Below are 144,179 nucleotides of genomic sequence, written 5' to 3'. Positions count from 1 at the left end.
GTTACAAATTCATAGTTGTAAATTCATGTTTTGTCACCTATGACGATATTATAAGCGTCTTTACTTTGCCAAAACGAAAATTTGTTAAGTGTATTGCGCCGTAACTTCACTTCGTCATTCAAGTTGATGAAATTTTTAAAGTAGATTTAATTTATTCGTATGTGTTATAATGATCCTCTTTCACAAGTTTTGTATTACTGTGACATCTTTATTTGTATCTGCGGTGCTAGTACACCAAAAGCAAGTTTCATCCGTCAGACGTCAGTCGTGTTAAGCTTGGTAAAATCAATTTTAAAAGGTTGCGGCTGAAGAGGCAGAGTCCCTGAAACACTTCTAAATGATAATGGCACGGCTTTACGTTAAATCGTACTTAAAATCGTAAACGTTCATTTTACACAAATCATATCATTTTGTTCGAGTTCCATTGTTGCAGACTGACAGATTGAAACTAAGAGATCGCCATATATTACGTAACGCGACAAAGAGCGGAGGGGGTTCGGCCTTGCGTTACAAAGTGTAACAAGGGGAGGAGGGGTGTTTAAATTTTCGTTACCTTACACATTTTCTTGCTGTAATGTTTATTTTTATTCTCAGGTTTATATGCTATCTTTCAAACAAAGAATTTTATTCAGTTCTTTTCTTTCTTATCAATAAATAAGTGAATGTTTCTATTGTTTTGGGATATTGCAAACTAGAGCCTATATAAAATGAACCATGCAGAAAGGATTCGAAGATGCTACTAACAACCAGTATGACTGGCGACAAACCTTGCAGATATCACAATACAATAAAATTTCTTTTTATGCTATCCCAGCATTGCATTTATGACATGCGCTTTTCTGGAGTTAGTTGTTAGTGATCGTAAACAGAGCTTGAAAATGCCCTCGCGTTCCCACTTGTGAGAATAATATTTAAATCTTTTGATTTGAATCATTATCCACTCTATTCTTCTAAGCAAGGGGCCTCGCATATCAAACAAGCAAAACTCTTTCTCGTGAAATAATATTTGCCGCGACGGAACGATCAACCATTTGCAGAGCAAAGTAAGATATTAGAAGCCTAATTGGTCTGATATTTATTTCGTACTGATTTTTGTTTTATTCTTGGATTTGAATATTTCTAAAGAAATCAATTTTATTTGCATTCTGGCACTGATTTAGGGCAAGACATATTTGGAAAGTGATAAATTGAAGTCCAAAGTTCAAAGAAGATGCTCGAAAGCTTCTTCAAAAACGAGATGTCCCTGCTTCTTAGCGTATGCAGCCACATGTAATCTGTGATGGACAAGGAAGAGAACTTCTTTGCATCGTCGACACTGGCAAACTTCAAATGCACAAAGCATCCTGATTCCCGGTAAAAGAGGTCAATATCATTTCTTTAGATCTTATTTCACCTGCAGCTTCCGGCAGTATTTCCTTCTTGCCAATCATCGGTAATCTAAACGGATGGGTGCGATCTTGTTGGGAAAACGATAATATGCAATTCTGCAGAATTAAGACTGGTTACTTAAACAATTTTATAGGGTTAAAATATTATTACCTTAATATCAGTTTCTAATACTTTCATTTGTGTGCGAGAAAACACTAAAAATATATTCATAATACAAGCGTTTTGTAATTATAAGTTCTAGCATTAAAAATAGTACTTGCATTGTAATAACCCCCAAAATAAGCAAAATTGCTAAAAAACAGAAATCAAAAAGTGATACAGGGGACAGGGGTAAAGCCTTACGTTACAAAGTGTGACAAGGGGGAAGAAGGAGATAAAAATTGGTCAAAATAGCGTTACTTAATATACAGACAGCCCGTAAGCTACACTTTCAGATTTCTAATTTTCAGATAAAAAAAAAAATTCTGCAGCTTTGCAGTTCCCTCTCAATGCTAAAAGATATACGGTTTAAAACGTGATGCATTTCAGTATGGGAATGCTATTTGAATTTTATTATCTAAAAACTTTGGTATGCTCCTCGTACAATTCGAAAAAAGAACACTACTAGTGTCAAATGAAGTTAACATTGTCCTCACCAATAAACTTCAATTTGAAACGCAGCAGAACTCGCACGTATTCAGAGAAATGTATCACCTGAACAGATTGAGAATGTCCTTTTTAATAAAAGTATTGGCAATTCAACTTTGAAGTGCTTTTATATCACCAATAATTATTTTTCGATTGGAAAGTTTTATTTTATGCAGGTCGGTTTTCTGATTTCTATTTCAATTGCTCACATAATTTCATTTAATGTTCACTGAGAAAAACGGATATATATATATATATATATATATATATATATATATATATATATATATATATATATATATATAAAATATATTATCTGAAATGCCTGTTCTTCTCACGGGGAGAATAGGTTTATGGGAAATACTTGAATCCCCCTTCACTAGAATATTTATTTCAATGAAACATTCATGAAAAATACAAAAAAAGTTATACTTTTGATATAAATGTTGAAACACACGACCCACACAAAATATGCCTTTAATCAAATTGATATGATAAAAGAGCCCAGCTGGAAGTAGATACTATCTTCCAAATGTTTTTGGAATTGGCCAGACGTTTTTCTGACCCCGAAAGCTGTGAATCCGACCCGAATTTCAGTCATTTTTAACATATTAGTTTTCAGCTCTCCCATACTCTCATCCTCTGTCAATGGAGATGTACGAGGACTTAAACGTCATTGGGGGGGGGTGGTCACTATTCATTTCAGCGGCCCAGAAAACTATGGATTGCACATTAATATCAGCCATTTTCCATTATTTTGCATGTCACTCTTACAACTTCCCATCCTTTCGGGTGTCTTACTACTACAGTATTTCTCTTGAGATTGAGTCAAACGTCTACAAAATTCGGTTCATGTTCCTCGAGACGTTTCGGAGTTACGCTGGAATGTATAATCATGTACATATATTAAAATAATTATAGACGTACGAGTAACGTCTTCGGCGACCCCTATCCACCAAAAACAATATATTTCTTTTTAATATCACTAATTTTTATTTTTTTATGTTACCATTCCCGTACCAGGCGTACCATTGCAGCTGCACTTGGACTTGAACGGCATCAGAAGTGTTGCTATTTATCTCAGAGACCCCAAAACTGTGGAATCTACATTGACATCAGTCCTTTTCGATCGTTTTATACGTTACTCCTTCCTTCCTCACTATTCTAAACAAAAAGTGGAAGAAATTTACTCCAATTTTCAGTGTTAACATTAACCGAGAAAATGTCACCTCATAAAACACAATGTTACCTGTTGTACACGTGACACTATCGCAAGTTTTAATGCTGAAAAACTGTATATCATTCAGATATAATCTCTACTATTATATGGGAAGTTGAAATTATTTTAAAATTTCATGCAGAAAATGAAACATACAAGCATATCGTTCCGCATAAATTTGAGCATAACTTTACATAACTATGTAACGTAGCGCAACGAAATAGAAATTCGAACATTTGCGATCATATGACCAACATCTCATCAAATGATACTATACCGCAGAAAAAAAAAGTTCTTTCTGATATGTTCTACTCAACTCCCTTCCTCAAACAGTTACTTTCTACAGGGTACTAGCAACTGAAAAAACCGTCGTTGTCCCGGTTAAATTTTTAAATACCCTATGGTCTTTCTCAAATTGCCAAGAAAGCGCTATATTTCAAGACATAATCGCCATGCCCTCATAAATAAACATGGATTGAGGACTGTAACGTCACCTTTGGATCCTAAAAATCGATTTTATCCCAGGGTAGGATGTATGTAATGATTTGTATTGGTAAACTTATTCTCAATTTGCGACAAATGCACGGCATTGTCCACAAAAAAATCCAAATAGCCAGCCCTCCTACAGAAAACCTGCATCGAGATGTACCATGTTACTTACGAAATACTGTTTTTGAAGATACCAAGAGTCGGTTTGATCGGAAAAGGCAGATTGCCTCTCATGTTTTTGTATAGGTACAACTACATATCTGCATTTGCACCAATAACCAGAGAAACTTCTAGATAGGCTAGAGTCACTTCTCGAACTCGAACCTAGAGCCTAGAGTCACCTAGAAGTGTTTGAAGCCGATGCTGTGGATTTGTATAAAGAACACAAGCAAACACCTTCAACTTTCTATATATAGGATTTATAGTCCCTTATTGGTGTATCAAAATGCTCTTTTTCGTAGATTTCGCAATACTGTTTATAAGTATTTAAAAATACAGTATTTACCATTCAGGTAATGTATTTTGAAAATATTTTGATATACTGATACGAAATGTAATTAGTAATTCTTTTGTGCTTATCAATTTTGCATTTCTTTTTACGCATTATTTTTTTTTTCAAATGGAGTTAGACTAGAAACCTCTTAAGCTGTGCTCTACCCTACGATTTAGAGGCACATATCGCATGCATCTAGTACCATTAATATTTTATTCGTTATATCTAATTTAATACAATTTATATTCAGATACATGTGCAGAATATTTAACATAATATCGATTAAAATAATGACTTTACTTGACTACGTATATAGAAAAACACAGACTTGTACTGCAAAATAAGTTTATTTCTTTCAATGATAATGTTATACAATCAGTATAATGTATGTACATGTTTTTGTAAAGACACATTCATCATAATTGAAAGTATTAATTGAAAAATGTCACAAAACTCTGAGATTCTTATTGATATATTGATTTATGTCTTCTTAAATGTCAGGTGTATATCTTGGTTCTATGCTGACAGACAATTGAATGAAGAAGATATATGATGTCGAAACTCAACTATATTCACATTAACGAGCAGTTTGACGTTTATTTGTGATACATAATATATGTTACTCTATAAGAAAGAGTAATTTGTAGTGTTGTGACCAATGTAGATCATGATCAAAGCATTGCAACTGTTCCTCAAAATGTGCGAAGACAAGAGAAAGAAAACATTATATTTTTAATATTATCAAAATTATTTTGTTAATCCTTAAGTTCTTTTTCCAACAAAATAACTTATCATAATATAATTAATTTACTTTCCCGTCAAATATAAATGGGACTTTAATGTGTCCATTCTTCATTTGAAAGAAGGGAGTGTTAATATCAGGATGATTGCTACCTCCACTACCACTACCACTTTGTGATCCATTTTGACCTCCTTGTCCATTCTGTGAACCACTTTGACTGCCTTGTCCACTACCACTTTTTCCTTTATATCCACTTCTCCCACTGTATCCTTCACTACCACCATAACTGGTTTTGCACCCACTACTTCCATAAGATTCGCCGCACTCTTTATCATCATCAGATTTATATCCGCTGGGGTATGCGGTGATATTACTCTAAATAATACATAAGAAAAGACTCATAAAGTATGATATTAATCAGAGAATTAGTACCTAACATACCAAGCACAGATGTGTGGTGTGATATTATATTTGAAAATATAAAACAATATTCAGAACATAATGAAGCAGCTAAGCAACTTTAAAGTTTCAAGAAGTTTAAAATTTAATTATTTATTTTACTGATCCATACTTCCCTACACTATTAAGATCTTAACGAAAGTAGAAAACTGCACAATAAAAATGATTACACTTAATCCCAACTATATAATGTATCATATTATTTCTGTTACATTATTTTTGTTATTACAAGCTACGTGTAAATGGCTAGTTTCAGTGTACGAATATTAAATTCAGATTACTATGATTACTATCTCCAATTACTACGACTCATCTATTATTATACCTAACCATGTTCATTATTCCTATGATCCTTACGTATGTTAGATAGCCATAAAGTCACCATAAAATCACCTTCAGTACTCTCTTGCAAAAATCGTATGTACTACAATTATATAAATTAAAGTTCTCTATCTTAATATCGTATGTCATTATTAACCTTAATTATTTCTTCGTTAAATTAGATCCACCGTATTAAATCACAACTCACTAATTGCCCATCATAGTAACCCTACAGATTAAATATTCCAACCATTACAAGTTGGGAAACTCTGTTAAAGAACTGGCGTTTTGACATTATGAATGGACCAAAAATTCTTATATCGAAGAATTATCAATTGAAGCATTTAGTAGAAAATAGTTTCAATCAAAGTCTAATTACTCTATTTTTCCATATAAGGTATTTACAAACTTAATCACTAAGGAATCCATTCACTTTAGTTCAGTTTAAAATGTTTAACATAATGCTTGCAGTCACAAGAGAAAACCTGACAACACAATATGCGGTTTTATGATTTTTTGTCCGTACTGGCTCCATGACGTGAGTTAAAAGTTACCTTTGCGTAGAACCTAAGACAAGAAAAATACAGTATTCTAAAAAAATTTAAGAAACATGGTCTTCCGTGGAGTTGCTGTGTACGAATGATAGCACCTGTGTGTGGTTGAATGATACATCATTTTGGCCAAAACAAATAGAAAACTTATTAAGGGTAAACACAGATGCAGGGCTTCCTCAACTTACTATACTGACAAGAAAAGGACAAGAACATGTCATCCGGACATCCGAATCAAACCTAGTCCATTCGATAAACAGATATGTTCATGCACAAATCTGTAGGTGCCAAAGGCGAGGGAGTAAGTCCCTGCACAAATCTATAGATGCCAAAGGCGAGGGAGTAAGTCCCTGTGGCCCATTAAACCTGTTAGTATAAAGAAAATCGTAGACTCGCAGTAAAATAACTATTGCATCAACACTGTTCATTGGAAAGTCACTTTTATTTCATTCTCTTCAGCATGAAACAAGCTTTCCAGTGGTGGTATGTATGGACCCATAATGTACTTGAACAGGTAAAATTGGAAGAATGTCTGGAAAATCCCCTCCAGCATTCCTTACCATCAACTATGGACCCCTCTGGAGTGGCCCAAAGTAAAATCACACGATCCAAATGTATCTCTAAAAATACTATAGGGGTTAAGAAATGAGTTACCAAGTTTCGAATTGATAGACGGAATAGATAAGAGGGAAAAGCTTGTATAACAATACAATTTTTCCTTCATAGCTATTTAGTCTATCACTACTAAACTTGATACACTCATTTCCTAACCCCCTGTAGTATTTTTAAAGATATATTTGGATTGTGTGCTTTTACCCGGGGCCACTCTAGACTTACTCCGTTGTCCATGGCACTTAACTTTTTTGCATGAACATATGTTTGTTATGTTTATCGAATGGACTAGGTTTGATTCGGATGTTCGAATGACATATTCATGTCCTCTCCTTGCGAGATAAAACACGTCAAAGTGCGTTTGCATGTCAGTATGTTTCTATATTATGTAGAATTCATGGCACGGCAAATGTCGAGGCGTAATTAATTCAACACTATAAACTATCAGGCATGACTGGCGTAAGAGTGCCAATTCCCTTATTGATTTTCATGGTTCAGTTATAGATATCAGTAGGATTCACAATGTCTTTCATAAAATTTTGAAACAGAAAACCCAATAGTGTGAAGTGTGGACTTTTTAGGGATCAAAGGAGGAGTTATTTTCGTCCGATTCATTAATCAACGAAACGGACCTCCAAATCACCTGAAAGAATAGCAGCAAAGTGAGAGGGTACCTCATCGTGCTGTAAAAAGGAGAATGTGCATATTGGTAAAGCATAGTACAAAACAATTTCGGTAGTGTGTGTGTTTATGAAAAAGAAATATTAATAGAAATAATTATAATAATAATTTAATAAGTTCCAATTATTCATTTTTATACCCTCTTTCGACAATTTTAGTCTGTAGAACGTATTTGATATGTTTTTATATAAAAAGGTTTGGTGCCCGTCACTATGGCTTCATTTAGCAACTGAAGAAAACAGAACCCTTTCTACAGGGAGAGCAAAATTATCCCGCCGTCATTAATTATAAACTAATTTTGTAGTCAATTTTTACATTAAAAACTAACTAATCTGTTGGAATTGTCATATTGTCATATTACCTTAAAGTCTTCGATTCATTGTCTTAAAATATGATCAGTAATTACACAGTGTAAGACAGTTTTTCAGAAGACAGCCTTGTATAGATCTTAGAAAACATTGGAAGTGGGGAATCAATTCAGAATTTTTAAGAAGGACTAATATACCTCTGACATTCTACGGAAAAGCTAAAGATTTAAGAGAAAAGTTGCTAAATCCCTTAAGCTTTGAAGGTACCTAGTATTCATTCCAGAAGAAAGTATCTCAAGGAATAAATGAAATCATAAATAAATTCAACTACCTAGGGATGTTGCAGACAATTTCAGAGAAAGAGTTCAAGACACAAGAATACACATTTCTTAACGTAAATAGTTTTAACAGAAAACGGCAATGGCCGGAGGGAATCATCTGAAAAGATTTCACCCTCCTAATGAATATTAATTGTGCGTGTTATTTATAGTGAATACATTTGTAAGGAATCAAAATCAGATAAGTCGCTTTCTTCGTTGCAATAACATTAACATTGTTTAATACATTACAGTGGGTCTTGTCTCTACAGTTATAACAAAGCTTAATATTTGTTTTCGTCTTATTCGCTTTAAGAGATTTCCAAACTATGCTGTCTATATGTGACGGAAGTCTAATAGAAACAGTTGTCCACCCATTTGTAGGGAAGTATCAGAGCAAAATCGGTAAGATATATCGAATTTATTTTGTAATCGATTAAGCGTCCGAAGAATAGATTCTATTCTTAGTGTTTTACAAACGATTTAGAGTCTCTATAATAAGTATCATGACTATTCTGAATACTGTACCAAAACCGAAAGCGGTTCAAGTTTAATATTACTCCAGGTTTCAATACCGATTTCAGCAGAGCAAACAAGATAAGAGATATTGAAATGCCTCTTTCCGCAATCGATTCATGGTCCGAAGAGGATTCTCTTCATTAACTATGTAATTAAAGTGAAAGAAATTTTAATTAACCATTATCAGTTCCAAAACTTATCGCAATGGAACAAAAATAACAATAGATAGCGGTTAAGTGGGTTTCTGCAATCGAGACAGTGTCTTACGAGAGCACACCAACCCAACCAGTAACACTCTACCAGAAACGGAAGTGGTTGAAGTATACTACTACTTCCGGTTTCAATGCAAAATTTGAAACTGTAAGAGATATTCTGATACTTTTTTGCAATTGGTTCAGCTTCCTAAGAACAGGTTCTGTCTCCCACTTTACCATCAATTCAATCTGGAAGTGGTTCAAATTAAGGATTTTGGTTTCAGCCTTTATCGAAATAGAACCAAGATAGTAAGGCATAGCAAGTAAAGGGTTTTTGATATGAATTCAGCCTTCGAGAAAAGGTTCTATCTTTGATCTTATCGATATAATACAATCAGTAATTATACATATACGCTCATGTCCAAAATTATTGTCGCATGTCTATAAATATGTTGTTCTAGAAATATAATTTGACAACGAATTCGCCAGGTATTTCATTTAATGTTACTATGTGTATAATCGACAAAGACATGTGTGTGCCAAATTTCATGTCAAAAGAGCAGTTTACGTGAACAATATAAGAAAATAAAACTTCTTGTCCATTTAGCAACATTTTGTTTTACTGGTTCTAATTTTCGTATTTATAATTCTTTTCCTATAAAATTTACTACAATTATCCATTTCCGATTATACACATAGTATCAGTATTAAAATTACCCTACAAAATCATTATCAAATTATAATCTTAAAGAAGACAGTAATAGATATGCGACAATCATTTTGGACATGACTCGACGTACTATTTCAAATTTGAGTATTGAATTCCCACACTTTGGAAGTCACAGTGTGGTAGTTTCACACTGTGAAACGGAACTCACTTGTTATAATGTTAGATACAAATTAATGATCCCAATTATCTCGAGGTGTGGGAAGTACAGACCAATGTAGCTTCCGTTGTTTCCTTCCGGTGTAACTAACAACCTTTTGGTAAATTGGAATCGTATCTTACGCTCGTAGAAGACAAAACTATATAAGTTTCTTGGAATAGTCGACATTTCATTTGAAAAATTATATCCGTTTCGTATAAAAATTTTATTTAGTGTCGCCTATTGCCTGTATTTTCTATAGACTAATATATACCTTAATCTTAATAATTATAATAATAATAATAATAACAATAATAATAATAATAATAATAATAATAATAATAATAATAATAATAATAATAATAATAATAATAATAATAATAATAATAATAATACAGTTCGAAGTGCAGATCCTGCAAAAACTAATTAGGAACCAATTCGAAATTTTCAAGAAAGACAAATATTCCATTAATACTAGGGACGCGCACGAGTCGCGTCGAGTCGAGAAGAATATATTTAAGCCTGTCTCGACTCGTGTCTCTACTCGAAAATATGTTTCTCTCTCGACTCGACAGTTTCTGTCTCGAGCCGATTCGAATTCGAGAAGAAACGTCTCGAAATTCGAGTCGAGACAAAATATACGAGTTAAAATATATTCTACGCACACATCAGCCAGAACATTATGAATACCTACCTAATTGTCAGTATGTCCACCTTTGGCACGGATAACAACAGCGACGAGTCTCGGCATGGACGCAATTATTATCCTTAGTAGGTTGTTGGAGAGAGTTGGCACCACATGTGCACGCACAGGTCGCCTAATTCCCTAAATTCCGATGAGGAAGGCGATGCGCTCTGACGTCACGTTCAACCACATCTCAGATGTGTTCGATTGGGTCGAGTCGAGATTTTTACGAGCAGTCTTGACTTGACTCGTGTCTCGACTCGAAAATTTGCATCGAGAAACACGTTTGTCTCGATTCGTCTCGAATTTTACAAAGTGTGTCTTGACTCGTGCGCATTCCTAATTAATACTTCAAAAGAAGACAGAAAATTTCTTAAACTTAAGAAAGAAGTTTCACAATTTTCTACACTTGGAAGGTGTATAATATCCCTTCTAGAATCAAGTATTCCATCCCAACTATTAAATAAAGTTATAAATATAAACCATTGTCAACCTTTTTCTAAAAGGAAATATTCTTACCAGGAACAGAGCAGAAAGTAATAGTATGCTTAGGTTCAACATTGTCCTGTTTTCAATATTTTGCCTGAAAACAGAAATAAAAGTTATACATGTAATACTGCTTATTATGTGAGTAGTTCTGAAAACTAATGAAGATATAACTACACAGGAATAGTATACGAATAACTTAGGAGGATTGAAATTAGAACCAATAAATATATATATTAAAGATCTAAAAGTAATTATTAGCTTTATAGAGTACTAATACATCGGTTGATGCACATTTAGAAACATAGAAAAAGATTACACAGATCTATCCAAAAGTTAATAATAGCATGAAATGATCCCTACACAAGCTGGTGCAATATCTAAAGGTTGGTAAACATGGTGTAAGAATTCTGAACTACTGACCATAAGAAAACGCGTAAAACTCATTGTGGACACACTAGCATACCTTTGAGCAGGTAGCTGTCATATAATAATAGCCCTCCGTATAGAGTATGACATCTCTTTCTCGGTGTAGATCCTAATTTGGCCCATTGATAGTCATTAGGAATCCAGGCTACTGAGTAGGATCCATGCTCAAAGATACTTAAAACTTTAGGCATGCCGGGATAGAAAAGAATGTGTATACCGAGTAGAACAAGTTGGCTGTCCTGGATGCATGGAAGTACGTATTATTCTGCTATAATATTCAAGAACTGCAAAATGTGTGCATAACTTCGGAAGAGGAGTTTGACGACGTCAGGAAAGTACAATGCTCTCATCATACCCTCCTAAACGAAACATGAGAAGCAAGTAACATATTACTTATTGCTCTCTACCAGAATGCTCATTGTAGATTTTGATGACAAGTGAGATCACATGATTTCTGAACCTCGTACCTACATGAACGCAGCTCCAGAACGTCTTCAGTAGTTACGACTTCCATCGCCCCTGAATAACACTGTCTCCATTCCACTTGACAGTGCAGCTCTTATCACCTGATAAAACGCTATCGGCGATGAGAAATGTTACTAGCAATCATGTGGAAGAAACTGGGAAACTCGAGGTAGTTTCACTGCTTACCAAAAGTGTACGACACGAATTATTGATCTTGTAAATTAAGGCAACAGCGAAATTACTTACGTAATAACATGTTTTCTCCCTTTTGTTTGAAAAAGGTAAAGAAAAATCACTTTCGTAAGTTTGAAACGTTATCATTCTGTATTTAAGGAATATATTTATGTAAAGTATGTGACAGTCCTGTATAAAATACGCTTTTAATGTGTTCACAGATTGTACACATCCGACAAATATTCTTCTTTAGAGACAATATCGAGTGTTACTCTATTAAAAATTCGCAATTAGGGCAGCACCTAATTTAAGTCATACTGCCTAAATTGAATATAAGTTTTCTGAAATTCTTCCTGAATAATATTTTACCGTATGCCACTGAGGACAGTACATGCTAAATAGTAGTGTCACAGTTTCTGCTCAAGCCAGATGGAACTGAGCTCATTTAGGCAGTCAGAATATGGTACTTATAGGTAAAAATCAACGATTTCATTCTCAATATACAGTTCACAGCAAAAAAACCTGCAACATGAACATGCGCGTTTGTTGTGAAATTACACCTAACAGCAAAGGGAATCAACATAACGTCTAAGTGGCACGAATCACACCAGGAGAAACCTCGGCGTCTTCCCTTGCACACTTATTTTGGAGCAAAAGACTTCGTCGTTTCACAATAAACTTACATGCTCATGTTGCAGGTGTTTTACTGCAGACTGAAGAATGAATGCATGAACATTATCGCTGGAGTGAGAGACGACTATGTCTTCGGACAAGTACAACTTAAGCAGAAAATAAAGCATTGGTTCCCATGTACGTATTAGTAATATCATGTTGAATCTGCCGACTTGAGTTATCATAGCGGCCATATTGGAACTGTGATTGTGTGGGGTTTATAGCACGTAATTTCTGATTCAGGGCATTGATGACTGATACGCAAAACTAATGACTGGTACTTCAAGGAAGTTATAAAGTTGGAGGTTCAGATCGGTTTGTTGCAGATGAATTCGTACGCCATACTTCACTAGAAGAATGTCTGGCCGTACATCGACTATCCTGGAATGCTCAAATCTTTATTAACATCATTTAATATACTTGGGAACATTCTCTTAAAGTACTGTCTATTATAACATTATTTAAAGTGTATTTTACTGTATGTAAAATGTATGTGTAAAATTTAATGAGTCATGATCCACATACGTGTATGTAAAACCAGAGTTTGATTTGAACTATTTTCTCATTACAGTATCCCTTTTAGTTTTAATGCCAGATTATTATGGACCGAGGCTAAGGAAGGCAGTAATGATAAGATGAATGATAATGATGAAATCAAAATGTGGGAGGAAATGGGAGAACCCCAAGATAATCCATGAACAATGTTCGTTGCTGGTTAGTATAAACTTCATTACAAAAATTATTGATACTCTAGTTCCCGCAATATTTAAAATAATATAGACGCATTGTGTGCTATACAATATTTATACTATACAGCAAAGTTCGAGCATAAAATCGGATTTTCTATCATCAATAGTTATCGCTTTTTGTGTTTATGTATATTATTTAGCGTATTTTTTTTTTTGTAGTTACTGAGTTTTCAGACTGACTTAATTTCCTAAAAGAGGGCATAGTCCTCTAACAAAGTGCTAGTCTTGGGCTAGCTTGTAAAATTTAAAAAATGACTTAATGATATTTACATAACGAACAAATATAAACGAAAATATTGTTTAGGTCTACTCTTGATGATTAACGTGTTGAACGAACTTCAAAAGTAAGGTGTTTTAGTTTATTTGTTAAATATTTGATTAGTTTCTTAGTTTGGACACAAAATTTCCGAATTTCTGTAAAAATTGAAGAAAATGGTATGGACTTTTAAAGAAATTATATTAATGTTCGTACACTCGCCTGACGATTTCCTGTAAATATTTACCTAAATTTTCGGATATTTTAAAGGAATTATTTTGGTGTTCGTAACCACTCCCTGACTAGTTACTACACCACAATTGTCTCTGACTTAATTCCTAAGTTTTTGATCACATCTTTCACAACTGGTTTATTTATTTATTTTTTGTGTTAATTCCTACTTATTTCGATCACATCTTTCACAACTGGTTTATTTAATTATTTTTTGTGTTAATTCCTACTTATTTCGATCACATCTTTCACGACTGGTTTACTTTTTATTTTTTGAGTTAATTCCTACTTATTTCGATCACATCTTTCACAACTGGTTTATTTATTTATTTTTAGGTTATGCTACATTTTATTTCTATTTCTCCCTCTACGTCTCCAATCTATAGCATTCTTTAACAAATATAATCCTTATTGATGTGCACTATTCTATTATCTGCTGACTTTGTATGATAAAATTATATTGAATTCCTTTTATTTCATTCCTACTAAGATGTCTTGACACTACGATAGCTTTCCAAACTATGGAATTCCGGAAGTGATTATTCAAAAGTTCACAGATAAATCGAAGTAGAGGCACATAGAGCCAAGCATTGTGACAGGGTCCCTATATTAAAAAACTTTTTACAACTATATCATACTGCTTTCGTATTCCGAATATTCAAGATTAAAACAGAAAACGACAAACACCTACAACCTACACCTTCAACAGAAGTATTAGAATTCAGATTGAATAAATTCTTGCAACATTAACTTAATGTTAATAAACTTGGTATCTAATACGGCTTTTTCCTTCTTGGGGATTAATTTTGAAGTAGGAAGTTGTACTAAGTACTATCATTTCTGGCTTTAATACAGAGATAAAGACGAAAACACCCCGAGTTTGCAACACAAGATGAATTTATTTAACTGCTTCTTATTATAACTTATCATTTTTGTTCTATGAGAAAAGATGAAATTTCTACATTTTCGGTTATAATACAAGATATACAAATTAATTTGGTTTGGAAGAAATCAGCTTTCATTATCCATTTCGTGTCCTACTGTACCGTCAATCATTTCTTGGTCTACTGTGTAGAACTTCTCACCTTAAAACCATAAAGAAAAGTCACTGGCAGTTATGTTCTCCTTCTTACTTCATTAAAAGTGAAATGCTTAATCAACTTCATATTTTTTAGGTAACAAGGTCGTTCCCTTTCTTGTTTCCGAGTCGTAATATCTCTAGTGTAAATGTATAACCTATTTGAAAGAAAATTAACAATTTTGCTTCTAGATAGCGAATATAAAAATTAAATCATATAAAGAAACCATTGTGTTAAAACACCTACATATGTTTAACTAGATCCAGGCCATAGCTTACGAAACACAAACGTTTGTTACAAAAGAGACTAAACAGACAATAGAATCTTATCTTTCGTGATTCTAATTTCCTTAGGGATATTACTGCTTGGCTTTATAAATTTGACTGTTCTCGTTCAATGTTTGTCAACCCAATTAGGAGGTTGCTTCTTCATGCAACAAAAAATGAAAAACCAAAAAATGAAAACTAAATGTTTTATATGTAAAATGAACTAAAAATGTTTGATAGGTTAAATAAAAAAATCGGACTAAGAATAAAAGCATTGGTGTAGTTTAATGTTTTAACTGACACTTCTGTTATCGGCCGTCATAAATCGCTAATACTGGACATGTGATAAGCACATTCCTTGAAGCATAGGGGCTGCCATAATTGTAATGGATATTACCGAATAATAAACTAATTAAGTAACTAACTAACTCTTTGGCTTATGGAACCCGGAGTTTCAATGCCACGTTCACAAAAGCTCCCCACTGACTTCTATCCTTAGCCAACTGGATCCAGTTTCTACTTTGTATTCCTATCTCTTCGAGATCCATCTTAATATTGTCCTCCCATCTGCGCCTACGTCTTCCTAATGGTCGTTTTCCGATTGGTCTTCCAAGTCAAGACATTGAAAGCGTTTCTACTTTCTTCAATCCTAGCTACATGACCTGCCCACCTAAGCCTCCTACAATTGATGACCCTAACAATGTTTGGTAAACCGTATAAATTATGTAGTTCCTCGTTATGAAGTTTCCGCCATTCCCCATTCCTCTTGGGTCCGAATATTCGTCTCAGGATCCTAAACAATTTTAATCCTCACTCTTCAGAAAAACATTTAATTATTTAAGTCTTAATTCCAATTTTTAATCTGACCCCAGCTTTTCTTCTTACGAAAGTATTGTTTCTTAGAGTTTGTTTTTACGAACATTATTTACATTAATATTATTTAATATCGTACAGCTATTCTTTCTCTGTAACTTCCTTAACTATAGTGGTACGCAATAGTTTCGTTAAAGTCACTCCCTAAAAATCCCCAACTACCATTAAACCTCTATGTCATGCATTGAAGTAATGTTTTATTGGTTGGCAGAGCCTACTAATATGCATATTCTAAATACATTGCACCATCTTAGTTAATTTTACAGTAAACTGATACGCTAGAGTTAAAATTATTTGGAAATATTGTAATGTCAGTGGAATTACTTATCTGGTCCGTATCTTTCTGTTAACCTCTTGCATACCAGTGACATCCATCTGGAGGTTATGAAAATGTATCCCTTATTAAGAGTAGTATAAATAATGGAGATGGTGAAATTTGTTAGTGGATGCAAGGCAAGACTTAGTTCTACTATTTCTTCTTAGGTGACTCCAGCTTACTGATAGAAAAGACAAAAAAATGTGTTGTCTCTGTAGATGGTAGGCTTAAGGGAGCATTCAATTACGACACACACATGAGTTTGTGTTGGCGATAAAGAATTAGCAACTTCGAGATCTATTTCGAGATCGGAAAAGGAAAACATTTGTTTTTGATCTCCAGTACGTGTCGATGATCTGAATCAACATAAAGTAACTTCAAAACATCAGAATTTCCCTTTTTCATTGCAAATGATCCCCATTGCAAATAATTATTTTTATCAGTAATGTAATTGCTCTCCTCACTTGCATACAATAGCTATGCCCTATGTACCGGTCTACACAGTCTTTAACAGTAAATGAAATCGGTATTACAGCACGCACATAGAAAAATGACACCTGGAACGCAAGGAGTTAATATACATAATATGCTACTATGTTAATATGTATTTAAAAATAGTGAAAATCTTACGTCAGTTGACAATTTTGCTCTTTTCTCCGCCTGGTAACACTTAACTTAACGCTACCGTGTGACTCTAAGAAGCAAAACTAACAGAAAAGTAGCCAAGTAAATACGTTTTAAAACTGGAACTAAAATTACTTGTACCTATCATTGTATCCTATGCTTAGCGTAAATATCTTGATTTAAACATCCACAGCATGTTAGCTAATGTGCACTAGGACCTGATTATGTTCATCTACATATTGCTATATGGAATAAAAATATATGGCAGTACTAATATATCGTTGTCACAATAGCTCTTAGGGCTACTATAACATACCTGTAGTATGCTTATGGTCCGTAGTTTATACAGAAAGTTCCGACCAATAAACTTTTCTTGACTTTTCCTTCTTAACGGCTTCCGTACAAATGTTTTCAAAAATTGTTTTCGTAATACATAAAAGAACACGATATGTACAATTAACATGATTTTTCATGGTCATCTTTTTACATTGATATTACTTGTTATTCACCTAATGACTTCTGTTCTAAGGTCAAAAATATTGTTTTTCATTTTAATAATTATATGAGGGACTTCCGTGTTGTAAACAGGAAACAAATCCTACTTAGGCTGTTATTATGGATGTTGAGGTTAACAGGCAGAACATGAAAGGGTATACAGTTGCATTTGATAAAAAGATAATAAATCCTTCATTTTATTTATCATTTATGCCAAATATACTAAATAAATTGATGATAAGATGAACACAATTCATCGGATTGAAGCGACATATTCTTTGGGGAAACTGATTTTACGCCAATATTCTGATTTCAGTCCCAAAAACTTGAACTATCGTTTTTCCATCGAATTATTTTAACTAAAGTAATTTTATTGTGCGTAGAAGGAATGAATTAAGTTTATTTTTATTTCGTTCTTTAGGGGAGACATGTTATATTAATATGCTTTTGTTTCACTAATTACACATTTCACGTGTTGTGTAAATTGATTGTTAAAACATGATGTCAAGGTTACATAAGGCGGTAGAACAACGTGTCGCCTAATTTTGTTGTTGGTATGATTTTCAGAATATATTAGAAATGGAGATCTGGAACAAAAAAGGAAAACACATACAAAAAATAGTGGGTTAGTGGATGTATGGCAAAGATTTAGCAAATACGTTAAATCCATTTATCTTCATTTTCATCAACCACCTATGAGGCAATTTCTTTAAGCGCAAAGTGCAGTCATAATCTTCTTTTTCTGGTAGCGTTATAAACAATTAATCTTGCGATGATGCCTATATGTCCTTTTCAAATTGCAAAATCGTGAAAACAGTGCAAAACAACGAACAGAGTATCAATATGACGTAAATAGTCTTTGAAGATTAGTTCAATCAAAATTTAGTATTTATGAATTCATTAATTAGTGAAAAGAAGAAGAAGAAAGATGTTCTCCAAACTTTAAGGTAAGTTGCATAAAGAAAGAGGATTATTTTATATTCATAGTTTGATTTTTTAAGTAATTTCTTCCTTTTATTTTCCTATTCGTTTGTCTTATACTTAGAAATTATTATGCAAAACGCAATATATGTTCATCAGAATTCCTTACCTGAACTTAATATAACTAAAATTGTTCTTAAGAATGACTTAAACAACAACAAAATAAATATACAAGAAATATACCAGTTGGGTATTAAATCAGGTGGAAAATTAATGTATTAATCTACGAGACTAAAGGTAAACCTAACATCAATGTTTTGAAGGTGAAGCTGGAAAATGAATATTTCAAACAGAGAATAGAAAAACTATATTAGAAAATTTAAATACTAAAGTATTTTGAGTAAAAATGCATCTCGATATATATTACCTTGTTTCTTCTGTGGAAATGAGTATTATAAATGGCATTAATAGTAAATATTAAGCAAGTGCAGTCTAAGTAGAATGTTGTGGATATTTCTGGTATGTTGCCTTGAGATACTGAATCGTTTACCAAAAAAAAAAAAAAAAAAACAACCGATTCTCGCGATACGTTATCGTTCTGGTTCTACGGTAATAGACGTTCAAATCGAAAGTCGCTCATTTGAACCACTTCCGATTAAAATAGAGAGCTAACAGAGGAGATGAAACATACTTTCACAACGCTAAATCGATTGAGGAAACAGCATCTCTACTTCTCTTCCCGTATTAATACTCTCAACATACGGACAGGCAGAAAAATTCTTTCTGTAAGGCATCCGAAACTAATCCAGAGCATGGGCTGGAATTTTAAAAAATTATAACAATGCCCATTCTTTCTTGATTCGATAGTGTTATTGTTTTAAGACTAATAACTTCAAAGAAAATTTAGATATGAAATAGTTCTGCTTATATAATTCCCTATAGCTTACTGTTTTTAGAATGTCAGTTATCCATATTACCTTTAAACATTTTTTACTTGACTGCACTATGACAGATTTCCGCCATTCCCGTGGTGATAAGCAACGTGCTACTAAATGAACTTTATTATCATACAAACATTAATGGCTAGACAACCGACCTACATGTAGAACTTCATATTCTAACTTATTGTAAGAACGATCCAATAGCGCAATATGGAACAACTAACAACAAAGCCCGATCTTCGCACTAGAAAAGAAAATATTTAATAAATAGGTACGAATTACAAATTCGATATTGTAGAAATTACTTGAATCCTATAGACATGATCACCATTTGCCCTTCGGAAACACTTAAACACGTACTCAACTACTTTGACTTGAGTTTATATACTCAATTTCACAAGTAGAATTTAAGTGCGTTCTTACACTTGTATAAAACATAATTTTGTCTCTATTTCATATTTATTTTCTTTATTATTCTGCAAGCATAGCTGTGCACAATAATGTGAATGTAATATGACTTCTCATATCATTGGTTAACTTGTTTACACTATTTTTTCTCAAAGCATGCCAAAAATACTGATGACTTTTCATAGCCATGAAAAGTATCAGAAAACGAAAGTATGGAGAATTTTGTGAATTCCTTTATAAGGGTGTTACAAAAATGTGTCATATTTTCTGAACAGATTCTCACACCAAAATAAGAAAAACCTTCATATGGTCCTGTGCTCAAAAGTGAACAATTTCGAAGTTATAGTTATAGGGAAAACATAATATAAGCGAAGTTTAAACGTTCACAGCTCCACTAGCATGAGAACCTATTATAGTCGAGTCAAGACATCACTAACGAGCTGGAATGTGAATTATCCAAATATCCATGTTTAAAAATACTCCAGTACTTGATCACGAATTTTTAGAGAGGTAGGTAAAGTGTGATCAAGTACTTCTAAACAGCCTCCTTAAAAATGATTGTTCAAGTACTGGATGTTCTGAAAGACGAATATTTGGATAGTTCGTATACTAGTTCCTCAATGATGTTTTAACCCGACTACGATCTGTCCTATAGTAGTAGAACCATGCATCTTTAAAGTTCATAGTTTTCACGTTTTCACCACCGTATAGCTACAAAACTATGAGCTTCGGATCACAGATCCGCATGAACTTTTTTCTTATTTTGATTCGAGGAATCTATATTGCGATAAATTTTTGTAACAGCCTATCAAGAGAACCCAGTTCACGGCCTTAAAATTATATTCACGGCCGTTAAAATTCATTATAATGAAGTGCCGCCAAGATTACTCTTTATTAATATGAGAGAGAGGATTTTTTTAAATATACGTTTAAAGAAATAAGGATTTTGAAGTTAACATATCAGGTTTCTGATAATAAGATCTGATATAAAATTGTATAATTACACAAAACTTCATGTCAAAAATGTTACTTTGCGTGCACAAATGAATCGATAAGCTCGTTTAAATTTATACAACTAAGGAACAAATGTTCTCTGGCACAATTCTGAAATCCAACTGTTTTGGAGGTAAAAAAAAAGTGAAGTGAGGAATTGTCAATACTATGAGGGCGTTGTGAGATGGTCTGTGCACCCGTCAGCTTCATCATATCTAATCCACAGTCGTGATTCAGAACTCACGTTAATAATAAGTCCCGTTCCTCATAAACTTGCTGATACATTATGGTGCAAAACAAAATAACTTCAACAACTCCCTTGTGAGTATATAGTTAGTGTACTTGCTTTTGGTATGGGAGACATTGGTTCAATTTCCGGAAAATATTCACATGATTCGGATCCCACATTTAGCTGTAGTTGCTTGTCCCTTGTAGCACCGCCTCTGAAAGTAACACCAAACTCTAATTTAACCAAACTCAAAACTCAGAATAGTCGAAATATTAAACAAAATTGTGAAACACTTACAATTTGTCAAGCCATAAATGCCAGAAATATTGTATCATTCAACCCTGTCATATTTGTTTCAGATAGTGCAAACTGGACTAGAGGCAGCAAAGATGTGTTGATGCATTAAGTCTACATACGAGGGTCGTTCAATATTTAAATTTCCTTAAGCTATAAAATATTTATTTCTAAGATATATTTCAAAACTACACATACATGTATAGGTTGATTCTTCCTTACCTCTCCAAATAATTCCCATTGAGATTCGGCATTTGTCTCATTGATACAGCAATTTGTCAAAACCGTTTGCAAAAAAATCAGGGCTCTGGCTACTTAGTACTCTTTTCACATCCTTCTTCACCTCTTAATCTGTTTCAAAACGTTCACCTTGAAATGCAGACTTTAACACTATAAGAAGATTTAAGTAATTCGGTGCTAAATTGAGGCTGTATAGACAATGGAGCATCGTTTTACACCCTAAATCTTCAATTTTGTGTCTTGTTTGTGTGCTGAGTAGGGTGAGCCTTATCGTCAAGAAGAGACCTAGTCGCTTATGTTGAATTGCGTTACCCTGAAGACGAGTTCAGGTTTGATATAAGCTATCTGATCTGCTATCAATGGGTGATGTAGATGAGAAGCAGAATGTGAGGATAGTGCTAAACATCCAGAGCCTTGATTTTTTGCAAAGTGTCTGGACAAATTGGTTAAATAGACAAATGCTTGAATCTCAATAGAGATTATGTGGGGAAGTGAGGAATGTGACACCTACACCTGTATGTATAGTTTACTAATGCGTCTTAAAACTTAGGGAAACTTATATATTGAACGACCCACGTAATAATTAAATGCACAGAGTTTCAAAGATGCCTAATTGTTGGAGAACATCAACTGGAGCATTTATGAACTTAACAGGAGGTGTGGTATGAAAATGATGTTAATATATACAGTTCACGGTAGAACAGGATCTGCTAAGCACACAGCGATATCAATCGTACTGTGCATGATAAAAATGGCCGAGTATTGAAACAAACATTGACGTCTCCGAACACAATTGCAGCCAAGCTGACTGCAGAAGTGATCAAGTAGTAAGTACTTGAATATCAAGCATCTTGTGCTGAAATCTAACAAAATCGGTATATATGGGCATGGTGCCACTGGCAATCCACTAGTGGTGAAGAAATATGTTCAAAAGAGAGGATCAATACAATGAAATGATAACTATTCACTTGCTAGGACCAGAGCTGGGTTTAATGTATCACCTGTCCAAGATCGAAATGTTATTACTTCCCCGAAATACTTTAGGCACAATAGGCGCCCACCAGCACTACACAGCAGCCCATACTTAACTACCTATCGTAAGTATATCTTTCAAATTCCACTTAACTTCAATTACAATGATTGAAGCCAATATTCTCGTAAAAGGACTTATTATATGGAAAGCATTTAATATGACTTTAATAACATTATTATTATTATTATTATTATTATTATTATTATTATTATTATTATTATTATTATTATTATTATTCGTTTCTTGAATTTTTCGTCTTCTTTATAAAGTTTTCTTCCCTAACAGCGTTGCGCCGATATACGCGGGACTAGTAGGCCTAGTGTCAAATCTAGTTCTGGGTAGGACAAATCAACGTGTACTGGTTTCTCCACTTTCATACACATGTCACGACGAACAGAGCATTTTCGACTGACTGTAAATCAAGAGTTTAGTCTACACATTGGACGGTCGAGCCAAAGCGAAGGATGTACTTTCAACTAATGCTAAAGCCGTTATTTAGGAGTTTTGTTTCACATTCTGGTCGTGATAAATCATACCATTGACTCAGTCCAAACATAGTTTGCTGGATATTAAATAATAAGGTTCAGCACTTTTCTTCCTTGTCAGGTACTCAGATTTTGAGCTTCTATGAACTATTTTGAAAAAAAGAAATAAAAACAGGTTCGATACTGATTTTCAACGCCAAGGTCTGTACTTAAGCTGAGTATTACATAGCGAATGTCTTCGAATTCCATTAACAACAATTCGGAACTTGTATAGATCATTGCCTCCCGTCACTCAAGCTGTATAGAATTTGCCTACCATCATTCAATCTTATCGCACCATAAATGTAGCTTAACAACTACTTCGTACGCGCATGAAGTGCCCACTTCCGAAGTATTTCAACCATTGTTTATACTAATTTCCCTGATATCTTGCCTGAACTTTGATTTTATATATACTTTCTCATTCTAGATTCACAACTTCAATCTTTCCATGCAACTTTTCTACCACAGATCTGTATCTAACTTACAAAATGCATTGATTTTGACGTATATAAGTATATGGAACGGTGTATGATTTATTTATGCCAATGTATCATAGTGTATAGATACATACATTGATAAATATATTTATATATGTAAGACTACAGAAAGAGAAAGTACGAAATATGATGAAATTTGTTACAAAAAACCATGGCTAAATCATGCGGTTTGAAACAGAGATAAGGTAAGTACAAGCAATATATAAGCAAGCAATATATTTGTATGGGAAGGTGTCGACTCAATGTTTAGAAATTGCTACTCGTCAATATGTAATGCGTATTAGAATACATTTTGGAACGATGAGACCACAGTTACTTCGTCTATTATTGAACTCATCGCAGTGCTATTATTTACTAATTACTAGCATATATTACCCGCTTCGCTGGGTTGAAATGGAAATTTAAATGCACAATTCCATATCTCATGTGTTTATTACCAGTGAAATATGCTGTTTTCATTTTTAATGGCACCGATTTAAAAAGCATCGGAAAGATCACTGATTATCTCGGCGACCCCGAAAACTATGGATTCGACACTAATATTGGTCATTTTCGATCATTTTAAATATCTATTTCTCCCCCTCCCCCAAGTTGCGGGCTTGGATTTGAAATTAAACGGGATCGAAAGTATCACTGTCCATCTAAGCGACCCAGAAAACTATAAATTCGAAAGTGATAGTCGCCATTTTCCATCATTTTGTATCTCTCTTTCTCCCCTTCTCCTAAGTGGCAGGGCTGATTTTTAATTTAAACCAAATCGGAAATGTAACTGTCCATCTGAATGATCAGGAAAACTATTGGTTATTTACACTAATATTGGTTATTTTCGATTATTATTATATGTAGCCCCCTCCCCCTCCTGTGTGCTGCGGCACACGGAATCAAAATAATCTCAGCTATTCCTAACACTATGGATTCGACACTAATATTCGTCATTTTCCATCATTTTTAAATCTTTATCCCCCTCCCCTCCGTTGTATCCTCACCTTGCCCAATTATCAGGGCTGAACTTAGATTAAAAGATCATCAGAAGTGTCACTGTTTGTCTCATAGACCCCGAAAACTATGGATTCAACACTAATATCGGTCATTTTGATCATTTTAAAATTTCTCTGCCCCTCCCCTACGTTGTACCCTTCCCCTCTCAACCTATCAGGGCTGATTTGGATTGAAAAAGCATCACGAGTAACTGCTTCTCTTATCGATCCCGAAAACTACGGATTCAATACTAATATCAGTCATTTTTGATATTAGTATTGATATTAGGGGTCCCCTCCCACTCCCCTACGATATATATAGCTCCCCTTCGTCCGTACTTCGGCAGACGGCATCAAAATTGTTACTGTTAATTTCAGCTGCTCCTAAAACTATGGATTCGACACTAAAATTAGTCATTTTCGATCATTTCTAAATGTTTATTCTCCTCCCTTACATTGTACCCTCCCGCTCCCCAACTACCAGGGCTGAATTAGGATTGAAACAGCATCACAAGTGTCACTGTTTCTCTTATCAAACCCGAAAACTACGGATTCAACACTAATATCTTTCATTTTTTATCATTTTTAAATTTCTCCCCCCTCCCCCTCCCGTACGTTATATCGACAAAGTGAAAAACCTAAACCAATCCCTGACACTAAGCTCATGTATGTTGAAAATGTTATTGAGATTAGTTCAGTGGTTCAAGAGTTATGAAGTCACAAAGGCAGTCATTTTATTTTTTTTTACATAATCTCCCCCTGCCCCTCCCCTAGGTTGGATAGAAAACATATAAGGCCCGACCCTCATATATGCTGAAACTTTGATCGACATTGGTTGGGTGATTCAAATGTTATTACGTTTTATTAATTTTTATTTATTTGTCCCCCTCCCTCCATCCTCTCCTATTATCTACTATTAAAATGAAATTACAAAAATGTTTCCAGATTTGAACCTCATGTACCTTGAAAATCTGATGAGATCGGTAGGATAGTTGAAGAGTTATTATGTTATAAAAATAGTAGCTTTCAGTTATATATAAATTGATTTTTGTATATCCCCCCGTCCTTCTTCTCCCCTAAGTTGCTCCTTCAAATTTAAATCACAAAACGATTCCAGACCTGAACCTGATCCCTGTTGAAAATTTGATCAAGATCGGTCTAGTGGTTCAGGAGTTATTAAGTTTTATTAATTTTTTCTATACCCCCTTCCCCGCCCCACAGTTTTATCATCAAAGTGAATAGCCTAAAACCAGCCCAGCCTCGAACCTCCTCCATGTTACAAAGTTGATCGAGATCAGTCGGGCGGTTCAGGAGATTTAGAGTCACAAACATAGAGATTTCCAATTTTATATACATAAATTAATTTGAATGATTTTTCTCCATGTCGAACATTTACATTGATAATGGGTAAACGCTTTCGATTGACTATCAGAAAGTAGCACCTAATACATTTCACGCCTAAAATTTAATAGACAGAACGAAATGCCGGTAGCAGAATAAGTAACTGATAATGCACTGGAAAACTGTCACACGAAAATTAGATTATAAAACTTTATTTTCAAAACTTGCATACATAATTATATTGTTACGTTTTATAAAACAAATGTTTCTATATCGTAGATTTTGATTATAAAAAGCGTTAAGCAATTTACAACTAGAAATGCAGCATATTATACGTTTAGTTTATCACTTCATTTGGTAGAATGTCAATAGGTTTATTGATACTCATGATGGTGCCGGGATGGAAAGGCTTCAACTATTCCGATTCTAACTAGATTTGCTACCACTTCCTCCACATTTCCTCTTGAACGTCTGTAATAGAAACAATGTATACAATATATTGTTACCACCGTATATAGTAAGCTATATATAAATTATAGTCCATATTACGAGTAAGTTTGATTCTTCAAATAAGATTTTCTTTCTTAACTTAAATGGAGTTAACTTAAGTTTAACTTCTTAACTTCAATGTGTAAATTAACATGTAGCAAACCCATATTCGAATCGATAAAAGTTCAATATATAAATAAACATAACAAATTCACCATGAATAACGTCCAGTCTCATAAATGTCCTCTTCTCCGGTGTTTTAGAATGAAATTTGTAGAGTTGATTTCTTATGTTGCATCATCGGCATATCCAGAATAAATTCATTGCAAATACTGGTATTTTTTCTTTTTTGTTCAATTTATTCTACATTGTTCTCTATTATTGTTAGCATTTCCTCGAATGTTATAGAAGATAAACCGTAAGAGATAGTTATTTACTTACCTTGTTATAGAAAAGTGGCACACGTATCGTGAAGTTACGGATATCTTCTGAACTCATATTTTGAGCAGCATTCGCGCTAATAGTTTGCCCATTTTCAGCACAAGGAAGACTCTGTGATAAAATACAATACATAATATTGTTATTACAATCATATAGATATGATGGTACAATTAAATGCAAAATAAGATTAAAGCTACTAATTTTTAGAGGAAAGAAAATTTATAAGTTTCTGGAAAAGTTTACAAATCAGTATTTGCTATTGGTGGATCAGCTGGTAGTTATAAGCATAATAATAAGAAGTGACATGCTTTGCCTAGATTGACGTAACAACTTATTATTACTTCATTAAATGGGTGGACAAATTTATACGATATCATTACAGTACAAAAGTAAGGAAAACACGTCTAAAGCAGATATAACATATAACAATCTCTAGATCTCATTGAGATAAACGAAGTGACCTACTTGGGAATAAATTATCATACGAAGTACTCGAGATTACGAGAAAGTAAATTTTGTCGGGCTAATAAGTATATCATTCGTTGTCAACAATAATCCATAAGTAACTATTTCAGTTTATTAACCGCAGCTCATGTATATATCTACCCTCTTTGTTCACTTATCCATTTGTCCAGAAGAAGAAACCATGTCTATCAGTCTGCACGTCACAATGACAAAAAATCTCAAAGACTCTGATGATTATCGATTTTGGCAAGGAGGGCGAAACGTTTTGAAATCGAGTTGGTTGGCAGATATAGTATTCCAGCTAGAACTGGTAGAAATCAATCATTTCTGTTTCTAACGTGCACCACTATATAGTAAAAGGGGTAATTGATAAAGAAAAACGGTTTTCTGTAATAAATTAAGCATTCCAAGAATGCATTCCATCTGCATTCTTAACAGAAAGTGATGGAAACTAACAACCGCTTCAGATTTCAATAATTATTGGGAAAGCATGATGTCACACAAAGCAAATGCCTTCACGCAGTGTGTACGTGACATTGATACTTACTATTATTTTCTGGTAAAAATAGCTTTTCCAATTTTTTTTCTTGTACTATATTTATCTAGAAAGCATACCGTCAGCATATTAGATCCAGCAATAACAAATATATTCTGGACAGCGACAAAGATACTACGTATCTGTAAATGTAATGTCGACGGCAGTGATTATTTTGTTTCATGATACTGAATTTTTGAAATACTATATGATTGTACAATCTGATGTTTTGTATATTATGTTTTATTTTCATCTTTCTAAACTTAGTGAAAGAGAATAATCCAGATGTATGCTTATTTTTGCTATTAGTTTTGGTTTGTGCTTGATCGTTAGTGATTATTTACAAGAAATATGTGTGTCACTGTGTATGAATGTTAGGACTATCTGCGTTACCGTTAGCAAACAACAGAAAATAAGAGATATTATTTGAAACTTAACGGTGTGATTTTGTTTACATACACAGAAAATAAATAAATAAAGTCTGTCATTTATTATTGTTAACGAATGTTATAATTTTAGAGCCCTACTCCGATAAGGATTTACATCTGCCCACCTCATTTCGTTTAATTCAGTTAGATCTACTAATGGATAATTTCTCATTTTTAAGCAAGTTCGTTTCATTTTATGCAAACAGTAATGTAAAATTCACTTATCACACATTTCTTAATTACGTTATTTAATGACTTCTAATAAATCATCTAAAATGGCATAACTTTTATCTTATCAAACATGAATATTGTTGCACATGACAACGGTTACTAAAATACAATTATTTTGTTACTAACTTCATTTCCTTAGTATATTAGGTCACATTTATGAAGTTATTACTTTTATTAAATTTATATATACAGTTGTATACCTTCAGCAATTTTTGTTGTAAACTAATACTAATTACACAGAATATACTTGTATAGTAGTGGTAAATTATTATGCTGAAAAGTGAGAGTCAACACTGGTAAAACATTTCATGAATCATCAAATGATGCTTTCGATTGACTATATTTTTATATTTATTCTATAGAAACGCAGCAAATGATTACATGTTTATATCTGTTATTTATTATATTTAAATGTAAACCGAACTAATCAAATCAGGGAACAAGAACTACAAAGAACAGTGATAAAAATTACTTTGGTTTGATACTTATGTTGAGGTTGTCTGTTTTTAAGCCAACTCACTCTCTTTTTCGCTAGTAATTATTATCAATTTCCCCTGCTATTTGCCCTGCCCCCAAGTTTTCCCTGCCATTTGCCAGAGAGATTACCAAAATTAAACTACCTCAATCAGAAAATATTCCACCTAATAAGTCAATTTTATTACGATACTAGTTTCCAAGCCATTGGAAATAGCAATTAGCAATATATTATGTAGTTATATTATGTAAAAGAAGTTGGGTGACAGTGAAGCGTGTGTTTAATTGTTCGAAATTAAACCTGAATACAGTAGTTCACAGAACATGATAATACTGCATTAAAATATTGCGTTCTGGCAAGGTTCATTTTAAAAGTATGACATACAGTACATCAATTCTGCAAAGACCAGTACGTCTATTCTGCTATTTAGGGATTGTGTTTTCACTTAAATGTAGGTAGTTATAGTGTGTTGTAAGCACATTCCAAAGATATTTAAGAATATTATTTACAATGTTCAGTTTGAATCAAAGTTGGGTATTGGCCTATGATATTTCCTTTGCCTATTGCTTCGAATAAGGTATAACTATTTTAGTACACATTTTTATAACTTTAAGATGATATAATTCGCCAAGTAACATTAGATCGCTCTTAAAGTGACCCACTTCCTGTGACCTGGTATAAATTTAAATTTTATAAGAGGATATTCATTTTCAATTGTAAATATAAATTTAAGAAACAACTTGGAGAAAAGAATGGCTAGAAGTAAAATTTTGATGCGAACAATTTGGTAGTTTTAGTATCTAGGCATGTCGATCTAGCTTTTAATATGAGATGTAACTAACAGTAACTCGTATAGACAACCAAAATAATGTCTGTCACGCTAAAGGTAAAGAAATGGTTGACATATGGGAGGTCGTAGAGTGGAAGAGAATCATAAATTTAAGTCAATGCATTATAAGTGTAGGATGATTATCGTCTTACGCAATTATGATTTGAAAGAAAATTATTAATAAAAATATTTTTGTTTTCATGTAAGCATGTCATCGTTATCAGTTTGAGCAATAAACCACATCATTCTTTAAAGTCAATATATCAGTTTTACAACACTGTTTTACAATACTTAAATCTAAGGTGTCGTTCAAATAAAACCCAGAAATGTGAGTTATGAAAAGAAAAGAATTTTTTTGGATTACAGAATGGTAAGAGGGTTATAATAGGTAAGTATCGAAGAAATGCAGTCAATCATTCTAGAGTCATGAAACAGTAGTGGAGTGTAACTTAAAGTTATACCTAACCTAAGTGAGTGAAGCGAAAAAAGCACTCTCTGTTGCTACTCCCGTAACTATGAAGTAAGTCCAGAAGATAAGAAAGATTCAATTCATAGCCGATTTAAAGTAGAATATTGAATATTGTTCAAATCACGAACGCATTAATTGTATATGGAGAAGTAGAAGCAGGCGAGAACGCATTCATGTGTCAAGAGGAGAGAAAGTTGGTTTGTTTCAAGACGATTTATGTTTTATACATGATTAATATTTGTAATGTTTAACTTTCATAATAATTTGTCGTTTCCAATTAGGTACAATGAACATTTTAAATATTGTAATCTTTTGGTTTCAATAAATATTGACAATTATACAATGTTACAATCAGTACTTTTGAGATTGTCAGAGTGGAAAGTTATCAATATATAACGAACACTTTTATTGTTCATGGTTCAATTTGGAAATCTGTATTTTATAATCAAATTTTGATAGAAATAAAAAATAATGATATGATCATATTTTGTTATTTATATAGGGTTTTAAACATGTCTGTTAAACCTGGTACTTTCATTTGTTTTATAACTCAAAACATAAATTAAGAGCTACCACTGAGTGTCAAAGGTAAGCAATAGTACATTAAATCATGAACATGATTTCGAATCACTGTCTTTTAACTTCGAAGTCTTGCATTGTTTTAAACTCCTGATTAGATAGCTGTACTATAGTACCAAGATACACTTTATAAATCAGAAATGGTTTATCATAAAGAATGGATGTGCAAGTTAGGTAGTGACTCACATATGTGCGTAAGATATTTTACGAGAATAGTAAGCAGAACGTACATTCCGATGCGTAGCATATACTTCTCGCGAATTTGTAAAAATTGGAACTTTGATACTGAGAGAATGGTGCTTAAAACTAATTAGCCGTGCCTTTGTGATCATTGTCGGACAAAAATATAATAATAGATTTTTTAAGCAACAATTTCAAGGTGTGCAATGAATGAGTAGATACAACGATTTGACTATGATTTTACTGAAAGATGTGTATGCAACGATATACTAGATATGAAGTTAACACCAAAGTAAGGAATCTACTAGGTTATATAGATCATGTAATAATGAACATCTTTCTAGTCCTTCACCACCCTCAGATCATATTACAAATCGAAATCTTGAAACTGATTGTCCAAGCATGACCAAGGCATGCCTGGACCAAACTTGACTAAACTCAATAAATCGTTTCTATTTCTAGCAATGAATTAATTTTTCTTAACTAGGAATATTTTGGAAGTATATTTCAAGGTACGTTCTCATGTTTGGTTCTTAGCTTAAGAGGAGAGTTACATTATATTAAAGAATTATCTTTTAAACACTAAACCTAAGTTCTCCTACAATGGTTGCAAACACAATAAGATTATATTACTCATAGATTTAGAGCTACTTATAAAGTTTCCACAGCAATGTAACTTTTTTGAGTAGAAAAACAAGTTTTTCTTTATTTAGCAATAGGAAATCAGTTTTATTTTCCTTACAAAATTAGGGTATACATTCTAAACACTTAATCAAATATACTGATTTTTTGAAACAGAATATGTATCGAGAATTTATTTATTTCTGTATGGTACACTTACATTGTAGGAAGTGTGTATGTATTATTCAATATTGAGTTGGAGTACATTTAAATTAAAATAATCAAAGCCACAAGTATCGTAATACAATTTAATTTTTACTATTTGTGATTACAAGTATTGTTTCGTAACTACGTTTCCGTGCTTTTGAATATATTATTCACTCTGATATTACTAATTACATTTCTATTGTCTACATGTAATCGTTCAATCTATTTAACATTAATTACGTACCATATGAAAGAATGGGACATCTATATCCAATTGATCGTTATTGTGTTGTCCCTTCTTTTTCTTGTGGTCCTTTTCGTCTTCACAGCTATCATCCTTGCATTTCTGCTTATTTTCCTCCTTCTTTTGTTCTTGTTTCTGTTCTCCACATCCGTAATCCTTGTTAGGGTCACACTTTTGCTCTTGTTGCTGTTCTCCACATCCGTAATCCTTGTTGGGATCACATTGTTGTTCCTGCTTCTGTTCTTGGCATCCGTAATCCTTGTTGGGGTCACACTTCTCTTGTGAACCATAAGAATAACTTTCGTTCTCGGTTTCACATTCTTTTCCACTACATTTGTTTTTATTCTTACCTTTGTCGTCACTATGTGGCTTTGCTGCTACTAAAGCCTGTAGAACAAAACAATATTATATCCTGGTCAATAATATGTAGATAATTTAATTCAAACAGTAACACTTGGAACATAAATATTTAATTATTAAGCTTCAGAAATGATACTATTACAAAATAGATTAAAAGCTGAAATTGCAGTAACTTTGTAGGAAAAATTGAAATCTACGCTACTGTACAAGAGATACCAATATAGTGGCGTTCACACTATAATGCTCATACAAAGCTAAATTGTGATTTACAATGAGCAATAGCTGAAAAAGGTTAACATATCCATAAACAAAAGCTCTTAATGATCATCTTCGAGTCTTTTTACATCTAATAATTCGCAGCAAAGTGTTTTCAATTCTATTCATCAACATATAAACGTTATGATTTCTGCAATCACTGTCAGTAACACTTTAATGTTCTTGTGCTTAATCTTTGTCTCATTTTAACCCTAGGAACACCAAGGTACTTTTGGGTTACATGGAACACCAAGGCCCAAAAAATAAAGGTCATTATTTCTCACGGAAAATAATTTATCTTGTCTGATATGAACTTAGGATGTCTAAGATATCATATATTTTTATCCTCTATTATTACTAGGTTTCTAAGAACAGTGTTGCCAAATGTATGTGTGTAATTGCTTAAGTTACCATTTTTTTTATTTATGTCAGTAACTATGACCTATTTATTTCATTTGTTTGTGAAGAAACTATCAAACAAATCAATAGCAACTTAGTACAGTGTTGTATGTGTACAAAGGCGTCTTCTAAAAGCATTTTGGTGGTGGCGCAGTAAAGTGGGGTAAAATGTGAAAGAGTGGGCTATACATCAGTTATCCAATGAATTCAGGATTATTTTTTTATAATTCCTTCCTGGCTATCCTTCGAATGGCGAAATTCTTTCAAATTTTGTTTTCGCAAAAAGATAGACAGTGTGAGGGAAGTTCATTGCGCACTATATGGGATGTCACCACAGAAGCAGTGTTGCCAACACAACATAAGTTACAATTTTTCTAGTAGCACAACGTCAGGTTTTTGCACCTATGGAATGAACATGTAAAACGTAACCAAACAAGCTGCGGCTTGTCTGTCAGTTTTGTAAACTAAGACCATTGCAACATCATGAATATTACAAGAGATTCATTGCGAGAAATGTACCACTGCTTCCATTTGTTCCATTTGCATTATCAAATAAAGTGTTCAAATCACTGTCTTTTGCATCAAACTCTTACAGGGTTATTTCCACCTTGCTATATTCAAGCTCTCTACGTTCTATGTCAGATTCATTTAAATATTCTTAAAGTTCCTTCTCAACTGAAGTTTGGCGAAGAGCACGATTTGCCATTGTTCCAAGTAGCTGCATATTCCCTCATACAGTCACAGTCACAGAATAACGAAGCAACAATTTCCTATGAAATATGCGTCTTCAGTCAGTGTTGCAGGCTGCTGCTTGTAGATTCTATTATTAAAAGTACTTGATAACACAAAAGGTACAGCAGTATAGTTCTTTCCAAGCAGAATTGAAACACTTGATTCTCTCTCTTTCCTTATAAAAATAGTATACACATTTTTACCATGTGCAGTTACCAACACTGCACCAGAATAATACCTCAGAGTGCCCCTGCATGTTGTAATACCAAATTGTTTCAAAGGAAAATAAAATAAATAGCCAAAATACTGGAATATAACAGCGTATGCGTTGAATAGCCTCTTAGTGCTACTAAGGAGGGGCGGCTCTGAGGCCCACAGCGCTTTATTTATAAATAGGAAAAACAAAACACTAAAAAAACTAAGCAAGTACGTTTTATTATGAACGAGGTCAAGCTTGACAATATCAAACTTTTTTCAGATTTTTTCTGCAATTAGAAATGGTGCAAAATATAACAAAAATAATTTGTGAGCCCCTCCCCCCTTGGTGTTGCTAGGGTTAATTTAGAGATTCACACATATAAGCTAGAAATTGTATGTTGACTCTGGAATTATTACTTAAATAATTAATATTTTTCTGACCAAAGTATGTACTCCTTTATTAAATTTAAATTAATTCGTAACAGTTTCCATCACGTAATAGTATCTTCCTCATACACGTTAATTAGCACGTATAATACGTAACAATAAGATGTTGTTACAATTTATCGTTTAATTTTAAAATTGTATATTATAACTGTTATATTAATCTATATATATATATATATATATATATATATATATATATATAATCACTATTATTCTTATTCTTCTCTTCTTTTTATTCTCAAATATCAATTAAATTTTACGTTTCCTCTCCATTTTATGTCACATAAGGTGTTTTTATCTTATACTTGAATTTTTAATCTTCACTTCTCTCTAACAACCTATCCCATAATTTATAAATTTGAAGTCAATTTGTCCAATTCATTATTCTTTCTGTTTTTCTCTTTCAATCCTTCTCACTTTTTTTCTATTTTCTTATTAATGTTCTATTATCTTTCTCTATACCTTGTAGCTCTTCCTAATCTATATCATGTTCTTTTTTTACATGTTTATATTGCGTTATTCTCCTTTTTGAGTCCCACGTTATCCTTATGTTGTTTTACCCTTTCTTTAATCTTCTTTCGTGCTTCTCCGATATATATCATATTACACTTCTTACATTTCACTTCATACACTACTTCATACACTTCTAGGATTCTACTTCCTCCTTTCTGTTCACACTTCCTTTTCTTGATAAGTTCTTGATATTAAGTTATTAAAATAATTATTTCAGAAAATCTAGAACAGATGGTCAAAGAAATCACATCTAGAAATAATTATGCATTTAAACTCATCATGACTAGCAGATGCACTGTCATCTTAACATCCTTTATTTGTATTTTTCTGAGTATGCTGGGGTCTGGAAACGAAAACATCTTTCGGATGAGAGGGTGTCATTGCGTATATCTCTCTCACAAATAAAAATTCACTGCTCTTGTATCGCCATTTATCTATAATTTACGTGAGTTTAAGTCAAAGACCACACAAAAAGAATGCAATATTATTTTTAGTTCTTAGCTACCTTAAAGTACTTTAATTTTGCATATGTGCAAATTTTTCAAATTATATATATGCGATTACTATTTGTTTTAGTTCGGCTTCTCCTGCATATGACTTCAGGTTTGGTTGTTGTGTATCAAATTAGTCGAAGGCTTTCTATGATATACACTATATACAGTAGTTTATATATAGTGTTCTCTATTCATATTTATGTAGTGGCCCCGCTTGGCGTAGGTTTTAATGCTCTCACCATCGATGCGAGCGGTCCTGGGTTCGATTCCCGGTGGGAGTACTCCGTCGAAAAAGTGTAAAACGCTTTTCAACGCCAACCACCCTGAATGAGATTTTCCTGAGTTTTCCTCATTCACACCAGACTAATGCCGGGGTGGTACCTAACTTATAGGTCCCAGGTCGCTTCCTTCCTTCCCCAATCATTTCTTCCTTCCCTTTCCCCAGATAGCATGCCCGCCGAGAGACGTCTTCCCTCAAATATGTCGGGCTACATGCCGAAAACCCAGAAATCTAAATCCTACTTCCTAATATCTATTTATATTTAAATTTAAGAAAGCATGAAGACGATTAAGATTGGAAAGATTGGGAGGAATATTGTTAACTTAGTAATGATGACTTACTCTAACTCCGAATCTGGGGCCGCGGTAGCTCAGTGGTAGAGCGTTCACTTCTGGTGAATGGGGTCTCGGGTTCGATCCCAGACCTCGCCAAGTAAACTTTGTGGTGAACAAACACCATGTGCGTGGGTTTCCTCGGGATTCCCCGTTTCCTCCCACTTTCTTCATTCCACCATTTCATTCATTACTCATCATCACCGTCTCCTTTAGCCTAATTGGCATAACCGTGGGACGTAAAACTCAAAGATTTCATTTCATTTTCTAACCCATAATCTATCGCAGAATGCAGCAGCTACAGGGAAACTAACTGTGTCTGACACACACATATAAACTTTATGTATGTGTTGGATTACTGCACCTAATAACAATTTTTTTACTTTTACACAATATAACAGGAGCTACAACCTATTGTCAATATGTCGGACCAAATATGTATTGCACGAGATACAAATGAACAATCTGATGTCAACCTAACAATCCTTCTTCTTTAACACATTATTAAATTTTCTATGTACCGTCTCATGGAAGAGTTATTACTGCTTTGCTATCCTATAATTATGAGATATCTATGGATATTCGAATCCCAAGAGAAGTTGTGAAAAAAGTGACAAAGTTTGTATGTTACGATTTAGTAAACAGAAAACTTAAGTGTTTTATATGGAATGTGTAAAAATGACCAAAAGTAGACTTTATTCCCTTGTGATCTCAACGCGCCATATATGGTTTGTTTTAGAAAGTAAACTAATTTTCATTTTTTCTTCGAGTTTGGTTTTCTAACTGAGCAAAATTGACTAATTAAGGTTGTCGCTGCCCAGCTTGAACAAATGGCATATTCATTCAAAATTCCAACAGAAAGCATTCAGTAAGAAAGTAACTGAGTGATGCTTAGAGTGGGATCCGGTAGCTCAGCCATGGTGAAACATTAAGGATCATTGTATTCTTGGCGCAATAGCGCAAGTACATTAACATTTATTATATTTAATTACTTAAACATCAAATCACAATATAAATACTTGGAAAAAATATGTATTGTATATACTGCTGATAATTATTTAGTGTGATAAAATACACACTTTAGACGCAACATTCCGTCGTGCATCTGAGGATCGAATGTAATAATCCTATGAATATAATCCAATATAAATCAAGTCCTCCAAATTAAAATATTTTACAATAAATCAATTATTCATCAATCAAATAATCAAAAGCTAAGGTATTTTTAAATATTGAATATAATAATGATAAGTTTAAAAATATAATTTATTGTCCCAACATTTTTTAAAAAAGTTTTCAGTGCTTATCACTACAGCTTTCAGTAGCTTAATGAAATAAAGTTATATAGAACTTCAAGAATAAATAACTTGTAGTAAATAACAACTGTTCTCGAATTTAATCATAAATACTGTAAAATTATAATTTAGTTCTATTACTACCTTGTAGACTTCACAGATACATTTCCGTATATAAATACTTCTAACTACCAGAAATGAATTTACAAATATCGTACCTGTGTTTATTTAGTTGCTTTACATACATTGTTTGTATTTACTTGCCTAATACATTGTTTGTATTTAACACTATAATTAAGTTCGATACTTTGTCGTGACTTACTCGTATACTTTACCCTAATTTCGCTTAGTTTGTCTAGTTATTAAACGAGTGAGATCGAAAGAATCTTCCACTAACTTATCCGTCTTCGTATACTATTTTTCTGCTTCCACATCGTCCATCAGTTGTATCCCCTCCCTCTCGTTTCACTATGCATAGCTTCTAACACTTCCCTCATGAAATAGTCCCTACTTGCCCAATGTCCCAACGAGTTTCTCTTTTTCTTCTCAATAATATATAAAACTGTTAAATTCTCCTTTACCGTTTCTCAATAATACAAAAAACTGCTCCATTCTCCCTTACTATTTCTAGCACCCTCTACTTTGTTATCTGCTCGACTAAATAAACTTCCTCCACCCTTCTCCACACCCACATTTCAAAAGCGTCTAATCATTTCTCATCATTTTTGCGTAACGTTCATATTTCTGCCCCATACAGTACAATATTCCCATAAAGCATTTTATGAGGGTTTTCTTTTAGCAACTCTTCATTGAAGCTTCCACAAAATCGACTTTTCTTCTTCGTAAAGGTTTTTTTCGCCATTCTTATCATTGCTTTTATTTCACGTTCATGCTTCATATCACCACTCATCATATTACCCAGATATCGTAAAATAGTCACCTGTTCTATTTTCTCCCCTCCTATATTTGACACCGACTGCTTTGCTCCGATCACCACTTTTTCTTTCTTACATTTATTTTCGTCCCATATTTTTCAAACACCTTGCTCAAGTTTTTGACAGTCTATTGATTTTCTTTTCAGATTCCATCAAAAATGCCATCATCTGCAAAAGGTATACATATACTCATTTTACCTTTTTCCGAAATTCCGTCTTGATTATGTACAGTCTTTTTCATTATGCCCTGTAGATAGATATAATGTTGGCGAGAGACGGGACAACTGTCGAAATCCACTTCGAATTGCACTCCAATCTGTTATGTACTCCCTTATTCTAACACTTATTTGCTATTCGTATATAAGTTTCTTATGAGTTTTCGATCTTTCCTTTCCAATCCAATCTTCTCTAGAACGTCCAACAACAAATCCCAATTCACTCAGTAGTCAGTCAAAATGAATTTTAGATGAATAAATAGAACATACGCCTCCTTCCCATTTTCTGTAAACCTTCCACTGATCACAGTTAATGATCCAATTGTATCTCTTGTGCTGTTACCTCTCCTGAACCAGAAATTTCCTTCTCAACGTTTCTATTTGTTCTTCACATAACCTTCTGCTCAGTACTCTAAAGAATTTTTTTTCTGCGTTGATATGAGCCTAATAGTCTATAATCTTTACATCTCTCTGGGTTTGATTTCTTAACGATTATTATCATGACTACTTCAGGAAGTCTTCTGAACACTCTCTTCTTAAATATATTTCGTTGCAGAATCGAAAGAAATCTTTTTTGCCCTTGTCTGTCATATTTTAATGAATTTGATTGATATATTTATATATCCCGGTCGGCTTTCCATTCCTTATCTCGGATACAGCTTTTCGAATTCATCTCGAAGAATACTAAACTCCTTATCATCCTCTCGTACTTCATTTTCTGCTTCAACATCTAGGACACATATCTATTCCTACTCACATACAAGTTCTCAACATATTCATTTCATCTTCCTAACACTTCACTTCTCTCGCAAACTTCCTTCCCGTTCTTATTTTCTATTGGCAGCGTAATACTACCTTTATACATCCAAAGTTCCATAGATTTCACATACTTCTACATTTCCTCATATCTCCCAACTCTTACTAATTCTTCTTTGTTCTCAGATTTTCTTTCTTAAAACTCTTCCCTTGTTATGTCTGTTCGCCTTCGTAACTCGTTAATTAATTTTCTGTACATCTTTCTGTAGTTTTCTATTTCAACCTTTTTCCACGTCTTCCTTTCTCTCATTTTCCGCAACATCGGTTCTGTAACCGATTGTTTCTTAATCGTTTTGTGTTTGCCGCATCCTACTACGTTGTATCCAGCCTCCTGTGTGCAAAGTTTAATACGCTCTCATTTTCTGTAACCTCCTGCACCTATCCTTTCCTTGTTTGAGATTTTTCTTTGAATTTTTCAATGGAAAGATTCCTTAATTCCTTGTTTTGCAACTTTTTAGTATTCAACATCTTGTTGCCTACTTTTGTTCTTCATGGCATGAAATGACAAAAAATTGTTTAGATTTGAGTAATAACTAAAATTTCCTATAATTTCCTGATAACACTATGCTTTGCTAAATGCTATTCTTTCGGCGAGATAAAAAAATAAAGTATTGAATGAAGAGAACAATATAGAAATTTAAACTCTATAATAGTATTTTAAATACATGTGTAAGAAAGAAGTGACTTACCAGAACTACACAAAGAAATCCAATAGTCAAGGTCAATTTAGTAGTCATTGCGACAGAATTTTGTCTTTTTCTGTTGAGTAAAATTAAAGTAAAAAAATATAATCAATTATTTTAAGAAAACATTTAATATCGTTCATTATTTTTAAAGCAAATCTTTAGAATAAGTGCACACTCCATTTAAATCACGGCTTTGTTATGACACAAAATAATGCCTAATTACAGGATTTTTCAATACTAAGTATAAATTAAATTAAAATCTTTAAACGGAAAAGCAGTGGCTGAGTGGCAGAGTCTCGCCTTTTATGCTGGGAGTCCCTCATTTGATTCCAGAAAACGCCAAGTGGGTTTTTTATGGACAAATACGATCAGTGGGTTTTGTTGATGTCCTCCCGTCCCTTACATGAATCAACCGTTATGTTGAGCGTAAATGATATAATCGAAGGACTTTAACTTATTTTTTTAGTTTATCGTCTCAGGATTATGCACAGCGTTTAATATAGAAAGTAATGATTAGATAGATGTAAAAATGGGTAAATGTAGAGAATGCAAGTAAATCATTGTGAAAGAATTTGTGGGATGAAGATCTAAAGGAAACGAAAGAACACCGAATAAACCCACGTACATGATAATTTTCCATCAAAAATTCACATCGATCTAGAGGTGAGCGCTCTACCATTGAGCTACTCTACCCATCAAATAGCAAATAGAGGACTTTGATTGTAGAAAAGTTTACTAAAAATGTCAGAGCCTCAAATTTTGTGGCTCTTAGCTAGGGTACTAGAGGTTGGCATATAATATGCCATATGTATATCAATCTCGTCACCTTCTACTACCATGACAAATTTTATTAAGATTAGGCGAGTACCATCGACTACATAAGTTGTACATTAGATTCGCCTTGTGATTGCTTTTTACGATAAAATCTAATCAAATATGAACAGTGCAATTACGATATTTAATAGTATAAATGAATCATGAAAATTTTACTTCCTTTCTTAACAATTCTCTACATAGCATATATTTTTAAAACACTTTAAATTTAAAATAAATAAGTAGTAATCACATTTGTTTCAACATAAGCGAACAGTTTTTCAGCCGAGACATTTAAAAGTTATTTGCTTTATAATTAATGAAATCTTACCGTAAATAAAAGATTGAGAAATATTAATAGAAAACATTAAAGTTTGAAAAAATCCTAATGCACCACTACTGTGTCCAACGTTGATTTACTTCTTAAGTTTCAACAGCAAGTAACAAGTATGTTAATGTTCTATGTGCGATGAGAATATGATGTAATTCCGGTAAATGATTGATCAGTAATCAGTAAAAGTTCGTATTTGATGTATAAGGAACACATGCTGAATACATGTTAAAAATGCTGTTCTCGATATCTTTTACACTGATTACCTGTAAGAGCCCGATATTGAAACTGAAAGTGATGAAATATTATTATATTATTGCAATAGATGACTCAGGTGAGATAAACAGTATTCTGAGGGATCAAGATCTGTATTTAAATATGTTTATCGCTATATCAGACTGTTTTTGCTGCTATAATTCAAGGATTACTATTAAGATTATAAATTAGATTTTTGGGCTTTTGGCAGCTATAGCTATGACACTCCGTTACATATGAGGGATGATATTTCTCATCTATTACACCGCATGAAAATTGTGAAGAAGAAAGGCAATGCTCTCAATGAGTCTCACACTCGCATGCTGGAAGAATAATGGAATAAAAGGCCTGGGACAATTATGTTATGTACCATCCTCATATATGCCTGATATGCATGAGAAAAACCGAGGAAAACTTCACTCCGTATGGCTGGATGATAAAATTGTTATATTTTTTCGGCCAAACCAGGGCCACTGGGAGTGGAACTCCGGGCTGCTCAAACAGATGGACATAACAGATAAGGAGAAGAACATGATCGTTCCATAACACTTTCCAATACTTAGACATATCATAACTTATCTTCGGAAGTAGATGAATGACTTTTCCTCGTAAGCATACAGTGTTCTTTCACATTGATATGATGTTTGAGGCAAGAGATGTTTCAACTCACGGCGCTGCTTCTTGAAGCTCAATAATTGGAAAACAATCCAAACGCCTAAGTGTGAACGAACCGAGTCCAATCTGGTTTGTGGGCCTGAGATCAATCATCTGCGAGTGTGAGATTCATTGAGAGCATTTCTTTTCATCCATTTAATCGAAAATAGTTGTTGCACCCTGTGCTTGGGCCAGTGTATACTATAGGTTAGTATCGTGCTTAAAATCTCTAATTATTTAAACGTAACTTTTGTGATTGCCTTCTAGACAACGTGAACAAATATTAACGTTCAAATGTAGCAATATGTTCGTCTTTTGTTTTAAAAATAAATACCAAAACACAGTCATGTTCAGTATCATAATTATCCATTATTAAATAATTTAAATGATAGATTGTTTTAAGTTGCAATTCAATCGTCATAATAATATTAAATGATAAATTCCTTTACCCCAGTGATATATATTAGCGTCACTGAAGCAAGCAATAGCAGTTAGGTGAGCAAATAGTAACGTATACAGTATATTACCGTGACTTTTTATTATCATGAAATAGCTGAAATATCAGTTCTTCGCACTTATTTAATAGGTTTATGTAAAGAATTTGAACCGTTTCATACCTTAGAAGAAGCATTTCGATTAACGTGTAATGTTAAATTCGCGAAGATAATCTACTTTTAACATATTTTTGGTCCTTTTTACCAACATTCATACACCCTTTTACCAAAGTGGCATAATAAAAGTTCTGTTTCAGGTAAATTCTATGTCCCAAAATCAATTTCAAATGAGACACCCGATTATTAAATGGATTATAAACAATATATATGTCCCATCAATATGACGAATGACTACAGAAAATCCTCCCCCTTAAAACCGGAATTTCGGGAAACCTTAAGACACGTGTTCCTTTCCTTCTAATGATGAGTTTATACCAAGTTGATGGTAAGAAAAAGGAAGACAGTAGCAGATGTCATCAATCACTTATGATGATATAAAGTTCTGAATTTGCACCAAGTGGCCTAATAGTCAGGGTAGAATACATATCATTTCCAATCTAATGATGCACAAGTCAAGACTCATATAAAATTATAATACTAATCTCATCGTACAGGAATGATTCTGGGAGAAACCATTTGTACGTGATAAGAATATGACCCTCCTATTGGATTACGAAATAAGCATTTTAACAGCTAAGAATACTTGGGTAAATTATTTGATACCGACACTTCTTAAATAAGCAAAACTCAGAACGTGGGTTTTGGTTCTTGAATGCGAATTACTTCTATGAATACTACGACCCTTCATAACACATATAATTATTATTGACTTTACTATAAATACGTATATATATCTACACCAAAGTTTCAGAATGAAAAAGGTAAGGAAATAAATACATTTTTATCAAAGTAATCTGTTCAGCATGTTCGAAATGGTATCATCTTAAATACTCGTCTCTTTATATTATTTATTGCAAGATAACTTTCGCCAACTGACTAGTCAAGAATGAGAAAACTTGGTATTGTTTTATTAAATAAGTTTTAAATTATTACTCTATACGCGTATTTCAATTTTGCAAATATACAAGCATTTTGCAATATTGAAAAGATACAACATATACAATTTTAATTTCTATTTAACAGAGAAGTGACATAACTACACTGAATGTACATTCATATAAATTACAGTTGAGTTGATTGAGAGGTTGACGTCTCGTTCAGCACCGAGGCTAAATGAGACGTGAACCTACTGATTAACGTGGAATCCGAACAACATAGCTCCCGCCGGGAATCGAATCATGTAAATTACAATTTAAACATATAATAATAACTTCAAAAGGAAAAACTAGTGTCCAGGTACTAATAATATCTAGGTATAAAACTATTCTTATTAGAGTACAAACACCTCATCCAGTTCCTTTCAGATGGTAAAGTGCCAAGGACCGACGAGACGTTACCACGTTGGATAGAAACAGATGTGCGCTGTACTAGATCAGGTGTGGAGCAAACTTCGCCGGAAACACAAGAAATGCATTTTCTTGCCTTCCTAATGAATTCAAGATTTTTTGCACCCTAAACACCACTGGTTTGAATAGCGATTGGACTGAAAACAAAATTTTCGAGAAGGTGGTTGTATTTTCTTTGGTTTTCAGCTTTCCTGCAATTAGCAACAGCTCCAGCATTCATTACCGACAGAGGGAGACTTGAATGAGCGGATGTATCAGCGCATGTGGAGTCTTACAATAAACATTTACCTATCATCCATAGAATCAATGCCATCCCATCCGATCGCTTTCCACTGAACGACAGCAACCAGATGGTTCCCGTATTGAAGGAATTAAAGTTGTGTTAAGGGCTCGTAGTATTATATCATTAACGATGGAGTGTCGGGCGAATCTTTCTGCGCTTTCATTCATGAAAAGCCATGCAGGCCACGTTGGTTAACCTCATCTGCACAAGCTGGACAGCGATGAGGCTCACAAACAGCTAAACCTAAACGTAAGGCAACAGCAATTCGAAAGCTTTCATTTCACAAATGAAAACCTAAAGGCGGAGAAGGTATCGCCTTCGGGAGATGAGGCAGCAAGGAGCCTGGCTTTATCTTCCGGAACCACGACTGATTGTAACAGATGATTATGTAATTGAGATGCAACTGGTGTGACTGCAACTGTCTGGGAGGTTTGTATCTGCTAAGCTTGCCCATTTATTAGAGCCTTCCTGAACTTGAAAACTTGAAAAAATTAAATCTTCATCATAACACTTGCTATTAGACACTTATTCTGTATTTTAGTATTATACAATTAGTGTGAAGTATATTTATGTTAGCAGTTTGCGTGTACGGATATATTATGTTGTAAAATGTTAGACATTTCTATTACTAATTATTTGAGGTAGTCTGAAACATACAGTGCAAATACAGTGCATGGAAAATGAAAATTAAAAACAGGAATATTCTGTCGTGATGGTGTTTGAACCAGGACAAAACCACTCTGACATCTATTGAAAGTTATATTTAGTTAAATGAAGTTTGCTACCCACATTCGCAATCTAAATACATTTATAATTTTATATCAATATTATATTTCGAACGTAATTTGAAAATGTATTGTTATTGGGTGCACATAACCTTACAAATTTTCAGAGTTAGGGTTGCAAATTTTTGAAAATGGAAATACCGGACACCCTTCTGGAGCACGTATAGTCTTGAGATTGTGGCATTATCGCTCGTCAAAAATGTGTACAACCTGAAAGTGGTTACTTCACATAAAATTAAGCGATTGGGAGTTCGAATGTAATAACTTTAGTTACTTTTGAAGCATGTATTAATCTTACTTATCCCAGTTTTGGTTGAGTCGGCACATGCAATTTTGTAGTCTATCATCAATCGTCTTTAAAACAGAAGTGCAAATATAATTCGCAATATAATTATGGCATGCACAAAATAAATCTTATCAGTTTTGATGGGGCTGCTAATGTCTCATAATGCCTACATACTTTTACTGGATCTGGATGCATTATTTAATTGAAAGATGTGCCTGAGGATGAAACAGTGGTCACTGCGCTGCTAAAAATGTACTTTTGTTGACCTTTAGTTTTGATAGCATCAGTAAATTTTCCTGCCTTCAACTATTCAGCAAATTCCGTGCACAACAAAAAGATATCAAAACAAATTATAAGCTCTCTTTTAACCACTTTTTTACTAATGAAATGAAATCTTTTAAGTTTTACGTCCCACGGTTATGCCGGTTAGACTAAAGGAGACGGTGACGATGAGAAATAAATGAAATTGTGAAATGAAGAAAGTAGGAGGAAACGGGAGAACCCGAGAACACCCAGGAGCACGTTGTTTGTCCACCACAAAGTCCACACGGCGCGAGCTGGGATCGAACCAGGAATCCTTTGATTATGTTCATAGACAAACGATTCATTTCGTCACTCCAAAATAATCTGAGTAGAACACATAATAGAACTAATAAGAGCCAAAATTACCGGACATTTAACGTCCTGTTTTGAGATAGTGCCGGATACACTACAAGGAGATCAAAAACCGAACTGCCCGGCAAATACCGAGCGCTTGACAACCCTATTGCAGTTCAAGTTGATGTGAAAGTGTGTGGAATCAAAGTGAAAATTTTTGAATCTAACCATCAGAAAAGTAATAGAATGAAAGCAGTATGAAAAATAACTTAATTAGTTTAAGAGGTAAGTTATCACATATACAGGGAAGAGCCCTGACCGTCAATATTTTTGGTCACTACGACAGTTATAATTAACCATCATTTCTGACTTCTGTAACGGAATCTACTAAGTAGTAAGTGAGAAATGTAATTTTTACACTCGAAAATCTAATATTTTTTAATAACTCCTACTTCTCCTAAGAGTTGTTTAGTGAATTTAGAAAAATATATATATTGTCTTGCCAAAGACGTCCTTGCACAGAAAAGAGCGAGTTAGTGGCTGTGTTATTACATTGAACACTCTTCAATTTTGCCATTCTAAATTCCACGAACAGTATCTTTCGTCAGTAATCTGTATGAATGTGTAAAATAACGGCCAAACGTTTAAGCATACTTAATGGCCAAAGTAATATTTCTAAACAATATACTTACCACTTCAGAATGTTAGTTTGACACAGAAGCTAACTGCTATATGAATGAAACGATAGACCATAAGGAAGTACCAAAATGACATTTATAATGCAGTAAAAGGTGTAATTTTAACGTCAACGTCCAGAACAGGAAGTCTATTTTAGTTTATCATTAGTTTGAGTACGAAAGAAATTGCCGTCGTGTGCGTTAAAGGTTATACATAAAAACTTTAATTACAATATTAGTTTGGCCTTTGATTTCGCGGAAGTAGTACTAGAATTCTGTTGTAGTTCTTTTGGTTTACAACTTTAGGTTATTGGAATAAATCTTATGTCAATCGGGAAGAAAATTATATGGAGTTTGTTTACAACATAATCAATACATGTGAAACACGATGAACAATTATACAAGTATAACTCTTATTAAAGGCCTTCTTGTATGTTCCCAAAACAATCCCTCTACCACCTCTTGCATGTAATTTAGATTGCATAGGTGAAGAAGAACACGACAAACTAGCAATTACGGTTGGTGTAACAAGAAATAGTTGTAAACAATACCAAACGTACCTGGAATTTACTCCATCAATAGATTTTTGTTATTACAAACACATTCTTTTATCCTATTAAGGCACTACAGAGTTTCCCCTTATGGAAATAACATTACTGTAGGGTACAGCGGTAAAAATAAGCAGCATTTTGGTACGATTAAAGCGTTATCTTGAATGAACTTAAAACCTGACTTGTTTAATGAAACTTCAAATAAGAAGTAAAACAATGTAATCAGATTTGTCATTTTTCAAGTTATATAGCTTATTCTAACCTGTTAAAAATATTCAATTATAACTATTTCTTTATAACTTGTATTTTGTGTGATTGCAAAATTATTTCGTTGTCAATTTTATATACATAAATTGCTGTTTTCTGTTTACTAGCAATATAAAATTTAAACAGGAGCCTTTGCGGAGTCAAAAGTAAAATAAAATAAAGTTGTTTTTGTAAGATTTGAGAAAAGCGAATAAGACAGTAAACAAATACTTATTTTTTTCAATGCAAATGATCAAAATAAAATGTGATGAAGTACTAAAATTAAAATTGGGTATGTATTGTAAGCGTGATTCTTTTTTTAATTTATTGGTGGTAAATAGTGATTTGTTATTGCGTAAGTTGAAGTGCGTTTTACAAAAATTAACAAAGTCTGACTCATACATAATTGTCATTTTTATAACAGCTTAATTACTTCTATAAATTCAAACGTGTCACATGGGGCCATGGTGGTTCAGTAGCAGAGCGCTTAACTTTGGTACGTAGGGACCTTAGTTTGATCCCCGGCCAAGTAAGTTTATGGTACACAATATCATATTCGTGGGTTTTCTCGGTGTACTGTTGTGTTCTCGTACATTCTTATTACACTAATTCTTCTTGCATATTAATAATTCATGTCCTACATTAACCTAAAGAGCATAATCTCAGGACGTTGTGCATTCGCACCCGAGAAAGTATAATTGGATTCTTATGTTGACGAGGAATACCCCGTCCTCAAAAATAAACAGTTTAAAATAACTTGCATACCATGATAGAAGAAGCAGGCAACACATTTCAATATTTCCTGTTGCTACATATGAAAATATTATATTGTTTTTTATTATTACGAAATAATATGATAATGTATTGGATAAGACTCGGACATAAATGAATTCAAATTATAAAAGAATGTATTTCATTTTTTAAATTTTTATTCTATCGAAAAGTAACATACAATCCACTGAGGCAAAGTAATGAAAAAAAAATATTTTTTTAAGACACAAAATATAAGGAACTGCTGAGAAATTAGTAGCCTAACCCAGAAAAATAACAGGTAGAATGGTGAAGAAAAATAAGCAAATAAACAAAAAAAAAATGGAAAACAAAACGAAATGTTCAGGCCATAAAATGTCCGATTTCACGTTGGATGGGAAATAAAATATATATCTCATGAACATAATACATCGATGAACTACGGCCACGCCTCTGACAACATAAATATCACTAGATCAACAAACAGGTCAAAATAACGAGATAGACAGGATCCCGTAAGTTGCTGAACAAGTCGTTTAAGTCGTACAAGACATTCCTCACACAAACATCATCAAAAAGCAAATCATTAATCACGGCCAGGAATCATAATTGAATACACCATATTCATTGATTTGTAAAAAAAAAAAAAAGAAAAAAAAGAAAAAATATCTCGTTTTGATGACTCAGCAGTGCGGAATGAGCCCCGACTAATATCATGTTTAGAAGAGCTTCTCACCAGCACCATGGAAGCAGACTCTCAGAAAATGCTCGTGCCATGGCAAATGAGTTAAAAATACACCATACCACGGTCATTCGGCAGCTCCGTGCAATCGCTAAGATGAATTCATGGGTGCTCGAGCCAAATGAAAATGAAAATGAAATGAATTTATTGAGTTTTACGTCCCATGGTCATGCCGGCTAGGCTAAAGGAGACGGTGATGATGAGTAATGTATGAAATGGTGGAATGAAGAATGTGGGAGCAAACGGGAGAACCCCGAGAAAACCAACGCACGCGGTGTTTGTTCACCACAAAGTTCTCCTGTCGGGAGCAGGGTTTGAACCCAGGACCCCATGCACCAGAGGTGAACGCTCTACCACTGAGCTAGTGCCAATTGAATTTACACGGCAAAAAAGAATCGCCGTCTGAAAAGTGAGAGTTCGCTGAATGTATAAAACGAAATAACCGGGAAAGATTTCTTCATCAATGTTTCCCTTGAGATGAGAAATGGATCTAACATGACAATACTAAAATGATAATGGTTGAATCGTAATCAACTTCCAGAAGGGTTAAATGAACCGCCTCTCCACGTACAGATGTTGCTGCTGGTGTGGTGGTTTAAGATGAATTGATTCAGATGAGGCAAAGCTATCAATGCAGATACCCAAGCCGGCTTTTTTGAATCGATGGTTTTTCCACATAAAAAGCCGGCTTTTTGGAGGGGAAAAACGAGAATTTTGGAAATTTTCATTTTTTTTTATTTTAACGATTTTTCTATCTAAATAGCTTTCTTATAGTATATTCTATAGTCAAATAAGAACTCCATGACCTAAATGCCATATTTCGCTCTGAAATTCACCATCAAGATGGATGGAGCACATTATTTACTAATTAAAGCTAACATGAAGAATGTAGTATTTGAGGGCAATTTTAAGGGCTATTTAACTTTATTTTAACTTTTGAGTTATCAACATTTTTTTCTTCTCTAGATCATTTTAGTTTGTCATCCATGTTTCATTTCTAAGAGCTTAATATCCAGTTTCTAGCGCAAAAGTTCAACTTACGTTTTTCTATATATCCGTCAAAGCGTACGTTTTTTTAATATATCCATTAAACCGTACTTCACGTTTCTGTTATACTGTAGCTGTGCAATGATTTAGCAATAATTTTCCGGATACAACCTTGAATACCAATTTATACATATAATCAGTAGCAGATTTAGAAAAGTACTTTGATAGGGGTTTCTTTGATTGTTACATTTTCTAATAAGTCCTAATTTGATTTGGAAGGTGCTTGAAGTATATGAGTACAGGCATAACTAATATTCCGTTTTGTTTATATATTTAGCAATAATCTTCCGGATACAACCTTGAAGATCATTTTATACTGAGAATCAGTGGCGGATTTAGAAAGGTATTTTGGGAGGAGTTTTTCTTACTAATGTTTAGTTTTTGTAAACATTCGTAATTTTTATCTGACGGGAGCTTAAAGTTTACGAGTAAAGGCATAACTAATAGATATTTCGTTTGTTGCAGACATTCCGTAGCTTTGGGAAACAGGCTTAAGTCCGAAAGACCGTTCCCCTAACCTTCGCAAAACCGCCATCGGCCAACTCACAGTACGCACTATTTCTACATTCACATATGGAATGAAGAAAAGCTTTGTCAGAATGGTCGAATACTGGGTTGAATCCCGGATTTCCCGATAGAAGCGCAAAAGCTAACCACTCAGTCATGTTTGTTGTGCAGTTGTATTTAGCTTAAATATATTCTGTAGTCCTTTTTTCGGTAGGGGGAGTTTCGTAATGATATGTTGAATCCCTCTTGTTAAAAATTCAGAAAACTTGAAGATTGGGTAAACCGTGATGGTGGTTCTATAATATTTAACTGTAGAATTTCAAGAATATACAGAACCAAAAGCTCTAGATGTGCAGCCTTTATGTGTATCATATAAATCTAAGTATTTCTCTTATGTTTTATTTTAATTTTATTTTCTTTCAAAAAGAGGGCATGGAATATTTTGAAGTAAACAATACTACATACAATTTTGCTAGTTATTTGTATATTTTTTAAAAAGAAGAGTTTCTTTTAGGGTTGGCTGGTTTACACCAGCTATTTTTTTTAATAATTGGTTTAAACAAAAAAAATAAAAAGAACGAAAATGCGAATCGTGTGAACTTCATGGTGACGTTTCCACATATCAAACCATCTGCATTAGTTGTATTTCCTTTTCACCTTTTAATCAAGGTATCCCATGTTCAATTCTCGTCGAACCACAACCCTTCTTTTATGCGTAAACCAAGTAGCGTTTCGGATGTCACTTTAAGCGAAGGTCTTCTTGATAACCTCGGTATTACGTAAGGATGTTAAGCCTAAACATACGAAAAAAATAACAAATTGTATAGTTCTGCATGCCTGAATGCCTGCTGTTTTATAAAAACCAAGGTTGCTTAAATATATTGATAGAAATTGGCAAAATTTATCGATTTCCTACGTAGCTTCCAACGTTAGCTTGGATTGGACTTTCAATCTACATACTAAATTTGTAATTTAATATTTCAGTTTTAGCGTACTAATCATGATACGTTGATCTTTAGATATTACATGCAAAGCAATAACAGGATTTTCCCCATGACTAGGGCGGGAGTTTCTCAATTTAAGAAATTTACTGACCGGACTTCAATAAGCTTATGGGACCTCTTCGAGCATAACCCCGTTATTGCATAAGAACACCAAGGCGAAACAAACTTATTTCTGTGAATATGTAATATAAATACATAAAGCAAAATATCTAAATCAAAAAACTGATTTAAACCAAAAAAACTGGTTTAACCCCCCCCCCCCAAAAAAAACGTGTTTTTGACATTTTCAAAAACAACCATGGTTCTTGCCAACCCTGCTTACTTTTGTATATAGGAGGTTAAAAAATTCTTATTATATACATTGCTTAATTTTTTGGAATTCATAACGTAAATATGTTGAAGAAAAATTGTTTGAAATATCTTTTCGAAATTCATGGTTTATTTTTGAGTTTTTATATTATTATCAGCATCAACCACTAATTAAATGGGTTTTTTGTTATAGAGAAGCGAAACAAAGTCTGCTTTATCAATTTAAAGCAGATTTTTGAAAAAAGCCCAAAATTTCCCAAGCAAAAAAGCGAAGCAGAAAAATCCGAGTTTTTTTTTTAAAAGCCGGTTTTTTTCCGAGCCCTTGCATCTCTAGTTACAGTACTGAAAAAAAACTTCCTGAAGTGCTCCGCATACTTATGCATAACCGTTCAGAATTTATCAATATACATGATGTCCGCATGTTGCACGTAAAAGGTTCTCCATAACTTACAGTAGGAAATTCTTTATCTCTCACAATATTCTCCGATATCTCTCTCCCAGTATTACCACTTTTTTCGGCATATTCGTCATTTACTAGGAGAGAAGGCTTTATATGATGATTGGCGTTTCAATGTGTGATTGGAAATTTCATCATATTTCATATTTCAGCTGTGGAATGGAAACGTTGACTGAGCAATGCCGTCTGTTTTGATTAACCACGTTTTCTTTGAGCCTTCTCTCTCCATTAGAAGATTCACCTAGGGCAAACGTTTCTCTTGCACCAAGCTATTAAACAATGTTCTTAAAATCGGTTTAGGGATAGTTTTCGTTTTAAAAATTGACTCAGACATACCAAATTTCTTTTTTATATTTCTTCTTAGCGTGATAATCAGAAAGTTTAATGGAACAAATGATAATGCAAATATACAACACTAGTTTTAAAAGGCTGTATACTAAAGAGGAAACTTGCCAAGTAGCACCTTGGTTATATGTGAAGAGAAATGTTGCACAACACTTAAACTATTTTCATTGAATCCACTTTCCTAGGACATTAGCGTAGCGATATCTTTCATCTTGTCGTGTAATCAATTGTCCATTTCATTGGGTTCAATAAATGAAATGAAAAATTTGATTTTTACGTCCCTAAAGGAGACGGTGATGATAAGTAACGAATGAAACGGTGGAATGAATAATGTGGGAGGAAACGGGAGAACCCCGAGAAAACCCACGCACACCGCGTTTGTCCACCACAAAGTTCACTTGGCGGGGGCTGTGATCAAACCGAGGATCCCAAGCATCAGAGGTGAACGCTCTACCACTGAGCCACCGCGGCCCCGTTATTGAGTTCAAGTGTATTAAAGTATTCTGAATTAGCATTTCAATAAGTTAAGTGCAGACAACAACATGGAGACAAACAGAAATGAAAGTTAATGGAAATATAATAAAATAATAAATTCGATAGTGGATTATCTTTAAGTTTTATTAGGATGTATCTGGTAATCCCGGTACTCCTTGTAGTTTCGCCTGTGACTACGATAAAGAAAATTAAATAAAGTTTCATCTAAAGTCTTAGGATAAAATCAAAAAAGAAAATTAATAAGACAAAATAAAATAATTGTAAATAATGAGAGCATAGAGAAACAATGAAGAATTTTAGCACAGTGTTTGTTTCTTGAAACGTTGGGAATAGTTCTAAAAAAAAGTATATGTCAAACCATAGGCAGTAACCAGCTACAACAATGAGAAATTGACTCAAGTGCAATGGAATGGACACTTTGATGATCGATCATCTCCACGTGTGAATACTTGATTATGAAAGTGAAGTGACAACATCATATATCGATACAAGTGCTAATTAAGTTCAAATATTTACCTGAAATTGTTCAGCCGTTTTGTCCTGAAAAGGCGGCATACAAGGTCGATTTTATATTCATATAGAGAGATTATTGCCACCAATGTTTAACATAAAAGAGGTAATTGTAATTATTCAATCACTGAATCTAGGAACTTCAACAGTACTTAAACACAAAAATATTTGGTTTGTACTTATATTTTATTATAGCTTAAGTGCTCAAAAATGAGCAAACACAAATACTGACATTTAACAACAACAACATTCGACTTCCAAAATTAAAATTGATTTTACAAATAGATGAAAGTATAAACTAAACACATACGTTTTACAGCTTACATTGATAGGGTATTATTAAGTAAATGTACAGGAGTTCTTTACATATAATACATAAAATCGTAACTACAATTACTATTAACTGACAATAATAATCATTTAATAATAGTGTCAGCTGTGACGTGCCAATGTGTGACTGTTTTCAATTTTCACCACCAACTTTGGCCTTCACCGAATATTCCGCCTTGATAGAACATTTCTCACGGGGAAGGTACCTTTATTTTTTAAACACGTGCATTCCTTGACATTTGCCTTATTCCTCCTCTTCTTCTTCACTTCCACTAATCAAACCAAAGAAACTCAAAAATCCACGCTTATCACGTCTCTCTTCAACGGCACTTACGAAGTATATCACCTGCAAAGAAATATAAGATCATCAAGTAGGTAAACAATTTCGCAAGCAAAGGAACAGTTGGTCACTTAATTAGTCTCTAATTACGTTTATATTAGGAAACAATAGTTGAGAACTCTGTTATTTTCTTCATCTGTATCACTTGGTTGAGTTTATTTCTGGAATAGATAATCAGATAATGGATGACTTCCATATATGGCTAAACGAAACATCTATGAGCAAGTAACAGTAATGTAAGTGCACCTCAGCTATCCTATGATCTTGTTGTGCTTGGTAATGCCCTGAATAGGACTCGAGGATGTGCAGTGCATACGTGTGCATGAAATAACCAGATGTTGCTTTCTGCAGATACAAAATAAGATACCTTTCTTATGCTCTGAAGAGACCAAACTTTGGGTGTTCGGTGAGTTATAGATCAGAATACTTAAAACTAAAATTGCACTAGGAGCATCCGTGTCTATGGTGATAATGGTATACGTAAAATGTATCAGTCAAGAATAATAATAGAAAGAACCAAGACTATGTATAATCGAACACTGAAGAGAATTCTTAGAAAGACTTGTAGAGTTTGCAGATCATACGTTTGTAGTATCTGGAAAGACGTAGTCGTAGCATTAATATCGGTGATCGAGTTGTGATTTTAAAACATCGATCATCCGCTTTCAGCACATATCAGAATGGTGTCATTAAAGTTCGTTTAAGTGATAAATAATCCATGATCTCAATTTGTGAATAGTTTATTATTAGAGTGAAGTTTAAAACACCTGTTCAACCGAAGTACTAAGTTCAAAATTTATGTAAATATTAATGTCATAAGTTCAATTTCATTTCCTATGTTAACATTATTCCCAAATGGTCTATAGTAACATAATAGAAATATATTTCGTATGCATGGCATATATTCTATTCTTCAGTCTAGGTACTTTAATAGGGACTAAACAAAAACAACATTATGTTTCGGATTAAATTTTATTGCGATTCGTTTGTTCAAAATTGAACATGCACAGATATTGACACTGGATGACGTGAAAGTACCGTATTTTTCTAATGTCACAAATATACTTAACGGATAGACACAACTATATTGTAAACACACAGGAACTTCAGCTTTACAGATTGAGTATTACTGAGTAAATGAACACAGAACTATTTACACACAATACATTAAAAATTATACGACAATTACAGTTAAGGCACAAAACTTATATAATACTGCTTTTCGATGATGAGGTATTGTGGCCGGTAACAAGTTGCATCAGTACATTATGCTTATTATGGTGTAGCTTTTACTAATCTTCGTCCGAACCAGAACCTCCTCCACCACAACCACCGCCTGAACATCCGCCTTCTTCTGACTCGCTCTCACTACTGCCAAGACCCAAGAAACTCCAAAAGCCACGCTTTTCACGATTACTCTCTTCACCCGCACTTACGGCGTATATCGTCTGCAAAGAAACGTAATAAGAGGTAAATACACAATATGTGCAAGACATTGAAGATAGGAAAACAGTATATTTCCTTCTTGTCTCATTATCATTTTAATTTCTTGAGTAGACAGTCAGGTAATGAAACCACATATGTATAGTAACACGTAAAATTTATAAGTTAGTAACAGCGGATACTCTTTCACTACGAATATCGTTGGTTAGTCCTAGGTTGGGTGATGAGGACGATAGTATCGTACAGACTCATATCGAAGTATAGTAGATGGTAGTATAGACTCCTATGTTCATTAGACCAGACGTTCATAATCGTTGATGCTAAATGAGAGAGTTTACTGCTTTTTAAATGTGAGAGTGCAATTAGTTATAAATATTGTTTAAATCACAGAATACCGGTGTATTTAAAGCTGCCAGTGCATTGGAAGCAACCTGGTTCAAAATAATAATGGGATATAGAATGTGTATTAAAACGTATTCAGACAAGAGCAGTCAAAAGAACAGAAATCAAGGCCAGATATTGTCTAACATAGAAGATTATTATTAACCACAACGATAGAGGCAATGTAGAATAACTTACTTTAGAAGTCAACAACATTTGCAACGAGGTCTTTTTACAATGGAAGTCCAGCAAATCAGTGCGCCTTCAAGTCAGCTGTCACGTTTCGAATTTAAAACTATGATAATTTACCTTCCGTACCCATCAGACCAGACTCCCCCGAATTAGTGCAAGTGATAATACATCATCAATTGGATTATTAATAATTTCAATTTGTGGTTAGTTGATTATCACAATGAAATGATAATTCCCATCTTTACGTAAGTGTGAACTATTTTTGAAGTTCATTTGAACCGGTTTACTCGCTTTATCGTAAAGCTCCGGGACACAGCGTAGATTTCAATGTTGTAAGGAGAGGTTATTCCGGAACGGTATAAAATAGAGTAATAAACACTATCATATACATTTGATATCTATTCTATCATTCAAGCTTGGGAACTCAACATTGAATAAACACAACGAACTTTTCCTTTTAATTGTATTTTATTTGTGCTTTAAGTGTTCAAAATTGAACATACACAGATATTGGCGTTTGATGACGTCAACATATTTCTTATATTACAAATCAATTTTACAGGTAGACAGAGTTATAAATTAAACACATAAACATTCTACAAGATACACTGGTTGATGATGACTAAATAAATGTACAGAGATCTATTTACAAACAATATATAAAATTACATTACAACTACAGCTGATGCACGATAATATTAAATATTTCTTTTAATGATGAAGTACGGCGACTGGTAACATAGTATGCAAAATAAATTACTACTTGTGGGTGTCAATACGTGATTATTCTCAATCTTCACCCGAACCTTCTCCACCTCCGCACATTCCGCCTCCACATCCTCCCATATGTCCTGGAGGTGGTCCCATAGGGGGTCCATATCCGCAAGCACCACCTCCACATCCGCCGCCCTCTTCTTGTTCCTCACTTTCACTACCACCGCCCAGACCAATCATACTCAAAAAACCACGCTTATCACGACTCCCTTCATCCGCACTTATGGCGTATATTGCCTGCAAAGAAATATAAGATCATCAAATAAATTTGCATGCAATTGAAGAGACCAGGAGAAGGTTTCTTGCTTTTTTTAATTATAGAGACACATTTTAATCGAGCACATGGTATACTTCCCTACTGCTGTATAACATTTCCATGCAATAAAAAAGCGTATAAAGTTGTATTTTCTGATCTCTATAGTATAGTGTCTTACATTCTCGCCACTTTATTGTCTTCCCTTCTAATGAAAATTGAGACAATCTTACCGTCTCGTCTTGACATACTAACGCACAACCGATACTAATTATGTATGAGGTAAATATTGGTCTCACTGCAGTGCAATTGGACACCTTGCATATTTGTCCACAATTTATCGCCAATGCAATATCAGATTGTCAGTCGTACCAAAATTCGATACTAAAATGGTAATTTAAGCCATTCTTTACTTGACCTTCTTATTGTAGTAAAATCTTAAAACTGAATAAGTGAGTGGCTGATACATAAGAGAATCTAAGGAAGGGGTGAAGGGTCATTCGCTTTCCAGCAAAGGCACAAGTGAAGAAAATGCCCTGTGAGACGGAAAACAGAGAATATTTTCCCATCCTCTTTCCTTCAATAGTCCGTTCTAGATACGCCTCTGAACCAATACCAACATTTAATAAAATGTACGTTCTACTTAAATAAATTTTCTCCTTTCCATTTGTTCAATTAAATTCCCACATTACAGCACTGTTAAGGAAGCATTTATTAACAAAATATAATCAAAATCACCAGAGTAGTTTTTGAGAAAATTACACGAAAAAACTTAACTCCAAGTATAAGTTATTCCTTTTAGTGTTTCGCAGGGGAAAAATTACACTATATTATGCAATAGGTTTCTTAGTAATATATTATTTCCTTATTAAATATTAACAAAATAGCCTGTTTCGTATTCCATAAAAATTATCTAGAACAATCACGGTCTATCTATTTCACTAACGGGGCTGCATCTTAGAAATTTCTATGTGGCGAGGGCTACCACTTCACATGATACTGTACATTCATGTTATATACCCATGACACCCTAGCCCAAATATTGTCAATTTTGCGAGTGCCCACTAAAACATCGAAACTGACATTGAGAAAAAAATATTTCTCAGAGAGTCTAATCTAAACTTTAAAAAAATCTTTACCTAACCTAATCTAAACATTTTGACGTATCGGTGTTTTGTGTTTTGGAGATTCGTTGTCTGTGTTTCAAGTGTAGGTATTCTGATTGTTGGTGTATTGAACGCAAAACCAAATTTACACAATTCAAGTTTTTCTCAGATAATATAAGTTGAAGGAAGATAAGATTTATTCCAAATAATAGGATACTCAAAGTTTACAGTTGTCACATTTCAACTACAGTTTTACCTACCTCTGTTTCAATGTGAACACTGGAAGATCATGACAATTGACCAGTTCTTCAATCAAATTTGATCGGAGAGGAACACCGTCGTAACAGTTCACAGAAGTAGGTATCTCTCAGTCCATCTATTTCACTAGAGTTTATTGCTTTCACACAGGAGAATGTTCCCTCACACATATAAGCACTTTCGAACATGGAAGCAATCCTTCTTCCATAGTCGCTCAACTTGTAGAATGTATCACTTTACACCAGCTTCCAGAACCGTAGACCACTTCTTACAGAAACATATTACTTTGCGAGTCATAAAACACTAATTGAACACTTTCATCTTGTCTTAAAATATCACACATAATAGGATTGTTAAATAAAGGTAATTGTTACCATATATTATCGAAATCTATAAATCGGTTTGTAAACTCTACCGAAAGCTTGTCAAAGATTTCGCATGCATGAAGATAAATCAAGATCTACAACTTCTTCAACCACTTCTTTTCACGACGGAAAATGTATGAAGTTTCTTTTTCCAAACGTTGATCTGAAAAGCTTGAAAGGACTAATTAACCCGTCCAAATGTACAACTAACTCTTAAATGATTTGGTTTAGTTCTTGTAGCTCTAAATTCAGTTCATTCATTCTTTGCTTAGGTTTATTAGGAATACAAGACTAAAATTGAGTTCTAGACCCTCCAGCTCCCCTAATACACTCTCAAAACCTTTGTTATTGATTTCACCGTGGAATTAGACAACTCCTTTCTCAAGGAAAAAAATCATTTGAGGCAATTTCCTTACTGAACCAGCAACCTTCGGTGTACATAATCAAATCACCACACTACGATTCAAGTTTATCTACGAAGGAAAGGAATTCATTGAGTCAATGACCGGTTTCCTCCTGACATGAAATTATCACATTTTCTGACTACTTTTAAAACATATTCCATTTCCAAATACTAGACACACAGAGCTTTTTGGTGAATAATACAATTTAGAGTTAGACAGATAATAACCATCTTGACGCAGTAAGCCATTAAGCCCGAATGAGATCCCTGCAGCATCAGTAAGTATTGCAGAAAGCTTCTTTGCACCACCAATTGCATTTAACAGTCCCTTTACTGCTCCATACATATGCTTGCCTTGTATAGTGTTATGAAGTGGAGTAACAGCAAGAAGACCTTCATGAACATCAAAATCCTTGGAAACACGACTGGTTCCACCGCAGATCAAGGGCTGATATATATATATATATATATATATATATATATCCAATTCGTCAATGACTAATGGAAAATACTGACTCATCATTGAAGGTTTTATCCACATAGTATAATATGATTTTACAAACACTACTCATAAGAGAGTGTAAATGCCCTGAGGTTCACGTCACTGTTGCAATCCTTGAGTCAAACTTAACTACAATAATATGTTTCTGAAATGTTTGCGTTGTACAAAAGATCTTAACAATATACCTTGTACAAGATGGACAAAGATAGAATAAACTCAGTGATGAAAACGTTAACTGCAATACGATATTATATAAGTAGATCAAAAACAAAAGACTCAATTACTTACGTTCGCTAGTTTCTACTGGTACTGCTGGAAATGTTTACTGCTATATTCCAGGCACCGATTGGCTTGATGGTTACGTTCAGTGAGACCTGATTTAGTAACTCGTCTCGTTGGATGTTCGCGATGGCGTTGGCTATGATCTGTTGCAATGTGCATCGGTTCGTGAATTTATGTGGTAAACCATGCCATTGAGGTTGACATACAAATAAAAAAGACGCAAATTGATAGATGAAAGGATCTTGTAGGCAATAGATCTTTAGAGCCAGGACTGTCAGGTGTGAAAAGGGTTTACTCTTTCTAAGGTGGTGTGTGTTGTAGCGCGGTTCTGCTGGAAATATGCGAAATGCCGTTCGTCTTGTCTCAGTTGATCCACATGGACTTAGACAGATCGATAATTTAACACGATTAGCTCACTATGTCCTCTGAATAAATAAAGATTCAATTATTCTCATTCCCGACACAGCACGTTATACTACAATCTTTACATCATGCAATCGTATCTTAAATATTTATCGTAGATTTTTAACAGACCAACACTGAATATTTTGCGAGTTAACGTAGTCACTAACATGGAACCACGACTCGTTCATCACAGAGTAGAGCTGCAGGCCGAGAAGAATATCTTAGGATTTTTGGCAGTAATCGTGTGCAATGCTGTATCCGCCTATCATGTCTGCAGACTTAAACTCATGTTGCGTTCAGTTAAAGTCCTTCAGAATGTAGTTGGCATGTTGTTAGAAACACTTCCATCTGCTACGACAGACGCATCTTGCATTTAGTGAGATTCCGTAACATCCAGCGGGGATAATCTTTATTCTGGGCAATTTCCAACTTGGCTTCTCATGCTCATTATCAAGCACAGATACTCACAAATTTATTTATGAGTTCGAGTATGGTTGACTTGGAGGGTGAATCACTTCGTGGAACTTCTCTTTACTTCTCTGGGTGATCTTCTCTTCAGTTATGTTTCTTTACGATTAATAGCTTTGCTTCTTTCCTTATTAACTCTTTCGTGTCTATTCTGGTGATGGGTTTTAACCCAATTGTTTTCCTTCACAGGTGCAAATTTTCTTTCCCCTCCTGTACTTTCGCTTTCTGCTCGGTTAATGTGCATCTTTCAGAGCTTGAATAAGTAATATTATTGCAAATTTCAATGTCGTATACATTAACACTTTCCGGTTTCTCATCTTCCATGTTCGGTTCGGGTTATTTTGATCCATTCCGTATAATAGTTCATTCAATAGGCTACTCTTTTATAAACGTTAGACAGCCTACCTTCCAAAATTTCCATATTCGTCATTCTTGAAATTCATAATTTTTTCATTCGTCATTCTTCATGTTTCCTTTCCTCATTTCTAGTTACGAATTTTAGGCTAAATAAGATTTATAATTAATGAAAAGGAATAAGTACGAGAGAATTGTGGGGTATGAATGTGGAATGAAAATTTTCAAGCCCGAAAAAATCTCCTCATTCTAATACACAATGTTGATTAATTCACATTTGTGTGCTCGGAATTGAACTAGGATCTCATCGCACCAGAGGTTAACACTTTACCGCAGAGCCAGTGCACTTCCTTACAATGTTATTAATAAAAGTAAAATTAAGAGCACCGCCTTACAGTCAGAACATTGATTATTATAACGAAATCATAGTTTCTAGAAATTTAAGATAAATCGAGTTTGTCTTTAAACCTGTTTTGTATTAGTAACAATTAGTTAATAATATAAATCTTGTTAGACTTAATTATAAAATCGTGACGTTAATTTGTTTTACATCAGTGTGAAGCTATTAGTAGAGAGAGCGATGTAAGTTAAAACTTATTTTATTTAACTTACTACAGTCAGTTGTCTGTTCTTCTGAATATCTTTTTCTTGTATATAATTCACATATATCATATTTTCCCTATTACATATAGATCACAGTTTGTGTTTTTTTTTAAATAATATTTGTCAACATCTGAATAATATTCGCTTCTTTTACTTGAAATGAAATAAAATTGAATCTTTGAGTTTTACCCTCCTTGGTTATGATGTGTAGGATAAAGAAGATGCTGATGGTGAAAATGGAAATAGTACATGTTTCATATTTTAATTTTATTATAACTATAAGATGTTTATAATACGTATATGCATATACACATACATATTTTGCATAACGCAATGCATTCTACTCAACTGATAGCATAATTCGTCAACACTTTTTTGTAAAAATAAAATATTTCTGCCTCGGAAACAGTTAGTTTTGATTACCCAAAAGTTGTGATGTTTGAATGTTTTCCTTTTCCAACTCATCTATTCAAATAAACTAAATTGAGAATAATTGAGAAAATGACTAAAATTTATTTAATTATTATTATTGCTGTTGTACTAAATGGGCCAAATTCTAGTTCAGGACTTTGCGGTACCACTGAATATTCTGCTATTTACGGTATAACAATACGTTTACACTAGAGGTTCCAGAAGGTTTATCTAGAGGAGGCAGATGACCTCCTGGATGACGAATATATATATACATATGTATAAAATAATAGCAATTTTCTAAAAATATATATATATATATATATATATATATATATGACCAATAATGATATGCATTATGTGGGAAAAAACTTCGAGAACGGTTCTGGCATGTTTCCTTTATGTTTGTTTATAGCGGGGTGTAATTTTACACACTTGAATCAGTGATGATTTCAGGGGGTGGCCCGGGGAGAATTTCATTCCTCCCGGAGCTACAAAATTCCGATCGGGTGCTTCATGTCTCTCTGTAGAGCATTTGCGCTACAAGGGATCAACAAAATGAGGTGAATAACAAAATCAAGAAACTTGAGCAAAATGCATCAGATGTCAAAAGCGTATGATTTAATGAGGATAAAGTGAAATATTTAAAGATCGCAAAACAATTTGTGGAAACTGTCGTCAATGAAATGCAGAAAAGAGTCAACGATAAGGCCAAGAAATTAATTTAACTAAGTGCATATTTTCAAAACTTTGATACATTTTTATAGCTCAGTGAGAATGAATGTAAAGAACTCTGTGTGGTATTTGGAATTAATGATGTTGATGCTGTCGTTACAGATGCACGTCCTTTTTAATATGTTACACGCAGTAAATTTGAAGATTCTGAAACAGATGTTGCTTCTTTCATTTCAAAAGCTGGTATTGGTTACGAGGCTCTTAAACCTCTGGTTCAGTGTGTGTTAAGTATCCCTGTTTCTACTGCTACTGTAGAAAGGTCATTCAGTGCTATGAACAGAATCATGACAAAATTGGAAGACCGTATCGGGCAAGATACTCTTCAGTCATGTTTAAAAGTATCGAATGAATGAGAAATTGAGCCTGAAGATTTTATTCACGAGGTTATCAATAGGTATGCTGTAAAGAAACCCAGACGCATTCGATTGATGTATTTTTTTTTTTTTTTAAGTGACTGCTCTGGTTTGTTACATATTATAATAATTTGAAATAGAGTCTGTGATTGAAAGACTCAATAAAGGATTTTAAAAAACATATACAGTACAATAAATCATTTTCATGTACGGAATTTTGTGCGTACGTTTTTTATCAGTTAAACAAGTATAGCTCGACACTTGTCTTTCAGTGTAATTCAATGCTGTAGATTTTTCAGGTAATATTACTTTTTTCATATTGGTAGGCATTTATTGCCTCTAATAGCGTTATTGTCAGTTACAAAGAAAGTGGAAATACTGAAATTTGAATTTCAAGAATAGTGTTAAGTTTAAAAAACTTTTTTAAGTTTAAGAATAATGTATTATCTCTTATTAATATATTATGATATTTATAATACATGCCAGATTGTAACTATTGTGCAGATTTGGCTACTTGTATGAGACACAATTATAGGCTGTACGAATGATCAGAATAAGTTCTTTATATATTATCAAAATTTTCTTACGTCATATACTCGTTTATTCTCAATGTAGGTTACCAGTACCTGTGTGTGTGACTTTGAATTGTCAGTTCAAATATGTAGAATATCGACAATCCAACTTTCTAAAATTAAAACATTTTCTCTGTATTAATAAGGATTTCTTTCCCCCTCTGAGTATTAATATTCTCTCCCGGGGAAAATATTCTGAAATCATCACTGACTTGAATGGAGTAAAATAATAAGAAAATAAAAATAAAAATTACACCGCTTCATCAATACTGTGATGATAATTCTAGTGTTGAATCACCATACTTTATAACAATTATTTATTGTGCATAGCGAACTTGAATTGAAGAGATATGCACATGCTAGTTTCAAGGTTTAAAACATCTCTACTATATGTAGCACGCTCTATTAAATTAGTATTAACTGAGAGATGGCCCTGTATATCTTAAAACTGATTGAACGTATGAGAGAATAGGTAACCTGTGAGAAATAGCCATCAATACCTTCTCTGTGGATTCGCTGTTGCATAACTCGTAAGAGGATCCATTGAAACAACAAAATACTTTGCGTTCTATAGCTGAGTTTTGTCATTCTAAATGTTTGAAAATAATAAATAAATAAATAAATAAATAAAAGCACATGATTTACAAACCACCCGATGCACATAATATGAAAAACCCGAAATCTTTCAGTTTTACGTCCCACGTTTATGCTGGCTAGGCTAAAGTAGAGAGTGATGATGAGAAATGAATGCAATAGTGTAATGAAGAAAGTGGAAGGAAACGGGAGAACTCCGAGAAAACCCACGAACACAGTGTTTGTCCACCACAAAGTTCACTTGGAACGAATTGAGATCGAGCCAGGGACCCCATGCATCAGAAGTGAACGTGTACATAATGTGTCACGCAAGTCACGTCATATTTTACAACTTCATTAGGAAGGAGAAAATTACTTTTCAACTTGATAGTTAAGTTTTGTGTCACTATACGTATATACAAGAATTCGTCATATTTCATGTTTCAGTTTAACATCCCACAATTATTTCGGTTATATTTGGGAGACTGGTGATATAAGCAAGTTAATGACGATGGAAGAATTGTTGGAATGAGAGTGTGGGACAAAACGGAAGTACTCCGGGAAAACCCACGGATAGGATTTTGTCCAAAACAAACTTACCGGGGATCAAACCAGGGATCACAGGTACCAGAGTAAGCAGTCCATATAAAAGAATAAAGATAATTATTCATTTAAAACCAATCCTCAGCAAAATATACTCAAATTTGACATTTCTGAATAAGATTGTTTATGAATAAAAGAAAGAGAAAACGCTACGATATTCGGAGCAAGCATTCGTATTTGAATTTAGGCTTCCAAGATTGCTTTAGGCATAACTTTCATGAAACTACGAATCACTGCTTCACAGAAAATTGTACGTGACAATTATTAAATTGTGAGGTACTGTAAGCACACGCTTTTGTTCTTTATGTGGCCTAAGTTTCGTAATTAATGGCAGTAACTACATTAATTGTTAGAAACAAATTTATCTTCTACTTTAAGTAGGCAACATTTTGGAAAGAAAGGCAGATTATTATTATTATTAATTATAATTTCAAAGTATTACTCGAAACTCATACATTGTCTTTTTGATGCGAAATTAATATTCAAGAATGCTGTGATAACATAATAAGGAAGTGTAAATCGTATACGAAAATTCGGGGTTATATTTTGGTGTTAGTTTGCGAGCTGGTCTATTTTAAATTAGCACGAGGTATGGTGAGAGAGAAGATGGGTAACTGTTCATACTCTTCATACGTAATTGGCATAGCTGCGTCCAATCAGCGTTGTGACGACAACTTGAGAGCTACTTATATGTGAGAAGTATTGAACTTCGGGTTAGAAAACCATCACTAATGACTGTGCTCACTACATGTCACGCCAAAGTCATGGGCGTCACAAAGTCAGCTGGTACGTCCTATCCCTCAAAAAGCTGTTGCTCCTTTAATTTAACTTCAATGTTAAAAAGTTACTAGTATTTACACTCATAAGCTATATAATTTTAAAGAAGTTACTAAAAACAAATTACGTTTTTACTTACGATTTGAAGAACTACTAAGAGAAGGATGAAATATCCTGTTCGAGAGACCATTGTCTTTGTGTGTTTCGTTGCTCTGATGAAAGACTTCTTGATATTTTTCGGACAGAGTTGGGTCTTATTAAGCGGAAGATTAAGGCCAAGACCAGCTCGCAAACTAGTTTATTCGCGAGAACACTTTGTCTCACTCTTCATGACAGAACATGTGAAGCATCTGTTACAGTGGAGATCAAGTTTAATTTAGAACGCGGTTTTAAGGAAAGATCTTGACATGCTTTATAATGTTTGCGATTATCAGCTCATTCATTTAGATCCTTTGTTTTACATTTAGATAGAGAGTTTTGCTCCAATTTGTCAGTTTGTGTATAATTATCATGAAAGACATATACTCTTTGTAAGACGATAGCGATACGCAAAAGAACTTAATTTTGAGATATTGTAAACTGGATTTTTTTGCCACTATTCCTACTAGTGTTTCCAGTTTAAAACAACTTGATAATATAAGATTAAACGTTTGACCCCCTAACGTTAAACGCTAATAAATAAACATGTTTTCTTTTTTTATCGGTCTCTGCACATGTCTGGTGGTAACGAGCAACAGAACTTATTTGTATAATATATTTAGCATTAGAGGGCAGAGTGGATCCGTGGTAACGCGCTTCCTCTGGTGTGTGGGGTCCTAAGGTTCGATCCTCGTCCAAGTGCGTTCGTGGTGGACAGCATCGTGTACGTGAGAGCACTCAAGACCCCTCCCTCATGTTCACTTCACTAATTACTCCATCATCATTTATTTGCCACAATGACCCGTCTCTCTTAGCCTAACTGGCAAAATTGTGCTACGTTCAACTAAAGGATTTCAATTCATTTTATAGAATCTTAGTGTGAATCAATTGTTTATATCACTACTCTTCGGTGTCTTAGATGAAGGTCACATTTACAGGCACAGGGCATATTTATAAGGGCACGTTGGATCAGTGGTAGGGAAGTTGCCTCTCATACGTCTAGGAGAGTGCGGATTCTAGGACGTGAAAATACGGCGGAAAAATTATAACGGTGGGGTATCTTAGCAGTATCACGTTTCTCTGATTGTGTACGTTCTTTAATAAGTGTTGACTTGTATTTTTTCAACCGTCTGCTAAAGTCCCCTGAGCCCAAGGACAGGACGTTCAAAATAATGAAATCTTAGTGACAGCTAAAAGTGAAGAATCTCTATTTTTCTTTAATAAAAACGACGACACTCAGGGGTAAAGCGGTCACCTACGGTGCAAAAGGGATCTGTTTCGATCTCTGGCAACGTGAATTATTGATGGATAAACATCGTGTCTATTGTTTCATTTTACCAATTATTGCATAAACTTTCAGCTTCCTAAATTATCTGTAGCCTGTCCGCTTATTCTAGTGGCTAGTACGTGCTTCATTGTTGCACGTGGTCTCAGATTTGATTTCTGATAGGAATATATTGGAATTCGAACTGATTAAGGTAATCAGAATTCCATCTTAAACTGTAGTCCTACGTTTCATTTAATATCGGTGCTGAAAAAATACTTTAAACACCAATCAGCAACAGCCACAACAACATTGACAAGTCTAACCTCGTTCCGCCATGAAGCCCAAGAAACTTCTAGGAGGGAATGCAATAGTCATAGAGTTGTTTTCTAATGGTAGCAGCTCATCTCTGTATTGACCTACGGACGTACAAGAAGTATAATATGCAGAATAGAGCAAACATTTATAAAAGGAATAATGCACATATGTTAAAAAGAGCATGTGTAACATGCCAAGTAATTGTGGGCGGCGGTGGAAAATAAAACTTTCATCCTTTCTTTCCTTTATCTTTCTTCATACCTTTCTTTTTTGCGTCTCATTCGTGCTTTCTGATCTATGTCCATTATGGATTTTCTTTTACTTCTCCATCATCTCTTACATTGACAAAAATCCGTTCTGTGGACAGCGGCATGTTCTACAAATATACTGATTCTTTAACGTATACTCGGAAACCACTACAGAGCATACGTTATCCACATGCTACGTACTTTTCCCCGCTTAAATGTTACATCATGCCGTTGCAAGGTGTCTGACATCTAACAGTCTTCCGTATATTACATGCATATACGTCAGCTATATGTTACATACGTCCATCAGTATTTAAAATCCTTACCACCTACATACAGTTCTTTCGTTCGTACATAAAGTACGTTTATTCGGAACACTTATACAGAAAGTATGTATAAAATATACTTTTTCAGTTATGCGTTTGCTGTACGCTACGTCCAAAAACTACAGGATTTACACATGTAACCCACGTTTTTACGTGCGCCACATACATTTTATCTCAATGTAATAGCATATTTTCTGAAATCTGATAGACATAACACATTGAAGAAAAGTGTTCCTCTGAAAATCTTGAAACTAGCACTTGAAAAATTAACCTGGTTGAAACAGATTTACAGTATTGACTAATTTATTATTCTTGTGCAATAAATGAAGTCGCCATTCTACCTCCACCCACTCATATCGAGATCGGTCAGGCCGTTCAAGCAGTGCAAAGTCACAAATATAGGGACTTTCATTTACTTATATATATGTTCATTTGAGCAAGTGCTTTTCAGGAGGAAAGATGTGTACTTCTAACGATAAAGAATTCTTCTTCGCAAGCTATTATCCAATAAATATATTTCAAACAAAACATGTGATGATTGGTATCAGTGGTAGAAAATTTGAACCTGTGATTCGATTGGGCAAAGCAGAACAATTTGGTGTACAACTGAACTTTGAAGAATGGCAAATATTATGTTCACGAATCGACCAAATGAATGATTATTTTCATGATGAGCTAAATGTGACCATAGTCAAATCATTAGGCTCAAATCATGAAGTGGTGATGCGTACAGTCCTCGAAGAGAAGATGGTGCTGCGTAGAGTCCTCGAAGAGAAGATGGTGCTGTTACGTGAAAAGAGTACATTGCATGTCCCTCGCAACATGGTGTATCTAACGCAAACGGAATGGAACAAATTCATCAACGTATTCCAGTGTGTTAAACATACAGTGGAAGTGTGCAACAAAACAAGTATATGCCTGAAAAAGTACTATTTTGAGAAATGTGTCATGCATATTGTACAACATGTATCTAGATGTTGTGATGGTTGTCAACATCGTTCGTGGGTGCATACCTGTATTGATAAACAGTTTATTTGTGATCAAATGGACATTGAGTTTCCACCAATTGATATTGCAATAGACCTTAAAGACTTCAACTGGAATTAAAATTATACGCTAAAGACAAACTAGTGCAAGAAGTTCAAAATACATTGTATCGACAATATCCAGATCCTTTATCTGGTATGGATGTATGAGATTAACCAGTGCAGTGTAATAAAATGATCCATTTCAATGATTTGTGTTTTTTCATTTTAAGTACAACCCCATGTTCTGACGTGTACTATTGCATCATGATAAACAGTGTTGCAAGATGTTTTTGTTCTAAACAGTTCTGATTCTTTACTAATGAGTGCTTACCAACGGTCTTTGGCTAGCGAAACGATTTGTGAGTTAGGGCTGAGTAGATAGTTTGTCTTATGAGATGAGCTTGAGACTTCATTTCAGTGTTCCGTTACGAAATAAATGACTAACCAAACGGTTCATCATCATATATCAAATTTAATCCTGAATACTTCTCCAAGATAATTTAAATTCAAGTCAGTAAACTAAAAGTCGTTAAACTGACTGCACTTTCAACTTTAGCAACAATCCACAATCTACGATGAAATCTGTTTAGGTGATCACTTTCAATCTCTGTTAAGATTTTCGAAAGTTTGAGTTCGATAATTGTAGTTCGAAATTTTTTTAATTCGAAACTTCAGTTTCAAATTTTGATTTTAAAACTTTCTGAGTTCGAAAAGTCTTAGTTTGAACTTCGAGTTCGATCTTTTTAGATCTAATACTTTTAGTTTGAAATTTTGATTTGCAAGTTTTTAGTTTTCAAATTCGGTTTGAAATCTTAATTTTGAAAATTTTAAGTGTAAAAGGTTTCGTTCCAGAAAGTTTGATTTGATTTTTTTAGTTTAAAATTTTGAGATTTTCAAAATTTGTTTGAAAATTTTATTTGAAATCTTTTAGTTTGAAATTTTGTTTGAAAGATTTGTTTCAAAATTTTGTATTGAATTTTATTTGAAATCTACTAGTTTGAAATTTTGTTTGAAAGATTTGTTTCAAATTTTGTTTTGAAATTTTTTAAAACTTTTTTGATTTGAAAATTTTAGTTCGAAAAATTTTTCGTTTTGAAAAAGTTTGTTTTATTTTTTTAGTTTGAAAATTTTTAGTTTCAAATTTTTAGTTTTGAAAATTCTTGCACTCAGCCGAACCATTTCGAAAAAGAATCGGAGCAGTTTAGATTTTCAAAATCTGGCAACATTGTTTCCATCAATGAAGCGCTTACTGATCAACAAACTCTGAGTGTTTAAAAATCGCTCGAACAATGAACTAATCAGATTTAAGCAAAGAGTCATCCTTTTATTTAATCCACGAACGAAAACGAGAGGTACTAATTAGGTCCAAAATCACATCATCCCATCCCTTTTATCCTTCTCAAAGAATAAATATACCCTTTCAAAGTAAACCATTGACAATTAAATACTGTATATGTTCAATATGCAATGATACTGACAACGAATACGTAAGCACATGTAATACAATATAGCTGACGTTTGATTCTAAACATATGATCATAAGCCAATGCACGAAGAAGCTTTTTTAAACTATGATAAATTTTTATTTAATCTGCGAGCAAAAACGATATAAATTAATGGTTTTAACCAGGTCCGGAATCAACCCGGTTTTACACATCTTAGAAATATTCAATAAACGAATTGACATTATACTCTTCGTAAAAGCAGATTCTGCAATTTCACAACAAACTCGTATGCGTAACAATGAGCAGAAATGTGTAATGCAACATAACATGTCCATGTTCTTTTCATACGTGAAATTGCTCACACCGAATGGGGCACGGTGGCTCAGCGCTTGTCTCTAATGTGTGAGGTCCCTGCTTCAATCCGCAAGCAAGTTCATGTTTTCTCCTGTTTCGTCCTATCATTTCTCATCATCGTTTCCCTTAGCCTCAAGGGGACTTAACATTTCCTGAAACTAGCACCAAGGATCGAACTCGGACAACTGCAATATCTATAACATAATAATCAACATATATAAGGTATCCATGTTCGTTACTGAGGTGGAACAAAATGAATCACGAAGTACATATCAAATTTAAGGAAATAATCTTAAGTACACCTACAAATAATCATATAACGTAGTGAGGCTCGAAACTCAATCATTGATAATCATCAAAGGAAACGGACTATACATACAACCTATAAGGTAAGAAAAGAAGATAACAATCTCCAAAATTTTATACCCATAAAAGGAAACGAAATAAACCCCTCAGTGAAATTACCCATAAAGGTGGAGCATAGCCTAACATCACGTTATCCCATGACGTAATCCAAAGGTAATGCTAAGGTGTGCGCAGGGGCGTATCAAAGGGAACAAAAATTAGGTAGGCTATATATACAACCTATAAGGTAAAAAAGGAAATAACATTCTTCAAATTTATACCCATAAAAGGAAACAAAATAAACCCATAGGTGAGACTACCCCATAAAGGCGGAGCGTAAAACTATGTAAACTAGAGGGGCTGGGGACGCAAAATTTCAGCCGGCGTCACGCTCCAGGGGCGCAAAACTTAAAATCACGTAACACAAAATAAGCTATACATACACCTGTACTCCATCATAAGGTAACAATCCCTTAATTTTATGCCGTAAAAGGGAACAAAATAAACAACCTATCCCATAAAGGCGTGACCTAACACCACGTAACCCCAAAAGGCGTGGCCTAACACCACGTGACCCAAAAAGGCATGGTCTAACATCACGTGACCCTATGACGTCAAACCACGCAACCACAAAAAATGAGCGCCAGGCGCCCGGGGCGCAAAATTTTGGCGGCGGTGGCGGGCGCCATGCTCCAGGGGGCGGAAAAATTAAGATCAATTGGGGTGAGTATTACTATCTTGGAGTGTATGTATGTGTGTAATGAAAACTGCCTGGAAACATACAACAGACGATTACATAGGAAGACATAATGGTGCACCGTGTTAAATAATGAAAGTTCTCTTCAAAGAATAATTTATATTGCATCACAGGACATTTGCAAATCATCTAACACGTTAGATCTGCATAGAAAATAAAACTTTCAAAATCAAATCATTGGCTCTATATATACATACCTATGCATAAAAAATATTTATTTTGTGTAGTTGCTACTGTCTATCTGATTAAATATTGATCAAAGACATTTTCATGATTTCTTTTTTTTTTCTTTAATTTTTTTCTTTTCTTTTTTTTTCTTTTTTGTTTGTATTTACCAATTAGTGTATTACTGTTCATTATCAAGCAAACTTCCAACATATTTTGCAGGAAACTACAAACTCGTTCTTATTGTACAATTAGACGTCAAATTGGAAGTTAATTGAGGAAAGAACAATATTTTTTTCTTAACTTAAGAAGTATAATACTCCTATTGATAAACAAATTTCGATTTAATTTAACACATGTTTGCTGGGAGGAAATGCCAATCAAATGTGCGTGTCACCCACACCAGAGATGGAGTGGGTCAATGAAAGCTTTCCCCTTGACTCACCATCCACCGTGACCTACGAGTCATTTTATCTACGGACCAAAGTGACCCACTGACCCGCAACGCCCCACCACCCACTCTGACTCACCATGACACACTGTGGTTCACTGTGACCCATCATGAACCACTCTCAGCCTCTGTGACCCACTTAATGTATATTTAAGCTTCTGTTTCGACCATAGAATATTAGTTAATATCCCGAGTAAAATATACGAATAAACCAGATTTCTGCTTTACAATAAACAATGTTTCAATTGCCAATGAATTGCAAATGGAACATTAACATTCTTTACACTTCTCTCACACAAACATAACTCAACGTTTTCTGATAAAGCACAATTATGCATTTGAAAACGCTCTTCTTTCAATGAAATGCTATTTCATATATGTAATCTGTGATCTTACTTCATCTTTAAATTCTGAAAATAATCTTACGCTTTTAAGAATGAAGCTGTACTGTATTATTCTTCTCTAGTTTCATAAGTACACGATTACGAAATTCTTTGACTTATTCGCTTTTTTCGTCTCAAGTAATATGTTTATGTGTTTAATCTTTTCGCTGATATTCAACATAATGACCATATTATATTTCTGTTATTGTCTGTTTTCTCTTCTTATTTTTTGATTTTCTAAAAAAGCGTGTATATATATATATATATATATATATATATATATATATATATATATATATATATATATATATATAAATGAGCAAAATTATTTCAAAGAACCTACTAAGTTTTACTGAGGAGATCCACAATCCACATTACTTTAGGTCGAATATTCAGTGTGCTAAACTACAAATATGGGCCGCGAATATTTTAAAGAATTCCTTCTTCAGAGTAAATATTTAGATTTCAATGGAAGATCGCAACAGCATTGCAACGTCGGGAAGACTACATATTAGTAGATCATCCATAAAATATCTGTAAGTATAGATCAACCTCAGTGCAGAAATCCGCCATTTCGGACTTATAGGTTTCCTAAGACATGAAAAAATGAACTTCAAAGGTCCATAGCTCCAATACTATAGAATATACCAAGACTTACTCAAGAATTAAGATGTACGCTAACCAAAAATACGTGTTTAAGAATCCTGCGGTACTTATATATTTTTTTATGCAGGGCCACGGACATCTAATTTGAAGTACTCACCAACTATCTCTATAAAAATTGTTGTGAAAGTATCGCAGGATTCTGAAACTTGGATATGTGGATACGGCGCATACCGGTTCCTAAGTGAAATTTTTGAACTATGGACCCTTAAAGTTCATTTGTTCGTGTTTTCGGGAGTCTACAATTCCGAAATTACGGATTTCTGTACCCATTTTGGTCTATACTTTTTTCTTTTATCTTGGTGTCAGGAATCACATCCCAAACATTGTCGGTGTTGTTTTGAAACACCTTATATATATAGGTCCAATTAATAGGCGATTCCAAAACACCAAGTGAAGAGAATTTTCTTCTTTCTGCATTTAGAGCCATCACAAACATCAAAACATAGACAATAATCGTTAGTTTGATCAATGGGGTAGTTGTGGCTTCTCCGATTCTTTGCCGAGTGGGATTCGACATTAATCTTTATCATTTTACTTCAATGACCTATCGCGCTCTATATGCTTTGTCTAGTTGATTTCGTCCAATGTTGAGTATCAGTTGCTTCGTTTCTTTGGTGCTACACCTAATGGACAATAATTAAACCATTATTTGCACTTCCTGTTTTATTAGATGGATTTGGGTGATAACTTTTCAAAAATAAATCGTTATGGACCAAACGATGTGGTCGCAGAAAGGTGAGAATTATGAAAGAACAGCAACGGCTTAAATATTTGCTACCTACTACAATATTACAAAACTCGTAACCAATAACGTACACATGTAGTAAAAACTCGAAATAACATTACTGCACTCTTTCCTACTGCTTAAAATTTTGAGAACTTTGTTATATTTTCTTCACATGTGATTTTATTATTTAATTTTTTGTTCGTGCTACTTTCGTATGTATTAAGATACCTATCATTAAGTTTTGTAACATATACATCTAGGGCTGAAATGTGATACTACAACAAATTAAAAATAATGAACAATTGTATATATAATTGGTTATATTCTAGTAACAGCAGTGAAAGCGCCATCAATAAATGATAAATTGTTTCAATCTTAAACCCAAGTAAATATCCCATAGGTCGTCAGAAGAAAATTTTCTAGGGTGGCCACCTCCCTAGATGCCATATTACGTTTGCTATTTTTTTTTTAATTTGTATTAAGAATAACTTAAGAATATTAATATACATTTTCGTGTGCCAGGGAGCGGGTTTCACCCCTGTTCCCTCCTCTTGTAGCACGCGTGCGTAGAATCTTATTAATGAAACCGGATATTTCTCGAGTCTACGTTGGGTGTTACATAATGAATCTCTCAGATAGCTTCCGTGGATCCTGGTAGGTTCGGCAAATTTATTCCTGCTTACACCTGAAAGAAGACATTTGCTTGAAATCTACTGAAGAAGTAGTGAAAAATTTGTATGCTGAAAACTGCTGTCAGATTTTTTTTTATTTCTTTTTCGTAGAACAAATATGACTGTTTTGTTGTTTACTGTTTGTTGTTTACAACTCTCCCCGAAGTAATGCAAGAAAGGAATAGAAATGGATGTAGACCAAATACCAATCACAAATGATAGGAACAATAGTCAAGTTTTTCACCTTTTCAACTTTTTTTTTTTTTTATTTATTTATGTACCGGACAGACCCGGATCCACGGGTGGCTAGGTGGGCCGGCACCCCTAAATTTTTACTGATCCCTCCTAGAATTTTCACGGTAGGCTTGCAAATCAACTATAATATGATTGAGTCGCCCCCCCCCCCTAACTTCTACCGGACCCCCTCTACAATTTTGGGCTGGCTACCAGCCTGGTAAGGGAATAAGCATCTAAGCACCTTTATCGTACACAGTGGTGCCAGGCTGAAACGCTATAAAATGCTATCTCAAGAGGCAAAAAGTCCCATTTGGTATATTAATTTCCCACATTCTATTATTATTATTATTATTATTATTATTATTATTATTATTATTATTATTATTACTATTATTATTATTATTATTATTATTAAACTTCGTTCTTCCTCGTTTATGAAATAGTTTGTGAATAACCATTTCCCTTAATCGAAAACAAGTATATTTTGTTATGTTATCAGAAATGCAGTGACTCCATCACATTTTTGTGCTATCTTCTTATACCGACCCAATTGATACTAGAAAAACTGTTCTCCACAGATATCTTCTGGAACGTTTGGAAATTGACTGTTTCTCGTTTGATATTTTACTTCCTTCCTTTCATTCGTTCATTGTTTCGTTTTCTTTTATTTTTTAATACCAGAGCACATTTTTTTGGGGTGGTAGGGGAAAGTGGGGGAATACCACGCACTTAAGGTACATTTTCCAATATCTCACTACAAATCAAACAAATTAACACGAATAAAAGGTATGTTGTAACTTAATCATTCTAGTTTCATATTCGGTCGTTAATAGTGTTTCTTGATTTTCATAGGTTTCGTAAAAATAAATTTTGTGGAAAATTCCCCACCACATCGGGTAATCCCACGCATTTCATCGGGTATTGGCACGCATTACTTACTAGCGCAAATTTCTTAACGTGAAGCGCCAGAATCACTTTCCAAAAACTTCAGTTTTTTTATTGACTGTACAGACCTGTACGATTCATTTACACATTAGTAGAAGGTTTATACGAATCAGACCTGTACGTTTAAGCATACTTCTAATTTGTTTCTTCAGGTTGTCTTCACGTTTTCCACCAACATTGAATTTTCGAGTTTTTTTCTCAACTTTGCTTTCTTGGTGCTTTCTTCGCTTAGTGCTCTTTCTGAATTCAGTATCTTTTAATATTCGTTTGGTTGAAGTGGAAGTTTGTTTTTTTTTTTTTTTTTTTTTTGTTGTTTGTTTCTGATTTTTTTTTTTTTTTTTTTTTTTTTTTTTTGTTATTTCGAGTAGTTGCCTTGGCAAGCCTAGGGATAGGAGAAATCTGTGAGACTTTCAAAGCTTCATTTTGCAAAGAAGACAGTTGGACAAGCAATGGTAACTGTTGTAATGATGTTCCGGGTAGTTGATCTTCTCGATTTAGCCCTGTTTTCGTCGAAGATGGTTGTTCATTTTGGCGCAGGCCTATAATAGTTTGAGCATCGGAAAGCAATTGCGAATTCACTTCTTCAAAAGTCTCTTTCATCTTCAAGTTCTACGGCCTGGAATTGCTGAGCAGCTTCAAAATATTCTTTTCTAAAAGTGTCCGGCTCCAAAGGACAAATACCCGCTTTTTTAAATTTAAAAAAAATCATTAACACCTTTATCCATATTTTCTGCTTTCAGATAAGCTCTATTAAAGATCTCGGCTAAGTCATATGGAGAATTTTTTCATTAACGTAGCGTCTCACAAACAGTGTGCATTCTTGGTTAAAATATGTTTTAAGGGAAGCAAAAATGACGAGGTCTAGCAGCTGAAGTTTATGTGAGGTATGCGGTGGTATTGTGACCGTAACAATTCCTTTCTCCTTACAAAAATTGTAAATTTCTAATGAAATATGGCTCGTGTGATCGTCCAAAATAAGTAGGACTGAATCATCTGTTGTTGGTTTCGCAATAAATGCAAAATGCTGTAGCCACTCGAAGAAACATTTTTAATTGCTCCACCCACGAATATATAGATCCAGTAGGTCCTCCTTTCTGCAGCTGATGTAACATGTTTTTTCTTAGGTAGATAAACATAGGAGGTATGTAAGACCTGGCAGATTTGTAACGATTTTTATCCTTTCCCCATGATATTATGCTCCGAGCTGTTTCACTCCCTTTGGATCCAAAAACGCCCTGGTAATATTTTTCGCTTACTTCTGTCAGGTTCTTAAAATATCTTTTCACCTCTTTTTCATTGAATGCGTCGACTTTGTTAATATTAATTGCTTCAGGTTTCCTTAAACTTGGCGTGGAAATTTTCTTTAAAAAACATTCCAACAAATCCTTCCCAGCAAGTCGATTTTTTAAAATTCAAATTGTGCTTGATATTATTAGCTTCTGCGTATTTATAAGCTACTCTGCGTAGTTCAATTGGAGACATTCCGTAAAACAACTTGGCTAAATGTAAAGTGTGGCCAGCAAGTTCCGCTTTTTGTGTAGAGCTGAATACAGCTTTTTTTCTCATTTTCTTAGAACAGACTGTCCTAGCTTACAATTTTATTCTTAATGTAGCCTCATGTATCTCACAATTTTTTGCTGCTTCTTTAACTTTTCTTCCGGCATTTATTGTTCCTATGGCGTTTTGCAGCTGTTCCAATGTCCATTTGCACTTCCCTATTTTCCTAATATAGTAGCATGGCATTTGCAATAAACATAAAAAAGGAAAAGAAACGCAGCGTAAGCTTTTTTGATAAATGCTTCGTGAAGGGGCAATACCACCCACAATGGATGGCATGCGTGCAATTACCCCATTCCACGCCGAGGAAGAAAAGTTGAACCTTCAGCCGTTTCACGTCGTTTCATATAAACAGATTTATCATGAACTTACTACTAACACACTACGCTAAAACACTGTATACACAATACAAAAATGAACTAAGTGTTTGAATATATATCTCGAAATCTGCGAACGAAATAAATTAGAAGAAATTACAGCAAAACATCATTTCGCCATGCCATGAACCACACCTAGCAGCAACTGGTGCTTCGCTGATGCGATATGTCTTTCATAATCTAACCTAGATAACAGTACTAATCTGAATCAGTTTCGAAGCATTACAACTGAGAAAATAGGGTGCGTGGTATTCCCTCTTGCGTGGCATTCCCCCACTTTCCCCTACTTGATCTTTAAGAATCACATACAATTAAATCAATAGCATTATCTTTCCCGATAAGAAAGAAAAGACTTCAGACTAGCAGTGGAAATACTGACATGCTTACTAATGACATTATGTATACCTCCCACTTGTAGAGAATTTTGTTAGCGTGGATTATACATATAGTGAAAAATCCCATATATATTGTCACCTTGAACTAAAATTCCCTTTTTACCATTCATAATAATTTTCAAAAGTCCCACAAAATAGAATTTTTCCCATGAGTCGCCATCTGTAATATCGATAAAGTTTATAAATCATCTTAAAATAGAATGTTTAAACACCTATTTGCTCTGTATTTCGAATGCCTTCGTTTTTTATACTATCTAATAGACATATTTCACAGACAGGAAGTGGAATTTGAATAGTTATTTAAGCCCAAAAACGAATGTTTAAAAAAAAAAATTGTACAACAAAGATGTGATGAAGTACGTAAATATTCCATTTTAATGTACTTCTTTAAAAAATTGTAATTGCATCTGACATGATTAATTTTAACTCCTTCATTGAGTTTTTCCTCTAAAATATGAAATACGCTATACATTTAATGGGTTCAACCAAACTCACTCTACTTAGATCCAACTTAACATGGTGATAGATTTAGACCTGTTACTTAACTATGTAAGCTATGTGCAGTCATTTGGTTCTCCGACTTTAATAAAAAAAATGAATGAAGAATGACTTATTTCTATATTTGAGAATCTTATATTGATTATTTGACTTCAAGTAGGTATCCATACCAGACAGCGTTGCCAGGATATCAGAATAGATAGAACCAGAGGAGTACCCACGGATGGTTCACCAAGTCCGAACCCCCTTCCAAAAACTTCCTAACTTAGCATACATTTTGTACACTTTCTCAATAGAACATTATTTGTTCAACAAGAAAATGGTTGATGTAGCATGAAAATTTAATTTTACACGTTGTTTGTACTTATTCTCTTATAACAACAATCTAGCTCTATAATTCTTTTTCTGATAATATAAGTGGAAGTATTTTACAATTACTTATCGTCTTTTGGTGTGCAGACTACATACATTCATATACTACATAGTAGAGACCTGCAGGGGCCGGACTCGGCCCAAGGCACGAAGCCTGACCCGGCCGCGGGCAGGGCTTGGGCGAGCCGACTCTGTTACTTCTTTGGTCCGGGCCGGGCTTGGGCGGGCCGACACTTATTTCTCTTCATGTCGGGCCGGGCTCGGGCCGATTAGTTGCAATTCTTTAATAATTATAGACTTTCGTTAAGCGATAATTGGAACAAAACCAAACGTTGAAAAGTGTGCCCGTGAAAAATGTTACAAATAATGCAATAGCTACTTACAGTTTGTGTTGCTTAGCCGCTCCACTTTCACTATTGAGGATTGCAGCCATTGCGCTGTAAATTGAGATTTGACCTTAACATTCACTGAACCCAAAATATGAGAAGAAGGAGTGGGAAAGTTTTGCCTGTCTCTAAACAATATTGTCATCACTTTATGCTAAAAATCAATTAAGTTAGATTTTTGTTACAGGAAATGGAGTTTTTGTTCTCTCGATGATAGGCAAAGTTCTAGGAGGCAATGGTTCCATTCGGGAGGCAAGCGTCAGGTTGTGTACTAGAGTTTAGAAAATGTTTCTCAGGGTTAGCTCAAGTTTAATACTAAATTTTGAGAAAAATTGGGGCTCGAGCTAATTTTTTTTAAATTATCTCTTTGGGGTCGGACCAAAAACTTTTAAAATTTATCGGGACCGGGCCGGGCTTGGGATAAAGAATTTTAAAAAACTTATGCGGACGGGCCGAAAATCTTCAAAACGTTTCTGGCCCGGGCTGTTCCGGGCCTAGGTACATTCGAACTGGATTGGGCTCGGGCCGAAAAATTCGGCCCGTGCAGGTCCATACTACATAGTCGTATTGATCAATAAAGAATTATTATAAATGAATAAAACATAATTACCTGTACCAATCCTCTAAATCTTGATGGTCTGTTTCAAAATAGTATCTATTACATACAATGCACTTCTCCCAACGTTTTTGCCAGTCAACAAAGACATGCTGGAAGCCATTTTTCGACAAATCCTTCAAAATCGCCTCTGCAGCTTTTACCACTGCCCGTGAAGATGCCAAACGCAGTCTCTGCAGATGTTTCTTAAAGTTGGAAAAAGAAATCACAGGGCCTAAATCAGGGCTATATGCTTGATGGAGTACACACGAAACTTTGATCTTTCCTAGATAGTAAACATAATTTCTGACCTGTTCTTCGCGTGTCACCTTCATGTTACCTTTTGCGAAACTGAAACTAACGTGCTTGAACGACTACCAAGGTTACATTCCTGACGTTATGACCTTCCACCTTGCTCGATTTATTCGCCACTACCCCCACTATATGGGCGTGTTTCGTTTTTTGTGCCTTGCTGTTGTATTCACCTTATAAACACTGATGACTAGTTTTTATTGATCAGCCTAAGTAGTATTTGAATCTTCCCCTTTATAACATGTATTCCTCCTAATAAAAATTTCTGGGTGCACTCCTGTATCAAGCACTCTATCTGAGAAAGTAATGTTTTTTCTGGCTCGGAAGAGTTAACCCCTCAGAAATATTTGACGTCCAATATTTTTTGAGATTAAGTCGGAAACAGCCTAAGAACATTGATAATAAGACATAAGAAATACATTTCTTGTAAATAAATCACATAGAAAAGTTATTTGAACCATGTACTAGACTGAACCAGCAATTGTTTCAGATAATATAATGCTTATTTATATTAATTTCCATAAAAAAAGAAAAGAAAACACTATTACCTAACGTCTGTGAAGTTGTCCCGCCCACTTAACGATTTTTTTTCTTTTTCTTATCTACATCGTTAGTTTATGGTTAGTTTACGTTAGTTTTGCTAAAATTATATTTAGTTTCAAAAAATTAAATTTTTATTCAACAAATAAATGGGCAGGCCAACTTCACGGTTCCCCACCCACAAACGAATTTCAAAAGTTTTTATATCACATCGTTAGTTTATCGTTAGTTTACGTTAGGTTTGCTAAAACTATCGTTAGTTTCGCAAAATTAACGATTTTATTCTAGAAATAAAGTTTCTCGACAACTGTGAATTAGCATGCCCATATTGAATTCTTATAAAATTCCAACTCATATCATTAGTTCACGTTAGTTTTGCTAAAATTAACGTTTTCTTTGCAAAAATAACGATTTTATTCCAGAAATAAGGTTTCCCGCCAAATGTAAAGTTAGCCCGCCCATAAAGAATTTTCATAAATTTCCATCTCACATCGTTAGTTTATCGTTAGTTTACGTTAGTTCTGCTAAAACTATCGTTAGTTTCGCAAAAATAACGATTTTATTCTGGAAATAAAGTTTCCCACCAACTGTGTATTAGCCCCACCATATTGTGCATACTTGTACATGGTGCTATTTCAAACAAAATATTTTTATGCTGAGTTGGCAATACTGCTTCACCTATGGCAGCAGTGTTTAAAGTTTTCGATAGGGCATTTCTTCTCATTATATTGTGCAATGTTTGTTTTGATTGCTTGAACGCTTTTCAAGATATCTACTTTAAACGTACATAATTCCATGGTATAATTTTTTGGATTTTCAAATTTTGAAGCCCAGTAGCTCCTATTCTTCTGGTCCATAGCACCTTAAATTTTGCTCATGTTCATTTCTCATCGTACTCTATCAGATGTGTATGTGGCAATCAGATTTTAGTGACAACTTGTGGGACCCTTCCGTGTAAGAAGTATATAAGGCACATACTCGACACATTCCCATGTACCTGACGGAACATGATAGGCATATGCCTGCTATGTAATTGTGCTGTTAGGGTTTGCATTTGGCGGGAACCTTTATTTCTCGAATAAAATCGTTATTTTTGTAAAACAAACGTTAATTTTAGCAAATCTAACGTTAAATTAACAATATGAGTTGGAAGTTTAAGAGAATTCAATATGGACTGGCTAATTCACAGTTGGCGGGAAACATTATTTCTTGAATAAAATCGTTATTTTTGCAACACTAGTTATAGTTTAAGCAAAACTAACGTAAACTAACGAAGTAATAATTGCATGACTTGAGGCAAATTTTCCGCCCCCTGGAGCGTGGCGCCCGCCACCGCCGCCAAAATTTTGCGCCCCGGGCGCCCGGCGCCCATTTTTGGGGTTACATGTTATGACGTCATAGGGTCACGTGATGTTAGACCATGTCTTTTTTGGGTTACGTGATGTTAGGCCACGCCTTTATGGGTTACGTGGTGTTAGGCCACACCTTTATGGGGGTAGTTTTACCGAGGGGGGGAGGGGGTTGATTTTGTTTTCTTTTACGGCATAAAATTTTGGAGATCGTTACTTTTTAATGGAATATAGGTCTATGTATAGTTTACATTGTGGTATATAATTTCAATTTTTGCGCCCGTAGGCCACACCCCGTTCGCCTTTATCGGGTAGGTTGTTGATTTTGTTCCCTTTTTATGGTATAAAAATTTGGAGATTGTTACCTTATGATGGAGTACATATGTATGTATAGCTTATTTTGTGTTACTTGATTTTAACTTTTGCGCCCCTGGAGTGTGACGCCACTGAAATTTTGCGCCCCCGGCCCCTTTAGTTTACATAGTTTACGATCCGCCTTTATGGGGTAGTTTCACGTATAGGTTTATTTGTTTCCTTTTATGGTTATAAATTTGAAGAATGTTATTTCCTTTTTACCTTATAGGATGTAATAGCTTACCTTATTTTTGTTCCCTTTGATACGCCCATGCGCACACCTTAGCATTACGTCATGGGGTTACGTGGTGTTAGGCTTTATGGGTAGACTTACCGAAGGGGTGCAGGGGTACATAGGACCACCCCTTAAATTTTGGAAATTGCCAAATCTAAAAATTTGGTATGGTAGCCTAGGACCATAGTATGTACCTCTACTAGTATTGGTGGTCCACCTCGTTTCCTTTTATGGGTAAAAAAAATTGCCAAAAATTCAAATTTCGGAGGATTTGACCTAATTTATCCCCCTTTGATGAAGTGTTATTACCCTATATGGATATATGTGCATATACATAGTCAATTACCTTTCATAAGACATGGGTATATTTGTGCACCCCTTTAAATTTTTGGGAGGGATACCTTGACCCACCCCTTAAATTTTGGAAATCACCCAATTTAAACATTTGGTATAATAGTATAAAACCCTAATATAGATCACTATAAATTTGGGTGGTCTACCTCGTTGCCTTTTAGGGGTATAAAATTGCCAAAATATAAACGTAAGCAATACGTTGTATCACGTGTTTGGTTTTTGACCTAATTTATTCCAATGGATGAGGTCCTATTACCTTATATGGTTATATTGTCATGTATAGGGGTCCATCCCCTATTATAAGACATAGGTACATTTGTGCTCCCCTTGAAATTTTTAGGAATGGTACCTTGGCCCACCCCTTAAGTTTTAGAAATTGCCAAATTTAAACATTTGGTATCATAGTACTGGACCCTAATATATATTACTATAAATTTGGGTGGTCCACCTCGTTCCTTTTAGGGGCCATTTTGTTCCTCTTTAGGGGTGAACATGGATACAGTGGTCCACCTCGTTCCCTTTTAGGGGGCATTTTGTTCCGCTTTAGGGGGTGAACAAGGATTCCTTCGAATCGTCCCGAGTTTGATTCTTGATGCTAGTTTCAGGAAATGTTGAGTTTAACGTCCCCTTGAAACGATGATGAAAAATGATAGGAGGAAACATGAACTTACTTCGTTGTGGATTGAAGCAGGAACCTCACACGTTAGAGACAAGCGCTGAGCCATCGTACTCCATTCAGTGCGAACAGTTTCGCGTATGAAAAGAAGACGAGCAGATTATCTTACATTACACATTTCAGTGCGAGCAGTTTACACTAGGTTTATGTTTCATATAGAAAGATAGAAGATCTGTGTTGTCATCTTTTTACTTCGTGTGCGAGTTTGACCTTGAAGAAAACCTTGCTGATTCAGTGCTAAGCATTGGCGTATACACATAATCTTATTGTTTAGTTGGCTGTATTTAGAGATGAATCAGACATTTAAGGTTGTTGGTTCGAATCTAGTTGTGTTCGCTGTAACTCAGTGCCTGAGCGATACTTACCGAAATTTTCCAGTGTTGCCAACACTATCAGAATGAATCGATTCATTTAGTCGGAGCAGTTTCGTGACGAAAACTGATTTTTGTTTGTGCACAATTTTTTTTCTGAAACAGAATTTTGTTTGTACATAAAAATGTTTTCTGAAACAGAATTTTGTTTGTACATAATTTTTTTTCTGAAACAGTTTTTGTTTTGTACACAAAAAAAATTCTGAAACAGAATTTTGTTTTCGTACACAAAAAAAATTTTTCTGTAAACATTTTTTTCGTACACAAAAATTTTCTGAATCAGTTTTTGTTTCGTACACTAAAAATTTTCTGAAACATAATTTTATTTTGTACACAATTTTTTTTTATTTCGTACACGAAGAAAAGTTCTAAAACAAAAATTTAGTTTGATTTTTTTTTCATAAAACATTTTTTAGAAATTTTATTTTACCGGTAAACTGATTCAGAAAAAGAAATTGAAATCGCAGTACAGGAAAAGAATTTGATTTTAGGATGTGAAATAAAACACAGAATTATGTTTTTGTACATTTATTTTTAGTATGTGAAATAGAATACAGAATTTCTTTTTCTTCAAAGGAAGACGTGTCCGTGACGGGTACAAATTCTGTAAAGAGAAAATAAAACATATGAATATGCATGGTAATATTTATTTTGTTTCCTGTGAAAGAAGAAAAACAGATTATTAACATCGAACTAACTGATCAAGAGAGAGTGAGGTGAAAAAAATAAAAGCAAATGGGACGTACCTGAATTCCTTTTTTTTTTCTTCACGGGTTTCTGCAAGGTGATGTCATCTGAGTTTGTCTTCGTTCGTGCATCGTTGAAGCATGTCCCGTGTTGATTCTTTGCCCCTTCTTTGGGAGGTGATGTTGGTGGGATTAGGGAAAAATATGGCTGTTATTCTGTTCTGGCTTTTTTATACCCATAGGGCAATGTTTCGTATGTGTCTGGTATTAATCGGCGTTTTTTATAGTTGAAACTGTACTTCTTTTCTTCAGGTTTTGTGACAAGATGATGATCGTGGGTTCTGTAAATTTTGTGTGGCGTGCTAATGGAGATTTTTTCACTCGATTGATTTATGATCATTTGCTCCAGACTATTAAAATTTAACTTTTGACTTGCAGTATAATTGAGTGTGAATCCACGAATTTTGCATACATAACTGGTTGATTTCGTGTCGGGGTTGTAGATTTCCAAGGCGTACTGTTTTGGGCCACCAGACACGAATTTTTTAATGTATGCTTTTGGTCCAATTGATTCCAGTTCATTTGACATTGAACCAAGAAATACTTCTGGTTCTATTGTGGGCTCTGATGGTCGCTGCGTGAATATCACGGAATCTGTATCGAAATATAGTACTCTTTCTTGCAGCAATTCTAAATATTTGTAGAGTTCCAGACGAGCTTGACACGTTGTAAATGCTCCAAGAACAACATTAGCATTGTGATTTTGTATTGGAACATCATCTTCATACTGCCAATAAAGGTATAACAACGAATCATTAACAGGTAAAATTTGGTTGACTTTTATGTCTGGAGCAGTTAATTTCTGATACAGTTCTTTGGGGTCGTTAATGATGTTCGTTTGGCTGAAATTGTCTCTTATAGCGAGTCGTCCCCAGAAGGCATTCAAACAGAGTTTTGCAAGACTACGACGTGCTGAATTTGTCATTATATTTGCTGCATCCAAAGTTATGCCTTCACGTTGTTGTACCATTTGAATATACTGATGCTTTTCTTCTTCGGTGACGCAATTGGCAGGAAAACCAGAAGCTTCCAGCTTCGATTTCAAAAATGTGTTAATGTATTCGCTGAATAATCCGCCAGTCTTGGTTTCTGGATCATATACGGTGATGTAATCCCAAATTTCGTAAATTTCAATGACTTGATACCCAAGTTCAATGGTTTTTTGAATTTCAAAGGACACCCACGTTCCTGTTAAACTTCGTTCACTGTCCGAATGTGTACATCCAGAATCTTGATTTAATGCTGTGGCACAGGCAGCACAAAGTGGAAACAACAACTTCTTATTTGAGCGAAATGGCAGCACTGGATGAAACACATTTCTGCTAGGCAAAATCTTCAACTTGACCAATCCGTTGACATCTTGAATGTCGGGCATTTCTGGATCTCCCTGTAGATATATTCGTGGGTGTCCTATTGGATACCGTCCACATTTATTCACATAAGGATACAGGGAAACGATATCCAAGAATTTTATTTCTTCGCATTCATTTTCATTTGCGACGTGATACAATTTAATGGCATTAACACGACCACCATAGAAACTGCCTCTTGGATTTAATGGTGTCTTATTAGTATAAGGATGTATGTTTAAAGAAGAGGCCAATGCTGGATTGGATTTTAACACTTGACGAAATTCACATTCCCACATTTCATGTACTTTATATCCCATGGATCGTAATAATTTCATTTTACGCTGTGTTCTCTCGTAGCGATAGTTCATCGTTTCTTCGGAGTTCTCATAAATGGGCTGATCACGGCCTGTAGGGACACATAGAGGACAGCCATGATAAAAACAGCCGGCATGCTCATACACGTGTTCCTCTTTAGTGTCGGGATCTTGGTAGTAGCCATCCAGATGAAAACCAGCAACATAAACTTCTTTTCCTCTCGCAGCATGCAGAATTGAATGACCCTCTTTTTCCTCCACGTAGGCAAGCCACTGCAAAGCAATCCGTGACTGATTGTTTCTGTGACGGTATCCTCGTGCAGGAAGAATGCTAATAGTATTGGGTTTTAAGAAATTTCGTCGAAATACTAAATTGCACGCACTCGCCAAAGTGATAGCCTCCAGGAAAGGATTGAGTTTCTTGTTCAAAAGTGGTCATGAAGGATATACAAGCCATTCGAAGTACGTTGACGTCCTGGACACAATAGTTCACCAATTCTTCTTGGAAAATAAACGTATCGTTCTGGTGTTCGTTATACCATGTCATGAATTTTTCTCGTACATCCACTTTCATTTCATCTGCACCATAATAATGGATGTCCGGTAATTTTCCCACATGCGTTTGATTTGCAGCAGTATTAAAAAAGTGTGGAAAATATCCTTTGGTCGCTGGTAAATGAAATGCCTTGGATAATTTACTTAAAGCCATTGGCATGAAATTTAAGGAGTCAATAAACGATAAGTGATTCACTTTCATGCTTAAAATTTTTGCTCCGTTCAAGATCAAAGTAGGTTTCAATTCATGTTCTTCCACTAAAGATTTAAGAATAAAATGACCATGATATCCCTTAGAGTTATGTGCCTAAGATACAATAACTTTGATGTTGAGTCGTGGTTGACGTAAATACGCAAGAAAGGCATTGATCGGATCATCTTGAAAAATATGTTCCCGCTGTCCACAAACTTCACACGGATGATGTATATCTTTATCTTGAACACAGTTGTAACATACTTGTTGGGCCACCAGTAAATTGGGCTTATGAATGAATGTGTCTTCATCAAAGAAAGTATCCTGTGTGGCTTCGATATCATAGAAGACAATCATAGCCTTCTTGGCATGTAACACTGATGGAACTCCACGTTTTAATTGAGTCGTATCAGGCTTCATGTAGCATTGGTGAGTAGACGTAACGTGTTTATGGCACACATTACAAAAATAATCTGTACAATCATGTTTTCTTTCCCCTGTATGGACAAACGAATAAATGCGTAGACATTTGGAGCACTGTTTCACCATCTTGCATATTGGTTGGCCCTTATGATATGGTACAGTCAGATGATTTGTATAGCATGTTTCACCATAAAATTCACGATTGCATTCTGAACACTGTTTCTCCGTATTGGTCTTACTGCATGGCGGTTTCTGCAAACATTTCTCACACGTGGCCGAACAGTTCTTGACGTGTGCAGTGCGATGATCATTTTTTTTTTTTTTTTTTTTTTTTTTTTGTGGCATGCAGCACAGTAATAGTTGGTAGAAAAAACAGACGTTAATGACGTGATGATGTCATAATGAGAATTGATGCACATTAAATTGATTGGAATTTTGTCTTCGCCACCCGGTCCTTCATACAGAATATCTTCTCCGGAAAAGCTGGTGTATACGGTAAGTTTATAATTTGTCAAGTAGCGTTGCAATTGTCGCAATTCTTCCACGGATCCCCCATGATCTAAATTCACTGATGATCGAGACAAAAGTTCATGTACGTCTGAAATAACAACAAAATTGAGCTGTTTGTGATATTGATTGTACAGTTTCTGATTTGTATCTTTATATTTCTTAATCCAATAGCAATCACAATTGCATAAGCCAAGCAATTCTTGTCAGTGTTTTTTTACTCGTAGAATGCCTTTCTTGCATTTTAATAATTCGTCGTTTGATAAAAGACCTCGACGCACTAATCCAAATCCACGGGGCACATCCACATGATGAAAATGTACAATGAACGGTTCGTTCATGAGAAAACTATCGTTACTTAGAAGAATGCGATCAAAGGAAGCCCATAAAGTCTCCAGTGTCAAATTACTTGCACGCCGAAAAGATAAATAAAACGGTTTGTTCTTCTCATCATGAGATAAAATAGATAATCCAACCATCGATAATTCGTCGACATTTTCCAATAAGTAATCCAACATCTGTTGAAAGGAGGCCTGAACCCACTCAACAATATCGGTCACACTGGTCGGAGCATTGATTTGAATTTCAAGCATTCGTCCTTCAGGATTAAAACGCCGATAATGTCTATTGATTTCTCGCAAGACAGTAAAGCCAGAGTTAGCCATATTCAAATAGGGAAAAAGGTAAGGTAAGCAAAAAAGGAATAGGCAAGGAAAACAAATATCTAAAACGAGAAGAAAAAAAACACGAATTAAAATTGAATTCAGAAATCGCTAACACGTTTAACTGTATCAAAATGACTACACGATCATTCCTAAAAGGATTATCATATCTCAAATAGTTCTACTGTTAAAATTTTTATTGTCGTCATACTGGAAATCAAACCTGGGACCAACATCAACATTTAATGACCTAAGTTTCTGTAGTGATAAAAAAGAATGAATGAAATTGTTTTCCTACTCAGCTGAGAGAATCATTGTAGTAAGCATTTTTCCCCTCACACTGAACTTTAAAACGTATAACGAACATGAAACGAAAACAAAATATCATGCGCTTGCTTTTCTCGAGCTAAGCGGATAAACAAGGAAGACTCGAATTCGTTTCTCGGCGGGAGATCAGATCCCACATTAAACTGAAGGTCCACGTCTCACGTTGTGGGGGAACAAATTCGTGCGTAGTTTTTTTTTTTTTTTTTTTTTTTTTTTTTTTTTTTGAAAACTAAAATTTTGTATACGTTAAAGGTAACTTTCAGAAAACTGAGCTAAGTGGTTAGCATTACGCACCTCTGGCCCGGGTTCAACACCCAGTATGCGCTCAGATTCAACATTAATCTGTATTCCTAGCCCCACTACTGAAGGGACGCTAAACCAAAATCAACAAATTTCTCGTGCTTACTTCTAATGTGTGGGATTCCTAATTCGATCCCCGATCAAGTAAGTGAGGGTTATTCTTTCATATGCTAAATATTTCATGCTAAAATAAAACAGTGGTAACAATGTTATCCTCATGCAAAAGCACTCCATTGATATTAAGAAAACGCGGTTGATACTTACCTCAAATTCAAGGAACGGAGTAAAGTCACGCTGACACAAGAGGTACACTTCGTTCATTCACGATCTTCGTGGAAGTAGGACTTGAAAATGAAATTAAGAATTTTATTTAGGTCTGAAACGTGTTCAAGTATAAAGTGACACCACTATCAGCCAATCAGAAACGAGGAAATTAATAAATGACATCACGAAGAACCAATGAAAACACAGCTTTTATCATGTATCATGAACCGAAACGTGATGTTAGAAACAATCTGATTGGTTGTGACATTATTCACGTTTTTCTCCTTACACATCAATCAGTTACGACATCTAGTATCGCGATTCTGGTCATGACATATAACCGTTGACTCGTTAGTTTCTTACGACATTCAAATTAGAACATCTAAAATGTGATTCATTTTCCTTAAACTTGATTGAAAAGTTTAACAATCATCGATATGTTACGAAACTGTCTTTGACATGAATCTAAAGTTGAGCTTTAAAAGTCCGTCAGCTGAGAAAAGTGCTGATGTAGTATAAGCAGATTCTGCAATTTCACAATAACAAACTTCTATGCGTAACAACGAGCAGAAATGTGTAGTAATGGAACATAATCTCTTCATGTTCTTTTCATACGTGAAATTGCTCGCACCAAAGGTGCATGGTGACTCGGCGCTTATTTCTGCGGTGTGAGGTCTCTGCTTCAATCCGCAAGCAAGTAAATTTATGATGTTTTCTCATTTCATCATTTCTTATCGTCATCCTTTCAATTAGCTTCGAAGGGTGTGAAAATTTCCTAACACTAGCACCAAGAATCAAACTCGGGACCATTGCATAGTAATCAACACACGTGTACGGTCGCTTAGCGCTTGTCTCTAATGTATGAGGTCCCTGCTTCAATCCTCAGTCAAGTAAGTTCATGTTTCGTCCTATCATTTCTCATCGTTTCGCGGGGACGTTAAATTCAACATTTCCTGAAACTAGCACCAAGAATCAAACTCGGGACGATTCCAAGGTATCCTTGTTCACCCCCTAAAGCGGAACAAAATGCCCCCTAAAAGGGAACGAGGTGGACCACTGTGTCCATGTTCACCCCTAAAGCGGAACAAAATGGCCCCTAAAAGGAACGAGGTGGACCACCCAAATTTATAGTAATATATATTAGGGTCCAGTACTATGATACCAAATGTTTAAATTTGGCAATTTCTAAAACTTAAGGGGTGGGCCAAGGTACCATTCCTAAAAATTTCAAGGGGAGCACAAATGTACCTATGTCTTATAATAGGGGATGGACCCCTATACATGACAATATAACCATATAAGGTAATAGGACCTCATCCATTGGAATAAATTAGGTCAAAAACCAAACACGTGATACAACGTATTGCTTACGTTTATATTTTGGCAATTTTATACCCCTAAAAGGCAACGAGGTAGACCACCCAAATTTATAGTGATCTATATTAGGGTTTTATACTATTATACCAAATGTTTAAATTGGGTGATTTCCAAAATTTAAGGGGTGGGTCAAGGTATCCCTCCCAAAAATTTAAAGGGGTGCACAAATATACCCATGTCTTATGAAAGGTAATTGACTATGTATATGCACATATATCCATATAGGGTAATAACACTTCATCAAAGGGGGATAAATTAGGTCAAATCCTCCGAAATTTGAATTTTTGGCAATTTTTTTACCCATAAAAGGAAACGAGGTGGACCACCAATACTAGTAGAGGTACATACTATGGTCCTAGGCTACCATACCAAATTTTTAGATTTGGCAATTTCCAAAATTTAAGGGGTGGTCCTATGTACCCCTGCACCCCTTCGGTAAGTCTACCCATAAAGCCTAACACCACGTAACCCCATGACGTAATGCTAAGGTGTGCGCATGGGCGTATCAAAGGGAACAAAAATAAGGTAAGCTATTACATCCTATAAGGTAAAAAGGAAATAACATTCTTCAAATTTATAACCATAAAAGGAAACAAATAAACCTATACGTGAAACTACCCCATAAAGGCGGATCGTAAACTATGTAAACTAAAGGGGCCGGGGGCGCAAAATTTCAGTGGCGTCACACTCCAGGGGCGCAAAAGTTAAAATCAAGTAACACAAAATAAGCTATACATACACATGTACTCCATCATAAGGTAACAATCTCCAAATTTTTATACCATAAAAAGGGAACAAAATCAACAACCTACCCGATAAAGGCGAACGGGGTGTGGCCTACGGGCGCAAAAATTGAAATTATATACCACAATGTAAACTATACATAGACCTATATTCCATTAAAAAGTAACGATCTCCAAAATTTTATGCCGTAAAAGAAAACAAAATCAACCCCCTCCCCCCCTCGGTAAAACTACCCCCATAAAGGTGTGGCCTAACACCACGTAACCCATAAAGGCGTGGCCTAACATCACGTAACCCAAAAAAGACATGGTCTAACATCACATGACCCTATGACGTCATAACATATAACCCCAAAAATGGGCGCCGGGCGCCCGGGGCGCAAAATTTTGGCGGCGGCGGGCGCCACGCCCCAGGGGGCGGAAAAATTTGCCTCAAGTCATGCAATTACTACTAACGATAAACTAACGATGTAATAGAAAAACGTTTTGAAATTAATTTGCAGATGGGGAACCGTGAAGTTGGCCTGCCCATTTATTTCTCGAATAAAATCGTTATTTTTGCGTAATTAACGATAGTTTTAGTAAAACTAATAAACTAACGATAAACTAACGATGTGAGATGGAAATTTATAATTCTTTATGGACGGGTTAACTTTATTTTGGGGGTGACAAAAAGTCTCAAGAAGTACTTGATGCATTACCATCAACTTTGGCCAGGGTGTATATCACTAAAATTAGGAACTGATATCGTCAATGGAGCTAATCCATTCACCGGAAATGATATATATCAACCATTTTCGGTTTTAACGTTCATCACTATAAAGCAAAGATAGTAATAGATAGCGAGAATCGGTTCAGATTGATCATCTTAAAAACACATTTCATCTGCATCCTTAAGAAGTGATAGAGGAGTCCATTTCAACTTCTTGTTTCAATATTGCTCTTCGTAGAGCGAGCGCGTACCAAGAAATGTTTGCTGGAGGAGAACCCAAAGAATTTTCTAAGGGGTTCCAATACGTCCAATACGTAATATTGCATCTGTCTTATTCTATACCAGAAAAGACGATAACTATTTGTTAATTGCTACCACCTATATTTTTTAGAAAAAAAAATGATAGAACTAAATTATTGTTACAAAGAAAGAAAAGGTACAGATGAGGCGTAAAATCAAATCATTGGCCTACTACAATCATTTCTCTGTTAAATAAGAGTGAGTCTGTTAAAGTCTACACATGTTAGTTGAGTTACGAAATTTTGAGGGGTTCGAACCCGCTGGACACCCATTAGGTGCGCCCCTGAAGTAGTGCAAGAAATAGAGAGTTGTGTATTTTGAGACTTCTTTCTTTCTTCTGAGAATCGATTGATTATTCTAAGAATAAATCCGATCTCTTTTCTTGACGGCCTATTAAAACCGAAGTAGAAGAAATAAACCATTTCCGGTTTTAACGTTCATCCTTATAGAGCGGAAATGGTAACATATAGCAATAAGCATTTAAATACAAGCAATTAAGCATCTCAAGTTTAATATTATACTACACCTAAAACCGGATGTGGTTACAATATTAATTGGGATTCAGATAATATAACGTCATAAAAACCAAATCCCATCACGTGGTGTACACATTATATTGCTGCTTTGTTATAATATATTTGTTATAATATATAAAAATAATATATTGCTGCTTTGTTTAGAGCATATAATATATGCTCTAAACTTTAAATGGACCACTTCATTAATCTTTCTCATTAAAATCTCTTGAACTAAATCATGTTATGCTGGAGTTATTACTGAAGCATTTATTTGCAAATACGAAAACAATTATAATGCATTTTCGTAAAACTTCGTCCAAAGACAAATTTCCCCTCAACTTCTATTTTTTTTTAATGAGAAGTTGATTACACCATGTATTAGATTTGCTACTGATTTAAGAAAGTGTACAACTCTTTAAACGGACGACGGACAATAAAACGTTATTATTGAAATATTTATTTATAAAACGAACAAAACCGCTTGAGTCATTTTTTTGAGAAGTCTGAAAAAAATCGTACTTACCCCCCAAAAGTAAAAAAAAAAACTTTGTTTATCCTATCAGGACAAATGAGTTATAATACTACGAGGTTATTTATGAAATATTTATTTATGAAAGATGAGCAAAATTGCCTGAGTTGATTGTTGGGAAAATCGTCTGAGAAAAGCTCTCCGCAAAAAGTAAGCTACCACTACTGGATTTTTAAAAGAGAAATGACTAGGAATACAATAAAACGTTGCTAATGACATATTGATGTGTGAAGAAAATTTGAAAAAGTACCTACAGCGATATAAGAGCCTTAAGTTTATAATTTCGTCTATATATGTTCAAAAGTATGGTCTGTAGGCGAGTGAATATGTTTACGTTAGGGCAAACGTACGGACGGACAAATATTCAAAAATCATTTTTTTTTTTTTTTTTTTTTTTTTTTTTTGTTCGGGATGTAGGGCTCTTGAAACGTGTAATTTCATTGAAATCCAGATTATTTTTATCATCGCCATATTTTTTGCTCTCCTATCATTGGTGAAAAGTAAGAATGACAAACTTGTTTTCAAAAGGACAAACGAAGGGTGGTCCCTAGAAAATTCTGACGAATTGGAGTAGTCCTGAGTTAAATGAAGTTTGAGAAGCGCTGCAATAGACAATGTCTACGGGAACCTAGGAGTTTGTTGGTCCTAGTTTCGGAATCACAATTTGCAAGCAAGTCATCCATGAAAATATTCTTAACAAGGAAGATAATATCGTAAGAAAAACAATGTTCGCTAGCCTTAATGGTATATTGCCTTATCAAAAACAAACAAGTAACTGTTTCCGCTATTTGACTAACCTTGTCAGAAATTCCTCTACATGTAGGCGTACAAAGTATGTACAGCATAATTACGTTATGAAGGTAAGTAACGCAATTAATTCAATGGTAACAACGTCAGACTAAGGGTAAATTAAAAAACACTCTTCTTTCCAAGATAAATATCGAGAATAACAAAGATAGGAGTAGACTACTACTTGAACATAGCCAAATGAGCCAAACAGAGATTGATATCAAAATAAATTTACCGTTCATTCGTAAATCTTGTAAAAGAAAAAATGCCATATATGAAAGTATATACAAAAGTCACGGCTTTCTCGTTGCACTATTACAAACATATTCTCTTAAGTTAAAAAAATGAAAATGAAATGAAATCTTTGAGTTTTACGTCCCACGGTTGTGCCGGTTAGGCTAAAGAAGACGGTGATTATGAGAAATGAATGAAATGGTGGAATGAAGAAAGTGGGAGGAAACGGGAGAACCTCGAGAAAACCCACACACACAGTGTTTGTCCACCACAAAGTTCACTTGGCGGGGGCTGGGATCGAACCCGGGAGAAGCACTGAACGCTCTACCACTGAGCCACCGCGGCCCCCTCCCTTAAGTTATCTCTACATTAAAATGCTAGGTTAATATTTTCGTGGTGAAGAAAAGTTTATATGTTTGTGGCCACTTCTTTTGACTATGACATCTCGAAAACCACAAGCTCTAGAAAAATTCCGTTTTCACTGATGGATTGCAAATTTTGTGTAGATTGTTCAATTCTAATTGAATATTTAAAAAAAATACCCGTTATTTCTTTGTTACATTTTTAAGAAGTACACTGGAAGTATTGAAATTTAAAAATCTAAATCATCATATCCTACAAGCTCTACATTCCAGCAGCACACATTTGTATACGGGGTTAATATATCTCTCCGTGTTTGTTTCATGGCCAAATGATAATGAAAGACGAAAGATAACCATTTCTTCAGCCTAAGATGAATCTTTATTGTTTGGACTGTTTTGCCCAATAAACACCATATATCACTGACATTATTATTAATTGTATGCGTAATGTATGTGCTTATTACATACTGCATGCAAGAAGAAAGAAAACACAGATCGTACATGAATTAGATACTCCAACCAGAAGTAGGCTCAAATGATACAAACGATGTGAGATATTAAAAAAATAACCGAAAAAATATCTCCTTTACAGTACCCCTTGCCGATTTTTATCAAGACGCCTTTCACTTGTGCCTGTAAAGGAATATGTACAGACGTTGTGAGAAATGACAAAGAGATTTATGCTCATATGTGAATGATGCGCTGTGTAGAGAGCGCAGGTTCAGCTAGTTGTATTAAAGAAACCAAATAAAATAGGTTTAGATTGGCTCCATATCTTCTAAGTAAGGTATTCCTTATTATGCTTTGTAGTTTTGCAAATTGCATTTTACTTTAAATTTGTTTTAACCAATATTATAACATAGATATTATTCTAAATGTCTTTATTTTTTTTAATCTATTTATGACTCGTTACAAAATGTATTTCGAATCAATAAACTAAAATCAAATTCTGTTTGCCAAAATCATAAATTGCATTCTCTGTTACAGCAAAGGAAGCTTGTACGAAAATATGACTTTGTGGAAGTACTTACACTGTTAATAAGAAAGCAATACTTAAGAATGAGAAATTAACTCATGTATATCATTCTCTCTTTATCTGCAACACCTAAAACAAGTTATTTGGTTGCAAGTTTTAGATGAGCTTCAAGATCTTTCAAATTATGACCCAATTGATCGTAGAAAATCATCTATCTATCAATTGTAACAGATGATGAAACGTGCTGACTGAAATTTGTACTGACCACAAAAAGGTTAAACTTCACATACTGCAACTCTAACTAACTCTATGGCCTAAGAAATCCAGAAGTTCAATTGTGTATTCTCAAAAGCCCTATATTGACTTCTGTCCTCAGACAACTGGATCTAGTTTCCATTATGTATTCCAATATCTGACAGATCCGTCTTAATATTTGTAATCACATTTGCGCCTAGATCTAATGGCCCTTCCCAGAATGCGTTTCCAGTTAAAACTTTGAAAGCGTTCTTACTTTATTCCACTTTCGTTACATGACCTACTCACCGGAGCCTCCTAGATTTGATGACCCTAATAATATTACATAAACTATATAAATTACGCAGTTCCTCGTTATTAAGTTTCAACATTTCTTCTTTTCCGCCCCTCTTGGATTCAAATATTTGCCTTAATATTTATATCCATTATTTTCTGTTTGCATTGTTCCCTCAAAGTAAGGGATAATGTTTCATAACTGCACAGTAGAACAGGTATAAATATAATTTTCGCATAATCTAAACTTCAGATTCCTTGAGAGAATTCGCGAAGACACAAGGTTTTGGACTGAATAGTAACATGAATTCCCTGCATTCAGTCGTCATTTCATTTCTTTATGGTTATAGTATTGTTCCCTTTAATAGATATTTCTAAGCGTTGATTTTCTCGATAGTATTAATGATATTTGATATTTTAACGCACCCATAATTTGCAATATTACGGTCACGGTGAAGTTCCATGTATTTAGTTTTTTCCTGCACTTACTTCTCAATCTATGTCACTGTAGGCGTTTAATAAAACCTCAACACTTCTTTCTAATATCTGCATATCATCCCTTATGATATTTACATCATAAGCCATGGTAAGCACCATTGAGCTCTAGTCCCTAGTCGCTATCTTTAATTTTTAGTTTAACTTATTTCAGAACAGAATTAAATAATAATGACGGCAACGCATTACCATGTTTCAGATCATTTTAGACGTGGAAGGGCGTTGATAAGTATTCGCAACTCGGATTTTAGTTTGGAAGTCGTTTAAAATATCTGAATAAATGTAAATAGCCTTTTCGGTATTCCAAATTCGGTAAGAATGTTGTATAACATTTCCCTCCTAACTGAGTTGTAGGCATTTCTGAAATAAATAAGTAAATAAATGGTTGATGTTTCGGGTAATTTATTCCCATTTCTTTTAGAGAATTTGGGGAATAATATTTTTTTGATGGTTCATTGACTTCGCCTAAATCCGCACTGATAATCACCAATAATTTCATCTGACTATGGGTCAATCTTGCCAACAGTATGGTTGAGAAGATTTTATATGATGTTGACCAAAGAGAGATGTCTCGATAATTATTAAAATTAGAGTTGTCGCATTTCCTATGAATTATAAGAATGACAGATTATTTCCACTCTTTCGACAATTCCTACTTGTTCCATTTGAGGAGAAAGTTTAGTATCTTCCAAATTTTTGTGTTTTGCTAAAATTAATTCCACAGGAGTTTTTCTATAACCGGAAATGTGTGTTTCTTAAATTCCTTTATAGTGATTTCTCCTTCTGCTTAGTGAAAATGTGGAATATACCGTTTTTCTGTATGTAATAACTTTCTCCACGTACAGTATTTTTAATTGTGTGTGTAGTAACTTATCAAATAGTTCTGTCCATCTATTCAAAACACTGTTCTCACCCGTGATAATTATACTATCCGCTTTCTAAATGTATATGATCGAAGTAGTGCCTTTACACATGTCGCGTATATTTTTGTTTTCATTATTATCTTGAAGTTAAGTTGTTTTAGCTTTCAAGAAACCCCTTTTTTGTGTTCTAAATGTTTTTGTTTCCTGCTTGCTGCGAACGAAATTTTGTAAAGTTCTTTCGTTTACATTATGTAGCAATGAAAATTACTTGACTAATTTTAATTCAGTGGTAATACGTACTTCTCTAATTTAATGTTTCCGTATTCCTCTGACAGAGATCTTATTAAAGGCTTGCAGGGACACGGGTTTAGAAGTAAATGCAGAGAAAAGTAAATACCGGTACATGAAAGTGCATACGGCAAATTATGGATCCGTTAAGACATTAAACAATGCTTTTGATAAAGTGGGTACTTTCAAATATATAGGATCAATATTAATAAATGAAAATCATATTCCCGAAGAAATTAAATGTCGACTAAAAGCAGGGAATTCGTGTTACTATTCGGTTCAAAATCTCTTGTCGTCGCGAATTCTGTCGAGGAATTTCAAGCTTGAAATATTTAAAACGATAATCCTGCCTGTTTCTGTATGGTTGCGGAACATGATCGCTTACTCTGAGGGAAGAACATAGATTGAAAGTATTTGAGAACAAGATCCTGAGGCGAGTATTCGGACCCAAGAGGAACGGCAATGGGGAATGGCGGAAACTTCATAACGAGGAACTACATAATTTATACGGTTTACCCAACATTGTTATGGTCATCAAGTCTAGGAGGCTTAGGTGGCGGGTCATGTAGCTAGAATGGATGAAAGTAGAAACGCTTTCAAAGTCTTGACTGGAAGACCAATCGGAAAGCGAACATTAGGAAGACTTAGGCGCAGATGGGAGGGCAATATTAAGATGGATCTCGCAGAAATAGGAATACAAAGTGGAAACTGGATCCAATTGGCTAAGGATAGAAGTCAGTGGAGAGCTTTTGTGAACGCGACATTGAACCTCCGGGTTCCATAGGCCATAGAGTTAGTTAGTATTTCTTGGACTCTGAATCCATTTGAAAAAACCGTTTCTTGCTATTTATTTCCTCTATAGTGATCAACATTCAAACATAGTTCGTTTCCACAAAGTTTGGTTTGCTTGAAGGGTTCAAAGAGATGATAAAATCTATACTTGAGACACCGATTCCAAATCAACAACTATCTCTCTCTAGCTATTTATTAACGTTGTTTCATTTTTGCCTCTGACTCCTGCAACAGAGACTGATAGATTTCTACTGCTCGTGGTCTACATGGAGGAACGACGTTAAAGATAAAACCTGTTTTGGAGACACTTTTGATAAATATCAGAAACAATTTCTTCCTGTTTCTTGCCATTTTGTCTCTATGGAGAGCAATGTTGAAACCGGGCATGATAATAGATTTCAACGACAGTCAGTTTCAGTGAACAGGTGGAAACTATTTTGGCAAGCTGAATCCTGTTCAATAATACTGTTTCTCGCTATTTTCGTATTTGTTTTAAGGTTATCAAATATAAAACCAAAAATAGTTGATTTCTATAATTTCTGGTTTCAATAGACAATTAAGAGCATAGATGGAACTTTTCTCGAGGCTCTAAAGCTGTATAAAAATCAGTTTCGCGTTATATCTTACCATGTTTTCTCTGATACCTATCGACAGACTGACGGACGGATGTACCCACACAGCACACCGACGTCCAATGTACATCCATTTAATGTCCGGGCAAGGATTTACGGGATGTCCAGTGGACGTGTGGTTTTGGTCCATACAACGTCTAGTGGATGTACACGGGAGAGTACAGGTGGCACAGTTGCCGTGCATCTACTGGACGTCCAGAACGTACATATTATGTCCATTTCTGGTACCAAAACGAACTAATTATGGACGTACAGACGCCCAATGGACGTTCAGAGGACGTGTTCTTTTGGTCCATACGACGTCCACTGGATATACACAAGATGTTATTTTGGGACAGTTGCCATGCATCTCCTGGACGTCCATTCGGAGCTAAAATGGATTTACGGGATGTCCAGTGGACGTGTGGTTTTGGTCCATACAACGTCTAGTGGATGTACACGGGAGAGTACAGGTGGCACAGTTGCCGTGCATCTACTGGACGTCCAGAACGTACATATTATGTCCATTTCTGGTACCAAAACAAACTAACTATGGACGTAGAGACGCCCAATGGACGTTCAGAGGACGTGTTCTTTTGGTCCATACGACGTCCACTCGATATACACAAGATGTTACTTTGGGACAGTTGCCATGCATCTCCTGGACGTCCATTCGGAGCTAAAATGGACCTATTATGGACTTCAAACTGATGTAGAGGATGTCCATATGTGGATATCATTGGAACCTGAACGTACAAATTGTGACTATTTTTGGTCCCTACACGGACCAATTATGGACTTCCACTGAATGTTCTAAAGGACTGCCACAGAAGAACTATTTCACTCGAAGCCCGCTACGGAAGCCATGCTATCTAGAACCAATCTATTTCTAACAGACGTTACACTTTTACCACATCAAAGTGGCATCTAAATAAACCTTATTCCATCAATTTTTACCATCAGTCAATAAGTACACACGTCAATATTTACACTATAAAGTTCTATGTGCAAACAAAGAAACAATGAGACATTACTATGGTCACGTTTTTTAAGAATACGTTTAGTTTAATCAAAATTCTGGTTGTGTACCACAAAAAAAAAAAAAAAAAAGTTTCGACTTTTATCTACTAAAAGGTGAAACTATTCGAAAATTATGTATGAATAGCAAATATAATTTCAATTTTACATGGATCTTTTTTTTTTTTCTAATTGAGGTTATACCATATATTTATTCATGCATTACTGATCCTCCTCCTTTAATAAAGGTCGGCGGTTTTACACCGTGCCAATAAAATTAAAATATTCTACATCATGTAGTTATTAATAAAAATCTAAATAAGTATGAAATAGCATGTGCCCTTTACAGCTAGATTAAAAACTACAATAATGCTTCCTTATTTCCCGACAATAAGCACTCAAAATGAAATTAACAAAGTAAAGTATTCTGCCCATACGCTTCAGTTAATAGAATTTGTATCTTAATTTATCATCTTCAAACCTGCATCCTCTTAAACTGTTTGCATTTGCGTAGAGAAATATCGAAAACTGAAAACTCTATAGTAACACTTTCGTTTCATTACCACCTTCCCCATTTCTGTGATTGATGTAAAAACCTCCATCGATTCAGCCTGAAGTTTCATAGCGTTCACCTCCGGAGCTTGGGGTCCCTGGTTCGATCCCAGCTCGCGCCGTGTGGACTTTGTGGTGGACAAACACCGTGCTCGTGGGTTTTCTCGGGGTTCTCTCGTCTTCTCACACTTTCTTCATTCCACCATTTCACTCATCTCTCATCATCACCGTCTCCTTTAGCCTAACCGGCATAACCGTGGGACGTAAAACTTAAAGATTTCATTTCATTTCCTGAAGTTTCATAATTCGTTTCTGAAATATCACTTCTCTCTTTTCCTTTGTATGGACAACAGGCTGGACAGCTAATCTTCTTCTTCTAGCTTTTTAACATTGTCCCCAAAACCTCTTTTTTATATATTATCGTACTCATAAGAAATAATAACTTAAACATGACGTCCCTTAATGCCCGAGAACGTTTCAAATACTTAACTTTGAAATTGTATACATTATAAAAATAAGGAAGTCGTAACAAAAAGAAAGAAATAAGATAACAATACACTTTATTGAGTGACCTGTCATTACGTCTTAAAGTTCTTAACAGTTTCCTTGATTTATTTTCAAGAAGATTGTAATTTTTTACATTTGTATACAAAGAAAATACATAAAACTATCTAGCTATTTAAAAATAGTAAGATATTTCGCTATAAAACTATCTAGCTATTTCGCTATAAAACTATCTAGCCATTTCGCTAGGGCCCATGGGCACAAAACACTGAAATCTGGTCCTGGTCCACAATGAGTGATTGACAGAAATCCTTTCTTATTGCTGTTCTCCACATTTCTTTTTTTCTGAAATCAAGAAAGTGGGAAAATTAATTCTAGATACTATCAACATCAGAACGATCAAAATTATTAAAAAAAGAAAAAAATCAAATTATGAGCTTGTAGTTAAATAAGTTTTTATGTTTAATTTTAAAGAGTAAAAATTACGTGACCGGGGTCGGGGATCGAACCTGAGAACTTCTAACTTTAAACTATACAAACAAGACTCAAAGGTACAAAGTTACAATTACAAATTCCAAATTGACCCACAAATTACAAAATGTATTGTTATTAAAATGTGTTTACGTAAGCATTATGAAAGATTAAGCACTTAAAATAGCATGTTTCAAAGGAAGCCATGTCTTCTGGACAATAGAAAAAATGTGTTGAGATGAATAATTATGGAAATTTACGAAATCATATTACGGAAAAAAGGAAGAAAAGCACTTTAAGAAATGCATGCCCTTACACTTTTTTCTGTTATGACAAACTATTACAGAATTAGATATTGCAGTTGGAAGAAAGCTGAAAAATGTATATAAAACCAAGAAGAGATTCAAAGTTTTCTACTGTCAAATGAGAATTGAGCCGCCAGCAAAGCAGAAAAGTACCCTCTGATGCTTATCACAATTGGGTGCAACACTGCATGCTTTCCACTAATCTAACATGTTCAGTGTCCTTGCAGGAATCAACCTCCAAAGCACATGAAATCTTCCTAATTATAATGTTTGTATATAATCCCTAATGTATACCATAAAGCATAGTCTATTTATTACTTTATTTTTCTAAAACTATATGGAATATAAAACTTTTTATTGAAAAAAAATCTATATTTGAAATATTGTATGGCGTGACATCATCATTTCACATTCTTAGAATGACATATTTTGACTTCCTTTTTTTATTAACTCCATCCACCACAAATCACAAAGGAACATAGTGCTTGGAGAGAGTCTTGTCATTGCAATGTGGGAAACAAATTTACTATAAACGGTTACGGTTGTTATTTAGTGTTAAAATTAATTTCAAAAGTATTTAAGAAATTCTGAAGAAAAAGGAAATAATAATAATAATAATAATAATAATAATAATAATAATAATAATAATAATAATAATAATAATAATAATAATAATAATAATAATAATTGATTACACAAAGGAACTGCCTACCTGAACACATTTTTCATTAAAACTAAAATCATACCTCAGCCAATTCCAATTGGGTTTTACTACATGCAAACAAACTGAGAAAGTGAATGGTGAGCTAACAGCAACATCAGAATATAGCATTCTTCAATAAACTATAGCATACTCCCGATTATACGCTGGCGTCTTTCGGAAAAAAGTTAACTCAATAAAGCTACTGCACGAGTCATACAGAACGAGACTGTTTAAATATAGAGTATAAATTAACTTACAGTATCGTATCTTGGCTTCACTGTAAATATGCACTTTTTCGTTGATTGTTTTACGTTGTACTGAACAATACCGGTACAAATATTTTTAGTGTTCTGTATACATATTTGCACGCTTTTTCTTACGTTTTACGTACAATACAATAAGTTTTTTAAGGTAGGACAATTTTTATTTTACGAACAAGTATTGTCTGTCATTTTCAGCTATTCGCGGTGCCTCTGCCAGCTAATTCCGCGAATAATCGGGAGTTTATTGTTCTCTTTTTCTCTACTGCTGCTTGTTCGGTTAACCTGAAAGAGCTTTCAACTAATAAGAAAACTTTGAAAACTGAAATGAAATTACGAAAATATTGAGCCCTAAGAAATTACTGAGTCTTTGCAGAATCATTATCCCTTCATTCATTGGAAAACTAAAGAGAACTCTAATAATCTCCAACAGAAGGATAGATTCGGGATCCGAACACCTATACTATATGTCGAAATTTTTATACTTTTTACAAGTTTCAAATTTTTATGAAAAGTCTGATTTGAATGCATAAAGATAGCAGACGATTTCTGCTTCAAACCAAGTAATTGCCCAAACTCAGTATCTTAAACACATAGTTGTAATTATAAATACATTATTGCACTTTTCTCCAGAAAGGCATAAGCAGATATGTCGACTTTTGGCGAAATCAAGATATTTTGCCTTTTTAGCTTTATCATTTGTGAGCAAAAGAATATAACTATAAGGTTTTAGCAAGATATGAACCATAGCATTTCATTCCTTTTCTGTAATGAAAAAAAAAAAAAGATCTGAATTCGCCTTCAGAAAAGGGGCAGTTTCAACAGAGTTAGCAGCTAATACTGAATAGATATTTTTACCAAATCCTGTACTGTTGATCTACGAGGTTGCTGCATTGAACCGTCGAAATATGTCTAACAGCTAATAAACTTCCAGTCTAAAGTATAACTACTTGTACTCCTGTAACCCTATACAATTTTGAAAGTAATACAAATTATATAAAACTTTAATATTCTCTTTCGCATGGATCCTCACGAAGCACAAAATTATGCACAGAACTTATTCGTTATTTCTTGAGCTTCATATGTTTTAATAATAGATTTAACTAAGTTGAAAAGTAAAACGGGATTAAAATCTATTCGAACTTTGGAACTTCTAATAGTTTCTAACAAAATAAAGTGCCGAATTAAATCCATCAAATTCAGTTCAGCTAGTTTTGCATTTCCCGACCAATGCATATGCCTAAATAGGTGCAATGTGCGTGCAACGCGACTTATCACATGGAAGTGTTAGCGAAGCTTGTCTAATATAGCTCATTTAAATGAGATACTTACTTTGTTCCTTATCTTCAGCAGAAGCAAGGCACACGGAACTAACGCCAACATCTTGCTTCCTAATAGATTTAGTTACTTTAGGTGGTGTAGATAGCATTTCGATCATAGAATTCACTTCGTCGTCCGAAGTTTCACTGTTAACTTCTGATGTTAAAGACCTTTGTTCCTTTCGTTTACGTAAACGTCCTTCATCGTCTGTGTTCAGATCTGAGGTGTACTCAGCCTTTCTCAGCTTGTTATGAGCCTTGTCTTAGCTGTCTGTATTAAATAAGGAAATTTAAAATAGAATTAAAAGTATGGAAATTTATGTAACTTTCGATTTTTATATACAATACACTTATATGTGCAGATATCGTTATTCTGTAACACTACTTTTAATTAAAAAGCTGTAGTAGAATATTTTTAATACTTATACGTCCAAGCTTATTTTATTTTTCGAAAATGTAAGTTTTATTTACACAGGTTGAATCAGAAGGTTGTTTACAACGCTTGAGGCGAAATTCTAGAGATCAACAGGAGAACAAAAACCTCAAAGACATCGTGTCTAGCTCTATTTACATGCGTTTTCGTAATTCAAACCTGGCAAGACAAACCGTGATGTTACCTAACGCATAGGTCCTATCCAACTTCTTTCCAATATCTCATACCCTTTCCCTTCAGTGCTGAGACAAATTAGTGTAAAAGTCACAAATAAAAATAAGTTTCCCCGGAGTCAAAAGAGGATCCAGCGCAAAAATGCTAAAATTTCGTCCCATTTTGATCTAGAATCACCTCCCAAGCGTAGGAACGACTTTTTGATACATTCCGTAGATCAAAATTTCTCTCCTTCCCCCCAAAATATATCTACTCAAAATTTAAAAAAAATGACTCGTTAAAGGTTTCGATGCTCGAATGTAATACTATGGAAGGAAAAAATGAAGCACCTTTAAAAATTGACCAGCAGATGTGAATGAGGTCACAGTGTTGGGCAATTGTCCAGTTAGAAAAAGCTACATATGTGAGCACGGGTAGAGAAATAAAAGGATAATTTATAGTACAACATTTATGCATAAAATCTTTGATTTCAAGTTCTTTGCACACTTAGGGTTTAGAATGATACTTGTGACTCCTATTGTTCGAAACTGAACCGTGATAATCATCCTAAAAGAATATACGAACTTCTAAGGTAATTTTTGGTAAAGTTTTATTCGAACAACTTCGTTCAAATGGACAACCGACAAACCTTAAGCCACAACCACGGGCAACGAAGGCTTGCCTGCATCCTGTCTACTACTTTAAGCGAGTGTCTTCCCACTGTTAAAATTAAATTTCATCAATAGGGGAGCCTTCCAAAGACGTAGAAGAAAGGTGTTTGTAATCTAAGTCAGAGTGGGCTGTGATGATATATAAACCAAAAAAATAATAGCTCAACACACATGCAATGAAGAAAATAAACGAAAGTACTTTTGGCGATTTTACATTGGTATCCTCGTTGTTACTAATAGAGTGAATACACAAGCACTGGATTCACGAATGGTTAAAAAAACGGTAATATATATATATATATATATATATATATATATATATATATATACAAAGCAAGAAGAGCATTAATACATATCACGTCACTACAGTAAAAAATACAAATTAACCAGTATTTTATTTATTTATTTATTTACTGCTTTTCAACCATTTGTGAAGGAAATACCTATGCATCCTTTTCAAACTGGTAACAACCTAGGATGACGATGTTAAATTGCAGAAACTACTTGAACAACACCCACCCACCCTATATATACTGTATATATATATATATATATATATATATATATATATATATATATATATATATATATATATATATATATATATATATATATATAGTATTATAAAAATCGTGGACAAGCTCTACAGGAACTTCTAGAAGTCAAAAGGAGACAAAATAAATTAACTTGCGTTTTTTCCTGTGGGACCTCCTTTCATTGGAAGAGTCCTTCTAAGGGTCCAAATTTGAATTTTACATTGGCTTTTAGGCAACTTTCGATGAACAATTTGCCAGGAAAGGAAATAGGATATTGGAAAGAAGTCGAATACGAGCTGTTCATAAGGTAACATTCTGCTTTTCTGTTATGCAGTGCGCAATACAGGCTTGCAGTAAAACTGGACCATTAGGTCAAAATAGACATGCTAAGTACAAACATTTATCTGAGTCCTGAATGACAAAGTAACGAGATGTTAATTTATGAATAAGCTTTATCCTACTTCTTTCCAATACCCCACACCCTTTCCTGGGCCTTTGTTTTTCGAAAGTTGCCTATAAACCAAAAATAAAATTCAAAATTGAGCTCTTTGAGCGGCCTTACCAAGGAAAGTAGGGCCTACAGGAAAAAAAAAGACTTCTTTTGAGCTCTAGCGTAAGTTGCTGATAAAAATGAGGATATTACACAGGCGTATACGATATACTAAAATCTAAAGTATTAGGAATATAGCCTACCATACAATACAGTTCAATTACTCACCGTCGAGCAAGACATGACATATTATGTGTAATTGAAAGGAAAAATGTTATAAGGTAGTTATTTGTAATCGACTTCAAAAATGTTATCTATCTAACATTGAGCCGATTTACTTCGAAAATATATTTATCGCACATTAAATGTGCAACATAAAAATTGTACTTTTTTTTTTTTTTTTTTGAAAAAAGGAGATAAACATATTTGAGTCATTGCACGTCAAATTATTACACTACAGCCCATTTTCAACCCGACCCTTTTCTTTCAAGTAAATTTTATTTCCGTGTTATCCTGGATAAAAAAATCATTAACTGTCTTAGAAGAAATTATGAAATCAATTACAATTTTAACTACGTCCATTATAGCTTACAATTTAGCCTTTAAATATTAAGACTAAAACCAAATCTTTAAATATTAAGACTAAAACCAAATTGATGATGCAATTTTTTTGACAATTTTTTTATATTTCAGACTCGTGTCTCTGGTAACATGCTACACGTATGAACCTAACACTGCATTTCTACTAGGACAGTACCGCAAATGCCATTTAATTCTGGAGATGGTGTGCTATGAACTTACAAAACTTACAACCATTTGTTGACTTAAACCGAAACAATTAGCCATAGACCCCAAAAACGTATGGTCCTCTCAATACAGACCGATTATACTATCCTCAAACCAGCTATAAGTCTGTGACCAAGCAGATACGAAGGAGGACCACCGTTAGAAAGTTCCCCCTTATTAACTGCGTCTTAGTTATTTCGTCTCCGCTAGACGACCTTCAGAATTGGAATTTACAAACAAATTCTACATAACAAACAAACTTCGTTACCACCAAAAGTTGGTTAATAAACAAAGATAATAAAAAGGAAAATTAAAAAAAAATCCAGTTTAAGAAAATTTAAATAATAGAAATTACTCTAATCAAAAGGTGAACTAAGTAAATAGGAATAAATTACATGTCCGGAGGAAAGCTTAAAATTAAATCGGATAGTTATTAGTACAAGTCCATCGGTGATGGAAAATAACGTTAAACTTTCTTACTGTGAGCTCACACACATGTCCCTCCACATCACACCGCTCTGCCCCGAAGGAACCATGACAAACGCCATGAAGTATACAAGATGAAACTTTCCTCTCACACGGAAACAAAGTAGGAAGAAAGTACTTAATTCGAATGAAAATAAAGTAAAAAAAAAAAAAAAAAAAAAAAAAAACTGGAAAATACCGAAATAATGAAAAAAACCATAGGATGTGTTAACCTGTATTACTTTTTCCTTACTAAATCTTCCTCGTTATTGTAAATATATAATATAATAACGTTACTAAATAATATATGGACGTATTTATGAAGTTTCGCAAGATATCAATACGCATAGATGTCATTACACTATCCGTCTTTACTTACACGCCGAATTGCGACTAATTTCCACTCAACCTCATCTGGTCGATATACCTTTTACATCGAAACTTTAAAATTGAAAATTTCTATAGTTACATTGTACGTGTTAATCCAACCCCGATATTCGAAGAAAAGACGCTTCTACATCTCCTACTCCCAGCTTCTAGAAATCTGAGAGCTAAAATCTTTAACCAATGACATTTCTTCTATCCACCTGTGGCAGATGTGACGAAGAAAAAAATATCACTGCTAGCCAGGCCGGTAGCCAGCCCAAAAATTATGGGGGGGGGCGGCTGAAGTTAGGGGGGGCCTGATCCAACCATATTATAATTCATCACCATATTATAGTTCATATCTAAGCGTATCGTAAAATTTTTAAAGGAGGTCAGCAAAAATTTAGGGGGAGCCCGGCCCCCTAGACCCCCCTGGATACGGGCATGCTGCTAGCATTTGCTAGTAATTATTTCAACTTAATAAATATAAAGGATACTGTAAATAATAAACTTTACTATTATGATCCAAAAAAAAATGATGCTATAGACCTTTTACGTTCATTTATTAACTGACATTTCTGTTTCTTGGCAAAGCGCTGATACTTAAATACACGATAAAAAATCTATACGGAAAAGGGTATATAAGACGTAAACTTACTGATTAACGTGGAATCCGAACCATCTGAGCTCTCGCCGGTAATCGAACTCGGGTCTCGCACGCCAACTGCTTAGCCACGGAGGAGTTCACATTCGCAATGTATTTATACTTATGGTATTACTGCTGTATTCCAGAATACGAAAATAAGAAAAGGAATATTATTTAGTTTCTCACCCAAAATACTAGATATTGGCCCTGGCTCACTTGATAATGATTAATGTTCGAAATACGATGTGAACGTATGGCATAAAAGCCAGTCCATAAAACGCTGACTAATTTGTGCTACGTGGCCAGTAAAAAGCACGAATGCCATATAACCGAGTCAAAACAGGAGAGCAGAAACAGCGTCCGTAGGGAGCAGGCGCGTCAGCGGCGATGAGTATACGCATAAACGAGGATAGTGGAAAAACAATTTCATCTAACAGTTCATTTTATAAAATGCACGCCTTATGTGTTGCACAGCTTTGGGGGAGGTACTACACGGAATCCAAAAAAGTATCAAAATGTACTAAATTAGATTATACTCGATTAGGTTTGGTTAAATGTTCCTCTTCTTTTCTGTAGCTTCAATTTGTTTACATTAGTCACAATAAACATTTTGCCTCTTTAGTAGACCATGCCTTTCACACAATTTCGACAACTGACACTCAGTTTTGTATAACTTCATAAAACTCAATCACGATATGACACAACCTTGTCATTTACGCACTGCCTTTCCCAAAAATCATAACAAATATACCGCCAAATAGTCCCTTCTGCCCGGCAAGGTTCTAGATTATTGGCCCTCCTTCCCATTGAGTAGTAATAAAGACAGAAAACGACGTGCCCTGCTTGGCTCTAACCCGCCTTCACTCGCTAACGCTCCCTCGGCAATACTGTATAAGTTAAATGTATACTCTTTAGGGCTTGTGTATAGCCGCTCCCCCCAGTTCATTGTCACCGGAACTGGAAGAGTCACTACTACTGCTACTACTACTACTACTTCTGCTACTACTACTACCAACAACAACAACTACTACTACTACCGGTACTACTACTACTGCTACTACTATTACTACTACTACTACTTATTATCGAGAACAGAACCCAACCAACCAATGCGGGGCTTCTAACCCGTTCCTACTACTACTACTACAACTACTAGAACTACTATTACTATTGCTACTAACTACCATTACTACAACAACAACTACTACTACTACTACTGCTGCTGCTGCTACTACTACTACTGCTCCTGCTACTACTACTACTACTACTACTACTTATACTAAAGCTTCCTTACCACAAGATTTACATCCTAAATCTTTATAACAAGCGATTCCGATTCATTATGAACTAATATGAATCGTCACAATCACTATGATTCGTTTAAAATCACTGGGGGGAGCGGGCTATACTCAATCCCTCTTTAGTACAGAAAGAAACATACCCAGCTACTAATCTGCATGGGGAACCAGTAATCTAGAACCTTCCCCTTCCGCCCCCCATATATATAGTGTAGCTTACAATATCAAAAATAACTAACGACAAGTATTTTGGTAACTATCACCCTCAACTTACTTTTACTCACAAACCAAAAGAAACTCTCCAATTTATCTGGTAAATTTTCTAAAATTGGTCCGGCGATACAGTAGTTAACCCACACTGAGCCCTCCTGAAGTCAATCTGCAAGTAGTAATGGAGCTCCTCATTTTGTGCATGCTCGGCTAAAAGAAATACAAAACTCTAATCTAACCTGGGAATGTAAGAAATCTGTCAAATTTTGGTAGAACCGTCTTCTCGAGTAATGTCGAATTGAGTCCTGAGCTTTGGTACAGAAGGAACGAACCTCACTAGTATCTTATATGAGGGTGTTATTGTACCCTTCACCATCTGAATTCACTGATATATATATATATATTACCAATTCCCATGTGCCCATCTACGTTACCCCAGCCTATAATTGATAATGAGTTACTTTTGTCCACATACACATAAACTTTCAGTTGTACTGTATAATAAATGGTGCACCGGAATAAATTTATATAAACAAATCACTCATCATATCTTACCTTTTTTCGCAGTTCCTATTCTCTCTTCCTTCTTCAATCCAACATAGAACTAAAAGTATTAATATCACTGAAATTTTTACGCTTCTCAACCACTGAATTCAAACCTGCTGAGAGTGCACTGTGCAAGGATCTGCGCATGTGCCGTCACTAACAATTGAATGTTGTTTTCCTTACGTCCCTTTTTTTATCCAGATAATGTAGGTCCGTGGACGTTTCATTCGTGGATTAAATATTGACATCCAATGGACCATCCACTGAAGTCCAGAAAATGGATATTCACTTCTGAACGTAATATGGACATCCAATGGACCGTCTACTCAAGTTCAGAATGTGGATATCCATTGCCGAACGTAATATGGACCACCAATGGATGTTACGCAGAAGTCAATGTACTAAAACTGGACGTTCTGGATCTAATATGTACGTCCACTGGCTGTGATGTGCTCTGTGGGTAACTGCTTTAAGACTTCACATGCATATCTAGGACATAGTTCAGAGGTCTGAAATTTTTCTGAATACAGTTCGGCTGATTCGGCTAGGAGGCTCATCCAAAAAATCTGACTGCCTAAAGTTGTATGTTATATTTAAATCATATAAAGCATAATTCGTGGTACAAAATATGGTAGACTCCGAAACTATAGGTTATGTAATAGAATTTGAAAACTCACCACATTCAAGACATGACGATCACATTTTCTCATATATATATACACCTCAATACTGATATTCAAAGTTATGGGGGAAATCACTTTAGATTCTAAAACATGTGAAATTTCTACAAAAATAGTATGTTGATTGTGAATGAAAGTTCTGCTAAGGTACAACGGATTTCTGTTGTGTTACACTGCATAATACAGAACTTAAATTCTAGAAATATGGGAATCTTAACCTAAGTATGTTTCTTGTATTTTACGAAGACAGGATATCCTATAAATAATACTGTAAATTCATAGTAATGCGTTATCCAGACAGCGGTATATTGAATAAATATCGGAATCCTTATGTTTCCTGCTGAAATCTGTACGGAGCTTATGTTATCCACATGCTATACGTACTCGTGTTTTCCCACTTATGTGTTACATCATGTTGCTGCAGGATGTCTGAGACCTGTCTTCCGCATATTACATACGTACACGTATGTTATACACGTCAGCTATTTTATATACGTTCATTTTTAAATGAGATCCTGGTCCCTATATACCGTTCTTTCTTTCGTACCGAAAGTACGTTTATTCGGAAAACTTATACGAAAAGTACGTATAAAACATACGTTTTCAGTTATACGTGTGCCACAGGATGTTATACACAGTCGTGCTTTAAACCTAAAAGCTACATGATTTACGTATGTAACCTACGTTTTCTCTACGACACATGCGTTTTGAAATCTTAGTACAGTTTCTTCTTACTTAACTATCAGAATTTATGCTTGAGTATTCAGGTCCCACGTTAAGACCTAGGCCCATGAGTTTTACATTAACAGTGAGAGGCTGAACTCCAATTCATTTAGGGGGCGCGGTGGCTCAGTGGTAGAGCGTTCACCTCCGGTGCTTGGGGTCCCTGGTTCGATCCCAGCTCTCGCGGTGTGGACTTTGTGATGGACAAACGCCGTGCTCGTGGGTTTTCTCGGGGTTCTCCCGTTTCCTCCCACTTTCTTCATTTCACTCATTTCTCATTATCACCGTCTCCTTTAGCCTAACCGGCATAATCGTAGGACGTTAAACTTAAAGATTTCATTTCATTTTTTTAAATTCAATTAGGCTAATCAAACTGATGATACTCTGAATAACTAGAATGAAAGAATAGCTATAAGAAGATAAACGGATATTGAAATTGTACTTCTATATTAGAAATATTTATTTTCCATAGTAATACATTCAAAATAGTTCATTTACAGATGGTCTTCTCCGTTGTAAGGTGGATGAATTATTTCTTCTTTGTTAGTGGTATCGTGACCAACGTGTCCATACAATTCACCATAATCCTGACCACCGGGTTCGTCAAAAATGTCATTACCCAGTCCATTGTATTGTTGGAACGTCAATACCTGTTAAGAAATTACAAAAATATTAAATTTCATAAATGTTAAACAAATTATAGAGCATTATTGACAATTCAAGAAAATGGTGATTGAATAAGAACTACAAAACTAAACCTACTAAATTCATACTACGATGTTTACTCCTTAATGTTTATTGTATTTTAAACGTTGTGGCAACAAAAATACACAAACGACATTACGCTAATGACTAAACGTAGAAAAGATAAGATGATCGTAACTAATAAGAACTGCAGATGACAGTACCTTTGTTAATGAAAAGGTTTGTCTCAAATTTTAAAAAACATTGATAAACATTTTTCTGAAAACTTATAAGAAAATTAAGTAATTATTTAGTTCGAACTACAACCTTATATACTGGTAACTCTGATAAAAACATAAATATATATATACTACCAAGTAATGCCTGCTTTCACAGGATAATAGAAATAGAAATACTAAAATAGAAATAGTAACCTTTTAGAAATAGTAACATAAATTCAGCAAGCTGTTGAATTAAAATTCTCTTTCTCATTATATTTCATTTGTTTGACATTTATTGTGTATCTTTAAGTTTGTACAAGTTTTTCTCTAGTTCAATTAAGTGATCTTATGTTTAAAGTCAGCTAATTGACTTCAGCAAATTTGCAGTCTCAAGCACGGCTCAAGCTTAACGAATTACTGTAGTTAGTAATAATTTACAAAAGTATGAAATAATGATGAGAGAGAGGTGAAGACTTTTAATAGCATAGTTAATCTATAAAGGTAACAAAGAAAGTTCGGTCGCTTTTTCACCCATCACCCTCAATCATCGACCTGTGCACGCTGTAAAACGTACCAGGAAGATAAAAAATAGTCCCCATCGGCATCGACGATCTTCTACCAACGTACTGGAAGGACATGCATTCCATCGCGGTAGAACTTGATGGGCCGTGAAGCGGAGAAGATATCAAGTGCATTTTGCACCTCTACTAGGGATTTGAATTGGCGTCCTCTAAGATGATTGTACAAGGAGTGGAACAGGTATAATGTCCGAGGTGTATGGCAGATGCAATAATGTTTCCCATCCAAGGCGTAGAATGGTATCCCCAGTCATCCTAGCAATGTGGGGCTTATCATTATCATGTAACATTAGAACCCCTTTGCGATTAAGAAATGCAGGCTCCAGAGTTTTCAGTTTTTCTTGGACACGGCTCAACTGCTGATAGTACATAATTGCATTGATACCCTGACCTGCTAGTAGCAGTTCCCGATGTATGACGCTGCGAGCAGTCCACAAAACACACAGATTGACCTTATTCTGGTGTAGTGCTGGTTTCGGCTGTTTTGGAATCGATTCATGGGATGCTAACCAATGATGACGGCGCTGTGGATCTTCCTACATTACCTACTTCTCATCACATGTCAACACCCTGTCCAGAAGTGGCTCCTTCCTCAGACAAGACATAAAGAAACACAGATATCTGCTCCCGTTGCCTTCTGCCCAGAGTCAAATCATGTGGGACCGACCCATCGACCAAACTTGTAGTGCTTCCCAAGTTGATCTAGGTGTTGCCGAATGGTTTCTCCACTCACACTGAATTGCAGTCCAATTCCTCATATGTGTGGCCACTATTCGGCTAAATTACTGCCTGAAGATCTTTATTTTCTACATGTGTTATTCTTCTGGCAGGTGGTGCGTCTTGGAGTGTTTCGTTACCGTCCTTAAACTTGTTAAACCACCGCTGCACTGTCAGCGTAATCACGAAATCCTCACCAAAGGAATGGTATATCTTCCGCCCCGCTGGAACGGCGTTTGGCTCCTATTTGAACTCGTACAGCATACACGCTCTTATGACGCTCTGTGGAGATTCCATGTTCACACTGTCCTTAAGGCATGTTCATGGTGTAACTGAATTGCCAGAAGTAGATAGTATGTTGAATATACCCACACCAGCAACTGATCTTCACCTCTCCATTCGCATTAAACTTGCGTTCTGATAGCCAATTGAGCACAGGCCTCCACAAAAAGCAACAGAACTTTTTTGGTTACCTTTATGGCTTTAATTCCCTCCAAGTTTCTGCACATCTGTAAATTATGATTATATACAATATTGTTTGCAAACAAATTATCAATTATTTTCGTGTTATTCTTAATACCACAAACGTTACCTGATTTCCTATATTCACTCTCCTTCCTTGATTTAGATGTGCACTTACCATTTGTGACTTTACTTTCTACAAAACATTATCATTGCTTTGATTCAAGGTTATAGAAAGCAAATGACGCAGTTCTACTTTAATAAATTTGTTTCTTTAGTTGCGCCTAACTTTATATTCACGTTTTAGTTCTATATATATTCAGTTATATTGAATTTCAAACAATAACTTACCATTGTCAGGCTCACTGCTAAAAGAATGATCACCATTCCATAATACACCATAGTTCAGAAGACACCTGCAAATATTTTATTAAATTTTAAATATAAAAAATTAATTTGCTATATTACTAGAAACACAAACTAAATATATATATTTTTTAAAGATTAACGACTTATATTTTACTTTGGGGATCCAAGAGTGTGTTTTGTTTGTTATCTGAAATTCTGTAAGAGTATTTGATTGTTTAAATTAAACTATCGATCAGTTGGAACCAGTGTATAGTTGACTTTGGAGATGCTATACGAAATATTATTGATGGAGTAAGGGTTTTATGACAGTTCTGCAGACCTAAATGATATTGAGGGTAATATTGAAGTTCATGAAAATGAAATTCCGTTCATGAAAAAATTTGGTGTCTCAGATCCTAGTAAAAATGAACGAACTGAAGCTGATGATATTCATGATTGTGTTGTTGAAGAAAAAAATGAATTTACAGGGACTATAGAACCTAATGAAGTCACGTTCCTTCAAGTTACTGTATTTTGAGTTTATGAATAAACAAAAGTGCAACTCACTATGGTTTCAGATCTTAAAGCATGGTACAATCCTCTCCTTGTAGACTTGATGCACTTGATCATTGAAAGAGTTAAGAATAAAGTTATTTGAGACGTAACTACTGGGAACAGCCGTGCGCCATTGGAGTCACAAATTACAGAGATTTGTGTCATATTGGTCTTTTATATATCGCCTGAGTCTCGAAACATGCTAAACATAAATGAAATATAGGATATAGAATAGAATAGACACAAGTCCAACTTGAATAGTGTTAGAAATTACACTTGACTAATGAATTTAATTATCTCCTAACATCATATTAGAAAATAGAACCAACCCAGACAAACTTTGTTATAAAAGTAGTTATGATTCTCCAGCGCACCATCTGTGTATCAAAAGTGAATTAACTGTGCGCATAATCAAGTGTTAATTCCACTAATATATGTTTTGTTAAAAATATTCGAAACAATTTCGATATACATTCCCGATATCTGCAGGAATCTCTCCAAACTGTAGACAAGTCTCTGGTTATCGATTTTGAATAATAGGAATGATCCGCGTGTTCCAGACACCCTTTTATTCATACATTTTATCACAGCTGAAAAATGAATGAAAACAGATCATACCAATCTCTTGCATAAATATATCACAATTCGTCATGTTCTTCGGATAACATTTATTTTCAATGTTACTTGCTTTCGTTTTAGACTAATTAACTGAAATTTGTGATAGAATTATCTGTGTTTCTGATTTACGGAGACAAGGTCTCCAATAAAAGCCTACAAAGGACATTTTGCCGTCGGATTCTCGCTCTAAGCCAAGCAATCTAAGATGGATGAAACTTTAAAATGAATGATACTGCGGCCGTTTAAAACTTCATTGGGCAGGTCAGAACTTATATAATAACAAAAGTACAATGTGAACTCTCTGCAATAAACTACATGACCAGAAGTGTTGCAAGAATCTCTTGACAATCTGAAATTTGCATTTCAACTAAGTCCTCAAACACCATTCCATCGTATGTCTCGTTGAAATTACAAGGCGATAACATCTGTAATATGCAGATGCGCTGCAGCGTATATAAGTAAACGTGGAAGGGTGTTCTCTCATTTTGTAGGAAACAAACGAAACCCACTTTAAGGTTTACTAACGAAAAAGAGAAGTTGTGGGTGGTAGTGATTTTACAACATACACAATGTCATGTTCATTTTGCTTTGGAATTAGTGAGTAGTGGGCAGTGGCGGACCTAGAAGGTAAAAACTGGGGGTCAGCCAGAACTAGCCTACGATAGGTACCGGTATATCATGAGTTTTCTATAAATTTTGAAAAATATGTAAATAATATCTTTAATTACTTTTGTCTCTCAAAGCAACTGGGAGGGACTAGGCCCCACTGGTCCTGTGTTAGATCCACCATTAGTAACGGGATGATTAGTACGTTCTGTATTTTATTAAATAAACACTAATAAAGTATCAATTAGCAACTGTCGGCAATTTGCTTTCTCAGGAATGAACAAAGGTTCTGAATTCCATAAAACAGTAAAATTTCAATCATACTTTATTTCTAAATTAAATGTGTTTTGAATAAAAACAATTATTAGCACTGATTTGCTTTGCAACGTGTCTCATGGCGAATATCCCGAAATTAGATTTAGGTTTATATAAAGGTGCATGTCTTCCCTAAAATGATTTGTGTAACTGGGTTTCATACAAAAATCAAACGAAACGGCAATTTGGACTTTCAATTGACAAGGAAAAGACATGAACATTCGAAGGTACTTCCTAGTCCATTCGATAAACATAACGAAAGTATGTTCATGCAAAAAAAAAAAAAAAGGAAAAAAGAAAGAAAAGAAAAGAAAAAATTAGGTGCCATGTACAACGGAGTAAGTCCCTGGGGTCCATTGATCCTGTTAGTATAAAGAAAATCGTAAACTTGCAGTGAAATAGCTATTGCATCAACATTGCTCATTGGAAACGTCATGGTTTATAATTCATTCTCTTCAGCATAAAACACGATTTTCAGAGGTGCTATGTATTGTGGCACATATTGTACTTGAAAAGGGAAACTTGGGAGAAGGCCGAGAAAATTTCCTCCAGAAATCCCTCCCATCAACTTTGGACCACTCTGGGGAAATCGGGTATTGGTATGAGGGGAAGTTGTGTATTATTATAGAAGCTTTTTCCTCATAATTTGTCAATTCCGTCTATCAATACAAAACTTGGTACACACATTTCTTACCCTCTATCTATTTTTTGAGATACATTTGGATTGTGTGCTTTTACCCGGGGCTACTCCAGAGAGGTCCAAAGTTGACGGGAGGGATTTCTGGGCGGAATTTTCCCGACATTCTCCCAGTTTTTCATGTTCAAGTACGTTAGGAACCCCAATACATAGCACGTCTGAAAAGCTTGTTTCATAGGGAAGAGAATGAACTATAAACCATGACTTTCCAATGAACAGTGTTGATGCAAGAACTCTTTCACTTCGAGTCTACGATTTTCTTTATACTTACAGGGTCAATGGGCACCAGGGACTAACTCTGTTGTCCATGACACCTATCTTTTTGTGCATGGACATATCTTTATTATGTTTATCGAATTGACTAGATTTGATTTGGAAGTCCCGTTGACAAATTCATGTGCTTCCCTTGTGAGTAATATGCAAGAATAAGGAATCCACTTTAAGTACTTGCTCTCTGTTTGATAGGTGGAGAACAGATTTTTAATGTGATATAATTTCTTTGTAGGAATTTAAAATAGTTTTCATGTTATAATTCGGTAGAACACAAAAGATACTCTTTTAAAAACATTAACTCCAAAACAAGGTATTCATTTTAAATTTTCTTTGAGTTCGAAATAAAAAATTTCACCATTTTGGAAACACAGTGCATAGGATGAACCTGAAATCTTATTTGTTTAGCTCTAAAATTACAAATTGGAGTTTCCAAGACACAAAATGCACTTAAAACTTAAACTGTGAATTAATTTTATCAAATCGATGGGCCTCAGTGGCTCAGTGGTAGAGCGTTCCCGTCTGGTGCTTGGGGTCTCGGGTTCAATCCCAGCCCTCGCCAAGTGAACTTTATGGTGCACAAAAACCCTGTGCGTGGGTTTTCTCGGGGTTCTCCCGTTTCCTGCCCCTTTCTTCATTCCACCATTTCATTCATTCCTCATCATCACCGACTCATTTAGCCTAACCGGTATAATCGTGGGATGTAAAACTCAAAGATTTCACTTCATTTTCAGTTTACGTTCAATTCTCTATCACCAATTTTCGAGAAGGATAAATGAAAGTTTCGATCATACCCATTTACAGATGAGCTGTAGTACTAAGCATTACCCTAGAGCAAAGTTTAATATTGATAAATATAGTGTTATTAAACGTTAGTAGGTCCCATCACGTCGAAATTAAAATACCGCTAATTATATGATATCTTGAAATAGATAAAAGATAATCGAAAAGTGGAGCAAGAGCGCGCTACACAATACTATTTTGCGTGAGGTACCGTTTTCACGAGTCACCTAGCATCTTTCCGTTTACAGTCATTTATAAACGCGAAAATAAATGCCGATTTTCGGAATGGTTGGATATCGAAAACAGATAAGTTTGTCGTGATAACAGTATCACATGTAAAGTAATATTATCTATGGAGATCTTGTTCCACTTTTCGATTATCTTTTATCTATTTGAATATTATAATGTTACACGATAATTAATTATAATTTACAAAATTAATGTAAAATTATTAGTATTTTAATTTTGCCGTGATGGGGCCTTTTAAGTCCATTCCCTATTTGAAGCACATCGATCAATGAAAATGAATGAGACATTCAAACTCAAGGTTAAAGAAATTTAAATGTCATTCCGAGTAATTAAAAAACATAATTGGATAATTCTGAAAATGATTAAATATAGATGACAGACATTTCACATTAACAGAACATTAACAGTGAAACGGCATAAAGTTTTAAAAATCAAAAAATTTCGAACTTAATTTAAAATCTAACAAAGTACTGAAATAAATTACTCATTGGAATGATAATATTTATATATTCTATCCATAGAACTAAAGATGAATTCAAATTACACTTAATGAAACAGTAAGTGAGAAGTTCAAAACTTCATTATTCAAAATTATAGTAAGGTATATGTTATTACTGACTGAGTATATCATAAACCTAAGGTAAAGTTTACCGGTTAGAATTTTCAAACGCTTCGGTTACTGAAAAGGTAAAACGTGACGAAACGTTTGTTTTAAGTAAGTGAAAGAAGAATTTAAGCAATGTAATTTTAAATTTAGCATATTCTGGACCTCCTCGAATACCGGAATTCAGTGCAAGCCGGTGACGAATCGTCTGCTAGCACTGCGCAGCATGACGGAGAGGCAATTTTTTTTTATTCCAGCCTAGCCAAGGTTCATTTTCATTGGCTGATGCGATCAAGTGACAACCTTCTTTTAGCCATGTTTTTCATTGTATCCATCTTGGAACATGAGCCATAAGGCGGGTTGAAACGTATGTGCTGATAAGAGAATATTAAAACAAGACAGTGTGTAATTCGCATGGTGAGTAATCAATTTTCGACGATATCCAAACAATAGAAGACGATGGAGCAGATAAACATTATAAAATAGGTTGTCGATCAGTATTTACAGAATCAATTGCAACTGTGTAATCCGCCCATCCTCGTTATTTGTTGTATGTTGAACGATGTTGTATGTCTTTTGTTGTCAATTGCAGTGAATAATCTCCACTTACTACACGATCCGCTCGGGAGAGTTTTCTCGCGCGCTACTCTAGCCAGCTGTATTACGCGCTATCCTAGCCAGTTGTTTTAAGTTGGTCAAAAAATTTATATCATGGGGTACAAAGGGAATAAAAAACAAGCCCTATATCATGGAATACAAGGGAATCAAAAGGAGCCCTGCCGGGCTTCTAACCTGTTCTTACTACTACTACTACTTACCTGCACAAAAGTAAGGAAAACACTTTTCTGAGTATTATTTCCATATTATTTTAATTTAAACTGTTATAAAGATGTAAGAAAAAACTTTCCTCGGGCCGGGGTTTGAACTCACGCCAAGACTCCGATACTAGCATATAATGCTAGCCCACTCAGCCACGAAGACCGGCATCACCATTCGTTTGGTTTATGCTATTTTAATGCAATGTGGCAAGAAATTGATAACGCCAACCAATCAGAACAATGTTTTTCGTTCGTACTTCCGGGAGCATTACTCTCTTGAGCAAGTCCTTTTACTATTGATAATTCTCTACTTTGTGATGGTGCTACGAGGAATCTTTTTACAATATTACCGCGATTACTTGTTTCACATTCTCATTAGTTTTATTACATCTATTGTATACTTGATACTGGTGAGTGTGAACGTGAAGACGATTATTTTCACTTAAGATTATTTCCCTAATAGACTCTTTTAATTCATTGTAAATTTCTTTTCCCATCTTTAAATTAAATAAAATATTAACTGCTCTCTTTAGTATATTGATAAATTATTAAATGGTCCTGAATAATTATCCTGGTTTTACTCAAACTAAAATCTGCTGGTAGACCACTGGTTCCCTCATTGAATTTGCGTCCGGCAAAAAAAAAAAAAAAAAAAATTATAAATACAATTGTTTCCGCGCAGAATGCAAGTAAAAATTCTCTTCTTCGCGTTTCATACAGGCAAATACCAGGACAGTTGATAGCAAAATGGGTCTGATGATACGTAACTGAATCTTGCTCTTTATTATTTGAGCTTATCAACTGTAAAATGGTGTATTGGTGTAAGAGTTCGGGTCCTGGGTCTAGCCTAGAAGAAGTTGAGTGATTGGAGCGACACTACCAGGATTGATAGTTCTTCAGCCTACAATAAAAACGCGAGAAAATATTATTTTCCATTTGCGAATACAAGGCGGGACGGGGAAATGACCCGAAAAACTTGTTCAAATAGGATGAAACTTATAAATTGTAATATGTGTAACATCCTGAGAACATAGGAAGGGTAAGGGGGGAAAAGGAGGAATGTCACAAAACTGGATTTTCGAGAAAACGGCGTTTTTATATTTTAAACCGGGTAATAAAGAATAGGATAGTCAAATCTTTTGCCCCGTTTTACATGGACATTTCGACATTTAGGCATGCATGACATATACTGTCAAATAGTACTAAGAATCACCAACAGATAGGACAAAGCACCCAATAAAGCACCCACATGGACATTCCTTGTTTTTTCCCCTTACCCTATAGGACTAAATTTTTTATTTTTTTTTTTTTCTATTCGTATTTGGAGGGAGCATGTGGGGTATATTCTTCCATCAAATTCTAAGGTACGGCTCTTGGGTATAGTCTATAATAGAAGGAGTTGAGCTATTGGAACAAATCTTTCACGATTTATAGCTCTTCAGCTTAAATAATAATAATAAAAAAAAAGAATTTAGAAAAAATTCATTTCTAAGATTGCGAGAAGCATGTCCCTACAAAAATGTCCAAATGGGAAGAATTTTACAAATTTCAATCTGCGTAACGTCCTGAGAGCAGGAATAATTTTTATTTTTTAAACTTAATATTTGCAGGGAGCAGAGAACGACCGATTATTATCCATGCTATCAACGCCCACATCCAAATTCATTAAGCTGACCATATTGAATAAATCTTCCTGCTCCTGTTGTGCTGAATTATCTCTCTGCTTCTGAGTCTGATCTTCTTCTACAACCAGTCCTTGCATTTTATACTTTTGGGACTGAAAAGTATCATATCGGCATGCTAAGGCAAAATGATTCCATCTACCACACTTTAAACATTGCTTTCCCCATGCTGGGCAAACTCCTTTGCTGTGATGTAAGTTACAGTAAAGACAGCAACTTGGTGAAGTAGGTGGTGTTGTTTGGGGAGAACCTGAACTTGTACTTGCACTTGAAGCCTTCCTTTCTTTACCAGTAGAGAATCGTTTCCTATTCTGATGCACTGTACTTACTGTATTATCTTGATCGTGCTTGTATAATCTTAATTGATTTTCTGTTGATTCCATGTTGACCGCAATTTCTGTTGCTTTTTGGAAAGTTAAGTCTTTGGTATTTAACAATTTCCTCCGAATTGACTCATCAGTAATTCCAAAAACGAACTGGTCCCTCAAATGTTCATCCAAACAGCACTTGTAATCACAAAAGGACGATTGATTTTTTAAATCCAGAACAAAACTCTTAACAGACTGATATGGTTTTTGCTTTAAAGTACGAAATTGATACCTTTCAGAAATAATGTTTACTTTTGCTGCATAATATTTTTTCATTTCTTCTTTAATCTCGGCATATGACTTTTCTGCGGGCGAGACCGGCCAACAGATGTTACATAATTGTTCATACGCTTCTGCACCAATAACTGTAAATAATGTAGAAACTTTCCTTTCTTCTGGAATTTGTGACGCTATGCACAAATGTTCTAATCGATCCAAATACGATTGTAGCCGATCTGTTTCTGCATTAAACGGTGGAAAATTGGGAATCATAGACATTATGCAAGCTTGTAGGTACTTATAAAAACCAGACTGCGCCAAATATGTTAGCTTTTCTCAAAGGGTTCCTGGATCAAAGTTAACCTAGTACTTCTTTACATCAAAAAACTATATATCGCATTTAGCCACTTTATTCCTAATCTGCACTGATACAATTGAAGGATTGAGTATAGCCCGCTCCCCCCAGTGATTTTTAACGAATCATATTGATTCTAACGATTCATACTAGTTCATAATGAATCGGAATCGCATGTTATAAACATTTAAGATGTAAATGTTATGGTAAGGAAGTTTTAGTATAAGTAGTAGTAGTAGTAGCGGTAGTAGCAGTAGCAGTAGCAGTAGTAGTAGTAGTAGTTAGTAGCAATAGTAGTAGTAGTAGTAGTTAGTAGCAATAGTAGTAGTAGTAGTAGGAACGGGTTAGAAGCCCCGCAGGGGTTAGTTGGATTTTGTTCTCGATATAAGTAGTAGTAGTGACTCTTCCAGTTCCAGTGACAAAGAACTGGGGGGAGCGGGCTATACACAAGCCCAATTGAATTCACTTCTTCAAGTACAACATCTGTTTATCATTACATATCTTAATCACCATAAATCTCGTTCTTGGCATCTAGAACTCATTTCCAAATCTAAGAATACAAATCTAATCTATCTGACAACAACTAATCTTATCTTCCATGATATTTGCACATAATATCACCTACTTTCCTTAGCAACAGCCAGTGTCCATTTAACAAGCACTTTGTGCCCTTTTATATTCCAACAATTCCTCCATAAAATCCGATGGTTAGGTTCTTGTCCCATTTGGACAATTTTTGAGGGTCATGTCTTGGTGCTTTCTTTGCATGTACTGTACAAATGGAAAATTTTATTTTTCGCTGGAGGCTATGAATCTTGCTCTGTTTCATTCCATTTGCCCAACTCCTTCTAGGTGAGGCCCAAGAGCCAAACCATAGGATTTGATAAAGGAATATGCCCCTCTGCTCCCTCCAAAAAGGAATAGAAGTAAATTATTTTTCTGTTCTCAGAATGCTACTTGAATTAAATTTGTAAGTTTTGTCCCATTTCTTCAATTTTTTACTGTCATACTTCTTCCTGTTCAATTTCTTTCTTCCTAAACAGACCCTCGACTCTCTTTTTTTTAAATATTTGTTCTTGTTTATTTCTACCCACATGTCCTACATACTAAAAACGCTCGTCGTCTTCTCAGATACCTCTCAATTCTACCAGTGAGCTATATTTCCCAAATTAACGATTATAGTTTCTTTTCTTTCTTCAAAACGACGACGAAAGCATTCCTACCTAATACACAAGCGTAAGACATGTCTTCTCATTGTGTTTTCTTAAGTTGTTATAGAGTGCATTACAGAAACTGCATCGCGTCTGTATCATAGCTATAAGTATTGCAATTATTCTTAACTAGGCTTCAACTGTTCAATCAAACAAACGGGAATATATTAATAACAACGATGGTGTCTATAATGTTCAAGTACATCGTTGAATACTGCCCTTTTTAGTAAGAATTTTTATACATTTGCACAACATAAATACTGTTTATTTTAAATATATAAACTTAAATGATTGTTGAATGATTTACACGTATGTTTTTAAATATCATAAACACTAGAACACTCATGGGATTTACAGGAGTTCACTTTCCATTGTTACTATTGTGTTGTTTTAAGGCTATATTTAATTATTACTATGATTCAAAAGTGACATAAAAATGAAGATACCTCATGTAATTTTTTTACTCATTTATTGAAGTTTAAGTACCTATTTTGTACCAGGGTTAGGTAAGGTGTGAACCTACAGTTTAAAGTGGGATCCGAATCACCGTAATCAATTCATTTTATCAAGGCTCTCCAATTGAAAATCAAACCCGGTATTCCGTGATTCGAAGACACTTGCGGTCATCACTAACGGAAAATATTCCAAATTTACATCTTGTGTGTTCCTAATTTGTTTTATTCCTACTGTAACTTTAAATTATACGTATGAGCAGGACCGAAGCCAGAGACTTGACAAAGATCCTCAAATAAACTTTACCCCTCGTTCACAATAATCTGCATCACTGGTCCCCAACCTTGTTTAGCTGGCGTCCATTTCGTACGCACTGTATATTTCGCTCCTCCTTTCTACAACTCATTGGTCATATGTGCTTTTCTTTTACCCCTTATATGATCTTAGATGCACCAGTAAATTTTTAAATTTCAATACTAGGTAGTAATAATAATAATAATAATTAAAAATACAAAACAATTTTATAATTACAATAAAATATTTTTAACAAAAACTTTCCGTACCTTTGACAAGGATATAATCTCAAAACCAGTACAAATTTTCTTTTCTCGCATGTAGACACATGTGTGTGTGTATTTATATACCTTATATTGACATACTGAAACCAACACAGAATCCCTCATGACATGTTAAGTTAGTAATATTCTTAATGGAAATACTTAATTAATTGTAAATAACAAACATAAGAGAACGGCTTATCTTAAACGGAAATTACATTCCATGTTACTTCAAATTGACCTTAAATTAGAATAGTATAGTATTTGATTTATAAATTAGTAGAATTACTATTCATCGTTAATGATATAAAATAAGAGGAACCTTGAATTCTACTTACTGTTGTAGTTCCTTACAAAGTTGTTGTTGGTCTCCTTAGTGACTAAGCTGTTAGCGTACGCGCCTTTGGCTTGTGAGACCCGGGTTCATTTCTCGGCGGGAGCTCATGTGGTTCGGATTCCACGTTAATCAGTAGGTCCAGGTCTCAAATAGCCTCGCTGCTGAAAGGGACATTAAACTCAAAATCAAAGTTGTTGTAGAATTGTCTATATTGCGTGTGGCTGATTGTGCCTAGTAGAAAAAGTACTATAAATTAAAACTGTAAATAGATAGTGAACATTGACTTTTTGTTAGTGTGCGCGGTTGATTGCGAGATGTATTCCATCTCGCAGAAAATAGAAATAGTTTGCGCGTTTCTGTTCAGCAGTCTCTTTAGAGAGACGCAGGAAATATTTGCAGACAAGTTTACTGGTGTAGGTTGCCTGCAAAGAGCAGTATTCAAGGATTGGTGAAAAAGTTGCGAATCAGTCGCAAACGCCAAACAGAATCGAACCCCATCTATTCAAATATTTGCTATGGTAAATGATATTGATGTCAAGAAACCCTCTGAAGTTAACACGTAAGTTATCACAATAAATGGGTATTCAGCGCAGTACATGTCAATGTGTTTTACACAGTCTAAAAATAAAGCCGTACAGTTTGACATGGGTTTAAAAACTCAAAGAGAGAGACAAGACCAAACATGCTCATTACAGTACGTGGCTTCTTCATACAATGTGAGCGGTTTGAAGGATCAGATGTTGTTTTTCATGAGTGATGAAGTATTTTCTCTTTTTTTCAGAGGATGTAAACACGCAGTACACCAGATATAGGTCCGTGGAAAATCCTCATATAATTTATCAACAGCCACTCCATGACGAAAAGACCGGAATCTGGTATGTTGTGGATACCGGTAGGATTATGGGTCCCATACTTTTTGAGTCAACATTAAACACTTACATGTTTATTGGAATTTTTGAAGAGTTTTATGGACCGTAGACACCCTTAGAACACAATTGTGCCTTCTTTCTTTCAACGGGATGGGACAACCATCACACTTCCCATGAGTCGCTCGCACTAATTCATGAGAAATTCATAGAAGAAAGAACAGTCAGTAAGGGATTTTGGTCGCTGCAATCACCTCATCTGTTTACTTGTGACCTTTATCTTTATGATACAGTTTGGAGGGTAATATTAGAAGACTTGAAAAACAATATCCGTAGTAAAATTCGAAAAATTGGCGTAGCAGAGTTTGATAGAGTATACAATAAAATTTTCTATCATTTACTGTAACTTTGATTAGTGCAGATGTTCTCCATTAATTACATATATTTGTATTTTTTGTACTATCAGATAATATTTATTTCTTTATACCTACACTCACTGAACTTTTTGAAAGGCGGGACGATTGTTCGTCGGCCACCCTTTCTTATCGGCACCTGGAGCTATATTCTGTCATATTTGAGGATATCAAAGATGTTACTCTGTGTGATATGAGCAAGGAGTGAATCTTCAGAACGAAGTTAGTTAGTAAAGGTGCGTAAAAACCGTGGGTGGGAAGAGCCACCGATAGCAGATATGTGATGATAGGATGGATGAATGAAGATTGGAGATGAATGAGAAGCAGAAACGTCCTCAATGTATTAACAAAGGTATTGGTCTTTGCAATAATCTGTAACTGGTGCGGTGCCATTAACAAGAAGTGGATTCTATCACCCATGTTTTTCAAAAGACAAGATGCTTCAGAGAGTTTCGGAACAGAGTTTGGTTTCTCTTCGTTCCAGGTTAGAGGAGAGCTTCCACTTCAAGTATTTCCTAGCTAATAATATAATACTTCGCTTGACATTGGATTTGGCAATATAAATAAAGGAACTGGGACCATCAATTGGCTGATATTCAGATAAGTACGTCTGTGACTACTGTATAATCTCCAATGCATAAGAAGGTAAGTTACTCAGCAACTATTAGGCAAAGAATATTTAGGAACGGCATGCTCAGTTATTGTGGTGATTGTATTTGCTAACGTGAGAGACAATGTTTCTATTCAGAGCAATGTGAGAGTGATGTTTTAAGATTGCTTGTAATATGTTGTTCTTATATGCCCCAGTAGACCACAGTAAAACTGTATTTGGGGATGAAGTAAAGTTATAGTTGAGCAACTAGAGAGATAATGGAATTGTAAATGTTCACTGCCTACAGAATCACAAAGTTCTATTGAAGCTTTTGTTAAAAGATTATTAAGCACAATAGTTACCTGAGACGTTGTGTCACTGATTGTTCCTAGTGTCTCGAGGCAGAGAAATGTACATACAGTATGTCGTGCCTGGTAGCATTGAAATATTGGAAGCGCTGATGTTGAGCGGCGGTGCGAGAATGATAATTGATATCAGCGAGGAGAACATAACTACGGAAGTGTAGATCGAGTTATATGATGAAGTGATATGGTAGTGGCTGTGTGGAACCCCACTCCTACCGTGAGAATGATTATCGAAAAATAGACAGTCAAACTGACATGCTCGGGATTTTGTCGAGGATGTAGTAGTATAAATTAACGGCATGGAAATTTATGTTAAAGCTGTAGCGGCGATTACTCTAGTAATAATTAAAGATAGGTCTGTTCGGATGAGATCATAACGTGGGAAATAGTAGCGCTCAGCAGTCTTCAAGAAAGTCTAAGCATGATGCAATCGATATTGTGAGTTGTAGACATTGTTTCCAGAAGTATTCGATTAGTGGGTAGTGATCGGATATTAGAAAATAGAAGATTAATTGGTATTTTCCTCTAAGAGCACATATTCATGGTGTAGTATCGGAATGAAAGGGGAAATGCGTTGATAGACCAGAGTAAGTAAGAGCCATATGCAAATGGAAGAGACCATGTACAGCCTTGGTATCGTCAACGATAATAACTTTCCGTTGATAAGGAAATTCATTCTGAAGCACAAGTGTAATGATCCATAGCACACTCTCGACTGTTGCTGGTGGTAAATTAAAATTTGTATACCAGTTGGTACATAAGAAATAGGATGAATACGCAAAAAAAAAAAAAAAGGTTCAACTGTTTCGGGCTTGTCCGGCATTGATTGTAGTATGTGGAATACTGGTTACTATATGTGTTACATATAGGAGACTGTGTGATGTTACGATGATGCTAATCTTTTGCGCACCTTTGCAATGCGTTGGTGAAGTACACTTGTTGGTCGCATATGTGTTGTACGAAAGAAATTTTTGCAGCAAAACGAAAGAAGTGCCGTCATACGAGGTACCTTCAACCGATGATGGCAACGGTAGATGTAGACACCGCTCCGGAGAAGATTGTCGGTGACATTCTGGTCGTCCGACTGAGGCATACTATGCACAATGGGCTATTTGCTTTTTTGATTTGAAGTGCACGAGTAAGGTGGACCATTTAAGATCTCTTTTTCTGTTAAGTTTGGATCAACAACATGAATGACAGCAGTGAAAAAGAGGGTTCGACATGTTGGAGATTTGGTAGATTGAAGATATTGGATCTTGGTGTTTGGTCAGAACATAGTGCTGTGTCCTACTTTGTAGATAAGATGATTATAGTGTTGTGGATTGGATGATTTCCATATAATGCAATTGTTGATTTTCAAAGCTGTGTAAAGGCAAGATGGTTGAAGTAGTGCATAATATGTAGTTACAATTCTTTAATGTTGAAATGTTCAACTTTGACATTATTAAAAATAATATAATTAGTTTGGATGCTAGTACAATACATCAAGGGTGACATAAAATCACAAGGTACTCATACAAACAAGGGTAACGAACACGAGATATTTATAATAGCATATATTATTACAAAAAATGACATTAACGTACTGGTAGAGTACAGCATACAATGTAGCATTCTTGAAACAAGTACAGTATGTTCCTCAGCATATTGTAATGTAAATTAAGCATTAGACGTAAGAAAGGTATAAGAAGAGCTTGTTAGTGAAATCTACCGAGCAACCTGGTCAATAAAAGCAAATAGCCAGTATGTGGGGGTACATTAGACCCCATCAGCGTAGTTAAGGGTTAACTTGTTTTAGAGAGAAACTGGCAGTGGAGTCTCGTGACATAATTTTTCGGTAGTTCACAGTCGTTAGAAAATTCTATTCTAGAATTCTTTCAGTATTCTAAATAAGAAAAACTACAGAATATCAATGAAAGTAATCATACATATATTTACATATAATAAAAAGTACCAATTCATAAACAAATGCTCCATTTCATTCGTATATGAAATTACTTCTAATGTCTTTTTTCTGGGTAATCAACTTGTCAATAACTCTTCTGAAGTTTAGTTTTTTTTAATTGTTTTTCTCCGTTGATAGTATAGCTAATACACTTAGACTATTTTGAGCTACGACACTCCTTTAAATGCTTTCATATCTTTTAATATGATAACCAGGGCCCGGATCTTGTTGACCTAAAATTTTCTAAAAAGTGACCTATAAAATGACACTAATATTCCTGTAAAATGCCCCTAAAATTCACAAAAATTGACCTAAAACTTGCGTTTTCTTAAATGTTTATTTCGTAAAACATTGACATTTTTTAAATATCAATTGGATTTTAATTAACGTTTGTTACTCATATTCAAAAAGTTTTGTTTCAGTTAGTTGCAGTCTATTGATTATTTGTGTCCGTTGATCAGTCCATTGTATGGCATTGTAAGTATTGAAAGCGTCAATTCACTCCCGATTTGAAACCAGAAAGCACTCTTAAACAATAAAACTTAGCAAGTTTAGACTACATGAGAATAATAGATAAAAACCCTGTTTAAAATCTTTGTATGCCTTCTAATTCATTTTTAGTTATTCATGTGATCACATCCTTTGTGGTCAACAACCCAAAACTATCTGTTTGGACACCTACCAACCCCCACCTTCCGTTAACTAGTTACAGTTTAGTTTTCATTAGCTTGTTAAGAATGCAGTTTTTCCACCCCCAATACTCAGGAAGCAAGAAAAGAGATTATTCAAGTTCGTCTTTTCCACAACTGTAAACCGTGTTCATTTAAAGATTTCCTTATGTAGAACGAAAAGAATAAAAAGACCATAAGTGACCTAAAAGTTACCTTAAAATATTAAAAAATGACCTGAAATTTCAAAACGGCAAAAAGTGACCAAAAGTTGACCCTAAAAATATATATTTTTAGAACCTAGAGTTGATGGATAACGTTTTTATTAGAATTTTCCTTGTCTTATGCGTAACAGAAAAAAGTTGACTTGTCAACAAAATCCTGGCCCTGATGATAACACAACTTTCAGTTTCTGAAGTCAACTTCAGCTTATTTGCTATGATTCTCACGTTTGTTGTATGTCATTCTCATTCTACATACTTTCCATTCATTTCACAATATACTAAATGTAATCTCCATTAGTATCAAGACTGCAAACGTCTGCTATCTCGTATATTTAAAGAGCTCCTTCGTGGCTAAGCAGTTAGCGTACGTGCCTTTGGCGTGGGAGACCCGGATTCGATTCCCGGAGGGAGTTCATGTGGTTCGGATTCCACGTTAATCAGTTGGTCCCGTCTCATATAGCCTCGCTGCTGAAACGGACGTTAAACTCAAAATCAACTCGTATATTTGAATTGCCATGTATGTTGTTTAGTGAACTCTTAGCAGTAACACACGAAACATGCAATGTATTAAATTAATATGATAGTTGCAGAGGCACTTTAAATTAGGAACGCTTTGTCTATGTATTTTTAATTGTTATCTCAAGACCCTTCATTACTGTTCCGCCCCCGGTTACAACTGAACGTACTTTACTGGAAATCTCAATACTCGTCTTTTTCTATTGTGCGCGTGTTAAAGGTGAATGTTGAAAAGAATCAATTCCAAAATTTGCTTCAGGGTTCCACAATACAGAAGGTAAGATTTTACCATGGTAGCAATATTTTCAAGTACAGCATGGCTGATACGCTATTCGCTTTTCTTACAAATATTTAGTTTATTTAGGTAGGAAAAAACCGTAGCCTAATGGAAAATCAAAGATTATACATATTTAAAAACTCTTGGAAATAAATTAAAATTTAATTTTATTCTGCATTAACTTACAAATCTCTGGGGAAGGGTTTTAAACCTCTCATTTCCCTTGGTACCACCTCGGAAAACAGTAATTTTGTTTGTTCCATTAGTGTTTTTTCATTAGAAGAAATTGAGATAGAAAGAAATGTAGATAACTGATTGAAAGAATGAGTTATATACTACTACTATATTCCTATAAGTATATATTTTAAATTGCAGTTCATTGTCTGATTCTGTTTAAAACGCCATGTTACTGGAAATAAGTCAACAAAAGCTGTCAACGCTGCTAGTGCAACTCTTGATTTGGACGTCAGGAGACCGCAGTTCCTCCCCTCAGCTACCCGTGTTTCCCTTGTGTACAGGCCTATCTTGGTCGTTGCTCTGCTGTGAACGTGGTGTGATGGTGGAATGCATATACGCAAGGGGTAAAGCAAGCGAAAGAGCAATAAACAGCCCACGATACTTAGTGGTTCACGTGCTCTTGCGAACTGCACAAGGCTCTGAAAACTGGGACATTACTTTTTGAACAATTTTGTATGGAACAGATTCTTTAAATAATGGACTTCCACGCTAAACCGGAACGAGTGGGAGACCTAATTATTGAAATAATGTCGCTTGAAGTTTTGATATCTTTCGCCCTTATGCAAAACTGATCTTCTGAAGAACAGAGCATACTATTAATCACCATACAAGGTTAATATTCATAGTATATGCTATTCTCCACCACAGTATTCCGTCTCCAAGATTACGGAATGACGCATCTGATGTCTCAGTGCATAAGTTCAAAAATATTATCCACGTTCAGTGGGGTAAAATGTTTAAAAATGAGAGATAGTCAAAGTTATATGGGTGAGGTGCTTTTCGTAACAAACAAAATTATTTTTATCTAACTTTTTTCTTGAAAGTTGCAATTTGTTCATCTCAATGTGATTTCCTGACACACACACACACACATATATATATATATATATATATATATATATATATATATATATATATATATATATATATATATATATATATATATATATATATATAGATATAGATATAGATATAGATATAGATATATATATATATATTGTGTCTTTGCACAATATCATAGTAAAAGGAACATGAAGTTTAAAAGATGGTCATAATTTTGAGTTATATGTCATTAAACATGTTGTATACTGTTTTCTGTACTGGTGTATATTAAAATGTTTGATCAGTGATTACAGGGTGTTATAAAAATTTTTCATAATTTTTTGGGAATGAATTCCTTACATCAAGATAAGAAAAAAAGTTCATATGAACCTGTGGCCGGAAATGCATAGTTTCGTACTTATAGGATGCAGAAAACGTGAAAAAAATAAAGGTCCATGGTTCTACTGCTATAGCACCGATCGTATTCGGGTCAGTAACTACAATGTGAACTATTCAAATATCCATGTTTTAGAACCTCCGGCACTTGCACAATTGGTTTTAGAGAGGATGTTTGGGAGTAATTTTACGTGATCACTCTCCAGTGGAGTCTCCACCTACCTTTCTAAAAATTGGTGTGCAAGTACTGAAGCACTCTTAAACATGGATATTTGGATAGTTCAAATACAGTTCCTCAATGATGTGTTGACCCAATTAAGATAGACCCCATAGTAGTGGAGTTATGACTTTTAACCTTCACTTGTTGCACGTTTTCGTCACCCCATAACTCTGAAACTGTCCACTTTTGAGCACAGATTCATATGAACATGTATTCTTATTTTGATGTCAGAAATATGTTCCCCAAATATTGTGACGCATTTTTTCAACACCCTGTATTTGAAGATCAGTTTCACCTTAAACGCTTAAGGGATTATAGTATAGTGTACGGATTTTTAAAAAAAAAATATTATCGATTTTCTCGAAACTATGTTTGAAAATTTACACTGACTACATCATCTTGTTCAGCTGAATGAGATGTATAGGTTATTATGAAACACAAACTTTGTTTCATCCTCAGGCTTTTTTTTCTTAAATATTAGTAGTATTGCTGTATCCAGTACTCCATTAGCAAATGTCTGCACGTGCTTTCGGTTTTCCACCTACAACGGCGGCTGGAACGCTCTGACGCACAGTGTGACATTTTGACAATCTAGGAGTACAAAATTATTATATCAAGAATCTGTCACGTTGAAGTGACGTAAGGTACGTTTCTGATATACAGACAGTAGTAGAAGTAACTGAACCCATGCTACTGAACCCTATATTTAAAAAGAAAAACAGAAGTAGTCACAAATCCACGGCAACAATAACAACTTTCGTACACACACGTTAAGTAAAAAGGAAGAATGGGTTGTTCACATAAAGAAAAACGACAACGAGAGGAAAGTTGATTGTAGAGAAAAATAATGACAATTAGTTACTGAAATAAAGCATGGAAACATTATTTTTTTACCCTCTATTTCCCCCTTCCTTGGCCAAATTCTTTTGGTCTTATTCATGGCACACGCAACTGCCTCTTACTAATTTGTTCTCTCTCTGCTACTTTTTCTTTTCTTTCGTTTCTTTCTTTCTTTCTTCTTTACTTGTTTTGAAACCTCAACAGGATGAGGCGAGGCTGCTATTTTTTTGGGGGGGGGGGGGCATGATACCTTATTGGTTTAAGCCATGCCATTTGTTTTCTCATTTTATTAATTTATAATTTATTATTTTTATTACAAAAGAAAAAGGAAAAACACAAAGTTCGTCATGTAAAGTGGACTCGCATAATTGAGAATAAAAAAGAAACAGGCTTAGAATAGAACAAATAAACAAACAAACAAAAAGAAACAATTATTTAGTATGCTAACTACTTTTTGATTCCTTGTTTCTCATCACTTTTGTTCAATATTTATTAATTGTTTCTCCCCTGTGTTTTCATTTATGACATATTATACTTTATATAAATATAACACAACACAAAATAAAACATAATTTGGACTATACGACTATTTGGACAGTCAAACATTATGTTGACTTATAAATTCTTCACATATCACCCTCTGAACCGCTACTGCTGAGTTAGTTGGCCGATGAGTTATCTGATGATGATCGATGTTCATTGGAATTGTGCAAAGAAGGCTCGTCCAATAAGTACCTCTCCGTCGATACCACTGTGTTTTGTTTCTGGAGGAAATCGGTAAATTCCAACGACTGGGTCAGAGATAATGAGAAATCTGTGGAGCAGATTGCTATTTTGTATTAGTTCTTGATGTATTCCTCGTTACGAATTCCTTGTGGTATTTATTTCGGGTCCCTTGTTCTTTCTCCGAAAGCTCGCCAATAGGAAGAATACAAGACGATAGATCTTCATCCTAGTTTCTCTCTGGGGAGAGGCACTTGAAAGTTCACTCACAATTGAAGCAGAATCCCTCTTTCCTCTTTGTCTAAGTTTTAGTTAAATGGCCAACGACAGTTCCTCATGGCTCGTTTCTTCAATGGAGATCTTCACTCTACATTTCTTTGACTTTCAGTTGCAGTCACGAAGAATTTGTATGGCCTTCCAACATGACCTTGGGATGTACTAGGCTGCAATGTCATGAGGTCAGGGAATTGAAGACTTCCTTCAAGCCAGGAGGAATTATTTTGCAGAAAACGTTTGAGATGTCTTGATGCTGTCTTCCACTTCACTTCAAGTTTGTGACTAAAAGTCCTAAGTGGCGCCTTAGTAGATGATAAATCATCATCAGATAATAGGAAGCAGCCAACTGATCGCTTAACATGTGTCAGTAAGGCATCAAATCTCGTCAAACTTGAATTCTGTACCTATATCTCAAATAAAGTGTGATAGGGAATTTGTAGCGCCATTGTAATTAAAAATCAAAATCCTTTAAGTGCGCAATTTTGCATAACTCTTTTCACTTTTGAAAAGTCTGAATTCTCAGCAATAACTTACATACAATTTAACACTGGAATAATGCGGAATAATATACTAAAACTTAAAGCTCTTTTTTACATTTCAATATAATTGTGCTTTTAACACTTACAGTTTTCCGTACATTTTTAAAGAACGAACAAAATATTTTGAAACGAAACACTACAATTCAGAACAGACGTAATATGACCACCAATACATGTCGGGTTTGAGTTTGCTGTTACACGACTCGTGTGATCTACACTGGGAAAGCGAAGTCACATCACAGATTTTCGAACGCGCGCTGCGCAACAATTGAGCAGATGTTCCGACAAGTTTGGACTTAACTATGGGCGAAATTAAACAACAGAATTGGAAACAAATGTTGTTTTGATAAACTGTGGTTATGCTATTATTGGAATAAATAGCAGTTATATGTATATGAATAACTTGGAAAAATGGATTTTGTCCTCCTAGATCATCAAACTGATCACTGTGTGACGCCTAAGTACATTTGGATCAGTCATGATACTTGGGGTGCTGTCGCTGGTATGGCTCGATTTCGTAATCGGACCAAAGCTGGATACAGTGTGCGATTATCATTTTCCGACTAAGGGGCCTACAGTGGACAGCAACCTAGTTTGCTAAATTGTTCCTAAAGCTTCGGTTAGTCAGGTTCGCTTTGCGTTTGTCAATTGGTATTCAAATCTTTTCGTACATATTATATATTATTGTTCGTGGCATTAACGTTTCTATACGTTGGTTTTGTAGGGTGTAGCTGTATATTTAAGAGTGGGAATTTTCGACTTTGGAACTAATCAAGAAAAATACGGTGTCTTGTCGCCAGGTCTTCAAGAGATTTGTTTAGAAATATATATATATATAGAGAGAGAGAGAGAGAGAGAGAGATTGAAAAATACAAAAATGAGCTCTATTTGAAAAGCCGACATATGGAAATCCTATACATGTTTCATAACTGATTAAAAAAATGTATTTTTTCTGATATCTACTCTATTGCATAAAGAAATGTATTGAATTAGAAAAAGTACGGTATGTCGGAGTACGTGGCTGCAATGAATACGTAAAATATGAGTTCTTTTACCTGTTGCTTGTTGTAAAACTTTTGTGGGCCTGATAACTAGGCGGTATTATACTAAGAATAGCACATTTATATTTCAATTAATGCATATGAATAGTAAAGAAGAACGTATTTTCTTGTCCGTTTTTTTTTTTTTTTTTTTTTTTTTTAAATATCAGTGTTGAAGCAACATTTAGAGAGAGCGAACCTGCGTGTACGCGCCCTTTACTGTTAAACTTTACTTCTAAAGGAAACATCTACATCAGTCATATTAAAGACTACTTAAATGACAAATACTGTAATTCATGAAATATATTTTTAACAGGTACGTATATTCTATTTAATTTTACGGAATTAAAAGAAACAACACTATTATATTTTTCAGAGATATTTGCAATAAAATAATAGAAAATTATATAATACAATTTTTTTTTACATATTTACGTTTTTAAAATAAGTTACAAGCAGCCAGTTGGATAATTTTAATCTTGCATACTTTGCCGTTAAAACTTATTATTTCAGAAAAAGAAACTGATGTAAAGGATAGTTGCTGATCACGTAAACCTTTCTTATAATTATTTTTAATTTGGGAGGGGAAATTTATAGCTGAAAATATTTGTAGAAGTTATTTTTTATTAATATTCTATTCATAATTTATCTTCTAGAAAATTACACCGTGAATTTCTGTCTGTACGTTAGTACCATAAAAACAGAACATAATGTTTAGTTTCTAATTTTCGGAACCCATATATTAAATAATATATAGAACTAGTATTGTGCTTAATACTTCTGCTTTACAAATATATTGTAAGGATTCCCACATCACAACATGAGCACATGTTTATGGACGACGCGTGCTAACGATTACAAACAAGCAGACGATACACTGAACAGGAAGATACGAAGATCAACACGATGGGAACCGAAAGAGAACGAGCTACCTGAACAAGGCCTATAAAAGAGGAACTACAGATGAAGGAGGCATCAGTTGACCACTGACGCCCTACCACAACAGCTCTGGAGGCCGCACTGGACTAAGGGGCTCAATCTATCCTAACATCCCTGGAGGCTGATCTGATACAAAAGGGATTCCTCATCACAAACCATACCTCACGAGGCTGTCATGAACCGGGGAGGTTTTCTAGGACCGTAACTTGAAGTCGCTACAAGACACCCGAGTGGCTGCCATGAGCGAAGGGGTTCCCCTATGAAACATAACTTCCTTCACCCTTGGTCATAAAGGAGACTCTGATATATATTAACTTTGTAGAACAAAAAGACTATTTGTATTTTTATAAATAAATAGGTGAGGAGCTAGATTCTCGGTCCATTATTGACTCTACCTACACAAAATATTGCAATATGAATTATTAGCATTTACACTCAAGGTTAGGGTAGTACTCTTATCTGAAATAGTATATAGACATCGTTTTCAATCAATTACAAATTCTTTCGTTTATTTATTAAGTTCAAGTTCCGCTCCCTGTGTACGGGATAATTACTAATAAGTATTATAATTTATTCTCATTGCACTATTAATATCGTTTAGGCAATCACAATGCATATTTGTTGCTCCCGTTAAAAAAGTCTAGTGGGAATGCGGAACTCGCTAACCGGGAAGATTTTATACATGGTATTGGCATATCTTTCGAAAAATAGATAGGTTTCCAAAACTCCCAAAAGGTTTTAAGGTTTATGTGGTTCCTTATTGTGGAGGTGATTCATCATGCCTGTCTTCGTCGAGATAGGACTCAAGGAGATCCTTAAAATGTCAAACTCGATGAAATGCACTTCCTGAAGTACCGAGCCTTGGTCAATAGACATTTTTTTCTCGTGTTGCACACCCACAAATTATTCCATGAATTTTGCAGGCTCTCCATGAAATGCAGTTTGAAACCCTTTCTCAACTACTGTATTACCGTATTAACCTATATCTCTCCCACAGACTACCATAATTTCCTTCATGTCGATCAGTTTTTTGAAAGGTATGACCTTATCTTATATTTAGGAGGTGTAACGTGCATTTAAGGACTCGTTGGCATCACGCACTCAATATATATATATTGCCATGGAATTCAGTCTTTGCTTGTACGATGATAAAAGTTTGGTTGGAGATAGCAAATTTCACCTAGCTCCTATTTCATCATACTGGAAAGCACGTTACACTTGCGGTGGCTTCTCATATTGTCCACAAGTATGTTCAACCAGTTGATGAGCACGAAGAGTCTAAATCCATAGTAGTTCCTAATCCTAAGCCATAGTAGTAGTGAACTAATTTCTCCACTTTCTAGAGATTGCCTGAACTTTTTCTATATTTCATAGACAATTGACTCAGGAGTTCGAAGAAAGAGGGCCTTCGCAAAAGCAAGAAAACCAAGCGTCGAGGTAGTACATATTAAATTCGAGATATTTTCACGAAAGCAGATGATGCATAATTTAAAACGTTTTGAGCTTGCTGTAACCTTTCTTTAAAAACATAAAGCATTATTCAATTCTCTCTTATTTCGTTTCAAATATCCCTGATGAATATTATAGTATTTTATATTTTAATTCCGTAAAATTAAACAGTACATACGAACTTATTAAATATATTTTTTAATATGTAGTATTAATATGACTTACGTAGACTTTTTGTTTAAAAGTTGAACAGTAACTGTTCATTATGTTTGAGATTAAATTTAACAATATTATAGTAAGAATAGCAAGTATCAAATAAGAAGTCTCAATTAATACATGTGTAAAGTAGAGAAGGACATACTGTCCATTATTTTTCAAGTATCAACGTTGAAGTAACATTTGGAGGGAGCGAGCCCACATATACGTGCCTTTTCATATTGCATCGCTGCTTGACAGGTTAACTTCCAGTTTCTTACAAAGAAGCTATAAAAACAATTAAAACATTAACAGCTAGTTCCAATGTAAGGATTTCCGTCAACAGCATGCAGCTAATATCATAATTGGAAAGCTAAGTTCTGATTCTCTTCTACTCCACATCTCATTGCATGGATTGTTCTGGAGACTATAACTCATACCGCCATAGCTGATCTGAAAAGGTAGGGGGACGGATGAAGTCACGCTGTCCTCCGTTCCTATCTTTGCATATTGTAATTTTTTGGAAAGTGGCGAGATGGCCCAGATATTTTCTAGAAGTGGGGTGACGGCGTCCCCCGCGTTCCCTCTTACTTTTAACCCTGACCATAACATGATTTGTAAATAGTAGTCTTAAAATGTTGTATCCGGATCGCGTACATGAAAAGAGAGTTCTTGTGTATACTGTGGTCATACATATTAAAAGCTGCTATTACATATTACGGCAGTTTTATACATTTCATTTGCATGGCACATGCTCTGGAATGCGTTGCTGAGGTGATAGCCAAGTTTTCGGAAGTCAAGCAACTTATTTCTTCCGCGAAAAAAGGTGCTTTTGTAGGCACCGCAACGTGTGCGAGTTTACAAGGCACAAAAACAAAAATGCCAGGCGTACGACTTCCTCCGGAACCTATTGTTAGCGTAGACTAGATAGGGCATTTGGATATAACAAGTTGTATAAACTTGGCGAAGAGGTTGTGTGTCTGACACGAGTTCGTAACACTCATAAACAGTGAGTCTAACCAAACTGTTAACGTGTTTCTAACGAGGGCTACTCAAGTACTCTTTGTACCTATTCCTCTATCAAATTCAGCCCAGATTTGCTAAATCTTTTGCTATGCATACCTATTCAATTGTGCATTGTTCTATAAATCTCACCTGTGTACTTTAGCCATTGAGAGTGTATGGGTCCCCAGATCCACGAAACGATGTCTACGAGTATTCTATTATGAAAGAAAGAAACCGTGACGCAAGCAGGCCTGTAGCCTGAACACTAAGTCAAAAGGTCTGTACTATTATAAAGGGTCAACTAAATTTCACCTTTGACACATATATACAAACAACCAACTGAAAGTTACAGGGTATTCAGAACCAACTGGACACTTCCTTGCTACATTCTAGACGGAAATGAATCACATGTCCAGGAAACCAATGTCGTCGCTGTTTCAGTTTATATTCACATACTACAAAGTTCGTGTACGTTAGAATTGGAAGAAGGGAGGAATATGCATTTAATGATTATTCTTAGAAAACTACATAATAAGTCTCGAAATATTCAGGATTAAAAATGAGTCTGTAATTCTATTTTTACTCTTTTATTTTTATTCTTTACAGATACATCGAATTAACACAATAAATCTAGTGATGAGCAAATGCAAGACCAAGACCAAGACCCGGGTGGTCTTGGTCTTGGTCTTGGTCTTGCACATGCGGTCTTGGTCTTGGTCTTGCACTGGAACCCTCGGTCTTGGTCTTGGTCTTGGTCTTGCACACCTAGTCTTGGTCTTGGTGTTGGTCTTGCACACCCAGTCTTGGTCTTGCTTGCAAGAGTCTTGCAAGTTTTGCTTTTAAGAAATCTATGATTTTCATAAGTAAATTTTACTCTGGATATAAGGGATAATAAATCCTGCATTGCGTCAATAGTGAGGGAAATACAATGTATGTTTCTAAATGTAATATATTTTACCTTCGTGTAAGTGTGATGATACTGTACAACATAGGCGATGACCTTTACTTTTTTTTTTTTCAATGTGTGATCACGCTTCACCACTTATAAGAAAAATCACATCATTTCGTAATATTTCTATGTTTTAACAGATCGAATACTCCACTGGTTCCCAAACTGGGGAGGCTATCCCTGACAGTGAGACGCATGAAAGAAAATCAGGACGGCACAGATTACTGAAATACCATAAATTGCAAAATTATTTTTACACTCTAAAGGCGTCAGATTTTTTTTTCTTTCCAACCACGATTAGCTCATCTTTGTATTGAACAAACTCCCAATTAAATATTGAAATTTTGTTTTACTGATTCTAATATGTACTGTATGGGGCAGAAACAAGGACATTATGGGGCAGAAACAAGGACAAAAACGATTAAACAATTAGACTTTCGAAATGTGGGCATGGAGAAAAAAGGAGAGAATCAACTGGGTTGAACGGAAAACGAATGAGGTGTTAGAAATAGTAGCAGCCGGGGAGAAAAGAAGAATTTTAGATATAATTAAGAGGAGGGCATTGGCTGAGGATGAACTGTATTATGAGAGACGTGCTAGAGGGAGGGGGCGAAGGAGATTGTAGTTGAAGGAAGATATTAAGACAGAAAATTGCTACGTTAAGACGAAGAGACTAGCTGAGGACCACAGTCATCGAAGCTTCTCAGCTGCAGCAAGTGACCTGCCAATAATGGCAGAATAGCTATTATTATGACGATGATAATATGTTTTGCAATATTGACCAAAAAAAGAGAGAAAAAATTAAAATAATAATAATTAAACCTTTTAATATTTTAGAATATGAAATGAAATTATATTTGTGAGTTTTACGTCCCACGATTATGCCGACTAGGCTAAAGGAGACGGTGATGATGAAAAGTGAATGAAAATGGTGGAAAGAAGAAAGTGGGAGGAAATGGGGGAACCCCGAGGAAACCCACGCACACGGTGTTTGTCCACCACAAAGTTCACTTGGCGG

Source organism: Thermobia domestica, chromosome 8 (genome assembly GCF_964235325.1).
Source record: "Thermobia domestica chromosome 8, izTheDome1.hap1.1, whole genome shotgun sequence".
NCBI classification, from domain to species: Eukaryota; Metazoa; Arthropoda; class Insecta; order Zygentoma; family Lepismatidae; genus Thermobia; species Thermobia domestica.
Note: the sequence above shows the minus strand (reverse complement) of the source record.